Below are 144,179 nucleotides of genomic sequence, written 5' to 3'. Positions count from 1 at the left end.
ACTTATGTTTTGTACCATACCACATGTGTGACTATGATACTTAAGAAGGAAAACAAGATGTTTATTGCAATGATTTATTCACCACTGTAAATTCTAATGATGATCAAACCAGAACAACAGAGACTATTTTTCTGAGCAAGCATTTAGTCACAGCTTCAACAAATATCCCAAGAGTGTATTGTATAAGGATTTCACCTACATTTATAAGGATGTCTTCTTTCATCTATTCTTTAGAAATGTTGAATATTAAATTTTACTGGCATTTCTCTTTCTCTGTGCTCAGCAAGTTAAGACAGCATTGTCATTGATTTCTGCCTCATGTTAGAGCAAACATATTTATTTCTCTTTTTTTCTGCCAAAGAAATAAAATCTTTATGTGCTCTGCACGTGGGTTAGGAAAAGTAACAATGGGGTGATTGTGCCAGTCCCTGGTACTGACTAACCGCGGAGGTAAGGACTGTTACTCTTTCAAGCACTGTCCTCTAGTGGGGAAAAGAAATATTAGCGCTTTTAGAACAAGCACTGCTGCTCAAGTCCTAGCGCTTCGTAAATTAGTTTTAGTAACCCATTCAGTGCTTTTCCAGGGAGATATTGACCCATTTAACCATGTGAGTTAAAGTAACTCTTAGTGAGAAAATTCTTGACAGCACATGCACCTTTACCTAACAGTGTTAGGTTATCAGAAACCGCTGAATAGATGATAGAAACTAGATCCCATGAGTATAATGGTAAAAATGCCAAACAAACCAAACAAAGGAGAGAGGGGCACATTGCCTGTATTTTTAAAAATCAATATTTCAAGGAGAATGATAGCATTTGGACAAATTGCCTCTTCTAAAATTAATTGCTCTGTGGAGTAAACATGTAAATTTCTTTGAATCTATGTTCACCTCAAGTCTGGCTATTTGATGAGATAGTTCTGACTTCATATCTTTCAGATTATTATTTCTTGGGTTTATTTAGTATAATGCTTGACTTTGAAATTATGAGTGAATATTCAGCAAGGCCTATCAGTTAAGATTTGGGGGGACTAGATTCAGACAGACCCAAGTTAAGCATTCATTGGTTAGTTGGGCTTTCTAAACCTCAGTTTATTTTACTGTAAAATGAGGATCATAATAGTACTTCCCTCAAATAATTCAATCGTGAATCTATGAGATGATGCTTGAAAAATACTTAACACAGTGTCTGGCTCTTCACAAACACTAAAACATAATTAGTTATTCTTTCTATATTTTTTGAAACTTTTTTGACATGGCCTCTAGAAACTTCTCTATCCCCCAAGCAAGCCCCAAATGCCAATCTTCCAATAAAGCATGTGGGAGACTATTTTAAATTCATTACAGAGTTTACTTTTATCAGTTCCTTTTACTACATATAAATAAATATTTAATAAGTCTTTGCTTAGCATACGTGCTCAGCTGGACCCATGCTTCCTAGCCTCCCTTAAAGTTTTGTGTTTGACACCTCCTTAGGGAACAGTTCCATATCAGGTGTCATTTCACGTTAAGAAGCCAAATTTTGTGGCTGCTTATATACACTCAAGAGCATGAATGCAGCCAAGCTGACTGTTACTGTTGTCAGTTCCCAAAATAGTGAGCCAACCTCCATGTCCAAAGGAGCATAAACCATAGATTTGTAAAAGGGATACTTCTGGAAGTCAAGGTTGGGAGATAATTTGCAAAACATTCATACTTTTCATTGCTTCATAGATTATGTCTCAGGTCCTTCAAGGTTATCAAATAGTTTGTAGCGCATCTATGGTAAATTGTTCTGTCCTTCCATAAACCAGGCCAGTTGCACAGCTGGAAATGTTTCTGCAAAGCAACAGTGGCTGATGGGAGCTTCCGCATAGCCAAGCCCTCGATACAATCTTCATCTTTGCTTGTCTCTGAAAGGCGCCCTTGATCCTTCATTCTTGCTCAGTGTCCTGTGAAAGGAGCTGAAGCTGCTGTCACCTGATCCCGGTGTTTCATTACTGCCTGTTTCTGACCTGTCAGTTGACTCTTCCCTGCTCCCTCCCTTAAAAACAAAGCTTAGATCTCCCTTGGGCTAGAGAAGGGGTGATGGTTGAGGTTAGAACAGGGGTCAAAAATCAACAGAATAATCCAATTATTTTTTGCAGAAGCAAACCCAGCACAAATTCTCCAAAGTTAGGTAAATGGATCTGTGCACAAGGTGGGGAAAATTCTGAGTGGAAATCAAAAGGAAAAACAAAATGACACAAACAGCTTCCAAATATGTTTCTCATAACTAACATCCTGGCACGATTTAGAGAAATGTGAAGGTTTATTATTGCACTTATTCAAGCTAGTGAGCTCCAAAGGAAAATGGAGAAACAAACCAAAATGCCTTCCTAATATTGTACCAATCTTTATGAAAAAACTAGGAACTTCATGTCTTTTGGCCAGCATATGGCATGTTCGTGGAAACTGAACTCATAATACCATGTATGTTTTTTACTTTTAAAAACAAAGTGAGAATAGGCTATCACCTCAGGCTTTCCTCAAGCAAATTATTGGACTAGTTTAGACTGTTCTTGAGAGTGTAATTTTCTCTTCCTTGGTCATTATAAGCAGGACTATTTACCACAAAAATCCTCTTTGAATCACGTAGTTGGTATTGTTTTCTATAGAGTAAAAGCAGTTATGAGGATTGGCAAAGGACTAGTTTTAAAGAATTAAGATGACTCTTTCATTAAAAATCTCTAAAAAGGAGGAAGAATAATAGTAATTCTGATAATATGTTTTTGGAGGATAACAATAATTTTTGACAAGATAGTGAACTTTTTCCCTAGTCATTTGGATTAACATTAGCATTGTTTTCCTCACACCAACAGCTTTTAATTAATTGTGCACACAAGTATTTTCTCAAAGGCATATTGAGTGTTAAAAGAAAAGGCAAGATGTCTTTTGTTAGAGTGGATCAATAGGAGGAAGAATTCTCCTTTGAAAAAAATCTCTTAAAGACAGATGGAGGAATGGTGAGTCATGCTGAATTATTTAAGTATGGAATTCACCCAAATGTCATTTAATGCTTCTGGTCTATTGAAAGATGCTGGATGTGAAAGATAGTAAAATACCTCTGAGTACATACCTAAAGCCCAAAGTTCAACAAGTTACTTTTCTCTGCCTCATGAACCTCTGTCATTTCTCTGAGGACAAATGCAGAGAGGAGACAATAAGCTGCAAATTTTATGACTACATTTTGGTGCTTAGGGCAACCTCCTTATCAGATCACATCCTGCCTAAGAAATAGCATGAGGGATTCAGGCACATAGAGTCACGCAGCTGGCGAACCCAGGTACAATGTAACATGGCTCTCCATTTATAGCTGAGAATTCAGGTCATTTTGCTGGTATCTTCTTAAATGGGCCTTTGTGATACTATAATGAAGTGAGCATAGGATTTCACCAAATTTAGAAGGCTCCTGTGATTCACCTCTTTAATTTCTGAGGCTGCATGAAACTCTTGCTGCAAGATACTTTTAGTGGCCATCAGGTTTCAGAGAGCCATTAAAATGTACAACTAAAAATGCATCTTTCAGAAGTGAATTTAGGGCACACAATTCAGGAGTCAGATCCTCATACACTGACATTATTTATTCAGCCAGCAAATATTTACTGAATGCCTACTATGTGCCAATGGTTGCTCTAAGTTCTAGAGAGACTACAGTCACTAAAACAAAAACAAATATCCCTGCCCTTATAGACTCATGTTGTAATACTGTTGTTTAACTAAAATAGGTCCTCACATACACATCCTTTTAGGTGATTTCCACACTGTGGTGTCAAACTGTGTGTGTGTTAGATTGGAATGCATTTGGCTACAAGGAAGAGAAAATTTGACTAATCCATGGTTTAAAAAATATAGTTCTCTTTCTTTCTCTCTCTCTCTCTCTTTTTTTTTTCCCCCCCGCTTGGCACAAAGTCTGTATATAGATAGTCTGAAGGCTTATGCAGCAGCTCAACTGTATCATGGGGGATTTAGGTTCTCTCTGTCTTAACACTTTGCCATGCTCAGCATGCTGCTTGTTTTTCATAGCTGTAGGATGTTAGCTGCTGCTCCAGGCATTATGTCTGTGCTCACAGCAGGGAGAAAGGGAGACAAGTGTGAAGCCAGGTATGTCTATTTTTTATTTGAAGAGGAAAACAAAATTTTCACAAAAACTGCACTAGCATACTTCAATTATGTGTCATTGACCAGAACTTGCCCTATGACTACCCACATGTGTAAGGGAGGCTGAGAAAGTAAGTATTGAGTATTTATAGCCATGATGGTGAAGGTAATCAAGAAAGAACAGGATTAGGGATAGGTGTTACATTAGCTAATCTACAGTGTAAATTATATTGATTTCAAAAACAAAACAAAGCAAAACAGAGAATCCAGTGTCATTTAAACATAAGACTGGTTGATTTTTACATCTGTTAATTTTCTTAATGAGTGACTGAATGCATGAATGCCTTGTCAAAGTACACAATGTCCTATAAAAGCCTGAATAATTGAATAAATGGCCTAATGCAACTGACACGTGCAAAAGATCTTCTGAAACTCTACATGGACAATTGTTTTGGCTATTTTGCCTACTTCAATTGCTTATTCCAGTGAAAATTATCAATATGATTGAATATAATCTTAATTATCACAGTTAGCATGCTTTTAAAAATTCCATTCAATAATCATTCATTAAATAATGACTTTAAGCCAAACACTGTACTAGGCCTGAGAGTTGCAAAGAAAATTAAGACAAGATTCCTACACTCAAAATGTCAATGCTCAAGAAGAAAAACATAAGCAAAGTGTTGCATAGGATACCACAGTGGGTCGCCTAACTTTGCCTGGGGGAATCCGAAAAATTTTCATGAAAAGTTGTTTCTGTGCTTTTCCATTGTGTGGAGAAGGAAGTGAAAGGAAAACGGACAAAGAGAAAAAGAGACAGATGGAGGCTTTTTCAGGCAAAGGGAGCAGCACGTGAAAGTCACAAAGGCTCATTTGCACTAAGTAAGGCAAACACTTTGGTACGGCTGTGTGGCATCGTAAAAAGTTAAAGGACATTGGAATCAAGCATACCTGAGTTTGAATTCCAATTCAGGTTTTTCCTTATTGTGAGACGTTGTTAAGCTCTTGAATGTCTCAAGTTCCTCATCTCTAAAATGAGGATAAAAAATAAAATGGGGACAAAATACCCATTTACCTCGATTATAGGGAATTTGAAGGATAAAGTACAATAATACATTCACATCTGCTACAGTGCCTGACATGAAGAAAGTGCTCGAAGACTATATCTGTTATCATCATCATCATCAAGGCTAGAATGTTGTATTTTGAGAGGAATGGGAAACAGGGAAGGAGTGGGCCAGCAAGTGTATGTCAGGAAGGACACATAGCAAGGTGTTACTAAGGTATTACAAAATATGGCCATGAATTCTTTACAGCCTTGCAAGGGGTGTTACCTTGTAATGTTTCTGTTCCTTCCATCAGGAGGTAAAATCTCTTTCTCCAACATCTCCAGTCTGGGCTGGCCTTGTGGCTTATTTTGACAAATAAAATGTGGTGGGGTAACATTGTGTAATTTATAAGCTGGAGCCTCAAGAAACATTTCCAGCTTTCACCTTTGCTCTCTTAAAATCCAGCTGCCTTATGAGCAGATCCCACCCAGCCTACCAGAGAGTCCATGTGGAGGCAACCAAGACATCTCAGCTCAAAGCCCTAGTCAACTACCAGCTGGGGCCAGTTAGTCCCTAACTGACCAGTCCCCTGACCACAAAACATTTATGTAAGCCCAGCAAATATCCCAGGGAGCAGGGACAACCTGACCTAGCTGATCCCTTCTTCAACTGCCAAACTTATGGGCAATTATGAGAATTATGAACAATTATGAGCAATTATGAGCAAATCCATGGTGGTGGTTTTAAGTCACTGAGTTTTAGTGTGGTTAGTTAAAAAGCAATAAATAACTAGAAGAGAAGCCTAAGAAGTCTTACTTTACCCAGGAGATGAGAAAGAATCATTGAAAAAAAAAAAATTTTTTTTTTTGAGAAAGAATCTCATTCTGTCGGTTGGCCTAGAGTGCCATGGTGTCAGCCAAGCTCACAGCAACCTCAAACTCCTGACCTCAAGCTATCCTCCTTCCTCAGCCTCCTAGAGTGCGAGGATTACAGGCATGAGCCACTGTGCCTGGTCTCACTGAAAGATTTTAAACAAGGTAATGACCTCAACAGACTTTTATTTTAGTAATTTCACCTGAATGCCAGCGTAGAGGATACACTGAATCATATGTTACTTAAAGCAAGTAGAGAAGATAGAGGATATTAGGGGTAATAGTTAAGTAAAACTTGAGGATCTGGATGATGACAACAGCAAAGACAAAACTACTTTCAGGAGTGAGCAACCTCAGAAAGGCCCCATGCTTGATTTAATGCTCTGCAGAATCCTTCCTGAAATTCTTAATAATTTTTGAACAAGGAGCCTGTAGTTTTACTTTGCACTGGGCCCTGAAAATTATGTAGCCAGGTGTAAGGAAGGAATTCACAGGAACTGAGATCCACGTCCAACATGTCAGGAGGTAGAAAGGGTCTGACCCAGTACACTCTTCACTGTGGCAGCTTTGAATTGACCTTCAGGTTTGTGAATGCTTGGGTCTCTCTGTAGCAGTCAAGCTGTGATTATTCTGATGCTAAAATTAGTGGCACTTCCACACAACACCAAGAGTAAGAAAAGCATTTCCAATCTTCTCTCTCCTAAAAGCTACCTGAATGGCCTTGAATGAGTCAAGCTTCTCTAGTTTCCTCATTCATGAAATACGGTGATAATCCTTTCCCTACACTGCTCACGGGATTGTGCCGATTAAGCAGACATGTGAATGAAGCACTTTAAATTCCCCACAAAGGAATGCATTCAACTAAACAGAAGGACTAAAAATAATTCTATTAACAATAATCCGCATGCAGTGTCCTCAACTCAGGTCCTTCTGAGGCGACTTTGACTGCATGCTGTTCACAATACTCAGGCTCAAAATGCCTGACACTCTTCTAAGAGATAAAGTGAAGATAATGAATAGATAAACATTTGATTGAGTTGGATATGTGTTTACATGTCATAAATTCTTTTTTGTCTCATACTTTAACTTTTCTGCATACATATATTCATTTATAAAACCTTTATGCAACATACTTTATTATGTCCCAGGTACTGTGCTAGGTGCTAGAAAAGAGGAGCTCCCTCAAGGAGCTCATAATGTGCAAACCGGAAATTGATACAAAGAAACAACTAGAAAGTAATGTGCCACTGTTAAAAGGGTCATAAACCAAGTGCTAGTGGAACAGGCAGAAAGGAACCCTTTGCTGTCTGGATGGAGAGCAAGAATAAGGGCTTCTCTAAAGAAGTACCATTGAGTTGCTTTGGCATGTCAAGAAAAAATAGAATCAATATGGAGTGAATGTTCAAGATTGGAATATATGTCCAAAATTTGAAAATAACCTTACATTGATACTGCCATATACATATGGACGTCATTTTTTTTTTTTTTAACCACCCTATTGCTTTTGTTTTCTAAAAAGCCATTCTGGGTTCACTGTATATTTCTTCATGATTTGATGCTGACTTGCTGAGTGATCAACAATTCACCCAAAAGTTGATGAATATGTAGAATGCCTTAAACCTTGTGAGCCTTGGTTTCTTCTGAAAATGAGAGATTTAGAAATAGATAACACAAGGTTGTTTTAAAATAAAAACTCTAACAGACTGACTTTTAAATGAGTGTATCAGAACTTGCACTTATGAAAATTTCAGAAATTTCAAAATGGTTCCTTTGGGAGACTATATTCATATACCAATGGTGTTACCATAGTTCAAAGCGTTTTTTTGCAACTATGCTTTGGGACTGACTTAATGATTTAAGAACTTCATGGAATAGAGGAACAACCCAAGGAATAGGAGAAAATTTCTGCCCAGGATAAGAAAACTTTTTGGAAATAGAAAAATCAGAGTTTGTATCAGAGCTCTATCTCTCTTGCCCTCAGCTTCTTTATAAGCCAGGCTTGGTTCTACCTACTCTGCCTAGCCTAAAGAACCACAAGAAGGTCCAAATAGTAAGGTTATATGAAATTGCAACCATGAATTATAACAAAAATATTTTCCTTTGAGGGTAAACTTGATTTTATAACCGAGCCAAAACTCATATAAAGTACGTCAGGTAAATAAGGTGACTATTAGGGGTCACAAATTGAGCAGTGATTTCTGAGTCTGATTTTTTTTCTTCAGTTTGTATATAGGTTCAAAGGTAACTAAACAGGGTGACTTTATAAGAAGTGAAATGGCTTCCTCGTTAGTCTGAAGACATGGTAGCCCAAGATGACTACTTTTAAAACATTACCAATTTAAAAACAATTGTAGTACGAATACTAGAGTCATGACTTATAAAGTATGTTTTATATATGATTTTTAAAAATTACCAATGATGGACTTTAGTGTTATCACTCATTTTTACAAAGGAGTGAGCTACTCCAAAAAGACCCAATGATACATTTGTATGGACTTTACCGTTTAATAAGTGCTCTGTATAAGTCACCTCATTTGAGACTAATAACACTGTGGGGTATATTTTAATTTTATTCTTAGCTTACCGATGAGGAAATTGAGGATTATCTGTAAAATGATACCAGACCAGTTGTTAACCTTCTTGAGCCTTAAATTAGCCACAGGACAGAGTTTCAGTCCCCGAGATCCCGAATCTGAAGTCCTCCCATGCGCACACACATATTTAGACTACTAGACATCTTCTTCGCACTGATGAATTTATTAAAGCTATGTCAAGCTTGTCTGGGTGTCTGGAACTGTCTGAACAGCCGTGTTTTCTCACCCCCTTGGGATGCCAGTGATCTGAGTTTATGACATGTTTAAACTCATTTCTTTGTGCCTGTGTCTTGGAAAGGGGCTGTTTCTCACCCTAAGGTTTCATCTGGTGGCTCTGTGGCATATTGACTAATGAATCCCCTTTTGGGGGGTCTCTGATATGGGCAGAACAAAGGGTTTTCTTCAATTTGTATATAGGTTCCAAAGGTAACTCAGCAGGATGACTTTTCAAGATGTGAAATGACTTCCTTGTTAGTCTGCAGACATGGTTTGCCCATCCCCGACCTTTCCCTTCAATTGTGCTAAGCTCCTCGAAATGAGGCACCTGTTAGTGCTCACGTCACATGCAGAATAGTGAGTGAGGCAGAGTTCCCAATGGACTTCTGGGCCCCCGTTGGAATCCATCTCTCTCTGGTTTGCTAGCCACACCTATCAACTCTTGTCTTCCTTTCCACTCTCATTCTCTTCCTCCTTTTGTCACACACTCTAAGTGTCCACAGATGTCAAGTGTAGCAAAAGACACGTGGTGTTAAAGCTTTAGTGCTGGCACAAAGGTACTTCCTGAAGAAGATACGGCCCCTCAGAGTTGTTTTGCAGGCTGCCCATCTGTATTTATCACTGCCTAGTGCCGATTCTCGATTCAAATAGCTTGACAACTTTTGAGCTGGCATGATGCCACCCATGATATCAGTCAACGGGCCATCTAGCCATATCAAGTGTGGCTATTAAGGGCAGGAATCCTAGCCAGGAATTTCCAAACTGCTGTCTGTGAAGAGGTTCTATGAATTTTGGCTGGAGAAAACTTCCAAAAATAAAAACTAGATACCGTGGCCATTTGTTTGGACTTTGTAGAAGAGTTATGAGTCATTGGGGAAAGGAAAAGGACGGCGGAGGAGACAGCATGAAATTAAACCTGATTAATCACTGTGACAAGCAGAGGGAGAACTGCACCCACTCTTCCGAGAATAACTGTTGGAAATCTGGGAAATAGGAGGAGAAAAGCATTCAATCTTACCAAAGTTTACATGTTGTTTTAGAAATTGGGGTGCCCAGATGAAAACAAGTGTTTGGAAAGTAAACAATGTAGTAATCTAAGGAGTGTGTAGGCACTTTCTTAGAATTTAGATGGAAGAGGTTCAAAGTGAAGACATTTGTTTCAGTGTTTGCAATTTACTTATTCTGCATGATGTTTGCCAAGACCTTCTTGATGGAGGAGCAAATCCACTGGTCTTTTAAGTTAGAGCTGTGAGTGGCTTTAAGGGTTGTAATATCTCTCATTGGGGATTGGGGAGGGAGGTTGATATATACTTATGTTAAGAGCCTGGGCTTTTTGAGTCAAACAAAACTGGAGTTAATCCCTTCTTTTTCACTGGAAAGGTTGTTTTAGTTCTCTATGGCTGTTTCTTCATTTATTAAAAAGGGATACTGGTAATCCAACTTCATAAGATTTTTGTAAAGAATAAATAAGAAATTAGACAAAGAGCTTCCTGGCATTAATACATTCTCAATTAATATTAACAAATATCAAATTGATCCACTATATACATGACTTCCATAGGCTAGAAGTTTTTGTGTTTGCCTTGCCTAAATATTCTTGTGGTTTTTTATCCCAGTTTTATTTTTCTTGATCTCCAGTGGTGTACTGAAGTCAGATCATACTGGCTCAGAAGAGCCAATTGTTACATTTTTAAAAATTTTGAGATCTGATTGTTAAATACTGCCAATATTAAAAAACTAATTAAAAGAAACATACAATTAAATAAATTATATTTAAAACAAAGTTGATAAATGAACTTCTGTTGGCCAAAGAAAAATAACACAAAGTCATGAAATACTTCATGAAAGTACTTGAAGATATACTTCCTACTAGTGAGTAAAAGATACTTTTTGCTTATAGAAAGATTCATTAAAAATGAGGTGTGTGAAAAATCTAAGACCAAAGCTGACAAGCCAATTTATAATTTTATATCTATTCAAATGACTTTCTTCATAAATAATTGGACATATATAATATACTCAGAAACTTTTTGAAATTGAGACTTGTCTCAATATTAGTTTGAGTAAAGAAATCTCTGATAAAGGAAATTTGAAATTTCAGATCTTTTTCTATTAAATTCCTCATAATAGAGTACTGAGGTGGAAGTAAGAGAGCTAATTAACGTTTATCAACTTACATTTGGTTACATCTATTCTCTCCCTTTCTAGATGACTTATTTCTCAGGCTTCACAGTTTCTTTTTTCTTTTTCCAATTTAGGCTCCTTGGGATTCTTTCTCCTTACAGCCCATACCCCTTCCTAGAAGGAAGGGTTAGAAGTAAGAAAGAAAAACAAAGGAATTGTTTGCAATTTTCTTGCTAACTAATCCCTTGCTTCTTTTCTGCCTCCAGTTTCTCTCTACTAAGCCATTAAGATAATCCTTACAGAAGTGCTGTGAATACCCTTTTACAAGTATGGCATACATTTCCCAAACCAGGGCAGTTAAAGAATAAGTGCAATAGAACTAAAGTAGATACAAAGTCATGCAGATCGAAGTTGGTTTAAAAGAAAATAAACATGTAAAGAGACAGAAAAAAATTGATCTTTAATACCACACAACATTAATGGGATCACAAATGTACAGCCCTACAGTTTGAGCACATCCCTCTTCATTCCACATTCTATAGTTTACTGACAACTTCACGAATCAAGAGACATATCATGTTCATAAAAGTTTATCCAAGCATGAAAAACAGTTTTTGAAAGAATATGTAGGAAACAGGGAATTTGGTATAATCAAAATTTAACTGGCCTCCAACATGTAAATTTTTTCATAGCAGATTGAGAGGACATCTTTAATTGAAAACCCCCTGGTGTTTATGGAATCAGAGGGAGGATAACCACTTGTACTTTGCAGACATTAATTATTCCGTTCTTATCTGATTAGAATATCATAAGCATGTCCTTTTATAAACATGAGGATTATACAACAGCCAGTAAGTAGTCTCAATGGGGATGTCTAGTGAAATGGAATAAAAAGAATGAAGGATTTGGTTGTAATTTCTGCTTAAGTTACCATATCACAGTCCCATATTTGTATTTTTTGCTTTGCACTAAAATAAAATCAAATTGCTTCAAATAAGTCAGTTATTCTAAGTACAAAAGTGAAATAACAAAAGCACCCCATTGTCACAAGTGCTCCCTCCATCTTATTCCCCTTAATTTTATCTTCCCACTTTCACCTTTTTTTTAAAAAAACACACACATCAGATGCTCCTCTCCTTTATGAATTGCTCTGGCTTCATTCCTGTTTCCTGCCAATTCTCTTCTATTTTAAAATGAAGTTTCTGGCCCTTTTAGAATGTAAATTTGGCTTCCTGTCTATTTCTATGCCTGCCACGTAAACTTAGGACAGCAACACAAACAGAAGCACTCAAAGTTTTAGAAGAAAATCAGAGCAGTAAAAGCCCTTAAAGCTGTGTAGAGCCCCCTTCACTTTGCTCATAAGTATAAAAATAAAGCCACTTTGTTTCCTCTCCCCTCAAAAAAGTGTGTTAAAGTGAAAGACCCCTGGCTACAAAGTGAATCACATTTTTGCAGTTAACTTTTTCAAAGCTTGAGCTGGGTCTTTGTGCAGGTAAAAGAGCAGAGAGGTATGCTTCAGGCCAGGCGTGGCGGCTCACGCCTATAATCCTAGCACTCTGGGAGTTTGAAGCGGGAGGATGGCTTGAGGTCAGGAATTTGAGATCAGCGTGAGACCCCAACTCTACCAAAAACAGAAAAAATTACCCTGGTGTGGCAGCACGTGCCTGTAGTCCCAGCCACTCTGGAGGCTGAGAAAGGAGGATCCCTTGAGCCCAGGAGTTTGAGGTTGCTTTGAGCTAGGCTGACACCCAGGTGGCAGAGCAAGACTCTGTCTCCAAAAAAGAAAGTATGCTTCAGACTCAGGTTTCCAGGTTGAGTTTCCAGTCTCCTGCTTCTAACTGGCTCTCTATAGTCCTCATGTACAATCTCAGTCTGTTTCATTTTATTTTAAAAGAGGTTGCTCAACAACATCATCCTTAAACATAAAAAGAAAGCAAACGACCTTAAAATAGCCCTCTTTTTTTAATACTTAAAAGAACTCATAAGGAAGATTTTTTTTTACATCTTTGATGTCATCTTTTTATTAAAAACTCAATCCTTCAAGTAAAAAAGTTTAATTTTATAAGATATTTGGGGAATAAAAGTAGGTGTTAAGTTGACCTCTGGTATCTAGCTGAATTCCAGGAATTATAGTTTGAATAGGTAGAAGCTGGGAATATCTTTAGGGATATACCAAAGGAATCCTGAACACACTGAAAATCATGAACATGTCCCATCTATGGGTACCTTTAATCTGTGTATAAGAATGAACTTTCAGCTGTGCTTTTGCTTACTGTCCACTCTGGTAGCAGATTATTAATTTTGTTAGGATTTGCTCTAATAAGCTCTTTTATATATTTTTTAAGAAAAAACGTTTTTTCCCTTCATCAAGCCATGCTAATGAAAGATCTGTTTTACTCCAAATGGGTATATAACAGGGACAGTGCTGCCTTCATCCATTAAGCTCGGAGCAGCAGAGTGTACTATGAGTCTCCTTCAAATGAGTCATCAGTTTCCTCACTTAATACATGTCATAAATTTACTAAATGTCTTATCATAATGTGTATCATTGCTTTAAGCAACTTCATTTCATTGAATTCTTGTCTGACTTTTCTGTTTTTCATGAACTAGAACAGAATGTCTTACTAGACACAGCAACACTGGCAACTTAGTAAACAAACAAAAACCCAAATAAACAAACAAAAGCTGTGATGAGGCCCCGACTGAGTGGTGTTTTGCGTTCATGAACAAGATTGCTAATATCTTTAAGAACACGATCTCTTAAGAAACATCAGAAGCACTGCATCAAATTCATCCTCACAGATGCTCTTTAGTTCCTCCCATTCCCTTTCCTGTTATTTTTTTTATAGTTTTGTTTAATATGGTCTAAAATGTCCTTATAGTTTTACATGAATAGATTCGAAAATTCATAGAAATGTTTGAGCCTTACAGAAGATGGAGACACTTTAGAGGTCAAAGGAACTTTTTACTTATTTAAGGAAACAAAAGTCCTTTTAGACAAGGATCCATCAAATCATAGTGTGGTTCTCTTAAAAACTGTTCAAATTAAGTTTCTTTAGCAGTTACTACATATCACATGGGTGCTAATAAAACGTCCCTTGCCTAATGAACAGCTGTTATTATTGGATAAGCTGATTGAAATAAGAGAGAATTATGGCCAGCTGCAAATGCATTCATGAGTGGTGAGAGAAACTGGCAGCTGTTATTCTGCTTGCTATAAATATTTTTAATTAAAATTTGCCTCCTGGTTTTCAATTTGCGTAATAGCAGGGATTTTTAGTTAGATACTTTAGACATAAAGGGATGTCTCTCTCCTCAAGAAGAGCTTTTTAGCTCTTCTATTAACAATGACTATTAGCAACAATGGTGGCACCTTGCTGGCTGATAGGAAAATGACCTACATGATGAAACTTTCATTCTTCTCCGGAACCATAGGCACCTAAGAATTTCAGTTTTGTCTATTTGCTTTTAATACTTTCATTTCTAGATAAAAGCCCCAGCTATCTATGAAGATTTTTTTTTTTTTTTTTTTTTTTAAGACAGAGTCTCACTCCGCTACCCTGGCTAGAGTGCCTTCAGCTTAGCTCACAGCAACCTCTAACTCCTGGGCTCAAGTGATCCTCCTGCCTCAGCCTCCCAAGTAGCTGGGACTACAGGTGTGTGCCACCATGCCCGGCTGATTTTTTTTTCTATTTTTAGTTGCCTGGTTAATTTCTTTCTTTCTCTCTTTCCTTCTTTCTTTCTTTCTTTCTTTTTTTTTTTTTTAGTAGAGAAGGGGTCTCCCTCTTGCTGAGGCTGTTCTCCAACTCCTGACCTCAAGCGATCCTCCTGCTTCAGCCTCCCAGAGTGCTAGAATTACAGGCGTGAACCACCACGCCCAGCCTATGAAGAATTCTTATAAAGAGTGAAGATAGTGAATAGAATTCTCTTAGAAATATCTAAATGGAAGCACACTTAAGAAATAAAACACATATGCACACACATACACACTTTTCATACATTTTCTCACTGAAATTCTGTCCCTTTGGCTTAGAGGACCCTCCTCCCACTCTTGACATCCATTTGCTCTCAAACACTGATGACCTCTGGAGTTTAGTTCCCAGGTCATTTCTGCTCTGCATATTCTCCTCAAGTATTCTCAGCCTCTTTTGTAGTATTAATCATGACTTACACATTAATGATGCAGAAATCTCTCTCTCCAGCCCTGCCTTCTCACCTGAGCATGGAGCTTGTATATCTGAATTCCCCAAGGCACTTAAAACTCATTAGTTTCCTCACATCTGCTTCTCCTTCTGTCGTTCTAATCTCAGTTAATGGCGCCACTGCCTACTATATCACTGAAGCCAAAGGCCTTAGCATCGATCAAGACTTCGCTTTTCCTCTCACATTCTTGACTCAATCTTATGAGTCTCTAATGATTTTAATTTCTAAATATTTCTCGGTTCTGCTCCCTTTAGCTTCATCATTATTGCTACAATCCTTCATCTGTACTGGATATTAAAATAGCTTCCTAAATGGTACCCCTATCCCTAGACTTGGCCCTGCAAGTTCATCACCTACCCAGTGTGAAATCTGACCATACGATAACCCCCTTGCTTTGAAACTTTTCAATGGCTTTCCACCATTTCCAGAATAAGGTCTGAAGTTTTTAACATGGAATACAAGGCCCTGGCCCCAAACTCTTTCTTCTGCTACTCCCCACCTGATACTCCAGGCTGAATGGTACTGAATTGTGATAGTTCCTCACTCATCATCCTTTGAAAATGTAGCTTAAACATGACATTCTGGTGAAGTCTTTAACAGAGGCACCCTTCATACCTTCCAGGCATGAGTGAGATGTTTCTCCTCTAAGATTCCATAACTCCTGATCATGTGTGTCTAGTATAACATCTTTCAAAATATATTGTAATAATTTTTTATATGCTTATATCTCTGATTGGGCCATCCTTTGATCAAGGGCCCTTCACTTGTCCCACAGTGACTGGCACATGGACACGTACATGTTTCTTGATATAAAAAAAGAAGTTTAAATAATAAAATTAGGTCAGTATTCTTGGGAGTCTTTACTAAAGAGACAATTATGGAAATTTAAGTTGTAAAAAAGGTTCCATTAATTTTATTATAATGAGATGGACACTTCATTATTTAAAGCAGGAGAAGATTTTGTCTTTTATGTGCAAATGATATCCAGCCAAAACCATTTATTCTCCTGTAAAATAATGACATGTTGGAAGTACTCCTTATTGGTTTAATTAATTTCTTTCCAATGACCTAAGATTTGTGCTTTAGATACTGTTACCATGTATCATCAATACATCCATTTTTACAATATAAATAACCTTTCAAACACATTTATTTGTGAAGACACTTTATTTGAGCCTTTCTTAGCTGAGAAACCAGGACCCATAGAAAAGTGCTGGATAGAGTTATTAATAAGCACATGGTTGAGAATATGCTTACTCATAAAAGCTGTCTGAGCAATATAGAGGAAATACAAAAAGCTTTACAAAAAGGAATGTTTCATGTAGTCTAAGTTTCACTGTATTCAAGAGGTAATGAACTTCCTAGCTCTGTCAGCAGTGTAGACCAACCTAGTATGGAATGCCTCTTGTCACAAATAGATGACAATGCTAGATAAAATGTGATATAATAGATAAGTCTGTGTATGTACACTCACACACATACAAATAAATAGCTGATTTAAAACAAAATTGAAAGGGAAATCCTAAGCCATCAGAAAGGAAGAAAACTGATACAGCCAGTGTAGACAGCCTTGCAATCTGATACCTCACTGGATGCTCCTTGGCAGTTAGGATTGGTAATGCCCATGTTAGGACAGCAAATTTGGTATTTGGGTGTTAACTGAGATATTGTAACTTAGATGCCTTTACACACATATGGAATGCTGTTAAGGCTACTACATGAGTCACAAGAAAGCTTATCTTGGTCTAAAGCTGAGTGGAAAAAAGTTCCATTGGAAAACCTAAAAGGCTGTGTCATACACAGACATGGACTCCAAATGTCTATTACAAGCTTTGTGTAGGATTCCCTAATGGAAAAGTAACCACCAGTGTGACTCTGGACATTGTAGGGGTGAGGAGAAACTCTCCCTTTCCCCTGAAAGTTCAATAAAACATCAACTCACGATTAAAACACATTAATAAGAAAAAGGTTTATTTACCACGTGCATGGGGAGAATCACAGAGTGATTCTTCACTCAATATCCCAGTGAAGTTCAGATATTTTAATACCTGTTTTTTTGGAGGGGAGGGGAAATGAGGAATATAGGTAATTCTGTTTAGGGGCAATAAACAGTTGCTAGGGAGGAGGAATAGATGGGGGAAACTGATTTATAAGTTAACTCGAGAGACAGGTATTATGTTTCAAACAATTTGGGCCAGGTCTGGTTGCATTCTTGATCTTCCTTCCTGCAATATATTGAGATAACAGAGAGAGGAAGGAAAGTTCTTTTGTGTGTGTGTGTGGTTTATGCAGATAGAAATAAAGCAAGCTTCTTCCAAGGGCCTGTTAATCTCTAAGAGCCTTTAATTCAAAATATTCTTTATACCAAAGGATCATATTTTGGAATGAAATTTCCTGAGCTTCTTCAATATTGCTGAACAATGAACACCTTGAGGCAACCAGCAGAAGCAAATATAAAACCTCTTTGTATTAATAGTTCAAAAAAACAGGATGCTTGGGACTCCCATGACAGAAAACTAATCTTCAATTGAAAATGGGCTCATAGTGTAAAAAGTTACTAACCACATAAGGAACAATTGTCATGAGGGAAAGTAAGTAGACACACCATTAGGAGGATTAATACTCTATAAGCGCTTGGATAATAGAACCATCTGAAAAAGACTATAAGATAAATATGTTTAATATATTTAAGCGATAAAAGGACTAGAAACCAAGAAGAAAGAATGGGACACTGAAAGAGAGACCAGACAAATATGAAAAATAACTAAACTTATAGAAATTATGTAGTTAAAGAGGGAAATAGTGAATTGAAAGTATTGGGGCTCAGAAAAAGACACCCCAAAATATGGCACTTTGGCCTGCAGAACTGAAGAAGCCTCAAAGTCTTTCTGACATCCCCTCCCCACCTCCATCTCTTAATCCTCTGTCTCCTGAAGTATAGGATAAAGTTGTTCTCTGAAGTTCCCTTGTCTGTCTAACGTCTGGACCTGCTAAAGAAGGTCCCTTCCTTGAATTTTCACTGTCTGAACTCATATTGCAAGAAGAAAGACTGGAGTCTGTCAACACACCTGGACAGACTGGTCACAAACCATTGTCTGCTCTGTGGGTCCAACAGACTTTGTCCCAGAACATAGCATGTTCTTCAAGCCCATTAAATCTCCCTAAAATCATCCACACTTCCTCATTTCTCTTCCTCATAAGAAGAAGGGTATATAACCTATAACCATCTGTACCCCATTGTGTGGTGGAGTAATCACTCTGTGATCTTGGCCCCATGAACATTAATAAATCTGTATGCCTTTTCTTCTATTAATCTGCCTTTTATCAGTTGATTTTCAACGAACCTTCAGAGGGTAAAGGGAAAGTTCCCTTGGTCCCCTACAAAAAACATCTCTAAGGAAATGGCTTAGAATGAAGCACAGACACATACAGAAATACCAACTCTCAACGAGTGGTTCAGAGAAATGGAGTGCAGAATAAGATAAACAAAACTCTAGTGGAAATTCCAAAAAGAGATAAAAGAAAGAGTGATGAAGAGGTAATATTTAAGGAGAAAATAGATAAAGATTTTTGGCATTAATGAAAACATGAGTTTATAGACTAAAAGTGCACAGGAGCTAAGTAGAATAAAGAAAACAAAATCTATATATAGGTACATTGTAGTAAAACTACAAAATTTAAAAGACAAAGAAAAAATTTAAAAGCAATAACAGGAAAAAAATCACAGATTACCTACAGATGAACAATTATTAGACTGATAGCCATATTGCTATCAGTAATAATAAAGGCAGGAAAAAAGTGTATAATATCCATAAAATGCTGAAAAAAACGTGAACCTAGAATTCTATACTCAAGGGAATTTCTGCAAGAATGCGATTGAAATAAAGACATTATTTTAAAAAAAGGCTAGAAGAATTTAGCCCTTACATACCCACACTGAAAGGATTACTCATATTTCAGGCAGGAAGGAATTGTATCCATAGAGAAAGAGTGGTAGTAGTGAGCAAGGAAATTTGTAAATATGCAATTAGCTCTAAATAGGCATTGACTTTAAAATGAGCAAATATATATGTATACATACACGTGTGTTGTTTGATTAATTGAAGGATATTTAAAAACAATATGTGATACTTCTACTCTACATTTTATTGAATGTCCAAGCCAGCGTGGTAAGAGTAATGAAAGCTTAAGAACTGGAAAGAAAGAAAGAAAACTACCATTATACAGACTGTTATTATGTAAAAATCTCATGAAAATTTATAGTCAAATTAATAGAATTAATGAATATCCTGAATGCTTGCTGTTTATAATATTGATATAGAAAAGTCAATTATGTTCCTAATTATCTACCATAACAGAAAATGTAATTGTAAAAGATAGCATTTAAAATAAGAACAAAATTGCTAGATGCCTACGAACACATCTAAAAGTATGCAGGTGTGTACTAAACATTGTGGAAAGACATAAGGAGACCTAAATAAGTGTCGAGACTACATCATGTTTATGGATAGAAAAATTCAATATTATAAGATGTCAGGTCCTGCCAAATTAATGCTAAAGTCATTGTGATCACAATCAAATCTCAATACCAAATCTGAATCCCAACACCCAGGAGTAGGTGGGTGGGTGGGTGTGTATTTGTACTTCAGAACTGATTTTAAACATTTAATAAAAAGCAAAAGGAGCAAGAATTTCCCAGGAAATTTTTTTAAAAAAGGACAAGATGCAGAAAATCTCACTACTAGATTTCAATGCTTATTATTTCTGAAAAGCATGGTGTTAGTACAGGGATAGATAAGCAAACCAGTGAAACGACTAGAAAGCCCTTATAAGACAACTTGATTTTTGACTGAGGAAGCATTACAAAGCCATAGGGACAGACAATTTAATTAAGAGTCCTGGGACTATTGGTTTTCCATTTGGAAATAATACAATTTGATCCCCATTTTATACCACACACAAAAATCAATTCAAGGTGAATTAAGCAAAAATGTAAAAATAAAATTCTGAAGCTGTGTAAAAATATATATAATGGTCATATTTTATAAAAAGAAAAAAATTTTTTTTTTTTTTTTTTAGACAGAGTCTCACTCTGTTGCCCGGGTCAGAATGAGTGCCGTGGCATCAGCCTAGCTCACAGCAACCTCAAACTCCTGGACTCAAGCAATCCTCCTGCCTCAGCCTCCCGAGTAGCTGGGCCTACAGGCATGCACCACCATGCCCGGCTAATTTTTTCTATATATATTTTTAGCTGTCCATATAATTTCTTTCTAATTTTAGTAGAGATGGGGTCTCGCTCTTGCTCAGGCTGGTCTCGAACTCCTAAGCTCAAACAATCCGTCCGCCTTGGCCTCCCAGAGTGCTAGGATTACAGGTGTGAGCCACGCTCGGCCAAAAAGAAAAAATTTTTAACAAGACACAAAAATCTCAAATAATAAAAGAAGCTATTTATAAATTATATTACATTAAAATTTAAAATGTCTATTCATCAAAGGATATCATAAAAAATGAAAAAATGAAAAGAACAGTTATGTACCAGATGAAGTTGTTTACGACACAATGTTATACCATTTTATGATTATCAGATTGGTAAAATTTGAAGGCTGAAAACCAAATGTTGGTGAGGATATGGATAAAAGGGAATACTTATTTATAGCAACTTGACAATATTTATGAAAGTTGGACATTCAACTATGATCACTTCATTTCTAAATATATTTTCCAGAGAAATTCTTACACATTGCAAAGGAATACATATATAAGAACATTCATTGCTTTAATTATAGTAGCAAAAATAATTAAAAGTATCTTTAAACAATAAAAAATAAACCACAGTTTATTTATATCATGTTAAAAGATAAATGAATGAGGGCTATATGTACCAATATTTATAAATCTCAAAAACAATTATATTGAGTACAAAAGTATGTTGCAAAGTATGTTCAATATAATTATATAAATTAAAATCACATAAAACAGTGCTTGATGGTACTATGGGTGCATGGATATACTGTAAACATATGCAAGGGCAGGACATTTCCCAGCCTCAGGATAGTGATAATCACTGGGCTTGAAGGGTTAGGAATTCTGAAAACCAATATGACAAAATGTTATTATAGGTAGTGGGTAGTAGGTGACAATTATATTTTTTTCTGTTTTAGAGTATTTCATAATGAAACAAAATATAAATAGGCATTGAGTTTAAAATAAATAAATGCATATATATAAATTTGATGGATTAGATGATATTTAAAAACAATGGATGATTTTGTAACAGAGGTAAAGGTCTGAAAAAGAACAAATGATTTTAAACCCCCCCCCCACTCTTTTTGGGAATTAAAACCTGTATCACTGCCCAAGGCCAGTAATCAGGTGGGCAGAAGAATGTTCTTTGTTCTTGTTTTTAGTATCTTAAACCGCAGAGAGTGGCTCAACAGAACAGAGGTCATGAGATCTTCTTCACCAAAGATGCTTTAGTTGAACAGCAACAGCCATAAGCTAAAAACCCCCTTTTAAAAGCTTTGTATTTCTGGTAAAAGGGAGGACGATGGTTCTTTAAGATGAGAGTCTACCATCCTCCTCATTTTCTGGCAAATTAATAAACTTCTCTTTCCTTTTCCTCAAACGGCTTGTCCTTGTTCTTCCTTCGACCACAGGGACGAGTACCTAACTTTCTGTAACAATATCTCTATTCAACATTATATTGAATTTTTTAAAAGAAACAATGGAAAAATAATTCTTATAAAAGAGTCTCATGCCTTAATCTATACACGTTACATACATTATCCAAGTGTTAAAGCTATACCTAGCAAACAGCTTTGATCAAGGATGAAACTGTGTTTTCACCCCTGGTGCACATCTGCTTCCCTGTGTGGTGCTGTCACTGCGGGGAGGAGGGTACCAAAGACAATCTGGGTAGAACTGAAAGTCAGTGGTGGGTAAATCTGGTCTCCTAATAAATGGAATTACTGAATTGTTGAAAGACACAAACATAATTTAGTGATATCATCAAATTCAGCATAAAGCACAGAGTTATGGATGGATGAGTGGAATTTACGTTTGAAAAGATTTCAGTTTACATTTTTCTTTTCGTAAGAATGCAGAGGAGGGCCTGAAGAACAGGGACATTCCAGTGATTTCTGTCTCTCTGGGTCACACCCCTCAGCCCCTTGTTTCACATTTAGCCCAGCAGGCTTGAAAGCATGCTAAGGAGCCTACTGCTAATCATTGATGGCTTTTCCTGTTCAGTCGCCCTATGCCTGATTTAGGAGTTTCTTTCAATGGGGGTGGCGGAACTGTCTCAAGGATGCTGCTGGGGCTGAAATGGTTCTCTGCCATGTGGCACATGACCTTCAGGCCCTGCAGATCCCTTCTGTGCAGCCCTTGTCTCTCTTACACCACCTGGCAAGAAAGTCCCAATCCCCTCTGGGCCCCCCACTTCCCACTCTCATGTTTATTTCTGTGATAGCCCCTACCACTTGGAACATAGCGTGTATCTTTGGAGTTCTATATTTATGGATTTGGGGCTCCTTCAGGGCAAGAACTATGAGTTAGATGATATACAGGTAACTCACACATTGTAGACTTACAATGTTTATAGAAAAATGTATCTGTAACATGCATACTATAAAAAAATTATAGGATTACATTTTAAAAAGTCTTTGTCAATTCCAATTTAGTGATTCTTGAGCACATACACATAGACACACACATACACACCGAAACTATTTTTACGAAATTTTTTTTTCATGTATTGATGTCTGTCACATTTGTCCCTAAAGCAATATAGCATTCTATATTACTTTTTAAAAAATATTCTAAATTATGGCAAAGCTTCATTATTTGAGGGTAAATATGAAATTTGGAATTAGCTAAGAATCACATAGAGTTCATTTCAATCAAAACATAGCAAAACCAACACATGGAATCTCTCAAATCTGCCAAATTTCTAGTGAAAATGCATGAGTTTCACACTAAACTTGGAGATAAAATATTTAAGAATATTTAATATGCTTACAGAAATCTAGGACTGCTTATCTCTGGGCTTTTTTACATGAAAGAGGAATAAACTTCTAGATAGTTTAAGTTGCAGCTGTTTTGTTATTTGTAACCAAACAAAATTATGGAAATAACAGATACAGTACCTAAGAATATGTCAAATGTTGAAAGAAGGCAGACATCAACTTTTTATCTAATCTGAAGTTGGGAAAATTGTAGTTCAGTGTCTTCAGGAATTTCTTTATTCTGCCTGTTCTGTAGTGATAGAATCTGAATTTATTGTTTTATTGTCTCTTCGCAAGAGTTTCTGGACAACCTCAAGCATTCCTAAGGGTACTCAGGGTTACCTATTGAGTTCCTGTCTCTTACCGGTTATATTTGCATCTATAATTACATTTTGTGTTTATGTCCAATGCATGCTGGTTAACTCCAGCCTAAAAAGCCTGTTGTTGAATAAATCATTTTTTAGAAGACAAAATTTTTAATCTATTGTTAAAAAGTCCCTAGACTCGGCCAGGCGCGGTGGCTCACGCCTGTAATCCTAGCACTCTGGGAGGCCGAGGTGGGCGGATCGTTTGAGCTCAGGAGTTCGAGACCAGCCTGAGCAAGAGCGAGACCCCATCTCTACTAAAAATAGAAAGAAATTATATGGACAGCTAAAAATATATATAGAAAAAATTAGCCGGGCATGGTGGTGCATGCCTGTAGTCCCAGCTACTCGGGAGGCTGAGACAGGAGGATCACTTGAGCTCAGGAGTTTGGGGTTGCTGTGAGCTAGGCTGACGCCACGGCACTCACTCTAGCCTGGGCAACAGAGTGAGACTCTGTCTCAAAAAAAAAAAAAAAAAAAAAAAAAAGTCCCTAGACTCTATCTGTGGGGGGATCAACAGAAACATAAAATTGGCTTCTTGTGATTGTACAAAGTTTGTTTCTTATTTTGGTTCTGCTTTTGCCTGCTTGAACATGTTAGATTTTAATGCATAAATCATATGGCTTAAATTTAATTCCTATACCACTGCTACCACACTTGAACAAAACAAACTAAAACTAATAAATAAATAAATAAATAACAAAGAGAAGCCAGGCAATTGAGGTCTTTTCATAATGCTAGTAATACTATGGACAAAACAAGTTCTAGGAGCTCAGAAATTAGTATACAGGGATGCTGGGTGCTTTATACTCTAAATATAGCTCTTATATTTGGCCCCTCAGAAATGTAATTAATAAAGAGTTGCCTGAGGAAATCTCTTTTACCTCCTTTCGTGGCATTCACTCATTTATGTAACAGATGTTTATTAAGCACCTACTACGCGCCAAGCACTGTGCTTGACACTGGGAAAAAATGTTCCTTGACTTCAAGGAGCTTCAAGGACTCTAAGGTGTCTAGTGGGCTTACATATCATTTGTTTAAAAATATTACTGATGACCTCTTACTCATAGAGACTGATATAACTTAAACACAGGAAAGAAACTTTATGTCAACTCAAAGTGAAATATAAATAAATCTTCAAGCCAAAGCTTCTGTCATGACAATTATAATAGATAACACTTCCTGGAAATTTAACCATATACAATAGTTACAGTCTTAGGAGGTTAATACTATTATTATTCCTTTTACAAATGAGAAAACTGAACACTACTGAAGTTCCATAACTTGTCCAAAAGTGCCCTGCCAGTAAGGGTTTAAGCATGGATTTGAGCCAAGTAATCTGACTCTAGAGTCACACTTTTTGTTTAATATGACATAAAGAACCTCTCAGATTCCCAGACTTTTTAAATATCTGAGAAATGTCTTCCTCAGAGTGGGAACTCTTAATATGCCCCACCATGTGCAGCTTGAGGCAGCTTTGCATTTTTAAAGACACATATTTTTAGTCTTAAACTCTATTCCCCTGAATGGGACACAGCACCTCACCATTGAATTCAGAGTGGTCACAACGCTAAGCTTCTCAAAATGAAATGTAAGTTTATCTTCTTGTCAAGACAGTTGGGTGCTGACAGCTTTGTTTCCATTTAGCTTGAATGTTTTAATATTTATTGATCAAAAACTCATACCTAGAAGATGAAATGCTATGAAAAAACCAAGATGATTTTATACCACCCAAACAAGCATAAGCATGTTCTGATCAATTTTAGGCTATTTCCAGGTACACTGAAAGCACCCTGAAGTTTCTATATATGACTCTTCTGTGATATGATCAACAATATCATTATATTATTAGAAGTCAATCAGTTAGAATTATATTCATCTGTGATAAACAATAACACAATAAGCATTTAAAATATTCGGTTTAATGTAGATTTCCAAGGCTGAGGCAGTTTCTCTAACACGTTGTCAAAGAACTAAATTCATTCTGTTTCTGCTCCATCAACCTTGGTGATAACTTTCATCCTCATGGTTTCATGATGGCTGCTATACTTCCTATACGTGCAGAAATGAGCTTCACTGCTGGCATTCTAGGGATGTTCAAAGACATTACTACTGTCTGCACTTAGTCTTTAAGAAGTCCTCAAATTTTTCTTGTGTAGAATATGCCATCGGGACTGGGGAGGTTTGAATAGGATTCCTGTACCTTATCACTAAAAGGAACCTTAGAATTCAGTTATTCCAAGTCCTCTTTTCTACAAGAAAACTGAAGCCCAGGAAATTAAGTCATTTGCACTAGGATACCAGATGAGCATCACTTAGTGTCCTTTTCTTTTCTACCAGTTGGAAGAAGTAGGGACATACCTATAATGTGTTTCCATAGAACTATGCGCTTCTCATATGTAATACTTGACTGCAAATATCTTCTTGGCATCTGCCTTTTAGTTTAGTTTAGTATCTGTCTTTATCTCTACTCTACAAGTTTATATGCAGGTAAGAACTATGTCTGTCTTGTTAAGTGCAGTATTTTTAAGGCCCAATTCAATTTGGGTGATAGAGTAGGCACTTGATATGTCTTTGTAGAATTAATAAACAAAAGATTAGGTGGTTCAAAAGATGCTAACCAACACCTGATAGAGATTATAATTTTTTTTTTTCAAATTACCAGCATTTCCAAGGCCATTGTCATTCAGGTCATCAGCAGAAATTGAGTAAAGAGCCAATACTGTATTAGACTAGGGAAGATTTCTCTGCCATTGCGGACCCCCTCATTGTCTACTTTCCTAGGACTATGGAGCATTTAAGCCCATCCTGTTTGTGAATATGTGAGTGAAGGGAAATAGAGATATTTTCAGTTAAAGTTTCCACTACCTGGGAAGACCTTGGCTAACTGACAGTGATATAAACCCAGAAATTCTGGGTGAGGATTGAACCAAACAGATACTTTTTAGTTGAGAGCTAAAGAGATTTTAATCGTATCTGTCATGGTAAATCCCAAGAAATCTTCACTGAGCTGTCTGGGGTGGTGTGGAATGCATAACTAGTTTCTATATCCTCTCACCCTATTCCCTGTATTCAGCTGGAGCCTAGTAATAAAAACATTTTATGTTTGCAATCATATCTTTGGGATCTGCTGTTTATCTTGTTTTTACTTCTGGGGGGTGGTCTCAGTGTTTGTATGGTTGCAGAGATAATTTTCTATCTAATTTCATTCCAAACAGAGATGCTGTTTAGATTGCTGGGGGCTAGAAAATGCCCTCATCTTGCACAGATTGCCTTGTCAGACAGGCATGCAAGTGGTAGTTGTAAATCTCTGTCATTTGTTACCCAAGGTAAGAATGCATTTTAGAAAGAGGCATTACTTGTTGTGGCTATTTCTGAATCTATTAACAAGCCCTTATGTTCACTACAGGATGAGGAACCGTGGGATTAGGACTGATACACATTTTGAAAGATCAGATAGTTATTTTAGGGCTTCTTGAGAACAGATAAGTTTCTCCCTAGTGGTTAAAGAAGAAGAGGTTTGAATCCTCTTAAAGAACTATAGTTTCTACTACTTAAAGAGATTATTCTATAAACTAAATATTAGCATTTTCTTCCCTGTTAAATTATAGTCTAAAACAAATGCCTCTTGGTGTTCAGCTGATTGTTCTAGCTATAATATCATCTCATTATCATTCATTTTAAAGCAATGGTGAATCTCAGCTGCTAATGGTGAATCTCAAGATGTGTCTCATCTTGCCAAATGAAGCTTATGCTCTAAAAATTATCAGATTATAATTACAATAATATCTCACTGAATTTTGTTAAATTCTGTATCAACAATTTCTCATATACTTATTCCACAAATATGTGATAAACATAAAAATGATAAAACCTATTAGTGTATGTGTTTTTTTCCTCTCTCTGCCCTATTACCTTTCATTGAAGACATATTTTTTCAAAGTTTCTACTGGGTTTGTTGTAGGCAAGGACATATCATTTATCTCATTAATATCGTGGGTCTTTTCAATGAGTTTTCCATGAACAGACATTGTAAGATTAGCTCTCCTGGCATTAGACTAATAAGTTGTAAAATAAGTCAAATTTGCTATTGCTTTTCTCTGTTCTTCTGTCTCTTTTCTCCCAATAAACTTTGACCACTATATTATTTATTTATTTTATTTTATTTTTTATTTTTTTGAGACAGAGTCTCGCCCTATTGCTCTGAGTAGAGTGCCGTGGTGTCAGCCTAGCTCATAGCAATCTCACACTCCTGGGCTCAAGCGATCCTCCTGCCTCAGCCTCCCCAGTAGCTGGGACTACAGGTGTGAGCCACAATGCCTGGCTAATTTTTCTATTTTTAGTAGATGTGGGTGTCTAACTCTTGCTCAGGCTGGTCTTGAACTCCTGAGCTCAAGCCATCCTCCTGCGTCGGCCTCCCCAAGTGCTAGGATTGTAGGCGTGAGCTACCACACCCTGCCTACATTATTATTTTAAAACTAATATTATTAAGTTTCCAAAATAATGACTCTTCACAAATTATAATAGATGCTTAGATATTGCCAGCTAATGCTGGCCAAATAAGAAATTTGTCTTAAAAAATCAGAATTTGAAAAGTCACATTTAAATAAAAGTACACTGAAATTGAATTCTAGCAGTAGTGATCTTAACTTTTCTCAAAGTTTACCTAAAAACAAATAACCTCTATGAGGGAAGGACTACATTTAATTAATTTTAGTCATTTTCTGGCATACACACACACACACACACACACACACACGTATGTATACAAAACAATATTTCCTGCATTAACTGGCCATAGAAAAATATCTATTATAATTTATCAAAAGCCACCATTTTGGAAACTTAATAATATTAGCTTTAAAATAACAATGTAGTGATTGAAAATATATTAGGGGAAAAGAGGCAGAAGGCTATATGTGTGTGTGTGTGTACACACACATACATATATAGTTGTTTGATTTTTATTATAACCAATCATATAAAATATTATTATTCCTAATTTACAATCAGGAAAATGGAAATGTAGAAAAGTGAAGTAATTTGACCAAGGTCATACTGGTAGTAGGTTGCAGAGCTGGGTTTCAAATGCAGACACTGGTCTCTTTATCCAATATTTACTCATTTAACAAATATTTATTAAGCATGCCCTATGGGCAGGATATTGTTTGAGAGGATGAAGAACAAAACAAAAGTAAGACAGAATTCTGTCTTTCAAGGCCGTCACCACTAATTTTAAAAGAATGGAAAAGGCCTTGGCAGAAAAATCATGGGCTGTCACAGAGAAACATGGTGTATGTATGAGGAAGAGGAGTGGTTTTTCCACTTGAAATTGTATTATGAAAAATACCCTTTCTTCAGAAGAAAATGAGTAACTAAAGCCTTCTAGACATTTAGGACTGTAAAATAACTAGGTCCTTGTTTCTCTCTCCTAATTCAAACTTATTTTCTTTGAGCACAGCAATGGCTATGTCTTAGGAACTATGTTAATAAGCAGACACAGGCCAGCACATTACCTAACCTCTAATGCTAGCACATCCCAACTTTACCTCCCGCAAAGCTGATAAGGCAGGAGAAAAAAAACCCTACTTTATCAGATCAGTTTCATTGTGAGCAAAGCTAAAACATAAAGTACAAAATGGGAAAGCCCTGCCCACACCATGAATTCCGAGTGTATACTTCTGTCAAGAAACTGCCAATTAGGTTACAGATAATTAAACTCTATTGGAAGTTGAGGATGAACATTTTCTTTCTTTTTTTTTTTTCTGCCTGTTTATTGTTGATGGGGCAGGGAGGACCCTTAGAAACACCTTAGAAACACTTTGATAGTGCTATCACATTAGCACCCTCTCAACTGCATTATCCCTAACTGAAATAATCTTTTTGCTGTCGTGGTGGTGGTCTTTCCCAATCAGGATGTAAACACCATGAGATCAGGGGCTTTGACTATTTCATTTGGCACTGCAGATGCTCCTCAACTTACAATGATCCCAATAAACCCATCATACATTGTAAACATTGTAAGTTGAAAATGCATTTAATACACTTATACGTGACACTTATATTAGCCTAAAGCTAGGCAAAATCATCTAACACAAAGCCTATTGTATAATGAAGTGTTAAATACCTCATGTAATTTATTGAAACTGTACTGAAAGTGGAAAACAGAATTGGCGTATGGGTACCATCATAAAGCTAAGATATTGTAAGTCAAACCATGGTAAGTCAGAGACCATCTGTGTATACCTAGAACTTAGGTATACTTAGAACTCAGTCTGATGCACAGCAGACAATAAATTTATTCAACAATTATTTGAGCATGAATGTGTGAGTGAACAAAAAAATAATAAATGTTCTATTTTAACAAGACATTTATGAAGCTAAAATTTGTATCCTCTAAAAAGAAATTATACCCTCCATTGTATCAAACTGTTACTTTTTCTCCCCCATTTCATTTCTCTGAAGTAATGCTCTATTTCATTTAGCAAAGAGAAGGGATCAAGAAATATGACCCTATATTAAATGTTGACAGGTGTTTCAAATATCCATCTCTATGTAATGAACATACCAGAACATAATGGCTTAACCACAACAGATATTTATTAATCCCCGGTTTCTGCACTTGGGGCTGGACAGTTCTTTTCTCCACATGGAATCTACCAAAGCTGAAAAGTCTAAAATTTAAGATTGTTTTTTCATTCACTAAAGTCCAGAACCTCAGCTGGGATGACTGGAACTTCTGAGAGCTGAGCAGGCATGTCTCTGTCTCTTTCCACATAACTGGCTTGGGCTTCCTCATAGTGTGCTGGTCTCAGGGTAGTTGAACTTCTTATACTACGTCACTCTAATAAGAGAGAGGAAGCAGAAGCTGCCTTTAGTCCTCCTAAAGGTTTGACTTGGAATTAGCAGAGTCATATCTACAGCACTCTATTGTTCTAAGCAAGTCACAGGGCCAGGCCAGATTCAAGGGATAGACTCGATCTCTTGGCATGAGGAGTGGCATGCATATACAGGGAAGGAAGGTTTTGATGGTGTCTGTCTTTGGAGATTATATAGCGCAGTAGTGAGATGGCTCTTCTCAAGTTGCTTGCCGATTTGTCTTGGAAATGCTGCGACTATGTACCAGTACGTGCCAGGCAGGGGTGCTGAACAACACGGTGTGTGCAGTGGGCTGATATTGCACCCTCCTTGCTCCTGACTTGATGCTGCTGACATGTTGACATGACTTTATTGCTTTTGTGTGGCAACAGCCCCAGCCAAACCGCTACTGCCAGACACTTGCCCATCTGTCCTAAAATATGATATTATCATTATAATGATTCTTCGGCTTTATTAAACACCTGTCTTCTGCAAAATCAAATGAGATTTATGAAGATTTCTTCATTAATCATCACAGCATCCCTGTTGAGAGCTTGAAGGAGGTAGGTGTATTCTTATTTTAGAAATAAAGAAGGTGCAGCAAAAAGAAGCTCTAGGAAGAAACTAGTCAGCTAGAACAAAGGGAAGAAGCAATGTGTGTTCATGTGAGAGTGTCTGAGTGTGTGTGAGAGAGAGAGAAAGAGGGAGAGGGAGAGAAAGAAAGAGAAAAGTTCTATGGAAAAAGGAAAGAGAGTCATCAAATTTTTTTCTTTTCTCTTCCAGTGCTATACAGCAACCATTTACTTGTCTCAGTATACTAAATGATTTCCAGAAGCAACAAACTTCTGCTAGAATGAAAGACTGTAAGTTATCCCCTAAAAAATTATTGTAATGAGATTTTACTTGTATCAGAATCAAATTTGTTTTGCTTCTTTCTAGCTGTATGTCCTTGGACAAGACACTGACATTCATGCATTGATGAACATAAGTTTCAAAGCTTTGTGTGTAGATTAAATGAAAAGACACGTAGCATATAATGTATGGAAAGTGGCTCATAAGAGGCATCCAATAAGTGGGATGGCTGTTATCATCATAAGTTTTGTGGTCTTAGGAATGTTAATATGCTAATTAAGATAGGATAATAAAAGAGCCTTCTCTCTTTATTTTATGTACCTAGCAACTTTGAAAAACAACAGCATTGATTAGTAGTCAGTGGGTTTGTATGTTATTAACTGCAGCTGAGTTTGTACATTTAGACCTAGCCTGTGTGGGCTTGAACAAGTCTGTTGACGTCTCTGGGCATTTGTATCCTCATCTAATGATCTCTAAGGTTTTTTGTCTCTGACATCTGTAGCTCCACGGAAATAGAAAAGGCCATCATTTGTGACCATTTGCCCTCTAGTGGCAAGAACTAGGGAAAACTATTCCTACTGAGAAAAAGTTTCATGTCCCCAACAAGATCAAAATCTGATAAATGTTTTGATGAATATTTAGACTTGCTTCAACATTGTGTTAGTTATGTCTGTGCAGAAATAACCCCCAAAATAGCAGCTTAAAATAAACATTTATATAGTTTCTGAGGGTCAGAGATTTGTGAGAAGCTTAACTGGGAGCTTGTGGCTCAGGGTCTCTCAAGAGGCTGCAATAATCAAGGAGTCAGCAAGGGCTGCAGCCATTTGAAAGCTTGACTAGACTGAATGGTTTGCTGCTAGGCTCTGTCACATGACTGTGGCTGTTGGCAGGTGGCTTTGCTTCCTCACCATAGGGAGCTCTCCACAGAGCTGCTCACAACATGGCATCTGGCTTTCCCCAAAATTAGAGAGAGGGAGAAAGAATGGGGAGAGAGAGAGAATGAACACAACCAAGATGGAAACTGCAATGTCTTTTCTAAACTAAATTCAAAAGTCATTTACCATGGATGAATGAACAAGAATTACATGCATTCAACATGAATAAATCTCAAAACAAAATATTCCACACAGAAAAGCACATTTCATGAGTACATGCACATATATATATAGATAATTTTGTATATATAAAAACATATGCCTATGCAATAACGAATATAAAAGTTATATAATAATTAATATAATGTATACATGTTTATCAATGTATAATGTATAATACATGTCATATATAAAATATGTAAAGCCCATTTTATCTAGTCTAAAGATTGTGTGTGCACGCAGTAGCCATGAAAACAAAAATATACAAGGAACTGGTAAACACCAAACTCAGCATTAGTGGTCACCTGGGACTTCTGATGTGTTCTCAGGAAAAAGAAACTCTTTTCCTGTTGAGAATGTACCTCTTAGAGCTGCTGATAGAGTGGGGGTGGGGCTGCGACAGAGAGGGAGAGAGAGAGGAGAGCGAGAACATGGAAGGGAGAGGGCATGAATGTCTTTATGACATTGTTGAGCTCCTAGATCCAGTAACCAGGTTATAGGACAACAAGTCCTTTTCTTACTTAAGTTACTTCGAATTTTTATGACTTGCAATCAAAGGAGTCTTGAGAAGTATAGCTCTAAGTGAGTACCTAATCATACTAAAATTCTACTTATTGAAGACATGCACTCATTTATTAAAGGTGAGGAGTGCCTCCACCCTCTCTCCCTTTCCTGGGGAGCTCTACGAGTGAGCAAGACACTCTAGTGCTTGTAAGATCAGATCCAGGCTTCTGAGATGATGCCCCATGTTGCTTTAAGGCAAGACCACTTAAACCAACAGCCTCATCCTCTGGGGGCTCTATGGCAGAGTTGTTAAGTGTACCTAGATATATGTGCTTTTCTGGGGAAAGAGTCCATATTTCATCACATTAGTAAAAGGACTGGTAAACCAAAAGAGGTTAAAATCACTGCTGGGTGATAAAGTACAATGTGAAAGCCTAAATGTTCGTGTCTCCCAGTGTGTCAAGTAGCTAGACTTTTTAAGTAGAGAATTTGAAACAATGAAGCAGCAATGACACTTTCTTATTAATATCATGAAGTGACTTGTTTAAATAGAAATCCATTAAATATTTAACATATTTCATCTAAAAAGTTCTGTGAGCCATCTGCAGTTACTGCCATCTGAAGGATGGGGGAAACATATAGATTTCATAAATGACTACAGATCTGCATCCCAGAAAAGTTCAAATATTTCTCCAGTGCCATGTATACAAATAAAAGACTGTAGTTTGCTTGTTCTATTTGCATAAAATAATAATTCTCAGCAGTATTGATATATTTCACATGCCACTGATTAAATCTTGAATATTCATGCATGCATTAAAAAGCCTTCTGTTGCTATGATGGAACCTAATATCATGAAATGTGTTCCAGCTTTCCTTTAGGGGAAAGAATATTTTAACTGAAAACTAAATCGAAGCTGTTGCTTATCAATGAGGACCATCTTGAAGAGAAAGGGAAGATTGCCTGTAAATAGTAGGAGAGGCTAGATTAGATTTCTAATGAAAATAGGAATGTTTTATTGGTCTGGGGCCTGGAAAGACTAATATTCAAGCAATAATGAATATCTTTAGACTCCAAGCATCCACTGTATGTACCAGTCCTGATGTTTGTTCAGGTAATGAGGCCACAGAACTCCAGAATGGTAGGGGCAGAGTTGAAGGAAATAGAGGATTGTCCACTGAGAAGCCCAGCCTAACAATGAACAGCCAATTAGAAACTTGAGCTTTTGATACCAAGCAAGTTCTGTTCTAGGTAGATACAAAAAGAGTGGAAAGTAACTTTTCTTTCATGGCATGCTTGGTTAGCAGTAAGGAACTTAATGGCCCTTTGAAGTAGAATCACAGAAATTCAGAACACCTACAGACCAGGTTTTCTTAATCTTTATTTTTTTTTTATTTCAGCTCATTATGGGGGTACGAAAGTTCAGGTTATATATATTGCCCATGCCCCCCATCCCCCCGAGTCTGAGCTTCAAGCATTTCCGTTCCCTAGACAGTGCACATCGCACTCATCATGTAGGTATGCACCTATCTCCTCCCCCCACCCCCATCCCCCCAGTCAGAACTTCAAGCGTGTCCATTCCCCAGGCAGTGCACATCGCACTCATCAAGTAGGTATATACCCATCCCTTCCCCCCAGCCCCCACCTCTGTCCGATACCCAATTGGTGTTATTCCCAAATGTGCACTCAGGGAAACCAGTTTGCTGGTGAGTACATGTGGTGCTTATTTTTCCATTCTTGGGATACTTCACTTAATAGAATGGGTTCCAACTCTCTCCAGGAGAACCAAAGAGATGTCATATCGCCATTATTTCTAATAGCTGAGTAATATTCCATGGTATACATATACCACGTTTTGCTAATCCATTCATGAATCGATGGGCATTTGGGTTGTTTCCACATCTTTGCAATTGTGAATTGTGCTGCTATAAATATTCGGATGCAGGTGTCTTTTTTATAGAATGACTTTTGTTCTTCTGGGTAGATGCCCAATAATGGGATTGCTGGATCGAATGGTAGGTCTACTTGAATCTGTTTAAGGTATCTCCATATTGTTTTCCACAGGAGTTGCACTAGTTTACAGTCCCACCAGCAGTGTATGAGTGTTCCTGTCTCTCAAAGGCAATCACAGCAACAACAAAAATAAATAAATGGGACCTGATCAAATTAAAAAGCTTCTGCACAGCCAAAGAAACAATCACGAGAGTAAATAGACAACCTACAGAATAGGAAAAAAATTTCACATACTACACATCAGATAAAGAACTGATAACAAGAATCTATTTAGAACTCAGGAAAATCAGTAAGAAAAAATCGAACAACCCTATCAAAAAGTGGGCAAAGGACATGAATAGAAATTTTTCAAAAGAAGATGTAAAAATGGCTAACAAACATATGAAAAAATGTTCAACATCTGTAATCATCAGGGAAATGCAAATCAAAACCACAATGAGATATCACTTAACTCCAGTGAGAATGGCCTTTATCAAAAAGGTTTTCTTAATCTTGGCACTATTGACATTTTGGGTTAGATAATTCTTTGTTGTTGGGGGCTGCAAATTCTCCAAGCCCTCCCCTAAACCTACTGAACTATAAACTGGGAGTGGGGTCACCTCTCTGTGTGATTCTGAGGTTGGTTACACACTGAGGAGCACTAATCTAACCCAACTATCTCATTTCACAGTCGAAGAAACACAAGTTGCATAAGTGCCTACCTAAGGTTAAATGAATGGTTAGTAGCCAAAACAAAACAGCACACCATATCTCACTATCCCGAGTTTGCTAAGTGTGACCTCCAAGGAAGAGGTAGATATCCTGCAAAGATATTTCATCTAGGCACCAACCTGGGTAATGACACATGATACATCCTGTTACACAGCAGAAAATGTTTCAATGCTTGCTGAATATGTTTCTCAAATTTGGTCTCTCTCCTAGATTCCCAGGTTTCCTAAGTTTTCATGCAGAATACTTCACATTTATTGACAATATTTTTTCTACAGGCAGATTAATAACATAATTAGTTAGCAGCTAGGCTACTTTATTGTTTTTTGTTCTTGACTTATCACTAGATATGTATTTTATTATGTAATCACTTGGACTTAGAAGAGGCATTATTTTTACAACCACAGGTATTATTACTATTGTTGATGTTGATGGATATATGTTGACCTGGGATTTTAAACCTTTCCATGACGTAGAACGAAATGGAAAGCAGCTTAGGCATTTTGGAAAATAAAACTGTGTCAACCCTATGTATTCGAGAAACCCTATCTAGATTGCTTATTTTTAAAAACCAAAGTTAGCAAAAAAGTAGATTACTGTGAAAAGTAACTTTTATCACTAATGTATAGAAATGTTAAATGAAAAATAAACAGCACTTATTTGTCTGGTTTTTCTGTTCTTTTTTTTTTTAAAAAGAAATCATGCATCCCCAAGACACTGTTAAACCACATCCTGACTCCTTCTCTGCCCTCTACTCTCTGGATATTGTGAGTATTAAGGTCTCTAATTCCAAAGGAGAGTTGTAAGGTCAATTTGTGCTTTTCATGGGAAAATGGATACACAGGGTAAGAGATGACAGAACACTCTGCCCACAGGAGAGATGACATCTAGATTGCTTAAGAGGCCAAAGATGGGTAAAGCCACAATCAAAATGGGCCGGCCTGCTATTGCTGCGACCCAGAGAGGATTTTCTCAACCCAGATTTGCACTAGGAAACCCTTTAGAGTTGTTAATTTTTCTTTCCCCCTCTAGTATTATTTGTGTAATTTCTGGAAATAATTTTGCAGAATTGAATACAGATTTATGTTCAGATTTCTAAGGATGTTAAAATAAAATGATGTAAATTGTGATTGATTTACAATTATATTGTTTTTTAATTGCCATCCTTTGAAATGTCTTCAGACTAAGAGGTAACATAGTCAACATTTTGATGACCATCTTTTCATATACTTCCCTATATGTACACATATACACACACAGAATTTTATGTAAATAAGCTCATATTATACATGCTGTTTTATTATAGACATCTTTTTAAAGTCTTTTTGTCTGCATTAATGTCTTCTAATTGCTTTCATTTCTACGTTAGCCAGCCTTGAAAAGCTTAATGTGTATCCTTCTGAATTCTTTTTCATTGTACCATCACATACAAACACATGTTCATGTATTATTATGTTCAGCACATAGAACAGAACCAAGTATTTAAAAGTGTCTTAAACATTATAGGTGCTCAATAAATATTTGTTGAATGAATGAATGATTTGGCTTACAAAAATGGGATATTATATATATATTCTTTTCTATATGCAGTTTTTAATCACTCAATGGCTCTATGTAATTTCTTCATATAGTTTTAATTAATTCTTATAAATTGTTACATAATAGCCCATGGCTATGAAAGTAACATCAATTTTTTAACTATATCCCTAATTGATAATTAAAATACTTTTACTGTTTTGCCACTATAAACAACAATATCTAACACCTATTTAGTGTTTTCTGCGTACCAAGAATTTTTTTAGTACTTTACATGTATTAACTTGCTGAGGTTAGGTTATTTTCCACAATTTAGGGAACTGAGCAGGAGTGAGTAAGAAACTTGCCCAAGGCTATTTAGCCAGTAGGTGGCAAGCTAGTCAGTATGGCTCCAAAGTACATTTCACTGAACTACTTCTATAGAAGGTAGTAATCAACACAATTGTGCTAACATCTTAACAGAATAATGCTTTATTTCTATAATATTTGATAGTTTCCCTGGAGTGGAATTACTGTGGAAAAAATATATGTATATTTTTTATTGCTAGATTGTTTTGCAAAAAGGCAGTAACAGAACAGTTTACATTTCCACCAGCAATATATGAGAGTGTTCTTTCCTCTAGCAGTGTTATTTAAAAAATGTACATGTATTATTTTTTTTTTTTGTTAATCTGTTGGGTGAGTAGTGATATTTCTCTGTTAAGTCTGTGTGCTTTTTTGACAGTACTGAGGTTGAGTACCATATGTTTATCAGCCATTTGGATATGCTCTGTTATAAATTGCTGTATTAGTCAGGGTTCTCCAGAGAAGCAGAGCCATAAACATGGTCTACATGTTTATGGAGGCTGACAAGTCCAAAATCTGCAGGGTGGGCTGGCAGGCTGAAGACCCAGAAATGAGACAAAGCTGCAGTTTAAGGCCAAAGTCCATTTGCTGTAGAATTCCTCTTGCTCAGGGGAAGTCAGTCTTTTTGTTCCATTCAGGTCTTCAACTGAATGGATGAGGTCCACCGCAGTATGGAGGGTAATCTGCTTTCAGCAAAATTCATCAATTTAAATGTTAATTGTATCCAAAAGTACTCTCACAGAAACATCCAGAATGTTTTGACCTAATATCTGAATACCATGACTCAGTCATGTTGGCATATAAAATTAACCATCACAATTGTCTATTAATATCTTTTCCTTCTTTTCCTATTGAATTGCTTACATTTTTTTCATATCACCTTGAACATTATTGATATTAACCCATTAAATGTGTTGCAAATGTTTTCCCAATCTCTCTTATATCTTGTGATTTTCTTATACTGTTTCTCATTATATAAACATTTTAAATTTTAAGCTATTATTTTCAATACATTATGATCAGTGAGTCACAGAGTAACTGAAATTTAGATGAAACTTATAGTGCATGTGTACACTCTCATTTTGATAATCACTGTTGAGTTTTTAGTCTTTTAAGGTGACTTTAGGAGGCTTTTCAATATTTATCAAAAATCAACTTCTTGCAACTCAAAAAATTTTTGGAGGAAGTTGAAATTAGATCCTCTGCCCTTTTCCAAAGAAAGGAACCTAGAGTGAATAGTTCCCACAAGTGGAAACTATTGTTTAGAGGTGTTAAAAGTTCATAATCATTCAAATGTAATACTGGTTATATTTAATTCTTAGAAGAACTAGCTGAATTAATTTCAGAATTTACCTATTCCATACCATTACAATTAGTTTGGTTTTAAATTTTTTTCTTCAAAATTGTTTAAAACATAATTGTTGAAACATCTTTCTCAATCAACTTGTTAATTTTAATTTTTAGTAAGTATATATGTACCATTCCTGCTTTTAAAGCCAAAATATGGAAATTTACTAAATGAATAACAGTCTTTAAGAATCAGAAGCTGTTTTCAACCTGAAAAAGATTTATTTATATATATTGAGGAAAAGCTTCAGCCTCTCAGTCTTATGTAATTAAAGCTTTTTCCATTAATTTAACCTTATATATTATTATCATAACTAACCAGCTTCAATTTAATATCTTGCTATGTTTTTATCTCATATTTTCATCAAGGAATAAATACTATATATCTTAAAATTGTCTTTATTCTTCAGTATAGGATTAATATTGCTTAATTAACTATAATTAAATAATTTTCAAATTAAAGATTTTTGTTGCTGGATTTATTTTTTAATAAAGGCTTTTATATCCCATCTGTACTATTACTCCCTACTCCTAGCTATGATACCACCTTTTGTTAGAGTATTGGCTCTCGAAAGGTAAGGAACATATTTTTTTAAAAAATTTATTTAACTTCCAGTTATATGGATTCAGTTTTTATATTGTGTATTTGGTTGGTTAATGTGAGGGTTTTTTAATTAGGCAAGTGAAAGAATCACTTAATACTGAAATAATTTATTATAGGAGCCTCAAAAACCTTTTCCTTTGGAAATCTGACAAGACAGTGTTGGCGTGGTATCACTTGTAATAGAGGGCCGAGAGGGCTTTAAGAATCTTAGTACTCAATTATTATTATAATTATCTTTTTTTTTTTTTTTTTAAAGACAGGATCTTGCTCTATTACCCAGGTTAGAGTACAGTGGTGTCATCATAGCTCACTGAAACCTCAAACTCGTGGGCTCAAGCAATCCTCACACCTTAGCCTCCTGAGTAGCTGGGACTACAGGCCCAGGCCACCAGCCTGGCTTCTCTCAGTACATCTTGAAACCAGCCATATGCAATGTTGGGGATGGTCAGGAGTTAGACATTTTGAAAAATCTTAGGCTAGTTGAAATACTTCAGAACTGTTGCTTAATTACTATCCCTCTGACTCTGGAATATTAACACACTAGACCATTACCATCATTAACAAGGACTTTGAAAATTTACATTCCACAAAATTATCAATCTCACGGAGTTCTGTTTGTTTTAATATTGTTTTTGTTTTAAGGATTAGAAATAATATTTAAAAAATGCTGGAAAAAAGTAATCTGTGTTCAATAAGTAGTAGGCATTACTGTCACTTCTTGCCCTCAACGACTATATACATTGTTTTCTAGTATTGTACCGCTTCCCAACGCCTAGCATGTATTCGATCACATAAATATTTATCGAATGAATCAATGAGTGACATCAAGGACAGTCTGGTTGCCCTCCGTGGCTAAACAAACTCTGCAGTCCGCGTTCCAGGTTAGAGCATGAAGCCTAGAGAAAACGACTGCAAAGACCATACTGCTAAACTACAATTCCCAGCATGCAGTCAAACTCCGTGGTTACAGTGAATTCTGGGAAAGAAATCTCTGGCTCTCCATTGGCCACATGTGAGAAGCGTTTTAGTTTGTACAAATACACGGGTTTTAGCGTACGTACGCACGGAGATTGCGCAGATCTCCTGGTCCGCGTTCGGCGGAACTCATTTTGAGTGTAAGGATTTTAGCCGGTGGGATTTAAGAACAGTCTCATTTCCGGCACCACCGGAAGCAACGTGGAAATGGCGTCTTCCTCGCTGGACAAGCCGGACAAAGCGGCTGGAAAGAGTGAATCTCGCAACCAGAAGCCAAAGCCGGAGAACCAAGGTGATGTTCTGTGAGACCTGAAGCCTGGGGTTTGTGGATATTGGGATTTGTGGATATTGTGGATATTGCTATTTTTTTCATTCGTTGGCTGTGGATGTAGCCGCCTGGAGCTCGTTCTGTGTAGAGTACCTGTGTAATTGCTGTTGACTGGAGGTGTTGGCTATGTCCCAGGAACAAGTGGCCTATGTGGTGCCGCTCACATGTTCCTAACTCATTGCTTTTGCTAAATGCCTCCCAAAGTGTAGCTGTTGCTGAATCTGTCTTCTGTAAAAGGACGAGGGTTAAGAAATACTGCGGGCGCTGCATAACCTTATAGCGCGCCTGTGGCTGAAAGTCGTTGACAGAATGAGAAATAGGATGAGATAGATGGTAATGGATAGTCATTATGTACCGCAGTGAATACTGATAATGGACTGAGACAGCGAAACGGGGAAAGGAAATATCTGACATGCCTTTAGCTCAAGTTTGTCAGTCAGTAGAGAAATTTTGGAACATTTGGCAGTTATGCCTGTTTGTCAGATTGCTAAAATATTAGACGACACAGCTTTTGCTCTTTATACTGCCCTGCGTTTTAATTACTCTCTTGTGTTGTGGTCTGGTTTTACCCATTTTCTTCTGTATCAGTGACAGGAAGAGAGGTTAGAGCATTATAGGAAGTGTTAAAAATCTGAATTTTCATTCTAGATGCATTGGGAAGGTATTAAAGTTTTTTGTCTTGCTTTTTTAAAAATTATGTAATGTACATAGCGAATACAGTGTATATACAGTTTAAAGAATAAAATCACGTGAGAAACTAGCACTCAGACCATTAAATAGAATAGAGCATTCCTATTACTCTAAGCTCCCTACGTACACCTCTCAAATCATATTCTCCTTTCTAGTATCTGAAATAACCATTCTGAATTGTGTTGGGCGTTCTGTTCACTTTTTTCGTTGTCATAAAGTGGTTCAATTTTGCCTCTTTTTGAATTTTATATGAATGAAAGCAGACTATGCATTCTTCTGTATCTTTTTGGGGGGGAGAACAGAGTCTAGCTCTGTCTCTCAGGCTAGAGTGCAGCAGAGGCGTCCTCATAGTTAAGTGCAGCCTAAACTCCTGGGCTCAAGTGATTGAGACTTCTGAGTAGCTGGGCCTACAGGTGTGCTCCACCACGCCTGGCTAATGTTTCTGTTTTTTGTAGAGACGTGGTCTTTTCCTCTTACTCAGGCTGGTCTCCAATTCCTGACCTCAGGGGATCCTCCCCCAGACCGCTCAGCCTCCCAGAGTGCTAGGATTGATTACAAGTGTGAGCTATTGAGCCTGGCCGCCTCTGTGTCTTGCTTCTTAGGATTGGCTTTGTTTTTGTTATTCAACCAGGTGATACTTGTAGGTGTAGTTTTATTCTTTACTATATGGTGTTCCCTTGTATGAATATACCACAATTTATTTTTTTATTCTGTCATTGGTGGACATTTGGATTGCTCCCATTGCTTGCTATTATTAATATAAACAATGCTGCTATAAACATCTTTGTACGTCTTCTGGTTAACATATTTAAGAGTTTCTCTAGGTTATAAATATAGGATTGGAATCACTACAGTGTAATGTGTGTGTAAGTAATGCTAACTTTTTTCTAAAGGAATTGTGCCAATTTTGACTCCGCTAGCAGTGGATGAGAATTCTCATTGTTCTATATACACACTAATAGTTGATATTATGTGAATTTGGAAATAATTTGTCATTCTAATAGGTTTGCAGTGGTATCTGTTGGGATTTAATTTGTACTTTTCTGATTACCTATGAAGTTGGACATCTTTTTACACATTTTTGGACTATTTGTACTTCTCTATCGTGAAACTCCTGTTTATTTCTTTTGCCAGTGTGTTTTCCTGAGTTGGGGTGTGTGATTGTTTTTGTTGAGTCATAGTCATTGAAGTGTTTAAATTGGATAGGGACTTGGTCACATATGCATTTTAAGTAATCGCTGTTGTAGAATTTGAGTTTTTTAAAGGTTATTGGAGAGCAAATACTATATGAAAACTAGCTAATTGTCTGTTATTTCAACCAGAAATAGCAAAGTGGATGTGAGTATAAGAAACAGAAGGAAAGCTTGCCTGACTGGGGTTGATAACGTGAGCTAAAGACCTGCTTTTCAAACTTTACTGTGCTTAAAAATATCTTGATGAGAATGTTAAAATGTGCACTCCTGTCCCTCATCCCAGAGATTCTGATTCAAGTTTGTCTAAGGTAGGACCCAAAAATTGCATTTCTAACAAACTTCCAGTTTATGTTAATGCTGCAGATTTATGGATCATACCTTTGAGTAGAACTGAATTAGAATACAGCTGTTGGATTTAAGGGGTTCTTAAAATTCAGGACCAAGAGTTTTAATAAATGATTCAGGAGATAATTTATGACCCTTAGGAGGCCACACTGAGTCAGCTTTGTGTCCCCTTAGGCAAGTCACTTGGCCTTTTTCGACTGAGTATCTCCTTAAAATGGGAATAATAATACTAGTTCTTTATTACCTTTCATAGTTGTCATGAAAGGTATATATAAATAAGGCACTGAAAGCTCTTTGGAAAACCTAGAATACTGTATCAGTGATTAATTAAAAGTATATGCTAGAATCGGCTTTTAGAAGTTTTATGCAAGCAAATATATATACATACATACCCAGGTTCCACTCTAGGAAAGTCAGAAAGAGTAATTATATTTAAAAATAATAAAAATAAATTAATTAAAAGTAGCAAACAAAGTGGCATTTGAATCTTCAACTCTATGATAGTATAGTGCAATACAAGTTTCTTGAATATCCACTCTCTGCCAGGCATATGCCAGCTAGTGTGAGTACAAAGAGGAGAGTCCTGCCCTTAAAGAACTTTTGTCTTAAGAGGCAACTGAAACATGTAGAGATAATTTTAATACAGTGTGTTGATGATAATGACAGAGGCATGTTCTTTGCTGAATAATATAAAAAGCAGAGGAAGAGGAAATGCAAGGAGTATTGGGAAGCTTGTGAATGTGTGTATACAATGTTTGTAAAGTGTCCCAAAGACAGTTAAAATGTGATGTATAAATTTTTCCCCTCTGTAGATGAATCAGAACTCCTCACTGTTCCTGATGGTTGGAAGGAACCACCTTTTTCCAAGGAGGACAATCCCAGAGGACTCTTGGAGGAGAGCAGTTTTGCAACTTTGTTCCCAAAATATAGAGAGGCTTACTTGAAAGAGTGTTGGCCGTTGGTGCAGAAAGCCTTGAATGAACATGTATGCATATTTTATACATTCCTTTGAGATTTTGCTCTTATGCCTTTACTTTCAAGTAAGTGTATGTGTGCTGATGGAATTTTTTAAAAGGTACTAGCATAGCTGGTTAATTTAGTTCCTTTGGTATTTTAAAGTTTAGGTAAGATTTATTCTTATATTTATAATTTGTTTTTAATTTTGTGAGTAATTACTTTGAAAAATGTGCATACATTTAATATTTTAGGAATTTCACAAACTCTCTGAAACTCAACTGTGAAGTCCAAATTTCAGAATGCCTACTCTGGACCATGATAGTTGCCATGTACCTATCCAGTTGTAGCTAAGTCATGTTCCTGACTAATTGCTTACCTTCTGTATTGAATCAAAGATGTGGATGTGGCCAACTGTCCCCTATTCATTGCTGCTGTCGTACCCCTAGAGCAATGTATTTGTTTTTGTTTTTCAAATTGGGGATTGAAACCTATTAGTGGATTGAGAAGTCAATTTTTAATGGCTATAATTGGCCATAAAAAAAAAATCAATGTATCACATGTGGTAAAGATAAGTCCCATTTTATGGAGCTATTGGTTCAGTTTTGTGTGTGTGTGTGTGTGTGTGTGTGTGTTCATAGTAGGATGTGATAGAAAATGGATTTCTCACTGTGGGACTGCTCTAGAATTGGTTGTGCCTTCGGGGTTTAGGTGGCTCAGCAAGCTACAGGCTGTGTTTTATAGCGGATCTGGAATTGAACTCAATATTTTGTTCTTCTAAACTCATAGACATCCAACCATATGTTGAATTGTTCAACACTATGTGAAATATTCTTCAGATTATGCTCACAAGTGAGAAAATAGCATTTTCATTTGCTTTATTGAAATCTGGTTCTTCCTATTGAGAGTTAATGCTTAATTTTTCTAATTATTTCTGAACCTATGATAATTTGTTTCTACTTTGTATTTAGTCCCCTAACCAGCTAGAATAAAGTTTGAAAGGGAAAGTCAGTTGTCACCCAAGGGAGCAGATTGGAGATTAGAGCTGGGTCCAGAAAAGGGAAGCTATACACCTTTACGTTTTTACCTTAATCAGGTCTTAAGTGTGGCCTCATTTGGACTGATTTATATTTTGTAAACTAGAGATAATCCATATTCTGATAAGTACAAAGTAGTCTCAAACCAATTATAAATGGTTTCAATTGCTCCAGTTTCTTATATTCAGTAAAGTAGGAAAGTAATTAAATATTCATTATTTGTATTTAACTACCTAGTTTCTTTAGGGAGGGAATTGATAGGATTAGAGAGATGGCTTCGTGGCACAGAATTAACCGTTTGGTTAGGATAGGCTGTAGAATTATCTAAAACTGAATTCATTTTTAGATAACTGCTTGTTTGTTCTTTCCTCCCTTTTGTAGCACATTAATGCAACCCTGGACCTGATTGAGGGCAGTATGACTGTTTGTACTACAAAAAAGACTTTTGATCCATATATCATCATTAGGGCCCGAGATCTAATAAAACTATTAGCAAGGAGTGTTTCATTTGAACAGGTAAATCTAGAATTACAGAGACTTTTTTTTTCTAATTTTTTGTTTTATTTGCATCAACATTAGACAACCTATATCATTGCATCTTTCTCTTCTTCCCTTCCTTCCGCCATCAAGTTTTTACATGTTTGTGCTTAGATATCATTAGCCTGGGCTTGGAAAATAAATGTAACCATAAAGAATACTGATAGAGTATTTTTATTTTTCCAAAAGGCAGTACGAATTCTTCAGGATGATATTGCATGTGACATAATTAAAATAGGTTCTTTAGTAAGAAATAAAGAAAGATTTGTAAAAAGAAGACAACGGCTTATTGGTCCCAAAGGATCTACACTGAAGGTACTTTTTATCAGTGGAAAACTTAAGTGTCCTCCTCAGTCATTAATTTTTCAGGGTACTGAATGTTAACTTCTTGTATTTTGATATAGGCATTGGAACTCTTAACGAACTGTTACATTATGGTTCAGGGAAACACAGTTTCAGCCATTGGACCTTTTAGTGGCTTAAAAGAGGTGAGAGTTATTTATTACCTTCAATTAATTTTCACTGGAAAACAAACTAATTTGGTTATGATGTAGTTTTCATTGGATAATATATTGCTTTATATATTGCTTTTTTTTTTTAAGAATGTACTTTGTGTGATATCCCATTAGTAAATACTTTGTAGGTCATATAATTTGAGGTAATGATCACTTCTGGACCCTAACACATTATGGCCAACCTTTGGCTACAATGGAGACATCATCCATTTCTGAATTAGAAGGTCTGTGCATTATCACTCCTCCCACTACAAAATTGAAATGGGCATTTAAGATCTTTAGTCTGCAGTACATATGAGCAACATGGTATAGTTAGTTACATGTGCTCAAATGATTGAAAAATTGAGCAGAGATCTAGTTATTTGCAGCAATGTGTATAGCCGGTAGAGGTCAGAGTCTAAAAACTTTTCTTCAAGATATATTTATTAATACTTTTGAATTTTAGTATAATGTTTAATGTTTTCATAAGCATTTTCTTTAACTTTTCAAATTAAACGTTATGAGAAAATCTGTGTTGCAGATACCGTTTCTATTAACTCCTTTTGGTGCTGTTATTGTCAAGGTCTGGCTGTGAGGTAGTGCTTCTATTCCAGGAACCTTTAATAGTAATTCTGTTGGCCCTCTTTCTCATAAATTGCCCTTTTCTCATGGAGCAATAATAACTTATATATATTGAAAACTTTATAGTTTTAGAGTCTTTAAAATAATATTCTATAACAAATTTTTGAGGTATATAGTTTATAAATGAGAAAGATGGAACAGGAAAATTAAATGACTGCCCTATATGAAGTGGCAGTCCCAGTATTTGAGCCCACATTTTCTGATTCTAAATCAGCTCTCTTCCCTGTAAATTGCATAGATCCAGAGTGTTCTATGTACCACATTTTAGGAGTGGTTGAGAAACTTGATCTTATTCTAGGGAGGTTGACTACTCTTATGAAAGATCTAGAAGCCAGTTAGAGCAGTTGAAGGAACTACTGTGTACAATTTCCTAGCCACTCCCTGATTTATAGGCTATTTTACAATATATCGATATTAATCCTCTTCTCAGTTCATTAAAATCTTCATAAGTGATAAATTTATTTTCTTTTGCAAATTTCAGGTGCGAAAAGTAGTTCTAGATACTATGAAGAATATTCATCCAATTTATAACATTAAAGTGAGTATTGATCATACACTATTATACCAATGGTTGTCAAACTACTTTAGCTATAGAAACCTTTCTTGAAATTAAATGTTTTATGAAAGTCTAGTATACAAAACAGATAAAGCAGAGCTATTTTGGGTGAATTAGAGGTAGAATTCAGCCCACTCAACTCTACTCCAGTCCTGTAGTTACTTCCTTAAAAGCTTAGATCTCCATGGAGCACAGTGTGAAAACTATTGAAGGGGATACTGTAATGTATTGTATAGTTCTAAAACAGTTAAATTAAGCTTTACAGAATTTGTTGTAGATGATACCAGTCCAGTTTTCTTAGATTATGAGTCCATGTGTTATATTTAAAGATACAATCTTTCAGAACTCTGCCTTTTTCTATTAAATAAAGTCAGGACTATCTCAGGTTGTATTGCCACCTTTTTTTTGAACTTAACAGTCAAATTGTAGCCCTTTTGAAAGAGTTCTGTTATAATCCCATGTGCACAAAGTTTGTGATTGTACTTGGAAATGTAACCATGGTATAGTGAGCTGTGTTATGATGGATATTTGTTGAGCAACTCACTTTAATTTGATGAAAAGTTAAAAGGCCGCCATTGGATTAGGATGCAGTGATTTGAGTTACATTGGGACATTACAGTTAAAAAGAAAGGTAGTCGTGCGTCTGATGCCTGGTTTGCGTTCTTTGATGTTGTAATGTCTGTAAAATTCAAATGGAGTGAGGGAAATGTTTTCTGTCTAATGAAAAAGTTTATTCTACTTTTGTCTTTTCCTATGGTAATTCAGTGGCTACCAGCTAATTAGCAACCCTGTTTGCCATTAAGTTGAATTTTAAAAGTTTTAATGAAACCATGGTTGAAAAGCTGAGTTACCTTCATTTTCACCTTTTTATTTTAATCTACATTTCTTAATATAACTTTCTAATAGTTTTTGATGTTTGGTTAATTACACATGTTTGAGATGACATATCTTTTTGTTTATAGAATAGGTTTAATTCCACTGAAGAGACTAGGAACAGTTCATTTATCATTTATAGAAGCAATATTTATAATATCTTAGTTTGACAAATGTATGACTTCTGAAATTAAAAATTTTTACTTTATTTATATTGTTGCATGACTGAAGACCTTAATGATTAAAAGAGAGTTGGCAAAAGATTCTGAATTACGATCACAAAGTTGGGAAAGATTTTTGCCACAGTTCAAACACAAAAATGTGAATAAACGCAAGGAACCAAAGAAAAAAACTGTTAAGAAAGAGTATACACCATTCCCACCACCACAGCCAGAAAGTCAGGTGAGTACTAAATGTTGGACTTTATATGAGAGAGAAACCATTTTAATCTATCTTGTCAGAAACTTTATTGAGAGTGTTTTAAGTGGAGTGTGTGTAGAGATAGAAGAAAGGTAAGTGTAAATAGGCATATTTTGAGCTGAGTGCATAGGTGTGGGAAATAGGACCTTTATATTGAGTGTAAACAGCATCAAGGTGTGGTAGGTTCCAGTCATGTCTCTGTCACTACTGTAAATGACTCACGGATCCATGGATAAAAAATTCAACAGTTTAACCCACAGTACTCTGCGTTAGCAACATTCTTATGACCATGTGCTGTATGACTATTCCACAGTTCTGAAATCTTAAATTCTAATGTTCACCCTGTTTCTAAGCTATAAATCCCTTCTATTTTGTCAACTGTCTTCTACTTCCTTTCCCATCATGATCAAAATTTCCTTTTCTCTCTTGCCCATCACTTATTTTCTTTCATGTTCCTTTTTCCTTCTATCTCACCATCCCAGCAAAACTGTAAAACTTTGATCAGTCCAAAACCTAGACTTCTTTCCCATAATGTGGCTAACGAATTAAGCTAGAAAAAGCCCTACCTTTGGATTAAATCCACTAAAAATTCATGTTTCCAGCCTCAGATAGGTCCTCAATATTGTCTGGCAAGTCTATGTGTCCTCTTAATTCTCTCAGTACTGTCTTACTTTTAGCAGATGACATTGCATTTTACTTTACTGAAATATTTGAGGCCATCAGACAAGAACTTCCTCAACTTCTCTCACCTATAATTTTTCCTTCATCTGCATCAACCCTTTCTACCCACCTGTTCTTTGAATTCCATCTTCACCTATCTCCTGAGGGCTCTTGCTTCATTATTCCCTCCCTTGGCTATATCTTAAAGTCTTCGCTCTCTACTAATTCTTTCTGCTCAGCATGTAAATCCGTACCTTTCTGTCTACCATCTTTTTTTCTCCATAGCCCTGTGTTTGGAGTTTTTTAGGAAGGTTTGATGATAGGTCAAAAGGGAGCCATGATGATCATGGTGAAAAAAACAATGGCAGTGTTGGATCATGGAGTCTACTCTGGAAAGGGAAGAAAGTGAGACCAGAAGGAAACTGATAGTAGTTGGGGGAAAGTGGAGTGATTAAACCATGCTTCCACAACACCTACCATACCTCTTATAGCTCTGTCCTGTAGTTAGTAATTGACTTGTCTTCTCTACCTCTATAAACTTCTTGAAATGACGATGTTTCAGTTGACTTCTTCTGACACTTATTCACTGTGTGACTGTGGGCAAGTTATCCTATCATGCCTTGGTTTCCCCATATGTAAAATGGGGCAATAATAATACTTATCTCAAAGAATTGTTAGAGAGAATTAAATCAGTAATTGTAGAACTTGGAACAGTGCCTTCATTATTGCAATGCTATATAAGTAGGAGATCAGTTGTATACATTATATATGTTTACTGTATATTCAATAAATAAGCTGTTGCTTTCTCTGATTATTCACTAAATCCTGACAATTCTTGCTTTTCATTCTGCATACCACTACCTTTATTCAAGGCTTTTATTTCTTTTTCTCCATTCTTCTGTACCTTTTTAAAATGCTGCTTTGGTCTCTTCACTCATATCCTACTTCCTTTGCCAGGCTTTCAGGCCTCTTCAAGCTTCCCCAAAACTATCTTTCTAGTTTCTTCTCACACTTTTCCAAAACACTGACCTTCTATCGCACCTAAACTATTCTGGTTTATAGTCCATGTACACATCACCTAATTTCCTACTTCCCTGCTGCTGTGCATGTATTCTCCTCAGCTTAGAGTACATTTCCTTTTTGTAATGTCGCTACCTTTACGAATTAGTCAGTGTTTTGCTTCCACTGTTTTTACCCTAATTATATTGTGACTTTCTTAGGAAATGACTTATAAACACTGTTTTCAACAGATTGATAAAGAATTGGCTAGCGGTGAATACTTTTTGAAGGCACATCAGAAGAAGCGACAAAAAATGGAGGCAATAAAGGTAAGGCTCTTTATGTCTAGCTCAAAGCATTAATAGCAAAGATCATAGATACTTGAATTCTTATTTAACTATGACTTGTATTTCACTAATGTACTTTTTCTTAATGTAGGCTAAACAAGCAGAAGCTCTCAGTAAGAGACAAGAGGAAAGAAACAAAGCTTTTATTCCACCTAAAGAAAAACCAGTTGTGAAACTTAAGGAAGGTAATGCTTGTTTTTAACTCTTGATATGGTATAAAAGTCTACTGTCTATGAAAAGTGAACCCATGGTGTGAATTTATCTGAACTCCAAGTTCTTTCAGCATTTTATTAATTACTAATCCTAGGACAGAAGGTGATTTATACTTTAGTAGCAACTAATGCCTATTTCAGAGTAACATTCCTCCCCTAACCTCTGACCTGTGCTTGAGAAAGACACTTTATTGTGAAAGATATAAACCCGCAGCAGTGAGATCCCTGAGCTCTACTATCATGCCTCTCAAAGAGGGCTTATCAGAAGTTATGCTTTTCTTCTATTTATGTGATCAGTGGCTTAACGTAGATTTCTCACCACCTTGGACGAAAGGATGCTGACAAAATAATGACAGGAAGGTCTTATTTAAGGGCTGCTAAAGGAAAATACTCTTTGCCCTTTCTTCTCCATTTCTAGCCTCATTCTGATACATCCTCTTCCCTTTTGCATTTTTTTCTCCTGTGGTATCACTTGTACTCTTCCTAAAGTACTTTCCAAAGTGAACATTGCAACATTGAGGGGAAGGGGCTCAACAGCAATGTTGTATGTAAACTATTGTCAAACAGATGTAACACATTATTTCATTATCTTATATTGCTTTAGTGTTAATGTCATAAGCATTATAATTTCCAGTTGGTACGTGTCAATTAAGTACTTGGAAGGCACTCAATAGCTAGTCAACCTGCGTCTATAATGATTAAGCATGTAAAGTGGAGACCTTACACCTCTGTGCTCCTCAAGTTGTTGGGTAGTTGTATGATGACATTTTATCTCGTGGTTCTTTTAATATTGTACTTTAAATGGTGAGAAAAAATTGGGTTTTTTCACTGCTTCCTTTCTCTGTTTTGCTCACACTTTTGGCTTTGATTAGATGGTTGGGTTCTATTAGGAGGACCTTTAGATACTCTCAGATAACTCTTTATTATCAAAATCTTGTTAAATAAAATACTGTTATTCCATTGAATTAATATTTGGAAAACTAAGTTTTCGTTTTGATAGATTTGACCTATAGTTTCGTAGTTAGCTAATTAAAATTACTGAAGCTAGAAGGGCTACGTGTAATATTCTTCATGAAATGTAATTTTAAATTATTTTAGTGTACAAGATAGAAAATTATGAGTACTCTGAAGTTCCAAACTATGAAAAAGAATATAGGTTAAAAAAAAAAAAAAAAACTAATCTCAAGAGTAAGGAAAAAATAGTTTTAATATAGTTGAATCCAGTAATTGGTTCAAATTGTTAAACTATTACTAGTGTATATTTAAAGTCCTGTATTTCTCTCAGGACTTTAAATATACACTAGCAAAAGTATACATGAAAATGAGGCAGGTGTTTTATAAGATGATCTTTCAATAATAGTACCTTGAAATTATTGTCACACATTTTATTTGCTAAAGAATTACATGTATTGTGTTTTTAATCCATCTAGCTTCTACCGAAACTAAAATTGATGTGGCCACCATCAAGGAAAAAGTTAAGAAAGCAAAGAATAAGAAACTGGGAGCTCTTACAGCTGAAGAAGTTAAGCTTAAGATGGAAGCAGATGAAAAGAAAAAGACGACAAAAAAGTAAACAAAAAAAATCCCCTTAAGTACAACTTAAGCTATCTCCTTTTGTAAAGGATTTTGAGGTACTAGGGCATTAGTTGCCTTATTTGTGAGAAGTAATACTTGGATCACTTTTTTCCTGATTTTTAATACTGTTCTTTATAAATATAAATTATTGTATACATTGTACCTACCTAATCAGTTCCAGGCGAGCTTTGCTTGAGTTTAGAAGTAATTTTTATATATAGATCTGTAATAATGTCCCAACATTTGGTTTTCAGAAAAATAAATACCAATTTTTCAATGACTTCTCTCTTTCTAATGATAGTAAGTAAATATTTAGGTTTATCCCTTTTTACAATTTTGTTTCATGCCAAAATTAAACATCTCACAAGCAGAACATTAAGGCCTTTGAAATAAAATCCTTTAGTTGCTATTCTAAAACCAGCAAGACATCAAATTACAAGATTAAAGTTAAAACAGTATATGAGAAGTAGGGATAATGTTTTTAACCAATGAGGGCCACTGGAGTTAGTTAAAATCACCTAAATCTATCTTGCTAATTTTGCAGATTTGGAAGCTGAAACATGGCCTAGATTGATTACTGAAAGTCCAGCTGTGGCAGCCTAAAAACAGTGCTTATTCATAGAAAAATGGAAAGTAAACATGAGTTTATCCAATAGAGTTAGGAAGTTGAACAGTTTCTTCTTTTAAATAAGGGTTTGTTGCAGTAACATTTTTTTTGTCTGAATACACCCAATTGTTACTAGTTAAAAAAAAAGCCATATAAAGTTTTTTTTCTCCCAGATTGTATTAGTCCAAAAGAACTAAATTAGGGTATTTGTGCTTTACAAAAATGGTAATTATAACAGATAGTAGCCGAATTATTGCACTAACGATGAGAAAGAGAGAAGTGTATCTGTTACGTGAAGATATGGTCCAGCCTGGATACACAACAGAGTAGTAACCTGGGAAACAAACATAGAATATCCTCTTAGACTTCGTTTCTCATAATGCAGTGACATAATTCACATACCTTTTAATGAAACACTTTAAGATTTATGTACGTACGTGTGACTTTGTCTCGCTGTGGGTTAACTGTAAAGGAGAAGAAAGAAAAAATTAATGGTAGGTACAGGTGCAGCTTTTGTTTTATTTTAAAAAGCTAAGTCTTTAGTTATAACCATTAACTATTGTTTTGTTGCAGTGATTTTCAAAGGTTATTCAAGATTTTTTTGTACTGAATGACCTAATTTGGTATTTTTGAGTTTTTATATAAACTTTATATGTAAACCTTTTATGTAAAGGAAACTATACCACTACTATAAATAAAACAAACATTTCATTTTTACATTCTATAACTACCAGATAACAAATATAATTAAAATAAAAAATTGAAATAAATATTAGAAGTAATGTCAGCATTAAAATATTTTCCTGAAAATAAATTCCTCCCTGAGAAGAATGATACCGTATGATGAGTCAGGTATAACGAGGCAATGACCTCTCTTTCATCCATTACAATATGTCAGTAAGTCATCAGCAGGGCATTTGGCTATCAAATATCTTAATTGCCTGGCAGAGATCAACCCCTGAGAGGCTTGGAGCCCAGTGGAAAGCATAGGTAGGAGTTTTGTTTCTCCTTCCTTCATACTTCTGGGAAGTCAGCAGGCTCCCGAACTGCTGGAGAGCTTTTCTACCCTCATGAGCCCAAAAGCTGCTGCCACCAGTGAACTGGGAGCTTCTTAAGGACAAAGCACCAAGCTGCCAGCCCCCTTGGGGTCACTTCCTGTCACCACAGACCTGAGCTGAGAGGGTGGGTTCCATACTGCTTCTCCTCCCATCGTGTACCTTTGTCCTCCTCTAGGGAACTTCAGCCCCTCAGTTTTCATGTTGTTCATTCATACACAAACATTTTCCAACTCTGGCCCAGACTGCGGTAGCCACAGGGGCCTTTTGTATCTTTCAGTGCAGCCTTTTGACTGAATCCAAATTTTACAGAACAAATCCTTTTAATAAAGAGATTTCTTCTGTGACGTCTGGATTCGGTCGGGGGGGTGCCACATTTGGGGATCTGGAGGGCCACATGTGACCTTGAGGCCTCAGGTTCCCTATCCCTGGCCCAGTGAGTCTTGGGGAGATCTGTGTGATCCCAGAGCTTGTACATTCTGGCCGGGCTATCTTCAGGGGAAAAGGGCAAAGAGGGCTAGATAGCCAGCTCTCTGCCATTCAGACCCTTTTTCTCCTCTTCCTTCACCCTCCCCAACCCACTGATGCCTAGAAACACTAGTCTCCCAAAGGACAGTTGAGCCAAGACTCAGGACTGGCTGCTTCCCCTCTGTTGGCATGTCCACTACCTCGAGGCTCCCACAGAAAGTGGGGCTCACACCTTTCCTATTTATGACCTGCCATGGACCAGAGGGTGCTCCAATTGTAAGTTCCCTGCCTACTGGCCCTATCCAGTGCTTCTCATCTGGCTGCTCCAGCAGAGCAGAGCAGCAGAGCATACCCCAAAGCAGAGGGACATCAAACCTGCTTAAGCACTCCATGGACAACTTGAGACCAACAGGCTTCTCCCTGGCATGGTCAGGGATTGAACTTGGGGGACGTGGGGACAGGGTTTCAGGCTAGATCTCATACCCCCAGGACTCCATGTGTTGCTCTGGGGCATGGAGGAGAGATTTGGCAAACTAAATTTCCGGAGGTGAGAAAGCCCACGTGGGCAGAACTGAGAGGAGAATGCAGTATGGGTCCGAGCTGCAGTGCACCTGTGGAGCACCCCTCACCCCACAGGAAAGCCATGCCCTCAGCCTGGGGTGGAATCCTGGACAGGGAAGCTCCTACCCAACAAAGCAATTGCTGGGGAGCTCAGCTAGTTTGAGCTCCTGCCTGCAGCCAGATGCCTGAAGGCTTAGAATGGGGAGCAGAGAGAAGAGCAAAACCCACTCCTGACAGCCAGTGTGTGAATCCGAGACAGCCCCTCCCCAACAGGCAGACTTTCTGTCTTGGTGGGTCCTCTTCGGCCTCAGCAGCCCCTGGGGAAGTAGACCTGTGACCTCTGCTGACATATTATAGCTCTTTTGCCTGCCTTTTTGGAGCCTGAAGGCAGGCTCACCCGACTCATCCCTGCCCAGCCTCACTCCTCCACCCACCTCTGCTGTGGTGGAGAATGAGGAATTCCCTGGGAGCCCCAGGGCCCTGCTCACCACCTGAGGCATTAAGTGCTTCTCCTGAGGGGCTAGAGTCACTCACAATTCCAAAAAACAACACTGTAGCTGGCTCTTTCTGGCAAGTGCCACCTACTGGAAGGGAGGACAACTTGTATAGCCCATTATAGCTTTTACTGACTAAATTATATTAGGTGTGACTGACTCTTACCCACAAATAACACCTATTGTCTCAGAGATTAAACTGGGCATACCAATATAATACACACTGTTAAGCCCACAGGGCTGAGGAAAGAGAGGACTGCAAAGACCTCCATTATCCCTCATCAACAAGAGACAGGGACTCTGCCCCCCCACACACACATAGTATACCACAGCTATAGCCGACAACTAGCAACTGAGAAAAATACCACAGTAAGGATATCTATAACCGAAGTACCCATCCAGAACAGAGGACCCCATCAAAGTACCTAAAAGCAGAACTGAAGGTCCTTACCCAATATATGCTATAGGTACACCCTTAACAGTGAATAGGGTGGGGAAAGACCCATCACAACAAAAGAAAATCCAAAATCAAGCAGTGACAGCTGCTTCAGATGAGAAGGAATCAGTGTAAGAACTCTGGAAATATGAAGAATCAGACTGAAAGGACACCCCAAAAGGGGCACACCAGCTCTCTAGCAGTAGATCCCAACCAAAATTAAAATACTGAAATGACACATAAAGAATTCCAAATATGAATTGTAAGGAAGCTCAATGAAATTTAAGAGAAAATGGAAAACCAACTCCAAGAAACCCAAAAACAATTCAGGAAATGAATGAAAAATTTACTAAAGAGATAGACATATTAAAAATATAGAACTGTAAATGAAAAATTCACTTAAGGAAATATAAAACACAGTGGAAAGCTTTAACAATATACTAGACCAGGCAGAAGAAAGAATTTCAGAGACTGAAGACAACTCTTTTGAATTAACACAAACATAAAGAACAAAGAATAGGGAGGAACAAACCAAAGGCTTTGAGAAATATGGGATTAAGTAAAATGGCCAAATATAAGAATCATAGGCATCCCTGAGGGTGAAGAAAAAAGCACAAGGTCTGGAAAACCTATTTGAGGGAATAATTGAGGAAAACTTCCGTGGTATTGCTAGAGATTTAGACATTCAGATACAAGAAGCTCCATATACACCTGGGAGATTCATTGCAAAGAGGGAATCACCAAGACATATAGTTACCAGACTGGCCAAAGTCAACAGGAAGGAGGAACTCCTATGACTCATGAGGTCAAAACATCAAGTAAATTACAAAAGAAAACCCATTAGGCTAGCTGCAGACTTCTCAGCAGAGACCTTACAAGCTGAAAGGGATTGGGGACCCATCTTCAGTCTTCTTGAACAGAACAACTGGCAGCCTAGAATTCTGTATCCTGCAAAACTGAGTTTTGTATATGAATGTAAAATAAAGACTTTTCCAGACAAGGAAACACTGAGAGAATTTCTCATGACCAGACCAGCCCTTCAGGAAATACCCAGAACTGCATTATACATGGATCAGTACAACAAATAGCCACCTATGTAAAATCATCCAAAAGTTAAAGCTCATAGCTCATATAAAACAATAGCACAAGAGGTAAAACAAGGCAATAATGTATTACCTAACATGATGAACAAAACAGCATCCTACATATGAATTCCAACACTCAATGTTAACAGTCTGAATGCCCCATTCAAAAGATATATACTTGCTGAATGAATGAAAAAATACAACCCATGTATCTGCTGAGTTCAGGAAACATATCTAACCCACAAGGATTCACACAGACTCAAGGTGAAAGTATGGGAAAAAGACTTCACAAAAACAGAAACCAAACAAAGTACATGTAGCTGTTCTCATATCAAATAAAACTGACTTTAAATCAACAATGGTAAAGAAAGACAAAGATAGTCATTATATAATGGTAAAGGGAGCAATTCAACAGGAAGACATAACAATCCTAAATAAACGTGCACCTAACACAGGAGCTCCCAGACTCATAAAGCAAATTCTACTAGATCTAAGATATAAACAGTAGCATCATAATTGCCAGGGACTTCAACACCACACCGACAGCTGGACAGATAATCAAAGCAGAAAATAAAGAAACACTGGACTTAAATGGGATTTTAGAATACACTGACCTTAACAGACATTTACAGAACATTCTACCCCCAAACTGCTGAATATACATTCTTTTCATCAGCATATAGGACATTCTCCAAGACTGATCATATATTAGCCACAAAACATGACTCAACAAATTAAAAAAAAAAAAAATCAAAATCATACCATGTATCTTCTCAGACCAGAGTGGAATAAAACTAGAAATCAATTCTAAGAGAAACACTCAATTCTACACAAAATCATGGAAATTAAATAACCTGCTGAACAATTATTGGGTCAATGATGAAATTAAGACAGAAATCAAGGGACTCCTCAAACTGAATGACAAAGGGGACACAAGCTATCAAAATCTATGGGATTCAGCAGAAGCAGTCCTATGGGGAAAATTCATAGAATTAAAATGCCTACATCAAAAAGACAGAAAGATCACAATTTAACCACCTAATGTCACATCTCAGGGAACTGGAAAAGCATGAGCAAACCAAACCCAAAGCCAGCAGAAGAAAAGAAATAACAAAGGTCAGAGTAGAACTAAATGAAATGGAAAACATAAAATAAAGGATCAATGAAACAAAAACTTGGTTCTTTGAAAAGAAAAACAAAATTGCTAGATTAACCAGAAATAGGAAATAAACGACCCAAATAAGCTTAATCAGAACTGAAAAAGGAGATATTACAACTGATAAAACAGAAATATAGAATATCACCTGTGAATAATACTATGAAAATCTCTACACACATAAATGAGAAAACGTAGAGGAAATGGACTAATTTCTGGAAACACACAATTTCCCAAGATTCAGTCAGGAAGAAATAGAACTCCTGAACAGACCAATATTGAGCAGTGAGATCAAAGCAGTAATAGAAAATCTCCCAACAACAACCAAAAAAAGCCCCAGACCAGATGGATTCATAGCAGAATCCTACCAGACCTACAAAGAAGAGCTGGTACCCCTACTACAGAAATTATTCCACAACATTTAGAAGGAGGGAATCCCCACAACTAATTCTACAAAGCCGGTATCACCGTGGTCCCAAAGCCAGGAAAGGACGCCACAAAAAAAGAAAACTCCATACCAATATCCCTTATGAATATAGGTACAAAAATCCTCAATAAAATATTAGCTAACTGAATTGAACAGCACAGCAAAAGAGTAATAATAATAATAATCCACTGTGACCAAGTGGGCTTCATCCAAGGGATGCAAGGCTACACCTTTGACATATGTAAATCAATAAATGTGATTCACCACATAAACTAAAGCAAGAAAAAAGACCACATGATCATCTTCATAGATGCAGAAAAAGCATTCAACACAATCCAGCACCCTTTCATGACAAAAACCCTCAACAAACTTGTCATAGAAGGAATGTACCTCAAAATTATAAAGGCCATATATGACAAACCCATAGCCAACATCACTTTGAATGGGGAAAAACTGAAAGCATTTTTCCCAAGAACTGAAAGAAGACAAAGGTGCCCAAGTAACCACTTCTATCCAACATAGTACTTGAAGTCCTAGGCAGAGCAATCAGACAAGAGAAAGAAATAAAGAGTATTCAAAGGGGGAAAGAGATGGTCAAATTACAGCTTTTCACTGGCAATGTGATATTGTATCTAGATAATCCCAAAGATTCCACCAAGAGACTCATGGAATTGATAAACAAATTCAGCAAAGTGTCATGTTATATAAACAATGTACACAATTCAGTAGCATTTCTACATACCAATAACAGTCAAACTGAGAGTCAAATCAAAGTCTCAGTACTATTCGCAATTGCTCCAAAGGAAATCAAATATTTAGGAATATACTTAAGGAGGTGAAAGACCTCTACAAGGAAAACTATGAAACACTGAGGAAAGAAATTGCAGATGACACAAACAAATGGAAAAGCATATCATGCTTATGGGTTGGTAGAATCAATATTGTTAAAATGCACCTAAAGTGATATACAGATTCAACTCAATCCCAATCAAAATACCAACAACATATTTTACAGATCTAGAAAAAATAATTCTATGCTTCATTTGGAAACAAAATGAACCTGAACAGCCAAAACAATCTTAAGCAAAAAGAATAAATCTGGAGCCATCACATTACCAGACTTCAAACTATGCTACAAGATAATAGTAAACAAAATAGCATGATATAGGTACAACAAATTGAAACATAAACCAATGGAACAGAACAGAGAACCCAGATATAAAATGACCTACTTACAACCAACTTATCTTTGACAAAGCAGGTAATAACATATACTGGGGAACGGAAGCCTTATGTAATAAATGGTGCTGGGAAAATTGGATAGCCACATGCAGAAGAATGAAACAGGAATCCCATCTCTCACCATTTATAAAAATTAATTCAAGATGTATAAAAGACTTAAATGTAAAACATGAAATCGCAAAAATTCTAGAAGAAAATATAGGAAAAACTCTTCTAGATATTGGCCTAGGCAAAAAACCATGACTAAGACCCTAAAGGCAATTATAGCAACAGCAAAAATAAATGTGACTTGATTAAATTAAAAAGCTTTTGCACAGCAAAGGAAATAAGAGAACAAATGGACAACCTACAGAATGGGAGAAAAAAATTGCAAACTCTACATCTGATAAAGGCTACTAATATCCAGAATCTACAGAGAACTCCAACAAATCACCAAGAAAACAATCCATTTCATTAAAAAGTGTACAAAAGACAGTGTACAAATGAACAGAAGCACTTCAAAAGAAGAGAGACAAATGGCCAAACAAACATATGAAAATATTCTCAACATCACTCATCATCAGGGAAATGCAAATTAAAACTACAATGAGATATCACCTTACCCCTCTCAGAGTGGGCATTATTAAAGAGTCAAAAAACAGTAGATACTGGTGTATGCAGAGAGAAAGGAATTCCACACTGTGGAACTGCAAATTAGTACAACCTCCATGGAGATTTCTCAAAGAAATAAATATAAACTTATCATTTGACCCAACAATCCCACTAGTGGGTATCTACCCAAAGGAAAAGAAGTCGTTTTATCAAAAAGACAACTGCACTTGAATGTTTATTGCAGCACAATTCACAATCATAAAGATGTGAAATTAACCTAAGGCCAATCCCCATCAATTCATGAGTGGATTAACAAAATGTGGTGTGTATATATACACACACACACACACACACACACACACCATGGAGTCATACTCAGCCATAGAAAGGAATAAATTAATGTCTTTTGTAGTAATTTGGATGGAACTGGAGACTATTATTCTAGGTGACTATTATTCAGGAATGGAAAAGCAAACACCATATGTACTCTCTAATAATTTTCGAACTAATCAATGGGCACAAAGACAAGTAAAAGTCACTGGAAATCAAGACGGAGGGAGGAGGCAGGAAAGTAGGGGTGATGAGCACACTAAAAGCTCTGACGTAAACATTATAAAAGCTATCTATGTAAAAAATAACTTGTATGCCACTAATATTTTTAAAATAACAAACAAACAAGAAAGATATGATTTGCTTTCTTAAATTTATATTAATCATATATTCATTCCTAGAACAGTAAGCCATTGGTTTGATTGCAATTTGATGCCAGTTTCCTTGAAAATAGCTATTAGAATAAAACAAACCTTTGCATTCTTAATTCTGAAGAAAGTTACAGTAATTCCTATTACATTGTCCTATTGTTAGATTGTTTCTTTTACTCACCACAGAGATTGTCCAAACACTTGTCATTCTTGCGGCAGGCACTGCAAGTGGCCCCTTTCTTATATGGCCATGTTGGGTAATTCCCTCTGTAAAGTAGAAGACTGTGCATTAGAAATTTTTTAAATTGCAATATACTACTATGAATCCTTAACTACATCCAACAGAATTGAAGTTGGAAGTCCAAAGATTTGGAGGGTTGGAATAGAAGTGAAGAGAGGAAAGCAGAAATGAAAGGCTGCTAGTATTTGCAGAGTCCATTCTATATATCTATGTCTATGAACCCATGTTTTAATCTCCATCATCTAATTATAATAGCTCTGGGAGGAATTTTTTATTTCTGTTTTACAGATAAGGAAACTAAGGATATAAGACATTAGTAACATGCCCCAAATCATAATTTATACATGTCAGAGTCAGGAGGAAACCTAGATTTGTCCAACTCCAGGACAATGCTCCTTCCACCTACCCTCTGACCTATATGATAACTGCCATCCAAAAAACTATCCATCTTAGAAAAGCTGTGATGACCCACATTTACTTTCTTTAGTCTACCAAGACTCCATAGTTTTTACTGGATAGAAGCCATTTGGCTAGGGGGTAATTGCCTTTCCAAAAATAAATAAATAACAAGAGACTTGGGGAATTTTTTAAAGTACAATTTCTTTTTACATAAAATATGTGATATGACCAATAGCTAATAATTACTGAGCACTTATGCACCCTTGAATAGAATAATCTTAACAATCCTATGAAGAAGGTACTATTGTTTATTTATCCCCATTATATAGCTAGAAGTTGAGGCACAAAATACAAGTAATTGACCAAAATCACAGACTGGAAAGTGAAATGATACTTTATTTCACATAACATTTATATCCATTTTATATCCCCATAAATATCTCAGAGGAGTAATGGTGAAAGGCTGTACATTTATATCAACGAAACTGACATTGCACTAATCTTTTTTTGAGCCCTACTTTTGGAAGAAGTTCTTAACTTTTTTGTATCATGGTAACTTTTAGCAGTCTGGTGGGGCCTATGAACTAATTCTTTCTGAATGTAGTTCGTTTTTAAATGCATAGAATAAAATACATAGGATTATAAAGGAAACCAATTAAATTGAAAGTTATCAAAATGTTTTAAAAAAGATTTGTAATATAGTAGTAGGTGTTTCTCTATTATTAGATAAAATCTAGCCAGGGACTATTAATTTCAAAGTAGTAATGATCATAAACTAAATTTTCATACCTCTGCAGCAATTAGAATATGATATGAAAATATCAGTGATATTTACAAAGATAAAGATACCACTAATTCAGAGTAACAGTTATTGCTATTAATAATATGGCCGTGGAGTGTTGCCTTCACAATGAAAGGAAATGTTATTTTCAGTAGAGGTTAGTGAAAATAAAGATAGAACTTTCTTCTAATCCCAGTACATTGCTTCCTCTTCCCGATACTATACATTTACCTCCAAAGTTAAGAACTCTCCTAATAGAGGCACAATTTTGTAATAACACTTCATTTCCAACCCAAAATATATGTTCTAATCTCATTTGGCTCCAAGTTATTTTAAGTTTCTTCAGAAAATTAAATTATCCTGTACTTACAATAAATAAATAAATAACAAGAGACATGAGGAAATTTTTAAAGTACAATTTGTTTTGCATAAAAGATGCAAGATGACTGATAGCTAATAATTACCAAGCACTTGGAAAAAGTCAATGTAACATGGTAGAAATTTTTTTAATAAATACAAAAGATGTCCAAAATAGACATTAATCATTGTAATATCTTTCATTGTTAAAAAGCACAATACTCATTAAGTGGTTGAAGTTCTAGAATGGTTTTAACAAAATCATTTATGATACTTCATTCTTTAATTGCGCATTCCAAACTGTAAAGGAGAGGGGGGAAAAATCCTTCTTAAAATAAAGCTAAGACCAGGCGCAGTGGCTCATGCCTGTAATCCTAGCACTCCAGGAGGCCCAGGCAGTAAGAACACTTTAGCTCCAGAGTTCAAGACCAGCCTGAGCAAGAGTGAGATCCCGTGTCTACTAACAACAAAAAAAAATTAGCTAGGCATGGTGGCATGCTCCTGTAGTCCCAGCTACTTGGGAGGCTGAGGCAGGAGGATCACTTGAGCCCAGGAGTTTGAGGTTAGGGTAAGCTATGATGACACCACTGAACTCTAGCCAAGGCAACAGAGGAAGACTCAGTCTCAAAAAAAATGAAACAAACAAAACAAAACAAAGACTAAAAAAAAAGTAGTTGTCAGTTCTAAGGAAATGGTAGAATTCATCTTGGGAAAAACATGCTACTGGAAAGGCCTGGGTTTGTCTAGATGGGAGTGATTAACACAAAGTGACTTAAAGTATTCTTTTCCATAAAGAAGCAGGAAGTTTTAGTGTTTCCCTTTGTAGACTGAGAAATAAGAGGGGTGGGGCCTTGGGACGCTGGGGAAGAGAGAAGACAGATTTTTAAAGAAAGAGATAAATATAGAATAAGGGTCATCAGGACAGTGGTAGCCAAAGCACGCTAGGTATTGTACTTACTATCTTGTAGTCAAGGTTATTACCTCTTCTGTGCTATAATCCTCTCCCCCACTAATCCAGTAAAGATCTAAAGATAGGAAGATGAGACAGTTCCCAATGCCACAGAGAAATGAAAATATTCTGAGCAGATGGTACAAGAATCAGACTTCCACATCCAGTATGCCCCCCCACAAACATTCTGCCCAACATAAAGCACATGGAAAAATTTCCCCCAACTCACTGCTTTTATTCTGGAAAAGGTGAGAATCAAGGAGACAACAAGCTTTCCCATCATTTTGGGTTCCCTGGCAGAAGATCTCTCCTGCCTTAACTCACGGGAATCATTGCCAGTGTCTGAAGGGAGAAGTATCCCTGAGGACAGTCAGAGACAAAGTGAGGAGGGATTAACAATCCCAGTCCTGGAAACTCTACTTTGTAACTCAGCCAAAGGAGATGCTTAATCAGAGTGGCTGTTCGGTGGCACCATGCTGTAGGAGATTTGTCTCATAGGTTCCCTGGGCAAAAACCCCTAGCTAGCCTTCTCACACTGCCAGGAAATCCCCTTTGGGACCTCTATCCTTTGAGAAGGGCAGTGCTCTGACAGTGAACATGAGCTTAAGGTGCCAACTGGAGCCAAAAAGGAGGCAGTGACCTAGCAATAAAGAACTTCTAAGCAAATATATTCAATAAAACCCCAAACAAGTAGCTGGGCATGGTTTTTCATGCCCATAATCCCAGCATTTTAGGAAGCTGAGGTAGGAGGATTGCATGGGACCAGGAGTTTGAGACCAGCCTGGTGAATATAGGGAGACCCTGTCTCAAAAAACTGAAACCAAAAACAAGCCAGACAAAGAAGACTGGGGTAAATAATCCTTCAATGAAAATACGTAGATGTATATCTGTAAGAAAACAACTGCAAACAGGGAGCCATGACCTCGACAGACAAAGCAAGGAACTAGTCAGGAAACCTAAGGAGATGGTGATAAGTGAGCTCTCTGACCAAGAATTCAAAATACTAGCTTTAAGGAAACTCAGTGATCTCCAAGCTAAGAGAGAAAAGCAATTCAAAAATTTATCAGAGAAATTTAACAATGAGATTGAAATAATAATTAAAAACAACAGAAACATTAAAACTAACAAATACATTTGCTGAACTGAAAAATTCATTAGAGGCTCTCAACAGCAGAATGGATGAAGTAGAGGAAAGAATCAATGAACTTAAAGACAGGCTATTTGAAAATACATAGAGGAAGAAAAGATTGAAAAGCAATGAAGACTGCACACAAGATATACAAAATTATCTCAAAAGACCAAATTTAAGAATTATAGATATTCAAGAGGAAGTTGAGCAAGAGCAAGGGGTAGAAATCTTCTTCAAAGAAATAACAACAGAAAACTTTCCAAAACCTGAGAAATATCTAAATATTCAGGTATAGGAAGAACAGAGAACACCAAACATATTTGACCCAAATAAGACTATTCCAAGGCATATAATAATCAAAAACAAAGATCAAGGACAAAGGGAATCCTGAAAGCAGCAAGAGAAAAGAAGAAAACAACATATAAAGAAGTGTCAATTCATCTGGCAACAGACTTTTCAACCATATAGGCCAGTAGGGAATGGAATGACATTTTCAAAGTGTGAAAGAAAAAAAAACTGTCATCCATGAAAATTGAATCCTCCAAAATGATCCTTCAGATATGAAGAAGAGATAAAGTCTTTTCCCGACAAACAAAAGTTGAGAGAATTCACTGCATACTACCAGACTTGTCTTAAGAAATACTAAAGGGAGTTCCTTCAATCTGGAAGAGAAAAACACCCTAACATGCAAAAACGAAACAAAACAAAACCAAACCCCAAACATCTGAAGGTATAAAATTCATTGATAAAATGAAGTACACAGACAAACTAAGAATAGTTTAATACTGTAATTGTGATATTTGTGTTATGACATCCACTCATAACTCTGGTATGAATCCCAAAGGACAAATCTAATAGAAATAATAAGTTATAGCAACCTGTTAAGAGGTAGGTAATATAAAAATATGTAAATTGAGACAAGTAAAAATATATGAAAGAGATACAGTTAAAGTGTTGAAGATTTTTTCTCATTTTTTGTTTTTATTCTTTGTAATCTAAGTTGTCATCTCTTTAAAATAACTTGTTATATCTATGAGATAATTTTTATAAGCATATTAGTAATCACAATGCAAAGACCTATAAATAGGTTCATGACAAATAAAAAACAATAGGTTAAAACATACTCCCAGAGAAAATCACTTAACCACAAAGGAAGATAGTAAGAAACAAAAGGAGATGAGTTACGAAACAACCAGAAAACAAGCAAACAAAATGGTAGTAGTAAGTCCTTACGTATCAAAAATAACATTGAATATAAATGGACTCAATTGTCCAATTAAAAGTCACAGAGTGACTGAAGGGGTAAAGAAACAAGGTCCAACCATGTGTTGAATATGAGAAACCTGCTTTACCTATAAAGGCACATAAAGGTGTGGAAAAACATATTCCATGCAACTGGAAACCAAAAAAGAGCAGCAGTAGTTATACTTAGATAAAATAGACTACAAATCAAAGACTTTAAAAAGAGACAAAGAAGGTCACTACATAATGATAAATGGGTCAATTCAGCAAGAGGATATAACAGTTTTAAATATCTATGCACCCCTCACTGGAGATCCCAAGTAAATAAAGCAAACATTAGTAGACCTGAAGGGAGAGATAGCCTACAATATAATAATGGAGGGGACTTTAACACCCCTCTCTCAGTAATGGACAGATCATACAGACAAGAAATCAACAAAGAAACATCAATATTAAATTACACACTAGACATAATAGGCCTAACTGACATTTACAGAACATTTCACCCAAATGTTGCAGAATACACATTCTTTTAATCAGCACATGCAACATTCTTCAGAATAGACCATATGTTTGGCCACAAAAAAGTCTGAACAAGTTCAAAAAAAGTAGAAATCATATCAGGTATCTTTTCTGACCACAATGGAATAAAACTAGAAATCAGTAACAAGAGGAACCTCAGAAAGTTTTTGCACAGCAAAGGAAACCATAAAACGAAGAGATAATCCACAGAATGGGAGAAAATATTTGTAAACTAACCATTTGACAAGGGATTAATAACCAGAATATATAAGGAGTTCAAACAACTCAATAGCAGAAAAACAGATAATACAATTAAAAATGGGCAAAAGATCTGAACAGACATTTCTCCAAAGAATACATATAAATGGCCAACAGGTATATTAAAAAATGTTCAACATCACTAATCATCAGAGAAGTGCAAATCAAAACTACAATGAGATATCATCTTACTGCCGTTACAATAGCTTTTATCAAAAAGAGAATAATTCATGCTGGTGAGAATGTGGAGAAAGGGAGAATTCTAGTACATTGCTGGTAGGAATGTAAATTAGTATAGCCACTATGGAGAACATTATGGAGGTTCCTCAAAAAACTAAAAGTAGAACTATCATATGATCCAGCAATTCCATTACTACATATATATATATACACAAAAGAAAGGAAATCCATATATTAAAAAGACATCTGCACTCCCATGTTTATTGCAGCACTATCCACAATAGCTAAAATATCAAATCAACCTAAGTGCCCATCAATGGATGAATGGATAAAGAAAATGTGGTACATATACACAATTTCCATTATTATTCATCCATAAAAATGAATGAAATCTTGTCATCTTCAGCAACATGAATGGAACTGGAAGTTATTATATTAAGTGAAATAAGCCAAACACAGAAAGACAAATATCACATGTTTTCACTTATATATGGGAACTAAAAAAGTGGATGTAAGGAAGACATAGATTGGTGGTTACCAGAGGCAGAGAAGGGTAAAAGGGTAGAGAGGTATGAAGAGCAGTTAATTAATAGATACAAATGGACAGTTTGATAAAAGAAACAAGACGTATCATTAAATAGATCAGTAGGGTGACTATGGTTTACAATAATCTATCATACATTTGAAAATAGAAGAGAATTTCAATGATTCTAGCATAAAGTAAAGAAAAATATTTAAGGTGATGAATATTCCAAGTACACTGATTTGATCTTTACAAATTTTATGAATGTGTTAAATTATCACGTGTACCCTGAAACTATGTACATCTATTATGCATCAATTAAAAATAAAAAATTTAAAAAAATAAAAATGAGCAGATCACATTATTTACCAAAGGAATGTGAATAGACAGTTATGTGAAAAATGTATAACCACTAGTAATTGAAGAGATGCAAAAGAAAACAAATGAATTATCATTTTCTATTAAATTAAAAAATACTAAGAATTTATAATGCCCAGTACTGATGAAGTATACATTGATATAATAGTGGAGTATAATTTAGCAACATGTATTTTATAAAAAAATACAAAAATGATCACACTCTTTATGTACTAGTATCATTTCTAGGAATTATAGGAAAATAGAAGTTACTCAAGATTTATACACAAAGTTGTTCACTACATGTTAAAAGAAAATACAGGAAACAATCTAAATTCTTCAATACGATGAACTGTTGTGTTACTATCAAGAGTACAGACTCTGAAGCCAGATCGAAGTGCAGCTATGACATTCACTGCTACAGGAACCTGGGCAGGTTACTCACCCCATATGTGCCTCACTTTTCTCATTTGCAAAACAGGGATGATAATAATAGGAATTATAAACTTTTTATAGATATTAAATAAGTTAATATATGTGAAGCACTTAAACAGGGCTTGGCACATTGTAAGCATTATACAATAGATATCTGTCATTGTTTTTATAATTATTAAAATCATGTTTAAAATTTTAATAAAGTTCCTTGTTTTGTGCTCCCAGAGGGAAAAAAAATTTTAATAAAGTGAAAAATGTTCATGGTATAATTTTAGTTAAAAAATAGAAAATGTGTATTTCCAGAATGATTACAGTTTTCTAAATATGTGCATGACACGCAAGCACACATATACAAGTTGAAAGACAGTGGGAGGGGGATCACGTATCTTCCCTATTTCCCAAAGGGGGAAAGCTGAATGCATTTTAAGGACAGAACTGTCAAAAGTAAGTAAGTTACATAAAGCGATAAACGCAACTTGTAGATCTTTTTGTTTTGAAAGTTGTGTAAACACTGCCAAGTTTTTAATAAACCAGTAAATATAAAGTAACATCAGTCCCCCTATTTTGTGCTGTTATTGCCATATCAAATTAATTTAAATTCCTGACAAATATTTTAGTCTTGCTATTTTCCTTTTCATTTTTTTTTTGAGACAGGGTCTCACTCTGTCACCCAGGCTAGAGTGCAATGGGATCATTATAGTTCACCACAGCCTCAAACTCAAACTTCTGGGCTCAAGAGCGATCCTCCTGCCTCAGCCTCCTGAGTAGCCAGGACTACAGGCACACGCCACCATGCCCAGATAATTTTTCTACGTTTTGTAGAGATAGAGTCTTGCTCTTCCTCAGGCTGGTCTTGAGCTTCTGGCCTTAAGCAATGCCCCCACCTTGGCCTCCCAAAGTGCTAGGATTGCAGGCATGAGCCACCTTGCCCGGCCAGTTTTGCTATTCTTAAAAATGTATATTTATGTAGTATATATAAAGGGTGTATACACACATATACATAGAAAAATGTACCAGAATGTTAATAAAGTAGATCTCTGGACAGAGGAATTAAGGGTTATATTAATTTTCTTTATGTTTTGTTATTCATATTTTCTATAATGAAGATAAATTCTTTTAAAATAGAATTATTTTAAGAAAGAGATTTATTCAGGCACTTACGCTGGTCCATAGTTGCATATAAAATGTGCTCCCCTGGAAAGACTTTCAAAGCCAGAAACTTTAGCGCAAAATTGTACTGCACAGCCAACTTTGTAACTATCTGCCCAAACAACCTGAAAGGAAATAAGGATTTTTAACAGAGAGAGAAACAATAAAATCAACATTTGGGTATGATTACCCTTCATACACATGGTGAGGTATATTCACTCCAGCTAGAGCACTTATAACCAGGAAAGTTTTAGGTACTCAGAATTCAGGTGGAAACAAGACTTGTTATTACTATTATTGGGATGTGTATATGTGTGCATGTGTGATACGTGTCAAATAGACACATATGTAATAACTAAGCTAATTTTTGAAAGCACAATGAAGAAACAGAGTACTGCAACAGAGAGTGATCAGTGTCACTCTCCAGTGATTTAACTGGATGTTTAGGGAAGACATCTCTGAAGAGGCATTTAAACTGAGGCTTGAACAATGAGGATGCAGCACTTAGGATAAACATTCAGGAGACCTAATGACAGAGGAAGAGCATTCCATGCAGAGATAACACCTTGGGGAAAGGCCCTGTCTTAGTCCATTTTGTGTTGCTATAAAGGAATACCTGAGGCTGGCTAATTTACAGAGAAACTAGGTTTATTTGGCTCACAGTTCTGCTGGCTATACAAGAAGCATGGAACCAGCATCTGCTTCTGGTGAGCACCTCAGACAGCTTCCACTCATGGCGGTAAGCGAATGGAAACAAGTGTATGCAGAGATCACAGGGCAAGAGAAAGGCAGCCATAGAGCGTGGAGGGACATGCCAGGCTCTTTTTAACAACCAGCACTAAGAGGAACTAATAGAGTGAGAACTCACTGATTACTGTGAGGACTGCACCAAGCCTTTAACAAAGGATCTACCCCCCCATGACCCAAACACCTCTCATTAGTCCCCACCTCCAACATTGGGGATGAAGGAGCTCAGGAAATTTCACCTCAAAATATGACTCCTTGGTATGAAGAATATTTTTTTATATTTCTTGAGACAGAGTCTTGCTCTGTCACCCAGTCTAGAGTGCTCTGGCACCAGCCTAGCTCACAGCAATCTCAAACTCCTGGGCTCAAGTGATCCTCTTGCCTCAGCCTCCCGAGTAGCTGGGACTACAGGTGTGCACCACCACACTTGGCTTATTTTTTCTATTTTTAGTAGAGGTGGGGTCACGCTCTTGCTCAGACTGCTCTTGGATCCCTGACCTCAAGTGATCCTCCCACCTTGGCCTCACAGAGTGCTAGGACTACAGGCATGAGCCACCTAGCCCAACACACAGAATATTTTTAATTAAAGACCATTCAAGATCACAAAGCATTGGAAGGGGCTTTCCCTCTGTCTGCATAAACTGGACTGACCTGATTAAAAGATCAAAGGGGGCAATTGTCTTCCCTTCCTCTCCCTGTTATCTCAATATATTGCAGGAAGGAGGATCAAGAATGCAATCAGACCTGGCCCAAATCATTGAAATATAATGCCTCCCAGGTTAATTTAATTTGCTCAGGTTACTGTAATTTGCAAAGAGAATCATTTACAAGTCAATCCGTTTCCCCCATGCATTTATCCTCTCTAGCACCATTTGTTGCCCCTAAACAGAATTACCTGTACTCCTCATCTCCCCCTCCCCTCCAAAAGGACAGGTATAAAAAATATCTGAACTTCACTGGGATATTGAGTAATCACTCTGTGATTCTCCCCATGAGCATGGTAAAAATAAACCTTTCTCTTACTAATCTACCTTAATTATGAGTTGATCCTTCAGCAAACTTTCAGGAGAAAGGACAAGTTTCCCCTCACCCTTACAGGGATCAAATTTCAACATGAGGCCGGGTGCGGTGGCTCACGCCTGTAATCCTAGCACTCTGGGAGGCCAAGGTGGGTGGATTGTTTGAGCTCAGGAGTTTGAGACCAGCCTGAGCAAGAGCGAGACCCCGTCTCTACTAAAATTAGAAAGAAATTATATGGACAGCTAAAAATATATATATAGAAAAAATTAGCCGGGCATGGTGGCGCATGCCTGTAGTCCCAGCTACTCGGGAGGCTGAGGCAGTAGGATCGCTTAAGCCCAGGAGTTTGAGGTTGCTGTGAGCTAGGCTGATGCCACAGCACTCTAGCCCAGGCAACAGAGTGTGACTCTGTCTCAAAAAAAAAAAAAAAAAAAAAAAAAAAAAAAAAATTTCAACATGAGACCTGGAGAGGCCAAACAAACCTAACTATAGCAGGCTCATTTGCCTGGCAGGAAGAAGGCAAGTAGAGCCAGGCTCTGATGGGGAGAGGAGAGTCGTAGGCAGTGAGGCCAGAGGCAGAGGAACAGATCATGAGATTCATGAAGGTAAATGATAATGCTCTTTTTCATGTCTTAGAAAGATCACTTCACAGTGGTTCTGAAGTAAATAGACTGAGAAGAGTAAGGGAAAAAAGAGGCTATTTTGGAGGCTGTTTCAGTGGGGCAAGAATGAGAAGATGGCGACTCATACTTGGATGATGGCAGTGAAATTCCTGAGAATTGATTAGGTTCATGGCTCAGCTTAGAGGTAAAGCTAAAAGGATGTGGTTTTGTTTTGACTGTGGGGTAAGAGGGAAAGAAAAAAATAAAGTTTTGGTTTGGGGCCTGAGCAACATTTAGTGAGATGGAGAAAACTGGGGAAGGAGGAGGGTGCGTGGGAGCATGGGCAAGGGGTTCTGCTCAGAACACATTGATTCGAGATGCCTGTTAGACATCCATGTGCAGACTGACTAGGCTGCTGTAGTTCAGAGGACAGGGTAAGGCTAGAGATGCAAATCTGGAAGACGTGGGACTAGATTAGATCGCACAGGCCAAGATACTAGATAGAAAAGTAAATGAGAACTGGGGATAAAGAAAACAAACATGAGAACAACCAGCAAAGTAGACTGAGAAAGAGAGGTCAGTGACACAGCAGGGAAATGAAGAACAGAACCGGCTCCACAGGAGAGTGGCCTGTGCAGTCACACTGGATCCAGTGCTCAAAAGAGCTCCATTCTTGGTTCAAATTAATGCTATTGTATACTTTAGCACTGTTAGTGATACTTTTCCCCTTGCTTTTTGAACAAAAGATCCGTTTTCATTTTTCACTGGGCTTCACAGATTATATAGCCCATCTTGACAAGAGTGTTTGGTGTCATAAAAGCCTAAAGAAAGTATTTAAAGCTGAACACAAGGCAGCAATTAGAAGCACTCCTTTTTATAGCAGTACCAAATTACATTTTAAATTATTTTTAACTCAAAAAGTTTTTGAGCAACTTTGTGAAAGAATTGTGCCAAACATGGGGGACGCAAAGGTGAATGAACTACAACCAGTGGGTGCCTTCACAAAACGTAGAGAAAAGCAGTCACGAAACCATCAGACAAGGGTTTGGGCCATTGTGAAGGGAAAGTGGAGGGTGCTAAGGGTGTGTAGAGCATAGGCCCTTCTGTGGGGAAGCGACATGGAGGCAGAGCTGGGATGAACTGCTTCGAGGGCCATGAGAAGTCTTCCAGCAGCCGGAAACACCTTGTGTGAACCTAAGGTGGGAAAGACTTATTTACAGGACTGAAACCAAACCAGTGTGGCTGCAGAAAAAGAGCAAGTTTAATTAACAAAGAAAAAGAAAAAAGCAAAGAGCTCCATGCTGAGAGAGTATACAGTGAGGGAAGAGGGGAGGTGAGGATGAAGTCTTAACTTCTCTAAGGTTTAAAGGTGGGGTAGGAGGTGGTAGGTAGAACACATCACGGGGGGCTGCTGCTCTTTGCAGGCTGCCTCTTCCTTGGCTTGGCAAGTGGGGAGGGTGCCCTTCTTTGGCAGAAGACAGCCCACCTCCCTACTCTGTGATCTAAATGGGTGTTCCCCAGAAGGCTTTCTTTATACCCAGGAATACCTGCAGGGGACCCCAGCCGGACAAACAATGAAGTGGCTGAGGCCTCTATCTCAAGAGAGCCTGGCTTTATGGGAGCTGTTAATTCTTAGATTTGATCTTTGCACTTGAACGTTTACTTTCCACTTGTTTTTGTTTTATTTTAAAAATTTCTTAATTTTTGTTCACAGATCTCAAAGTGCTTTGACTCAGGTGCTTTGTTTAAAATGCAGATCTCTGGGCCCATCTCAGACCTACGGAATGAGAGTCACTGGAATTGTTTCTGGAATGTATATTTTAACAACTTCCTCAGGTGATTCTTACACAAGCTAACTACATTCAGTGTTGTCTCTATTCCTTTTACTATTGGCTTAGCTTGTTTTATGTTTTTATCCTTTTGCCTGTGAACACTTTCTTCTATAGTGCTGTATCTCAAGTATTCTTAACTTCTGGGTCCTTCCTCCACCTTAATGCTTTTTTCCAAAAGTGTGCAACTGTTAGTTATCATTCATTTTGTGCTTTAATTAGTCTCTTTCTTAAAAAATCAGGTGTATTAGGGTATAATTAACATACAGTAAAATTCATTCTTTTTAGGTGTATATGTCTATGAATTTTGACAAAAGCATACAATTGTGTAGCCACTACCATATTCAAGATATAGAGCATTTCTATCACCTCAGAAAGTTCCCTTGTGGCCACGCTTTGTGGTTCACCTCCAACTCCAGACCCATTCACAGTAATCACTAATCTGTTTTCAGTTCCTATAGTTTTGCCTTTTCCAGAATATTATACAAATGGAATCAGTTTAAATGTAGCATTTTGAATCTAGCTTCTTTCACTTAGCACAAGCATTTGAGATTATCTCATATTGTTGTATTCATTAGTTCGCATTCCTTTTTATTGCTGAGGAATATTTATTATGTGGATGTACTACATGCAATATCCAGTCAAGTGGTCTCTTTTTAAAAGCTTTATGGACATTATGGCTCTTGGTTAAACTTGTGGGTTTTGAAGCTATAAAGCCTAAGTTCATATTCAGCTTTCCCACTTACTGTGTGACCTTGGCCTTAGCTTCCTAATCTATTAATTGAGGATAATAACAATACCAACTCCACAGGCTTATTTCATAGTTTTGAATGAGCTTCTAGAATATAGCAAGCACTTGGCAAATGTTCATGTTTCATTCTCTTAACACTAATACACTTCCTCTTTATAATTTTTAATACTGTTCATTTTTTATCAGGCAGATTTCTTTGTATGTTTTCTTTTAATATGGCAAAAATCATAATTATAAGAAATAATAAGAGCTACTCATTGAGAATTTAGTGCAGGTGTAGTGGTAAGCACTTCACATGCAATATCATGTTTAATCCTTAACAACTCAATAAATAGGTGCTACTGCTCCTATTTTTATAGATGAGAGATTGGAAATTGGCCAGTTCTGCCTGGCCACAAAGTACTGTGAGGATAGTCCATGCCATTAGCAAGAGGCTTTCAAATTATTTTCTCTTTTAGCAAGTCCTCCAGAATAAGAAACCACTCTCTATACTTTTCTAATAAAAGCATTGCATCTGGGAAACCCAGAGGGGAGGGACATGTCTCCCTCTGTTAGCCTCTAGGGTAACAGCCCCTTCTCACCAACTTCTTTCAGTTCTCATTATGAGTCCATCTGGTTCATTATTAAGAGTATGGTAACATTGTCACATATATGAAACTTGCTAGAGAAATTGGGAAACATCACATTTCCATTGGTTCTATGAGAATGTAAAATAAAAATTTCAAGAGGGTAGAGTTGGAGGGAGGAGATAAAAACCAAAATAAGATCAACAATGCCATCTAGTGGGAAGTTCTAGCACTGTCAAACCCAAGTAATCTGTTACCTCACCCAGATACTTTAATCAAGCTATTCCCAAACTTTGCAAAGCTGAACCCTCATCAACAGAATATCTAATTATATTAATCTTCCATATTAATATGCCAGAATTCCTCCTCAATGCCTGTCTATCTCCAGTGAAGACAAAGCTAAAGTGTTGAATTAACACGTCAAGAAATATCATACCTGCTAGGAGGAGATAATGGATCTGAACCTATTTTCTTTATTCTGTACATTTGCCTATCATCAGCCAAAATATGCAAATAGCTTGATTTTTCAATAAAAGATGAGGATAAGTAGGAGGTTATAATATCCATATAAGGTAACTTTCCAGCATGAATTTAAAACTTTCTAGCAACTGAGTACTCTTGAATCCCCTAGCAAGATTTCTTGTAAGGATGAAAAAAGGGAGTCTTTAACCTACCTATCAGATCTTTCTTCCATTATGATTGCTAGAAAACTAGCTCATGGAAGGAATCTAACCTTTGTTTAATGCCTCCTAAATACTAGTACTTTGTTAGATAATTTACATGCATTATATTATCTAAGCCTTACAACATATCTGATATCTGAACTCTTTCTCTTACTAGCTAAATAACATTGGGGAAACAACTTCCTAATCTCTCTGAGCCTATTTATTCACTTGTGGTTATTACCACCTCTCTTACAGGTTTGTGGTGAGAATTGGGTGAAGTCTTACAACATAGAGAGCTAAACACCATGCTCGTTTAAATGTGGTTGCTGCTGCTGTTTCCAGACCCAGGGAGTTTCTGGACATTCTCTCCATGATGAAAGACTCTCTTTTGAAGTTGGGGGTAGAACCTAGTGGTCTCTTACAGAGAACAAGTTAGGATCACTCAACTTGAGTTTTGATACCTGGATGCATGGAGCTGGATTTTAGAAAATGAGTTTTCTCATGTTCAACATATTAGACCTCCTTGTTTCCCTAGATATAAGGGATTTTCCAAGTAAGCTCAGGTAATTTAGGGAGGGCTATCTGTGAAATCTCAGGCACATATAATATGAACTCCAGTTTTCTCCTCTTATTTTGACTCCCCAGAACCATGAACGTGGAGAGTCTTAACTTGTATGGAGAGTCTTAACTTGTATATATGAGCACGGTTTAGGAGTCTGTTGTCAGTTTAACAGTCTTCTGACCTCTCTATATTTGGCATGCTGAGCTACTTGCTATTCATCTCAAGTACCAGGCTCGTTTAACCTATTGTGTACTTTCTGCACCTTGCTAGTTTTACTTGGAATTCTCTTTCCTTTCCTTTTCATTTGACAAACTCTCACCCAGTTTTCAAGCACAAATTCAGCTGTCCTCTGCTGTGTGAAGCCTTTGCACTTCCCTTTAACTGGATAAATTGCTCTGTCCTCTTTGCTCACATGGCATTTTTTCAGCGTCTCTAAATTGCACGAACCATGCACTGTAATACATCCATTTACACATGTCTCTCTAAAAAGAAGGTCAATTCCAGAGGGTCAGGGATCATTCCTAGCTATATCCCTCCTTCCCTGTCTCACCCGCTATTCCTTCTCACTCTCACTTCTCTGAGATTATACCCTAATAAAGTGGTAGCTCATAAACTATCATCTCAGGGTCTGTTTTCCAAGGAATTTGGACTAAGATATCACTAGTACCTGGCACAGGATAGAAGCTTAAATACAGACTGAGTAAATGAAAGTAAGCACCCTCAAACTGGTAATTATTTCTGGATAAACACCACTATGCAAAATGGTACAAAGTTCCCCTTGTAGGCAATCTAGATTTAGCTGTCTTACTCCCTAGGTCTTGTTGGAAATTAAGGGAATTTACTTTCCAGCCAAATTTATTTGCAGATAGAAACCAAAATTGTTGGTTTATGTAATAACTTCAGGAGAAACTATTTCTATAATATTTCCAAGAAAGAGACCAATGCTACAGATGATTTGATAGCCCCTCTTTGCTTACAATAATTTTGAGGTGAAAATTTTTACTGAAATCAGTCCTTTCTCTATCTTCATAATAATCCATAGAACTGGGCAAAACTTGGTTTACTTAAAACACCACCAATGAGATCAGAGGCTGTATAAGGCTGAGCAGAAGTAGAGTTTTTCTAACATGTTGCTCTTTAAAACCACCTAATATTTCAATGTAAATACATTGTTAGAAATGGTTTTGCCTTCATACCTCATTGCAACAGATTTTTGTGCAGAAAGCCAGTCAAATACAAGTTAAATACCTTTAGTTCTTGGTTTGATAAGGACTGGCAGGAAATAAAAGTAAATAAACAAAATGTAGCCAAGATAGGGAGTCAGTGTCTGAAGAAGACTGCAGAAGATGCTACCTCAGGGTTTGTTTCCATCGTGTTCTAAACCTCAGCTAGAATTAGGGAGCCAAAATGAACTTCAGTAAAAACATCTTAATGGGAGGCTCTGAATGTGGCCACGGGGAACAATAATGTGGATCTTGGGGACAGGACAGTTTATATAACTTTATATTTTGGCTTCTCCGTTGGGGCTAGAACTGAAGATTTTTCCCCTCCTTGTGCGGCACAGTACCTGGCATACAGATTTTCAGTTGATGTTTGAAAGAATCAGAATAAGAATTGATGCTTCTGAAAAGCTTATTTTTCCCAATTTTACAGTCACAAGACAACAGCCTCAAATTTCATTTAGAACTCATGCCAGCTGGAATCTGGAAATCTATTCATTTATAAGGGTCTGTGATTACTCATAAATGGAATAAAGCCCCACGGGAGAATAGGTGTTATCAAAGTTATTCAAAGCTTGTTCATATTGGTAGGCCTCACATATTTCTTGCTATGTGTTTAGTCCACATAACTAAACTCTTCAAGCACTGTTTTCTCATGCATTGGAGACTGTCCCATTTATTATTTTTAAAGTAAACCCATAATCCCTACTCCCTTATGTTTACACGTACCCTAGCTTACTATATATTTTCTTAACCCCAGATTCCAATTTTCTCCTCACACTTGAAAAGACAGTTTCAAGAAAATATAGGGCAGATATGTACCTGAGTGTAATGGCCACAGACTTTATTGCATTTCCGAGTCTTGAAGTCATAGTACCGGATTTCATCATACCAGCTTGTGATGGCTGAAGACACGGAAAAGATGGACAGAGACCCAGTCCAGATGTTTTCTCCCAGCGAAGTAAAGTTTGGGTGCAGCTTGTGGGGTGACTTCAGCTGTACGTTATGTGCAAACCGACAATATTTGGCCCATGCTTTTGCAATTTGCGCTAGTGCTGGGTCCCAAGTCTGCAAAAATAAATATTAAACAATGGGGGTGGAGCTCAAGAATGAAACCTATTACCCAAAATGTAACTAGGATGAGCAGAGTGTGAATTTGAATGAGATACGAGATGTGAGGTGTGACGACAAGAATAGAGAAGGAAACACTTCATATGGGTCCTCTATAAATATGGTCTTCAAGCATTGACTAGGGCCAGAAGGAAACATGATGATCTAGTTTCCTGGAATTTAGAATCTAGGTGAGGGAAACAGATCAACATTTTACTGAAGGACAATTACAGTGTGTGCAAAATAGTGTGTGCTGTGTTTCACATTTCATATGATAACCATAATAGCCTATACCCTAAGAAGTTCAGACAGGTTAAAAATCAGCTCAAAGCCACAGATCTGGGATTCAAACCCAAGCCTCACTGAAAAAAAAATCCTATCCTTTCCCCAGATGCCAAACCGCGTTCCTGAGAAAGTCAGTACTGTGCTGGCAACAAAAAAAGTAAACTTAGAGACAACAAAAACAAAAACAAACCACAAAAATTAACAGGGACGAGAATGACAAGAAAAAGAAATAAAATCTACCTAAGCCCAGAGAAAAGGAAGTGTCCAAAAAGAGAAGAGAAATGTACTGTGGAGCTTGCTTCTAACAACAGTTGAGTAGACAGAACTAAACTGGATGTGTTTTGATCAAAGATTGTGAATTTCTTGCACACATTAATCGCAATGAAAAAAAATCATTCCAGATTACCAAGGATTTAACCCCGGAGTCAATACGTATTAGCTATTTTTGACTGACTCATGCCCCAAATATTGATATTTTTCTTACCATGTATAGCATATCACTGGCTGTTGGATTCACCTCTGATCGGAACTTATTATGAATTCGAACACAGTCTTTGATGAAATCTTCATTTTCAATATCTGGCAAAGTATTTTCTGTAAATGGATAACTAGAGACGAAAGAAACCATCCAGGCTGCCGTAGCAAGTGTGACTCGCATGCTCAGTCTGTCTGGCATGGAGCCTCGGGAGGCTGCAATCCGAGCGGCTGCAGTTTTTGAGAGTTCTCAGCTGGCAGCGTTACAAAGCATAGCCGACTTCAGCTTTGAAAAAATGGAAAGCAGAACTGAGTTCATCACAAGTTTTAAGAAATGGGTTTCTCCATATATGGTTTGCAGCTCATTTTGTGTTCTTAACCCTGTCTTTTCAGTGGTTTTCAGTGACACAGCACCTATTACAACACAGATTCTTATGAGGCTGCGTCAGACTTTCTTTTGAGTTGGGGGATATTTCCAAAGAAAATTCTGGAGTTTCCAGAAATAACAGTCTCCAATTTTTAACAGAGGTTGTGGTGATTAAATAAAAGCATATCTCTTACTTTTATAAAAGCCTTGCAAAACGCTTTCAAGAATCTTTCTTTTTTTCTTTTTTTTTTTGTAAGAGTCATATCAACACACAGTGGTTGGAATATCTAGTTGACATCATCATCTTGACCCAGAATTCATTCACTGTGGAGGAAGCATGAGTGTTTGCAGGCACTCACGGGGTGGGGAGAGAATAGCTGAATAGTAGAAAGAGCACTGGCTTCAAATTCAGATTTTAGTTTAAGTTCTGTTCCTAACTAGCGGTAAGACCTTGGGCAAGTTACCAAACTCTCTAAGCCTCAGCCATCTGCTGAGTGAGGCTAACGGGACCTTTTCTACCTTCTTTATCACAGAGATTTGGGAAGATCAAATGAGCGAGCCAATGTACCAATTCAACACATATTAAATTCCTGCTCTATGTATTCGGCTTAGTAATATAGAGATAAAAACACAGTCACTGATCTCAAGGAGCACACAGTGGTAAGAGCTGTGAGAAGGTGGTAACAAACAGGGGCCATTGGAGATCTGGATATAAGAAAGCACAGGGAGGTAAGAACTCAGGAGAGGATGCTTAACCCATTCTGGAAAGGACAGAGATGGCCTCCCACATACAGTTGGTGAGGTCTTTGCTGAGGCCAGAATTGGCTAGGTTTTGATAAAGTGAAAAAGGGCTGGAGAGATGAAGGGAACTGGGCGGACAGGAACTACATATCTAGCTGTGAAGTTGGAAACATGGTGTCATGGCAAGAATAGAGCAAGAACCACTGCATATTGTCTCCCTCTATAGATAAGGTCTTCAAATACTGATTCAGGCTGGTAAGAAATACGATGCCTGGTCTCATGGATTTCACAATCCGAATGGTGATTTTGTGCCAACTGGGGAGAGAAGAGATCAGGGAGGATTTCTGGATTCTGACAATGTTTTGGATTTTATCACCAAGGTGATGGCAAGTTATTGGAGAATTTTAGCTGCAGTATGATCTGGTTCTAGAAAACACCTGTACTTTAGAAAATTGAGAGAGAGAGAAAATGGAATGGGGTGGGGGGAAATATTTCTAAAGGAAACTCTTAAAGAGTAGAACTTACAGAACTATAAGGCAGAATCTGATTGCCACATACACAAATAACCTTACAAAATACTCATGTATAATTTTAAATTTTGTCCAGGCTTCCTAATTTCAACATTGTATTGATCTAAGATAAGGATCTTCTTGTTTGGGGCTCAGAGGCAACTTTTTGATCAATGTAGTGACAAGCAAAGATGAGACCTTCCTCCAGTATGAAGTGGTAACCAGTTCAGAGCCTGCTTTCATCTTCTTCTGGTTCTTTGTGGGCTAGACTGAGTGCTGAAAACAATAACAGGATAAATGAGATCTCACAAGCAAGCAAATTCAGTGATGTTTTCTGGTTACTTGAGTAATCCCTGTTGTATATGTATAATTTTCAGGAATAAGCAATATTATCTTGGTATTGAGATGAATTAGTTAATTTTTCTCTAATTTCATGAAAATAATCAGCAAAAGGGAAAGTCTGTCATCACAGAGATGATTTTTACATTATTACGCAGAGCAATGTAGCTCCTTAAGAGCCACAGCTCTCAGACTTCTCAATTCACACTATATTTCTGCAGCAACAGGAACTTGTACCTGGAAAAAAAATGCAAGCCTCCACTTCTTAGAAGGATTACAACTTTGCTTTGAGTTTTTCCACTCCTTACTGTGGGTCTTTGCCCTGGTCTCCTTGATCAGTATGCTTATGTGCTAAGAAAGAGATTTGTTTTCAGTGCTTATTGCTGAATGATGGCATTTTATGAGAGTTTTTTAAACCTTTTTTTTATTCTTTTCTGTATTGTCTAATTTTGTATAGTGAGCATATGTTGTCTTTTATATTCAGAAAGTAAACCAAACTATTTTTGTTTTGGAGAGCCATGGGATCTTTAAAATAATGTACAAATTCACACATATACACAGCCTGATAAACCTATGTAGATAAAAGACAAAAGGGATGCTGGTAATTCAGGTATTAATTGTGGTTATTGTTACATGATGGGATATGTTTCTTTATCTCAGAATGTTTTACTAAAGTGCTTTATAAAAAGCAACAGTTTGTGTATCTAGAGATAATTATATATATATAATATGGAAAAAATCTCACCCTTCCTATACTGTTCTAAACACATCCATTTAGATACATGATGAGTTTATTTTTATTTCTTAGGAAGAAATGATGTAGAATGCCCTATAATTCCACCCTTTCTGATTAGATTCTGTAAACATTTAGGCTACAAAGGCCTCTGGTCACCTATTCTATTGGGTCTTTTTGTCTATACTTAAAATTATTTCATAAGTATGTTTTTGATTATAACTCTTCATAAACAAAAGGACTGAACAATGTTTCCTCAAATGAATGTATCATAATTTACATAACAAATTGTTAGATAGTCAGATTTCTTTCAATTTGTCTTTATTATAAGTAATACTGCTATGGATATCTTCATATATTCCATATTTAATACAACTGATTGCTAGAACTAGAGCTAGTAACAGGATATGAGTGTTTTAAAGATTTCAAATATAGAGTGTCCAATTATCCTCTTAGATCTTATACTCATTTATACTTTCATCATCAGTATACAGGCATTGAGATCATATATTATCTTAAAATTTTTTTTCAACTTTATATTTTGCCTCCATTTCCTAGTGATGAAAGAGACCATATATTGTCTTAAACATTGGAACTATATGTTATACATATTGTCAAAGAGAACCAGACTTAGATACTTGTTAAACTGCTAAAGATATATTTTATTCGAAAACTATTACAATAGGGGAAAAGAGACTTCAGAAATAGACTCAATTGTGAATATAATAAAGACACCTGGGGATTTATAGCCAAGGAGCAGAGACGGTAGGTGGAAAATTACTAAGAAGAGACATTAAGGGTGGGGAATTCTTATTAGACTGATACAACAGGATTCTTGCTGGGCAAGCCAGGGTCATCAGGTATCAAGGATAGGAGAGGTTCTCTCTAAATCAACTTAACAGGATTCTTTCTAAAACTGGGCTACGCAAGTCTGGAAAGGAAAAGTGCCAAAGTCAAGACCTAGTAGAGAAGAGGGCTTAGAGGATTCTCGCTGAAGTTTGGTCAAGGAAAACATGTTGTCAGTATGCATATTTAAGTACTTCCTATTTTCTCTCTCTTTGTATGCTATATTTTAGTTTACCACTTCCTAACTTTAGCTAAACTTGAGACACAATTTTTCTAATGAGGAAGCCAAAGTGGAACTTCTGCATTTTGTTTTTGACTTGCATGGCATAACAAGAGAGGTAGCCACCACACCAAATTTACAAGCACAGGGATCAATTCTGCTCATAATTAAACAGAGCAGACACTTTTAAAAATATTAATTTCAAGATAATGTTAACATATGCAAATCTATAAATGCAATTCACCACACAAATAAAAGCAAGAACAAAGACCATATGATTCTCTCAACAGAAACAGATAAAGCATTTGACAAAATCCAGCACACTTTTATGTTAAAAACTCTTAACAAAATAGGCATAGATGGGACATTCCTAAAATTATCAAGGCCATATATGGTAAACCCACAGCCAATATCATACTGAATGGGAAAAATTGAAAGCATTCTGCTGAGAACAACAACTAGGCAAGGTTGCCCACTATCCCCACCTTCTATTCAACATAGTGCTGGAAGTCCTTGCCAGAGCAATTAGACAAGAGAGGGGAATTAAGGGTGTCCAAATGGGAGCAGAAGAGATCAAACTCTCACTCTTTGCTGACAATATGCTATTATATCTAGAAAAACCCAATGATTCAACCAACAGACTCCTGGAATTGATAAATGAATTCAGTAAAGTCTCAGGATACAAAATTAATGCACACAAATTAGTGGCATTCATATATACCAATAACAGTCAAGCCGAAAATCAAATCAAAGATGCAACACCTTTCACAATAGCATCAAAGAAAATTAAATATTTAGGAATATATTTAATGAAGGAGGTGAGAGACATATATAGGAAAAACTACAAAACACTGAGAAAAGAAATTGTAGAATATCTAAACAGATGGAAATCCCTACCATGCTCATGGACTGGTAGAATCAATATTGTTAAAATGTCCATACCACCTAAAGTGATCTACAGAATTAATGCAATCCCCATCAAAATATCACTATCATTCTTTACCGATTTAGAAAAAAATAATTCTACGCTTAGTCCGGAACCAGAGAAGACCTCGTGTAGTCAAAGCAATCTTAAGCAAAAAGAAAAAATTGGGAGGCATCATTCTGCCAGACTTCAAACTTTACTACAAGGCTATAGTAACCAAAACAGCGTGGTACTGGCACAAGAACAGAGATATAACCTTTAGAATAGGACACACATCCCAGATATAAAACCATCCTCATATTATCATCTAATCTTCAACTAAGCAGACGAAAATCTACATTGGGGAAAAGAATCTCTATTCAATAAGTGGTGCTGGCAAAACTGGATATCCACATGCAGAAGATTGAAACTAGATCCCCACTTCTCACCTGTCAACAAAAATCAATTCACAATGGATAACAGACTTAAACCTAAGGTGTTAAACCTTAAGAATTCTGGAAGAAAATGTCAGGAAGACTCTTTCAGACATTGGCCTAGGCAAAGAATTTATGAGGAAGACCCCCAAAGCAATCACAATGGCAACAAAAATAAACAAATGGGACCTGATCAAATTAAAAAGCTTCTGCACAGCCAAGAAAACCATCATTAGAGCGAATAGACAATCTACAGAATGGGAGAAAATATTTGGTTTCTATATATCCAATACAGGGCTGATAACAAGAATGTATATAGAATTTAGGAAAATCAACCAGAGAAAATCAAACAACCACATCAATAAATGGGCAAAGGACACGATCAAACTTTTCAAAAGAAGACAGACTAATGACAAGAAATGCAAATCAAAACTACAATATCAGCTAACTCTAGTGAGAATGGCCCTTATTAAAAAGTTCTAAAACAACAAATGCTGGCATGGATGTGGAGAGATTGGAACACTCTTACACTGCTGGTGGGACTGCAAATTAGTACAACCCCTGTGGAAAGTAATCTGGAGATACCTTAAAGAGCTAAAAATAGAAATACCTTTTGATCCAGCAATCCCTCTACTAGGCATCTATCCAAACGAAAAAAAAAAGACATTCTAAAATAAACACATTTGCACTGGAATGTTTATAGCAGCACAATTCACAATTGCAAAGATGTGGAAACAATCCAGTGCCCATCAATCCATGAGTGGATTAATAAAATGTGGTAAATGTATACCATGGAATGCTACTCAACTACAAAAAACAATGGTGATCTAACACCTCTTATAATATGCTGGATAGAGATTGAGCCCATCCTTCAAAGTGAGGTATCATAAGGATGGAAAAACATGCACCACATGCACCCAAATTGGTACATCAAATTGGTACTAACCAACCTACACTAAGGTGTTCACATGGTAGTAATACTCATTGGATGCTGGTCAGGGGTGGGGTTGGGGAGGTAAACCCAAACTAATGGAAGCAGAACGCACTGTATGGGGGAGGGACATGCTTGTAGCCCTGGCTTGGGCGGGGCAAATGCATTATATGTAACCAAAATGTTTGTACCCCCATAATATCCTGAAAAAAAAAATGATAATTGAGTAGCATGCATTTCTAAGCTCTTAAACATTGGTACGCTTGTCTTTCTATAAATATATTTTTAAAACTTTCTTTAGCATAGATATAATTCAGAGAATAACATTTATTGAAGTTGCACATTCTCTTGCTGCCTTTCTTAGTTTGATAAGAGTGCTCTGAGGTTGAAATATGAGTTAACTCAACTTCAATATAAACATCTGCCTGGGGCTCCCTTTTTTTTCTCTACGGAGTAATGCTGTTCTGATCTGAGTTACGCAAGAGAAAAGTTTGCACTGTGCACTCCAAGTTTCTTCAGGGCCTTTCTGCTGGGGTGACCTCAGATAACGGTTCGTATACATCAGCAGTTACACTACCAGCCTCTCAGTAATTGAACAAAGACCTTTGTACAGACTGCAAATAGCATGCAGGAAAATCAGCTCTCATGTGGAAAGGCTGAGAGAGCTAGTGTGCAGTTACCATAGCAACATGCCTTCATCTTCTGCCCCCTAGCTTCAACCCTGCCCATGACTGGGGAAGCCTAATAGTCGCATGTTTACTCAAAGAGGGCAGCTATCTTCTGCCAGTTCATTGTGGTCCATGATTACCAGCTCTATACTTTTCATAGCACAGTATAGCCTGGCATGTTCCCAGTTCATGTTTACTTCATTATGATCCCAAAAAGTAAGTATTATATGTATTTTATGGCTACATTTTTGATGAAGAAACTGAGAACCAGAGTTAAATAGACTGCTCAAGTTCACACAGTAAGTGAAAGAAGTAAATTAAACCCAGGTTATCTCTTTATAACAATAGCTCTCACACGTTGATGTACGTTAGAATTTCCACACCATAACCACCTAGAAGTGCTTTTAGTCAGCTCTTCCCAGTGTTTCTGGGATATGGTCAAAGTTTGAGAACCACTATTTTGCACCAGGCTGCTGCTTTTTGCCCTGATGACATCTTATCCCAGGCAAAGTATTAAGGCCAAAGACACTCAATCACTCTCATTCACTTTATCTTGAGTTGCTGGGACTAAACTTCTCCCAGTTTCTCACTGCTGCTTCCAGACCATTACCACACGGCCTTCCATCAGTAACCTCTGAGATGTATGATGTTCATTTATATCAAATTGCACTCTTATCATCATCCTCAGAGCTCCTCCTTAACCTCCGAAGACTTGTGCCTTGGCCCATAATCTTCATTTTAATTTGAATTATCTACCAGTCTACCCACAAACTTCTTTAACCCATTCTGCTCCTCTGACTTTAGCAACTCTTTCATACAGACATATTCCCAGGCCTTACCAACTAGAATTGCTCTGCCTCCAAATTCCTATCCTTTGGCCATAACATTCTCCCTCCCACCTCTTAAATTCTGTACTGTCCCTGCTACTACAGCTTTGTCCTATTGACGATAACTTTCAGGCTTCTCATCATCTTATTCTCTCAGCCTACCACCCCCAATCCCAACCTGTCTCTATTTCTTTTCTTCATTTAACCTGGGAACCAATAATCAAAAATCACAAGCATATTCACACTGGTATCTTCAGTACGCTTTCCCTTTGCATTTTCCTATGAGCTAACGTAGCCAATCCTTGGTCAAAAATGTTTGTGTTATTAATAGTTAAGTAGAACTACAGAAAATAGAAAAACTATGCAGATGGGCATCATCACAGGTTGTTGTTGCTCAGCAAAATTTTAATCAGATATATTTTTTCATTTGAGCAGTGGTTGATCCAAACATTTTGGAATCCTCAGGCCACCTACCCAGCCTGGAGACCGTGGCTCCTATAGTTCAGCTTTATTAAACTTCTCACCAGACACCAAACACCAGGTTCCTCTGTTGTGACTCAGTGTCTTTGTCTGTTTTGACTGCAGTGTTATTTTCTGACTTCTTTCTCTGTCAAACTTTGACTCATCCTTCAAGCCCCAACTCAAATGTTACCTTTTCTATGTTACATTTTCTGCTCCCTTAAGCATCTCCATTCCTCTTTGCTCTTTTATTTCCTTTTCATACATCTCTTCTTTTTTCACTAAACTGTATTATATTGCCTCTCTGCCGTCTTTTCCTCTGTCTTAGTGACTGGGTGGTTTAAACAACAGAATTTATTTCTTACAGTTCTGGAGATGGGGTAGTCTCACACACCATCTGGGTGACAGCCAATTCAGTTTCTGGTGAGGGCCCTCCCCTCTTCCTGGCTTGCAGATGGCCACCTTCTTGCTGTGCTATTACGTGGCAGACGGGGAGAGCAAGCTTTAGTCTCTTCCTCTTCTTAGAAGGACATTAATCCCATAGGAGGGCTCCACCCTCATGATATCATCTGAACCTAATTATCTTTCAAAGGCCCCACCTCCTAATATGATATTGGGAGTTAAGGTTCCAACATGTGAATTTTGGAAAGACACGAACATTTAGTCCATAGCACCTTTTATTCAGAATTCCCACCTCAAATCATATTGAGTAAACAGAAAACTACTTGAATATTGAATAAAATATGCTCTAGAGCTGAGCCACTTGAAAGCGCTCAATTCTTAAATCTGTGCTATCTAACACCATGGCCACTGGCCATATAGGGTTACTGAGCACTTGAAATGTGGCCAGTCTAACTTGAGATGTGCTCTAAGTGCAAAATGTACACGTGGTATGAAATAAAGAATGTAAAATGTCTTCTTAATAGTTTTTATATTGATTACATGTTGAATGATATTTTGGATATATTGGATTAAATAATATATGTTGTTAAAATTAGTTTTGCCTGCGTATTTTTACCTTTTTAATGTAGCTAAAAGAAAATTTTAAATACGTGTGGCTTACATTATATTTCTATTAGACAATATTGTTTTAAATAAATAATCCATGATGTTCAGTATGGATATAGTGACTAACAGAAGTGTGGACTCAGTTTTGGAATATTTTCAACTAGGAACTTTTTGTATAAATCTATATTTGTAAGAATATTCTGTTTTTTGTAATTCTCCAAACTATCTAGTAAATTCAAGTTTCTTAGCAATATGAGATTACAATTAATTAGGAAGATGTAGGTGACAATGCTACTGCCCAATTATCATAAGATTACATGAATTCTGTCTTAACATATTGTATAATAACAATTAAAATATAGCCATCCTCATTTTCCAAGTATTCATATTCAAGTCACCACAGTTACAAGGTAGCAGAGGGCAGCTAAAGTAGTCATAAATTCACTAATAAACTTATACAATTACTCCCTATATAATTACAATTAATTCTTGCAGGAAGAGTCAACGTCTTCATAAGTCTCTTGCTAATTGTGCAATGCTGTGGACATCCAACAATACAAAGCACATATAATAAATCGATTATAAAGTGACATTGAAATTCTTGCAAAAGATTCAGGATTTTAGGAATTTATTCAAAAAGCTGTTGACGAAGAGCTTACTAGAACATGTGAAGGAGTTAACATGTGAAGGAGAACAAATGAAATAATGACTCCATTAGACCTTAAAAATGTCAAAGGACTGTAAGAGTTCTTTGGAAAATTGATAAAGACCTCTGATACATATTTTTTAATGACCCTCTTTACTTTGGAAGTCAAACGTGAAGTGAAATATGCTGTTGTATGTTACCACATATCTTTGCCAAAAAATTATGCTGACTCCATCAACACTCATTCTTTTTTTCCCTAAATTAGTCCATGGTTGCAAATCTCAGTTAAGCATTTGCTAAATATTTGAAAAGTGTGAACCCGATTTCCAATTTTCAGTTTTCAAAAGAAAATTCATTTAAATAATTTCCCCCACATTTTAAGTTTTGGTTCTCATTTAAAGTATGTTTGCTTTAAACAGTCCTCTTCTAATACCAATTATCCTGAAATAATTATGATGGATAAGTTTTAAAAATTATAAATTCCAATGGGATAAATATATTTCCTAAATAAATATGCAGAAATGAATAAAATAAATTAATAGGTTGATGCTTGTGCTTATGGAGTGCTTACATGATTTTGAATAGTGCTGCTAGATTTAGTCACTCATGAGTTAAACTTGTTAGGTATCTAAACTTGATAGGCATCTGAGTGTTTATATTACTGGGAGGAATGTCAAATATAAATGGTCAAAAAGATAATATAGATAATATACTTTGATAGCATTGAATTAATGTTTACACTGTTCACCTAATTACACATTTTGACCCTAGGTAATTTCTCTCTTCTGAGAAGGAAATGATTTTGAACTTGTTTAACTCACAGGAAATGGTGGTTTCAACAGCAGTTTTGCTGTTTCCTTTGAACATTTTGATTCTCAACTCTTTTTTCCTGTTTTATTTGCTGCAGTTTCTTTATTAAAGCATCTACTAAAACACGTCCTGTCACCTGTGGCTCCAGCAACAACTGTTATTATTTTACTGTAGCATTTATATTATTTGATTTCTTAAATTATGCATATGCACCTTGAATAAAAATAAAATTTAAGAAATGAAAATGTTTTTAAAAGCTTTAATTTATTACACTCCTTCATTGCTATGAATAAAATACCATTCTTTGTCTCTGACCCAGAAGTCTTATATTTTCTTTCAGCATCCCTGAAAGTGTGGCTAACTTGTTAGTTTGCAAGTAGGATATGATCTCAGATCCTTCACAATTCTTGACATGAGGCTATTCAGATATTTTCTTTATTCTCATGTTGGTTTTGGAAGTGAACTCACTCAAAAATTTGTCAATTTCATCTAAATTGTTTAATCTATTGACAAAAAGTTATTCATTATAATTACTTCTTATTCTTTTTATTTCTCTAGAGCCTATTTTTATTTCTGATACAGGTAATTTTTGTTTTCTCTCTTTCTTGATCAGTCTTGCTAAGGGTTACCACTTTTGTTAACAATTTTTGTTAACACAATTTTGGCTCAGCCAAAATTCCTTGGTACTGCCAGTTGCAAAGAAGGTTAAAAACTTATGTCAAAGTCAGCACTAGGAAAGTGGAATCAGAGAGCAAGGGAAGATGAAGAAACAGCCAGCCAAATCAGAAACCATATAGGAAATTTACCAATAGGCAGTGTCTGAGGTCATTTGTGACCTAAATTTAAAGTTGCAAAGCCAAAGCCAAACACAATCACACACATGAACAAGTGAGTTGCTGCCAACAGTCCTTTTGTGAGGAGGACATGTGTCACCAAGGAGACTACAACTGGAGACTACAATTCAAAATTTCACTAATAAGTGTGGCGATATAGAGGTCACACTTTGATTTAAGACAAAAAGAACAAGGAAAACACAACTAAAATGTATACTATTTATTATTTTAAAAAGATGTTATCTGCTTCTGCTGTGCTAAGATATGCTAATATTAAATCAATAATAAACATGATCGACTTTCATAGGTTTGCATAAGCAGTCAAGCCAGGACATGCAGTCTTGAAACACAAGCTGTTTTATTTTGAGTTTTACTGTTTTGAGGTTGTTTTCAAAGGCAGAAAAAAGGTATATTAGTTGCACAAAAACTCATCTATGGTGACTTAACCACAATGGGGTCTAACTTTCCTAAAATGACAAGAAGTTCAAAGGGGTAATGAGGCAACAACATAATGTCATCAGTATTTCAAGCTTTCTATAATATATTCCTGCTTCATCATCCTTGGCTTGTGGCCATTCTACTCATGCTTTTTATCTAATGGTCACAAGATAGGTGTTCCACATATGGCTTCACATCCACACTCTAAGCATGAAGAGGAAGGAAGGGGTGGTGCTTATATCAGAGTGGGATACAATGGAGATAGCTAGTTTCTCTTTTCTATAGGAGGCAGAGAAAAAAGTTACTTCTAGGGAAGTTATTCAGAGAGATATCAGCATCCCCAGCCAAGGCACCTTTTATGGATTGAATTGTATCCCTATAAAAGATATGAAGTCTTAACCCTTTGTACCCCAGAATATTTGGAAATAGGATCCTTGCAGATGTAATCAAGTTAAGATGAGGTCATTAGGATGGACTCTAATCCAGTATGACTAGTGTCCTTACAGTAAGAGTAGAAGCACAGAAAGAAAAATGCCATGTGAAGACACAGAGACACACAGAAGGAAAATGATTGTGAGAAGATAGAGGTGGAGCCTGGAGTTAGGCTGCCATAAGCCAAGTAATTCCTGGGGCTGGAACTAGTTCCAGAAGCTGGAAGAGTCAAGGAAGCACCCTCTCCTAGAAGTTTTGGAGGGAGCATGATCCAGATAACACCTTGATTTTGGACTTCTAGCCTCCAGAAATGTGAGAGGATAAATTTCTGGTTTTAGCCATCCAGTTTGTGGAGCTTTGCTATGGCAGCCCTAAGTAACAAACACAGCATCTAACTCAGATTGTGGTGGTCTTAACTCCTGAGTACCTGAACATGAGAGGATAGCAATATAATAGAAGCTGCTTAAAGGAAGATTTTCTTGTGGATCATCCTGGGAGGGTAACAAAATAAGCATTACTATATCTCTATAAAGGAAAGTCAGAAATAATTGCATCCAAGTACTGAGGTTTTAGTATAGGACAAAGTTTTTTAATCATTATATTTATAAAAATACCATTTTTTCTTGCTCTTAAGTTATTTAATTGTTAAGTAAATTATGCTAAAGCTGCAATTATAATATACTTTTATAGAAAGGGTAATAAATAAATTTATATGCTTAAAATTGAGTTCCACAGTTTCGATAATTAGAACATAAACAAATTTAGCATTAAAATAATTATAAAGTAATATGCAAAAGCCCCTTTGACATTAAACAACCTATTAATTGATAGCATTAATCATTTAAGTACTAATAATTATATGTAAATTATGTAATTGTTAAGCTGAAATCAAATATATACATATGAACATATTGCCTGTTTGCACTACTATCATGACAAAGGGATGAGGAGAAAAAGTAAGAAAGGTAGAGAAGACGGCCTCAAGGAAGAAACAGAAAAAATAGTGAAAGAAAAGAAGAAACTGAGAGACAGAGAAAAAATTTTCCACAGAGGAAAGCAATTAAGAAACAAGTGAGGCCGGGCGCGGTGGCTCACACCTGTAATCCTAGCACTCTGGGAGGCCAAGGTGGGCAGATCATTTGAGCTCAGGAATTCGAAACTAGCCTGAGCAAGAGTGAGACCCTGTCTCTACTAAAAAATAAAAAGAAATTAGCTGGACAACTAAAAATATATAGAAAAAAAAATTAGCTGGGCATGGTGGCACATGCCTGTAGTCCCAGCAACTCGGGAGGCTGAGGCAGAAGGATTGCTTAAGCCCAGGAGTTTGAGGTTGCTGTGAGCTAGGCTGATGCCACGACACTCTAGCCAGGGTGACAGAGCGGGACTCTGCCTCAACAACAAAAAAAAGAAACAAGTGATAGTACATAACTAAATTGAATAAATATGGAGCCCATTTTCGGAATTGGAAAATTGTACTGAGAAGCATTTTTCATTATTGTAAAATATAAACTGAGTACAATCCCGATTTTAATAATCCAAATTAAAAATACTAATTGGGAGACTTCTGGTTTGTGATTCTGCATATAAGGAGCTTAGAAGTCAGCATTCTGTCCTAACAAATAAGTCTGAATGAATTGAAAAATCAACAACTCCTTTTCGATCGATAGGAGAGGAAAAGACACAGGACAAACTGTTTCCCCCAAGAACAGAGAGACAGACAGGCAAATAAAGGGAGTCATGACTTACCAGAGCTGACTCACTAACAGAAACTTCTGCAGGAACCAGTGCTGGGGCAGGAAAACCTGAACTGGAATCGATGAATTGCTGGAGGCTCGGTGTGGACAAGTCTGAGAGTTAAAAACTCCAGGAGGAATGTAGTCAATAAGAAGTTCCTACCCTTTTGTTAGTTTTACCTCACAGTAAATATCAGAGAAAAAGCCCCTCATGCATCTGGCAGAGGGAGAAGGAAAGCAGCCATTTTGAAATACTCCAGAGCACTCTGTTCTTAAGAAGGTCTGCCCTCAGCAGAAACTATTTAACCACAGCCTAATCTGCAGTAGTTTTATCAGAGCCTAATTGACCTGGGGGAAGGGAAATACCCAACTGCAGCCAATTCTAGCCTTCCACACTGGAGAAGGACATACTCAACTTCAGCCCACTTTAGCCATCCTGTCCTACCCAAGGGGAGAGGGGAACTGAGAAGCACTTACAAAGTTTACAGTCCACAGACATACACTAACTAAAAGGCTGAGACCTAATCATAGGTCTGTAGGACACGTTGCCCCCCCTAACACCTTAGCACCACATTACTAAAGGCTTATTTACAGCATTTTTTTTACACAATACATATTTGCTGATCAAGAAAAAAATTACAAAGACATACTAAAAGGCAAAAAACAATTTTAAGAAAGAGCAAGCATCAGTACCTGGCATGGCAGCGATGCTGGAATTATCAGCCCAGGAATTTAAAACAACAATAATTAATATGCTAGGGGCTCTAACAGATTGAGTAGATAGCATACAAGACAGATGGGCAATAGAACCAGAGAGATGGAAATCCTAAGAAAGAATCAAAAACAAATGCTAAAGATCAAAAACACTGTAACAAAAATGAAGAATTCCTTTGACAGGCTTATTATAATAGTAGACTATACACACAGTGATAAAAGAATCACTGACTTTGAGGATATATCAACAGAAACCTCTAAAACTGAAAAGCAAGGAGAAAAAAGACTGCAAAAAGAATAGAATAGAAGACCAGGTGTGGTGGCTTTTATCTGTAATCCCAGTACTTTGGAAGGCAGGAGAATTGCTTGAAGCCAGGAGTTTGAAATCATCCTGGACAACACAGTGAAACCCTATCTCTACAAAAAATAAAAATCATTAGCCAGGCATGATGGCATGTGACTAGAGTCCCAGCTACTCAGGAGGGTAAGACAGGAGGATCACTTGAGCCCTGGAGTTTGAGGCTGCAGTGGGCTATGATCAGGCCACTGCACTGCAGCAATACCAAAAGGAGAAAAAAAAAAAAGAGAGAGAGGAACAGAAAAAATGTTTAAAAAATAATTAGTGGGGTCCTGTAGCAGGTTGAGGGGTGCTTGGACTACGAGCTCCTGGCTCACTGGCCCTCCCTGCTGTTGCTTGCATGGCAGCTCCATCAGAGCAGGGCAAACCCTGAAATAGAGGGACATCAAACATGCCTGAGCACCTCATAGGCCAATTGGGACTAGCACACTTATCCCTGGCATCGTCAGGGATTGATATTCAAGGACTGGGGGACAGGCCCACAGGCCAGATACTGTATCACTAGGTCTCAATTGTGTTGTTTGGGGGCATGGAGAAGAGATTTGTGAACTAATCTCAGGAGGCAAGGGAGCCCATGTGGGCAGAACTGAAAGGAGAGTACACTGTGGGTCCTGGCCTCAGCACACTCCTGGAGCAACCCTCCCCCCACAGGAAGGCCACACTCTCAGCCCAGGCTGGCATCCTGGGCAGGGAAGCTCCTTAGTCTGCAGTGCAATTGTGGGGGAGCTCGGCTAGTTTGGGCTTCTGCTAGCCAGCAGTCATTGGGGGGAAGCCATGGAGCAGGAGTGGGGAGAAGAAGAGCAGAGCCCACTCCTGACAACCAGATTGTGAATCTCAGATGGCCCTGCCTCCACAAGCAGGCATTCTGGTTTGGTGGGGACACTTCAGCCCCTTCCTGGTGGCTTTACCCAGAAGCTGGGAGCAGACATTTGACACTTGCTGAAACAGCAACCTTGCCAGCTTTTGTGGAGCCTGAGGTCAAGCTTGCCCATCCCAGCCCCACCCCGCCTCACTCTCCCACCTGCCTCTGTTGTGGCAGAGAACGAAGACTCACCTGGGAGTTTCAGGGCTCCACTCGCCACCAGGGGCATTCAGGTGCTTCTCGTGAAGGACTAGAGATGGTCACAGCTCCCCAAAACAACACTGCAGCTTGTTCCTTTGGGCAAGTGCCACCTAATGACAGCGAGGTCAATTTTCACATCTTTTACAGCATTTACTGACTTAATCATACAAGGTGTGGTTGATTCTCACCCGCAAGCACCACCTACTCTTTCAGAGATTAAACTAGGTATTCCAATACAATTCACACAGTTAAGAAGACCACAGGCCTAAGGAAAGAGAAAGGATTTCAAAGACCTATATCCTCCCTCATCAAAGAGAGACAAGGAAATCTGCCCAATCACATAGCTCACCACTGCTACAGCCTACAAATAACTAGCAACTAAGAAAACTACCACACTAAGGATATCCATAACCACGGCATCCATCCAAAACCTAGATTGCCATCAAAGTACCCTCAAGCAAAGCCAAAGGTTCTCACCCAACTTATGCTACAAACACACCAGTATGAGTGCGGGGGCGGGGGGCAGGGGGGAACCCCAACTAAACAAAAGAAAATCCCAAAATAAGAAGCAACAGCTGCACTAGATGAGAAGGAAAGAAGCCAATCTGAAAAGGCTATATACTATATGAGTCAACTATATGACATTCTGGAAAAGGCAAAACTATGAGAGACATTAAAAAGATGAGTGGTTGTTAGAGGTTGGAGATATGTGGAGGCATGTATAGGCAGAACACAGATTTTAGGGCAACATAACTATTCTGTATGATTCTAGAATGGCAGATACATGTCAATATACATTTGTCCAAATCCATAGACTGTATAACACCAGGAGTGAACTCTAAAGTATGGACTTTAGGTGATTATAGTGTGTTAACATAGGTTTACCAAGTGTACCACTCTGGAGGAAGGTGTTGATAATGGTGGAGGGTACACATGTGTAGGGGCACAGGTTATATGGGAAATTGCCGTACCTTTCTCTCAGTTTTGCTGTGAATTTAAAACTGCTGTAAAAAAAAGTCTTAACAAATACTAATAGGATTTGCTCATAACTTGACAAAACTATCTTAGAGTTTATGCAAAAGATAAGTGAGAACAGCAAAATAAATGTGAAAAAGAAAAAACAAGGAGTGATTTTTCTAAGAAAAATGAGAAAAAAGATTACTATAATAGTAATAATTAATAATAAAATAATCTTACTGGTATAAATATTAACAAATTGGCCTCTGTTAGGAGTTCAAGCTCTCATATTAATTCTAGCCCTCTTACTCCACCCTTAGCAAGAACACTGATCCTGATTAGTCACATTCCATTGCATTGACTGGGCCATGTTATTTGGGGTGGAGCATTTAAAGTAAATAAAAATTCATAATAACATGGGTGTGATCTCTTCTCTATTTTTCTTCCATGCCTGGAGGCAGCTTCTTCTGGAGTTTGTAACACTTCTAACTTTACCCACATAGGATAGGCCTGGAATATACATCTGCTAAATTCCTTTGCTTCTGTTTCCTCTAGTGCTGGTGAGTATGGTTTCATTTCTTCTCAGTGGTTAAGTTCTAAGACCCAGGTTTAGATATTATGGTTGGGGAATGCACAGGCCAGAGCTGGACATGGCTTAATCAAGCTCATTATGGGTCTTGGTTCTTTGGTGGGATTTGGAGATAAAGCCCTTGTTAGTAGTAAAGAATTACTTTGTCTTCCATAATTCTCATGCATCTCTAGGGAGTGTGTGTCAGAGGGGAAGTGTGAAGAATGGGACCGAAGTGATATTCCTAGATCTCTTAGTTAACAGCATCTCAGCATAATCCATTTCTTACCACTAGCCTAACTAAACAGATTAATGGAATTAAATAAGTCAAAAGTCCAGAAAGAAACTCAAGTATTCATAAGAATTTAACATATGACAACATTTTATCAAACTATATTCTCTTGAAAAAAGAGCAGATATATGACAAAGTGCTTGATGATAAAGAGTGTGAAAAACACTGCATATTCTACACACAGTTTATCCCTAATTTATATTTAGCATAACAAAGGCTCTGAGAATTTCTTTAGTACATACTAATAAGTTTAACTTTGTTTATTTCAGTATTTAAGTACTGAAATTTCAAATTCAAAAATGCATTTGGCCAGAATTGTGAGTTTTTTGTTTTTTCACCTCATATGTGCCCAAACATATTTGGCAGATCCATTGATTATTCAAAAAGTGATTTCAGGACTAGTCTACTAATTTGGGAAAAATTGCAATGGTATACTGCTGCAATTAACTGTGGTAAGGATAGTATTCCTGTGTCTTGAATATCTTCTCATTGTCCAGCTCTCTCTAGCCATTGCTTGCTGTCAAATCATGAAGCTCTACTCCTCCACCTCCAAGTACTGGAATGAGCACAGATTCCAGATTGGGTCAAGAGTATTTCTTGATCTTTTTCTGCATTCTCTGGGTATGGTGATTGGTTCAGGAATGAGAACATGTTCCAAGGTAAGCCAATTGGAGTTATTTCTAGGAATTTTGGGCTGGAGCTAGTTAAGACAGATTATCTCTCCTCTGTGAGATGTAAGGATATAGGCCTAGGGTTACTGACAATCATCTTTCCTGCTACATAGAGAGATTCTAAGCAGCACCATCGACAAATATAAAGGCAAATGTCAAACTGGGGACAGATACTGCAAACCATACAACATAGCATGGTTAGCATCCTTAAATCTATGTAGTTCTACATACCAATAAGAAATCAACAAAAACTCCAAGTGAGGAATGGGCAAAGAATATGTACAGGCAAACAATAAAAGAACTGCAACTGGCCAATAAGAAAAAAATGTCTACTTCACTAGCATTAAAAATATAAATTAAGGCCAGGCGCGGTGGCTCACGCCTGTAATCCTAGCACTCTGGGAGGCCGAGGCGGGTGGATCGCTCAAGGTCAGGAGTTCGAGACCAGCCTGAGCAAGAGCGAGACCCCATCTCTACTAAAAATAGAAAGAAATTATATGGACAACTAAAAAAATATATATATAGAAAAATTAGCCGGGCATAGTGGCGCATGCCTGTAGTCCCAGCTACTTGGGAGGCTGAGGCAGGAGGATCACTTGAGCCCAGGAGTTTGAGGTTGCTGTGAGCTAGGCTGATGCCACGGCACTCACTCTAGCCTGGGCAACAAAGTGAGACTCTGTCTCAAAAAAAAAAAAAAATATATATATTAAAATACAAAGGCAACATTTGTAGTTTCTCAGATTGACAGAGAATAGAAAGAATGAGCACTCTCTACTGGATAGGAGAGAAATAGGCACTCCCATCCGCTGATGATAAGAGTTGTTTATTGTGGCAAAAGAAATCAAATGCCTTCAAACTTTGTATACCTCAACATCCCAGTGTTAACAGTTTATTCTGGACAAGTGCTCAGATATGTGTGTGTGTGGCAGGGGTTGATCTCAAAGTGTTAATCTAATTATCTCTCCCCTTTCTCTTCCATGTTTACTTCAAGAGATATTTTTGTGCCCCTAACTCATTCCAGAAACTTAAAGAAATCATCAGCCTAGGTGTCAGATCTGAGAAGGACTGGTCCCTAGGCACTTTTGCCTTTATAGGCCCCTTCTGCCATAAAAAAATATTAAAAATTATATTTTACAACTATGTTAGTATAAAGGCAAATATAATCCAGGCTGGATTCATCATCAGGCTCATTATTACTATATTTATTTCTCTTCTGAGATAGGGTCTCACTCTGTCACCCAGGCAGGAGTACAGTAGCGTGATCATAGCTCGCTGCAGCCTTAAACTCCTGGGTTCAAGGGATCTTCCCACCTCAGCCTGCTGAGTAGCTAGGACTACAGGTACATACCACCTCACCTGACTAATTTTTTTATTTTCTTTTTTGTAGAGGTGGGGTTTCGCTATGTTGCCCGGGCTGGTTTCAAATTCCTGGGCTCAAGTAATCCTCCCACCCTGGTCTGCCAAAGTGCTGGAATTAAAGGCATAAGCCACTGTACCTGGCCGCCTTCTTATTTTTAAACAAATGAAAATTAAAACATTTTCTTGGCTCCCTAAAAGTATCATTGGCCCTGGATCCATGGATACTATATCTGTTGGATAAATCGGCCCTAGATATAAGCCCCAAGCTTGAGGAGAAAGCAGCTAGCATAGCAACTTAACACAAAAAAGAAATGGAATGTATTAGTCAGGGTTCTCCAGGGAGACAAAACCAATAGGGCATATATACAGAGGGATTTATGAGAGGGGATTTATTAGGGGAATTGGCTCACATGATTACGGAGGCTGAGAAATCCCACCATAGCCTGCCTGCAAGCTAGAGACCCAGGGAGCCAGGTAGTGTAGCTCAGTCCGAGTCCAAAGGCCTCCGAACTAGGAAGTGCATAATGTAACTTTCAGTTGAAGACTGAGGGCTTGAGAAACTGGGGAGCTACTGATGTAAGTCCTGGAGTCCAAGGTTTGGAGAACCTGGAGTTCTGATTTCCGAGGGTAGGAGAAGACGAGTGTGTCTCAGATCCAGGAGAGAGAAAATGGGGGAGGAGGGAGGGAAAGAGACAAAAAGAGAAAATTCACCTTTCCTTCGCCTTTTTGTTCTATTCTGGCTCCCAGTCAATTGGATGGAGCTCGCCCACATTGAGGGCAGGTCTTCCCCACTCAGTCCACCAACTCATGTTTCAGTCTTCTCTGGAAACACACACAGACAGACACACACACACACACAGAGAAACAATACTTTACCAGCTCTCTAGGTGTCCCCTAATCCAGTCAAATTGATAACTAAAATTAACCATGACATGGAGGAAGGTCTAGAGAGGACTAGGGAGCAGAGTGGAAGTAACTCAGAGGACCAGTTGTCCCTATGACTTTCTACTCCTACCAACTGGTCACTTGTACAAAATTTACAAATTAACAGTCCTGGACTTTGTTATCCTTTCTTTATGCAATTTATGTGGAGACAGAGGCATAAAAGGAGAACCACCTCCCATGTTCCCACCAAGTTAGAACTGAATGAAAGTAGTGAGGAATCTCCCTTTGAGTAGGTAGGTTGACAGCCATTATCATTTATGTAGTATGGTAGAAAGAACGTGAATGTCCAATAAAAGGAAGCAGGTTATTTATAAAGCATTCATGGAGTAGAAATTTTTGCAGCCATTAAAAAGGAATTTAGATATATTTTATTAATATGACACAAGAACACAAAATACAATGATACTTGGTTCCCAACAGGAGCATTACCAGTTAATAAGCCTGTTCCCACCAGTGGGAAAATTGGAGTCTTGAGAACCACTCCTCTGGGTATATACCATCTCTCGAGGTCATTAATGGCTTGTCATGTCACCATTGGCCCAAAGTGAGTCCAGATTTGTGCTCCCTTAAATTGTGACCCCAGAATCCTCAGCCACTGTCTATGCATAGTTGATTCCATAATTCCTAGTATTAACAATAATTCTTCTGGCTAGCTACAGGGGTTGTGTATAATTGGCTCAAAAATTCCTAAGTTTAGATCATCCATGTTCACAAAGATTCTGTCTTCTCTCACTCTTGGCCAGGATCCAGAAACAGAAACTCTTCATGGGCTCTTATTTCACTGCTTTTTCTTTATTATGTTTCTAATTCATAAAGATCAGTTTTCTTTTTTATTCTGGTTCATGGCTCCTAAATCAATTATCATTGCACTCTGTTATGTCAAGAATATTCTTTTCCTATAGGATTTAGAGACCATTTACAAAAGCAACGCCATTTTCCTTATGCACAAAATAATGTGGCAATTTATATAGAGCAAGCCACTTTTATATCCTTTCCACTGCCTTTCAGAACTTGGTATACATTTCAATACCTTGCTAGATTCTAAGATATGGCAAATGCTTTGCATTTCTGGCTGGCTGTTTAACTACAGAATCTTTATTCTTCTTTTATTTTTCCCTTATCTTCTCCTTGAAACTTTACAAGCTGTAAGATATGCTGCACATATGCTTTGACCTCTATGAAGTGTCAGTTACTTCAGGTGAATCTGCTTCATAGCCTGTGCAAACATGGAGGCACACCCCTAAGATTTCCCTTCAGGAGAACAAAGGCAGCACCTTTGAAATCTGCCACAGCACTTCAGCCAATGCCACACTTTTCCTGGGAAGCCCTACTCAATAACTGAGCATGATGGCTACACCAAGCCATTTTTGCCCAACACATATTTCTCATAACACAAAAAAAATCTCTGTGGGGATTTTTCGCTACAATTTCCCCTTGTATGGGCTGAGATTTCCCCAGAGTTGCATTGTAGTCTGGGTCTCTTCCTTCTGAATCTGTCCTTCCCGCTACCCCTTCACAGGTGTCAGATATACATTTTCTCTGAAAAGTTTCCTACCTACTTCTGCTTCCTCTGCCGTTTATTTTTTGTGTTCCAGTACAACCTTATTTATAGACATTGTAATTTGAATTTTATATAATTTTCAGGTGCCACAAAATATACTTTTTTGATTTTCTTAAGATATCTTTTTGCTTTAGAACACATTTAGATTTATACAAAAATTGAAAATGACAGTACAAAGTTCCCATACACCTCACACCCACTTTCTCCTATTATTAACATTTTATATTTAACATTTTTCACAATAAAACAAATATTGATACATTATCATTAACTAAAGTCCATACTTTATCCAGATTCTTTTAATTTTTACCTGATATCCTTTTCTGTTCCAGGATCTTGTTCAGCATACCGTATCACATTTAGTAGTCATGCTTCTAAGCTTAGACTTCTCTTGTTTGTGATGGTTTCTCGAATTTCCCTTGTTTTTGATGATGTCAACAGTTTTGAAAAGTACTAGTCAGTATTTTATAGAATGTCCCTCAACTGAGATTTGTCTGAAGCTTGTCTCATGGTTAGGCTGAGATTATGTGTTTTTGGGAAGAAGACCACAGAGGTAAAGTGCCATCCTCATCATGTCATATCAACCATACATACTATTAACATGACTTTTCTACTGTTGATGTTGACACTTGATCACCTGGCTGATGTAGTGTTTGTGAGTTTTCTCCACAGTAAAATTACTCTTTTTTTTTTTCCTTCCAAGATTGTACTCTTTGATGCTGCAGTTTTTACAGGCATCAACCGATAAATCTGTTTTGAACTCGACTGTTTGGAATCCTGTACAATTTCACATTGATGTGTTATATTAATGACATGATGCTGATCTGGCAGGATGAGGAAGAAGTGGCTAGCATGCTGGAGGCCTTGGTAAGATATATGCATTCCAGAAGAATCTTCCACTTAATAAAAATTTTAGGAATCCAGAGGTCAGGAGGAAGATGCTGAAACAGATCCTCTAAAGTAAACGACAAATTGCAGCATATGAGTACTCTGCTGCAAAGAAATAAGCACACCACCTGACAGGATACCAAGTGATCATTTACCCAGAGCTACCCATCATGAGCTATGTTATGTGAGACTCACTATGTCATAAAGTCAGCCAGTGCCAGCTATAATATATCTATAAGATATAAATGGTACATTTAGGATCAAATCCAAGCAGGACCAGGGGGCATGAGTAAGCCACATAAACAGATAACCTAGACCTCATGTACCTACCACAGCTGTACCAGCACTCCTCTCTCAGCTTACACCTATCACCATATGGGGGAGGGGTTCCTGTACCACTAGGTAAAGGAAATGAAAAAAGGCCAATCTTGGTTTACCAGTTGACTGGCCTGACAGGTGGGTGCAAGCTGAAAATGGGCAATGTCAGCATGGTAGTCATACTCAGGGGTGGCCCTGAAAGACCACCAGTGATGAGGAAACATCTTCAAGGTGGAGCTTGGAGTGGGACACCTGGCCATCCACTTTGTATCAAAGTAGAAGTGGCCTGAGGTGACAATAAATATGGACACATGGATAGTGGGAAATGCCTGGCCAAAGATCAGGGGTTTAGAAAGAAAAGGATTGGAAGATCAGAAACAAGAGGGCCCGGGGCAATGACATGTGAATGGAGATATGGGAGTAGGAACGGTATATGAAAATTTTTTATAAGTTAATGCTCACCAGAGGCACTGAATAATTAAGCAGACAAAATGACTCAACCAGTTGACATTAGCCAGCCTTTGGGTACCCAGAATAAGTATGATGGGCAAATAGAATGCATGCATGCAACACATATGTCCATTTGCACAAACTTGCATTTATCAAGGCTGGTCTAGTTACCTCTGTATGTACAACCTGCCCACAATGGAAATGAATGATGAGTCCCCAACATGGCACTATTCTTTGAAGAGACCAACTGACATTCTCTAGTAAATTGACTACATTAGGCCCCTTCCATCCTGGAAAAGTCAATAGTTCTTTCTTATTGGAATAGTTCTCATTGGAACACCTGTTCTGACACTTATCCTGAGTATGGATTTGACCTCCTTGCCTTTGGGGTGTTAGCCAATACCATAATGTATGGGTTTACTGAGTGCCTGATCCACAGGCATAGACTCCTACAAAAGTTAGCATCCAATCAGAGGTCTCACTTTACAGTGAAGGACTTTCAGAAAGTGAGCTTTGACTATGGAATCCACTGATTGCATTACCTATCATACCATGTAGGAACTGCTGGCCTGATAAAGCAGTGGGATTTGAAGGTGCAGCTAAAGTTCCAGGCTAGAGGCAATACAGTTGGCCCTCTATATCTGCAGGTGCTGCATCCATAGATTCAACCAATTGAGGATCAATCTCATCCCCCTCAAAAAAAAAAACAATTAAAAAACCAATATAATAAAAATGCAAATAAAAAGCCAATATAGTATAACATTTATATAGCATTTATATTATAATAGGTATTATAAGTAATCTAGAAATGATTTAAAGTATATGGGAGGATGCGCATAGGTTATGTCCAAATATCACGCCATTTTATACTAGGTACCTGATCATTTGCAGATTTTGGTATCCCCAGAGTCCTGGAACCCATCCTCTGTGTATACCAAGGAACAAGTGTACTCTGCAAGGATATTCCCCCAATACATGAAACCAGGAACCAAGGGGTGGAAGCATGAGTGGCCCAATTACCATCACTCCCAATGACCCACTGGGTGGCTTTATGCTCTGCAGACTTTGTAGTTCTGTTCCCCAAACTGGCACATCCCTGCCAGGAGACATAGTAAGGGTTACTTTAAACTAAAAGCTATAGCTGAATAGGTTTGTTTCCTCCCCACCCCACTGCCCCGCACTGCTTAGCGCTACGCTGCGTGGGGCAGACTAGTCACCAGTGTTGCGCTGTCCCAACTTGAATGAGTCAGGTTAGTGATTATGATTTTCTCTAATGATGAGATCTATCAAATCTGCTTAATAAGAAAAATATAATTAGTACTCCTTAGATTTTAAATATCTTTAGAGCTCCTGTCTAATACTGTCCATGATCATATTTTCCCCACTCAGGTAATATTTTCATTTTGTTAGTGGGCATGTACTTTGGCAATTCCCCTTATGAGGACAAACATTGAATTCCTGCCAGGGAAGAGAAGGAAAAAGTACCATCCAGACATCCCTAAAGCTCTGACTTGGGTGGGGCAAAAGCAATATATGTAACCTAAACATTTGTACCCCCATAATATGCTGAAATAAAAACAAAAAAATAAAACAAACAGTAATAAACAACTATTTCATAGGAAAAAAGAAGTACCATCCAAAGCACCCACACTATTGACCAACTTAATTTCCCAGCAACCTTATGTTGAATGATGTAGAAGACAGTCATGGTTGTCTAAATGATTACATGTTCTACTCCCTCTAGAGACACCAAGCCTTGTCTAGCAAGTTACTCCCCCATTACTTTGTGCTGTTCCTTGTGAACATTCAGCACTTATTCCTGCTCTTCCTCAGCTTTCCTTTGTGTAGTATCTATTACCACACAACAATGTAGCTCATTGCTATGGGAAACTGAGGAACCTGTGGCAAACCTAACAAAGTTCACCTTTATCTGGTTTCAAAAATAACATGTCTGATCCTTGACCATTTAAATGGAGGTCTCAAGACAGCATTGTATCACTAACATTTTGTCAATATTTATTGGCTAAGTTTATATTATGCTGTCTACTTTTGTAACCCCTTCACTAAATCAAGGGTCAGCAGAAAATCAACATGGTTTCATTGTTGGAATAACAAAGAGGATATCACGTGTTCTCTTTATTATACCAGAGTTTTCCCCACACAGATTTATCCATATTGGATATAGAGTCTTCTGTGTTATTTCCTTTGGCTGCCATTCTGCATAACTGCTAAATGACAATGGATATAGATTGATGGATAGGCATCAAACACTTGAGGACATCAAATAGGTTTTACTATGTAAACAACACAAAAGAATGTCAAGATATATGGCAGAGAGATCAGCAACATTCTCCAGGATAAAAAAGGTACAATCATCCTAGTACTAAACTTCACCAGCAGATGTATATTGCAGAAGTTAAAATATAAATGAAAAAAGGACTAGAAGTATATCTGTCTTCCTCCAGGCCTAATCATATGATGGATTATTCTCACATGTAATCTAGACACTTGACAGAGATTACTTCACCAGTGTTACCAAAAGCTTGGCACTTGTCCTTGAGGCTGCATCAAAAGAACGAGAACAAATGGGTTGAGGAGAAGGAAAGAGAAGTTTATTACTTTGGTGGCAAAGAAGGAAAATGGAGAATCATGTCTGAAATGCCATCATCCTAATAATAAGCAGAAATACAGAGCTTTTAAAGGGAGGCCATTCAGCTTCAGGCAATTGTTCAACTACATTTGATGATTTTGATCTGTCCCATCTCGGGGGAAGACAATCTCCTGACCTCCACTCAGACCTCTGCCAGGAGAGTTCCAGTTTAGCCATCTTCTGTAGCACAAAGAATAAAGTACATTCCTCTGCTCCTCCCAATCAGTGGCCTGAGGCAGGGACGCAGGTTTTAGTTCTTAAAAAAGAGTGCAGGATGTTTTAAAGAGACAGAAAATATTTTTGCTGTTTCTTTCAGTCCATTCCCTCTGTTACACCAGGGCCATGAGTATCTCAATGGTCTCAGAGTTTTACAGTGTAGAATAGAATACACAGTACTTTAAAGCATGGACCAAATGCTTATCTATCACTCCAAACTATCAAGGCCAGAAAATCCTGGTTAAAGTATATTCCTGAACTCAATGCCATGAAAACAGAATAAGGTAATTTCCCCAAATATCTCTGGTACTCATGTGCTAATAATCGGCTAGGCTAGTTGAAGGGATCAACCTGTGTAATAAAAATTAAAATTAAAATTAAGGTTCTAGGCACATATGGCATTTGAGTTCTGGGAGAGCTGAGCTAGACAGAATGCCTAAAACAAGGGCTTGGGAAACAAAACTTAAGAAGACATTCTGTTTTTAACCATATGGTGATATGAAGAGCATCCAGATACTGGAGTTTTAGTGCCACTATTGTTCATGTTATTTCAGAACAATGAAAAATTTAATAAAACAACTCTATAGTAAGCATATTCTGTCAATTGAACTAGTTAAACAAATCCAACTCAAAATAACCTCAGGAAAAAGAAAAACTTATTGGATGGATAATAGAGCATATTCTGGGGAAAAAAAAAAAACAGTTCGTGTGTAAGGTTGGGATAAAACTAGGCATGAGGGATAATAACCTTTCATTGTTTTTCTATTTGTATTTCATTCTTTCTTTCCATGAAGTCTGCTAAATAGCCTCAGTGCTTTACATTTTAAAACTTTAGTCACCAAGGAAAATCTATTTTGAATATCTGTTTTCCTAAACCAAAGACTATAATTGGGCCTGGCTATGGTCAGTGGACTATTCTAGAACTAGGGAGACAGAATCACAATAACAAAATGACTGCTTCCATGGTAACCATGTGGGTATGGAAAGGTGAGGGAGATGTGAGAGAGACCAGGAGAATAATTTTCAGAAAAAAAGGAAGTTTAAGGAAATATAATACCATATCCAAAGCATCCATAATTTACACATCTCCAGGGTAGAAATAAGCCTTCAGCAGAATTTTTCATCTTTGCAACTACTGACATTTTGGACTGGATAAATATTTGTTATGGGGGACTGTTCTGTGTATTGCAGAATGTTTAGCAGCATTCGTGGCCTCCACCCACTAGATACCAGCAGCACCTCCCTAGTCATGACAATCAAAAATGTTTCCAGATAGTTCCAAATGCCCTGTGGGGGAGTGGGTTGAAATTGCCCCCAGTTAAGAACTATTGGCCTATATAGTAATCATAATATTGCATGAAATTACCTAGAGAACATGTAGAAAAGTAGATTAGAATTTAGGCATACAGATATATAATAAGCTAGTCATATGTCGGAATTAAACATGGTATCATGAAGAATTTATAATAACTTATAAAAGCATCAAAATGTTTAGAAGTTAATTTGTTCTCAGTCCTTGGTTGAACCATTTCACAAATCTGAGGTCAGTTGTCTCATTTAAAAAATGGAGGCAATACCAGCTCCACAGAGTGATTCTGAGTATTAAATACTTATGTGAAAGCGCTGTGGAAGCTATTAAGTAGAATACAAATGTACAGTAATAATAATAAATAAAATCACTGTGGAGAACCAGCCCTTTTTTCTAAGGCTTTTTCTCAGGAGGCTGCGTAGAAAAGAGGCTGACTTTATAGAAACAGAAAATTTTAATCTATGAAAGCCATAGTTCTTGAAAAACATAAAACAAACAAAGCAGATGAAACAAACAAACAAATAAACAAACCAGAAACTCTCAAATCCAAGAGGATAGCTCAGGGCTTTTTTTGTATAATTCTCATCTTGCGCCATTTAAGAACAGGCTTTTAATATAATATTGATACCAAAAAAAGAACAATAGAATGAATAAATATAGAGTTTATATACCATTTGACATATTTTGCTATGCTAGGTATTTTTATTCAGTTCATTTATTAGTATTACCAGTGGTAAGTAGTTAACATATCTTACTAATTTATGAACTTTTACTGTACATATTGAACAACTACAAGTAAATAACTTTTTAAAAATTGATTTATTTTATCATATAGATTTGGAAGCAGCCAGATTGCTCAATCACAAGTAGTTATTAGCCTTGGGTGGCAACAAATTACAGCAAGTCTTTAATAAAATATTGAACATGAAGTAGAAATAATAAATTTATCTCCTAACAGGATGTACAGGTACCACTTAAACCATTCCAAAAACATACACCACAAAGATAAATAATGATATTAGATCCCTTGATATCACATGGAAAATACCACTACCACCAATAACAACTATGATAGTAATAATAAAAATTTTAAAAAACCCAAATGTTTATTCAATGGTTGTTCTGAACTTGGAATGTTCTTAAGCACCTTACACGAATAATCTTATTTAATTCTCAGGAAGCTTATTAACTCATTTAAAAAAATATTTAAAGCACAGAGATGGAAACATATTTAGAGGCAATTCCCTCCTTTATAAGGATACCATAGTTAAATCATAGGATTAATTAGACTGGTCAAATATTTTGTAGTTTTTCTATTATCACATCTTTACCTGTTCTTAGTATTGAAGATCTCACCTTAATACTTCTTATACATATTTTTGTTAGTTTCTTTGTTTTTCAAGTTTAAATTTGTTGAATAAGTATAGAAAAGAGAAGAGAATATGCAAAGTTATGCATGCAATAGTGGTTTGCATATTTTCTTTCTTGTTAAAGCTCAATATTTTATTTTTTTAGCTTTTTTTGGTATTATACTTTTGGCTTAAGGTACATCTTTTTCCCCCCACTCATTTCGCTTGTTTCTCCCTTTCTATTTTCTCTTATTTCTCCTCCTCCTTTTTTTCTTTCTCTTCATCCTCCTTCACATCCTTGTTTTCCTTCTCTGTATCAGATTCCTCAGGGGTAAATATCTGTTGTTCCAATATGATATTTGGAAAATAAGGCTGTACTAACAAAACAATTACGACACATAGCACAAAACATACTATTCTCAGTAATAAAATAAATGCGCACAGTGGATCACACACAATTGGCCGGGGATATTCCCACTTTGGATACCAAAATCGGTAATCTGTAAATAAAGAAGCAATTGAAAGCTGGATTTCACATAAAGTAGTTAAATTGTTCAAGAAATAAAGGACAATACATACATGTGGCTTGGTCACGATCTGTATTACCTAGAAAGAAAAAAAGTCCATAAAGAATTATATAACACTTCTTCTTTCTCTAGAAAATTAGATAATTTTTCCAACAATAGTGCCACCATTCTCCTAGTTCTCAGGCATCATGCCATCATCTTTGATGTCTCCCCCAGCCCCCACACAATCAGTGGCCAATTATGAACCATAATATATTCTCTTTTAGTAAAAGTCAGCCTGATCTGCTAGAGAGAGTATGGAAATACAGAAGTGAGGAGATATAGATTCTAATACTAATTCTCTCTCAAAATCATTGTGTCACCTTATGTAAGTCACTTACAAATCTTACAAAGATTTATCCAGCTCTGACATTCTAGAATTCTACAACATCTCTTATTTTCACCTCCTTTTTTCTCTTCTGATCACTCCAAATTAATCTTATGAATTACTCACTTTCTTCACTTAATATTTTTAGAAGCTTTCAGTTGCTCTTTATTTCCCAGATGGCAAAGTTAACTCTATGGCCTGGTATTAAATGTTTTTAATTGTCTAGCCCAATGAGATAGTAATAGTTTTCAAGAAATAAATTCCCTTTCTTTTGCTCACCTGAGCACAGAGGGTCAGACAGCCATTACTGAATTACTCTAGGAAGAAGAGTGGGAGGATAATTGAGTTCTCACACACAGAAAACCCAATGGCAACAAGGGGCTTTGTCTTTTAATGATATTACCCCTAGAAGAAAATTCAGAACTTACTTTTCAGGCACCTTGGAAATGAACTGAGCTTCTGTTGGATCTTTGAGGTTATTTTAGCCTTTTGTGCTTGGTCTTACTTCGTATTTTCTATAATGATTTCTATATTAGAACTTCTTTTAAAAAACTCCTTCACCAAATGGTCTATATTATCTCCTCATTTGGTGTATATGTATTAATATTTGTTGATCCTTTAGTATGAGCGATGATGTAATAGTATGTTTCTTCTTTGCACCTTTCTTCACTTCTCATCACTAATTTTCATTGATTACATTTTCTTTTACTTTTGCACTTTATTAAACACATTTAAATTTATTTACATCTCTATTGCTTATCAGCTTTAAATAGTATCTGTTAGTATTTTTGTCCATAGCTATAAATAAGCATATTTTTCTACCTCTTTCTTTACCTCCCAACTTTCATTAATTATATAATTTGTATATGCCATATTATATTAATATTTACATTTTATTTTTTAACTATAATCCTTAGATTATTTTACCCTTATCATCAAAATATTTTTATGGGGACTTACTTTGTTACTAGGTAAATACACTGTTTCTCAACAAATTTTTAATTTATTAATCTACATTAATATGAATTCATATTTTCATGTTTTATCCAATGGGTTATAATTAATATTATCATTATTTCAGTCTTCAAATTGTCCCAGATTTAACCAGTAGAAGCCCTTTAAGATGGTATCTGTGTCTTTTTGTTACATCCTCATCAGTTTTTGAGTACTTTCTTGGTTTCGAGTAGAAAAAGATGTTCTAGATTTATCTTATACTTTCCCTGCCCCAGCCCTGGAATTAGACTTTTCTCCAATGAGCCCTGGTTCTTTTTTTTACAGACTAGAATTTATAAACCAAGATCTGGGTGCCAGTTGTGCTTATGGCTTTGGGGGTCAGTTTCTCCAAAACCCTCTCAGAGCTAGGAAATATATGTATGTAGATACATACATATATATATATATATATACACACATACATCTATGTTTATTTATATTTATGAAAATTCTTAAGTGCTAATACTTCTAATTCTAACTCACTACAAGATACATGCTTGTTTTCTTTCTTTACGTATTTGTACTCTATTTCTGACAGTGAGAAAACTAGCCCCCATTATCTTTAATTTATTTACTTATTTGATCAATTTCCCAGTATGCTTCCACTCTCCCATCACTGAGTCTACCCCCTCCCCCACATAGGTGTCCTCCTCAACCTCCTTGGGCTCAGACACTCCACATCAGGCTGATAGAGTGGCCAGATTTAGCAAATAAAAATAAAAAATGTCAGGTTCAATTTGAATTTCAGAAAATAAGAAATAATTCTTTTAGTATAAGTATGTACAATGCAATATTTGGAATATATTTATACTAAAATAATTTGTAATCTGTCAACCTACAGGTTGGCCTTTGGCTTGGATACTCTCCCACCCTGTTCAGACTTTGAAACCCAATTCAGACTTTGAAACCCAGTTCTGGGGTTCTCCAATGTGTGGATTCCCTTCTTTCCCCACTAAGACTCTGATTCCACTTATGCCAGGTCATCTTCCCCACATTAAAGCCTTCTCCACTTAATTTGGACTCTGACGCTTTGTGTAAGGCTATCCCTAAACACTAATGTCCCCTTTACCTGCTTAGGGTCTGAAACCTCTTGTCAGGCCACGCCTATATGTGATTCTTCTCCTCATTCTGCTTGGGCTCTAACAACCATCTCACGTACTCAGATGCAGAAACCCTATGCCAGGCTTTCCCCACCGCCATTCCATGTTGATACCACATGCAGATACCACATGCTGAGCCAGCCTGTATGGGCATTCCTTCATCCTGCTCTGGCTCTGATACCCCAACCCAGACCTCATGTATGGATGCTGACTTCATTTCATGAGGGCTCTGACTTCCCATATGCAGCCACACTTCTGTGTAGACAGCTTCCTCACCCTGCTTAGGCTCTTTCTCCATACCCATTGTACCTTGTATGGATCCCTTGTCATCCTGTTTAGGATCTAACATATCACACTTGGCTGCCTCTAAGAGCAAGACCTTGTATCTTGATTCAAATAAAGCAAAAGCAGAAATGTTAGGGTGGATTCACCCCAGCGGTAGTGTTATGATGAGAATGCTCACTAGTTTGTTTTTTTTCAGTACAAAAGTATAATATGATATTTACTCACTGTCTGAATTTATCCCCTACCAGATTCCTCTAAGCATTGTATAATTATACTTTTGGAGTATATACTCTTATGTTTGGAAAAACTAAAAGAAAAATTTAATCAAACATGTTGTCTACTTTTTACTTTCTGCATATTTGTAGGAGATTTTAGTTTTTTTGGAGAAAAACTAAAAGAAAAGGCTAGGAATAAGAGTAAGGGAGAGGAGAAAAAGCTCTGCAGTTCAGAAAAATCTAAAGATGATATTGTGTTAACCCTGCTTTTCGATAATAGCATTCTGATCAAAGGAATAATATTACATAAAAATAAAAAACTAGTGTTTAAGAACTTCCTTTTCCAGCCAGGTGTACTGGCTCATGCCTATAATCCTAGCACTCTGGGAGGAAGAGGTGGGAGGATTACTTGAGGTCACAAGTTCAAGACCAGCCTCAGCAAGAGTGAGACTTCCTCTCTACTAAAAATAGAAAGAAATTAGCCAGACAACTAGAAATATATAAAAAAATTAGCCGGGCATGGTGGCACATGCCTGTAGTCCCAGCTACTCGGGAGACTGAGGCAGAAGGATTGCCTGAGCCTAGGAGTTTGAGGTTGCTGTGAGCTAGGCTGATGCCACGGCACTCTAGCCCAGGCAATAGAGAGACACTCTGTCTCAACAACAACAGCAACACCAACAACAAAAGAACTTCCTTTTCCGTGTTGTCCAATGCATTACGGATTTTTTTCTTTTCACGATTAAGTTATTTTCTTTATCTTACTGCATAGAAAATCTGTACATCTGTCATTTCCGCCACAGTTAGTACAAATTCTTCCTGGTGTATAAGGTCTTCTGGTCAGTGCTCCTCTGCAAAAAAGCAGAAGACATTTAGTTAGAGAAGTTTAAAGCTTTTAATGTTATTTAAATAATATAATTATCAATCTTTAATTAGTTTAAAGGGTGATTTAATTAAGAATATGGACTTAAGAAAGTACATAAATTAAAGATGCAATCTTTACCTTTTGTCCCCCCAGAAAACAGTCTCTTCTGAAACTAATCCTATGTCATTGAAAAAAAGAATTGTAATTGAAATATAAATAATGGGTTTTAAAGCTTCTTTCATTTGAGTTTGTAATAGAATGTATCCTTTAAAAATAGATGATATAAGATGTTTTATAATTAATTGCTTTCTAGTTGGTACAAATTTATAAAAAGTTTTATAGAAATGATATAATCATTTGAAGAGTTTACAAAATCCTGAAATGTTTATTGTCTCAAAAACTCAGCTGCATGGATTATTTTGAAGTCTATATAAAAATGCATAAATATATAAATAAGCAAATAAGTATAGATGAATTTTACAAAGTTGATTTCATCCATTATACAGAGCTGAAGAGAGTAAGAAATTAGAGCTAACTAAGGAAAAAAGCCCCAAAGTAGATATAAATTGGAAAATTTATATAAAGGATCTAGGATAAAAAAAAAAAAAGAAGACATGTAGAGAAAAGATACTTTTGAATGGGGGAGATCACTAATCCTGGTTATTTAAACAGGATTGCCTATTTACCTAGTGTGCAGTTGGAAGCTATAAAAATAAATATTAGGCATATAAGTCCTTGTTTAGGCCACACTGGGCCATCTAGAAGAATGGTCAAACCTAAGAAATATATATTAAAAAACCTAAATATCAAATTTCTGAGACATATTTAATCAGAGGGTTTTGGTAATACCCAATAAGGTATCTGATATCCTTGAACTGTGAGCACTGAAGTCCATCAGGAACATCCAGAGGTCTTTGGTTATTTGCAGTTATTTATCCAGTAGTTATTTGCAGATCATATATCATTTCTCCAATTTCACTGTTCTAATATCAAAGCATTTCAAGGAAGAAATACATTTTGTTTAGAACCTAGCCAGAGCACCAGCTTTCCAGAAATTCAAGAATTGATCTAATCACCTTTAGTTGTACCCTTGTCTACTTTTCCTGCCCTGAGCCCTTATCACTGAAACAGATGCCTCCAACACAAAAGTAGAGCTTATCCCCTCCTCAGACTCCAGGGATGGGGGCCCTCTGTCCTTGTACTTATGCAAAAAGCTACTCACTAAAAAAAACTGCCTTTGAGACCTAGAGCATAGGTCAATTACCCTGTGATCATAACATCTGATAATTGTAGCTTAAAAGAACTCTGGGAAGGCAAATAAACAAATAAATATATAAATGTATACATATACAAATAAAAATAAATAAACCCACACTGTGCTAGAATGAGTCCTTTTTTCTGAAGATTTAAATTTCATAATCATTATTTATATTAGATAGCCAGAAATGTCAGGCTAATATTCTCCTATGTCAATCTTCCTTTAGTTCTCAGTTTCTAAGAAGTTGAATCTAAATTAACTCAAATCTGAATCTGCAGTACAACTCCCAACTGCAACTGGAATTATTGGACCAGATTAAGAGGAAACAACAGGTAAGTATCTACAGCCAGCAAAGTCCATTGAAATTTCATAGCTGCCCCAGCAACAGATGAAATACTCTATTTTTGCGTATTTGCTTTTTCTAAGCAGCAGCTCAGTGGTTCACTGAGGCCAAGTCAAGACTCTGAACATCTCCCTCTAGAACTTTTCTTGGTCTCATATCTGGCCATACCTTCAGTACAATGCCTCCTATAAGGCATGTGTCCGGGCCCTAGATAAGGATATGTAGCTTGGAAGGCTTAACAGGCAACTATACCCATTTCCAACCCCAAATCCATTAGAAGACCATTATTCAAACTTTGTAATAGATACACAGTCTTCCAGAATGACAGCACAATTCTGGCAGTGGTGAAAACTTTCTTTGCCTACACTAGATCCATATTCGCTACCACCTTGTTCATCAAGGATATAATCCAGCCCCACAGGTTGACAATATAGCAATTATAATTTGTAGGCAATTCTTCAAAGTTCTCCATCCAGATTCATATATTCTGTACATTGTTCATGGAACAATAGCCAAAGCACATCAAACAGATGTTGACTTTTCTATTTCACACAGCCAGAACAACTAGACCACCACCAACTCCTTTCACTTTCACTACTTCTATTTATCACAACACTGGCTTCTGGTTTGTATATGGAAGATCTATAGGTTTTCCAAGAAGACTTAAAGAATCTATTCCAGTAAGTTTGAGAAAAATATAACACAAGAAGCAGCAAGGAGGATAATTTAGTTAGAGATCCTATCTGGCTCTCCTTCTGACACATCTTATATATTTGCCTTTGTCAAAAACTCCATGACTACTTCCTGAGCCTATTCAAAGTCAAAGAAAGTATGGACCTTGTTTTCCGCCTCAAATTATTTCTGTATGTGCAAAGCTACCTTACATCACTTTTTGTAAAACTCCATGGGCCAGGTCTCCTCCCTTCACTTGCACATCCAGCATCTAAAGCACTGTGGATCACAGTTAAATGATGAAAAAGCTCCTTTGAGGTTGATATTATTTAGCTGTACCATTCTCTGATCCTTCTCAAGAGAGCCATCTACCTTCTAAGCATGCCTCCTTATTCACTGAAGACTTTGGCATCTGAGGTATCATCTTCTTTTTCAGTCAAAATTTTGCCGTTGTCTCAGAATTTGGGACCTAGTTGATTACAACATTCATATTGATAATTCATTCAATACCTTGGTGTATCTGTTACTGGATGTTGTCACCATCAATACCCTTCCCAATACTCCATAACTGTCATTTTATAGCTATACTCTGAATCTCGTTATCCCCTAAAACTGCTCCACCTCTGGACTTACAAAACCAGACAATTCACTCACTGACTACAAACTCCTATCCTTCCAGGTCACTTACTCTTGCCACACTTATTCATTAATTTGACTGGTACTTCAAGTCTATTTTCTCCCTAACCATCCAATTGTCTCTTCCCTATCCAGCTTAGGTCCATTGCTTCACATATTCTCTGGCCAAAATCTGAAACTCTGATAGCATTTTCTTTCACATCCACCTGACAAAACCCCAGCATTGGAAAAAAATGAAGGAATCCTACTGTCTACATGCTCCATTCCTACTTCAGGGCTGCTGAGTACTGCTACAGAAAAATCATTAAATTAGGTAGAGAATCCCTTTATGGTTCCCCAGTCACCTTCCTCTCTCATTTTCCACAATAGCTATTTCAAAACCTCCCAAACCTAAAAATTCCAGCTCAACTATCTCCTCCTATATTCTCAGGACATGATCTGTCCTACTTCACTGAGAAAAATAATAGCTTTTAGAGTAGAACTTGGGAAATTTCCTGTTCCTAAATACAGCAGATATACCTACCCCAACTCTCCTTCCTTTCTAACACAACTGAAGAACTGCTCTTCCCTCTTTTTGAGGCTAATTCCTCCATACCCATCTGTCTTCTCAGGCACTGTATCCTTAATTACATATACTCTGCCTTTATTCTGCATAAAGAATTACTTTCATTTTGTATTAGGCCCTTCATTTAAATATGCTCACATCTTTCCCATTTTGAAAACAAAACTGAATAAAAACAACAAAATGCCTTAATCTTATTCTTTGTGCAGCTACCTCTTTCTTACCTCTCACAACTAAATGTCTTGAACAAGCTGATTACACTATTTTCAATTCCTCAATTTCCTCTCTGTCTTCAATTTATTGCAATCTGGCATCAGTCTCTCCTATTCCACAGAAATGACTCTTTGTATGTTTATCAATGAACCTCTCTCTACATCTGATATTTTTAAGTTCCTACTTTGCTTGACCTCTTAGAATTTGAAGTTTTAGACTACTTTATCCTTCTAAAAACATTTTCCCCCGTGTCTCCTATGATACCATACTCTTCTGCTTTTTTCTCCTACCTATCTGGCTACTCATTCTTAGGTTCCCCCTCCTACCTTATCTTCTGCTAACTGTCCTTAAATGTTCGCATGACATTTTCTCACTCTATACTCTCTTAGTAAACAATTCCATCTACTCCTATGATTTTGATTACCATATGTATCCTGGAACTCCAAATAGTTATTTTATGCCACATGTCACTCATGAGCTTCTGATTCTTATAAACACTGCTTACTAAACATCTCAAAGCAAATATTTCACAATGAACTCAAATTCAGTATGTCCAAAACGGAACTCATCATCCTTCCTCCCAAAAGTTTCAGTGTTCCCAACTGCAGTTAATGACAATACCATTCATGCTTGAATAGTAAATCTGAGAATCTTCCTTGCCTCTTTCTTCTCTCTCATTACTTAATTCAATGACCTACAAATCCTGTCATTTATGCCTTCTAAAAATGTCTTAAAATGTCTTTAATACTTCTCCAATCCACCATTCCCCTGGGAATGAAAACTGACAATAGTTTTCTGACTGATTTCACTGCATTCATTTTTTACCTCAGGAACTCCAGTATCCAAATTACTGTTCCCTGCTTGCTAATCCTGCTAGAATCCTGCCTTGTGATGTGCAACTTAGGATTTGGCCAACGGCCTGCAGAGAGTTTTTACATAGATTCTTTGTAGCTTCCTCCTCCTTTGGGATCCTGGTCCCAAATACCAGACACCTTAGCATCAACAGATACCAATATCAGCATTGTCCAGCAAAATACACATTTTTTGCTTGGAATTGTTTCTTTTGCTGCAGTTTGGGAAGTACTTTTAGGGAGAAAATCAGGGCAAATATGTGACTACTACTGAGTTCTTTTCTATATTGCAAAGATCATAGCCCTGCATTAGCTGTTTTCTAATGCCTGAAAATAGTTGCTTTATATGTTTTTTCCAGTCTTTATGGTGATTTTAAGTAGGAGACTAATTCTTATAATAGTTTACAAAATGTCCAGAAGCAAAATGGATCAAATAAGTTAAAAAAACAGAATTGCTAGAAGAAAATATGAGATAATTAAAAATAGCAATAATATTTTGGGAAGGCTTATCTAAGTATGACACAAACCTCAAAACCCATGACAAAGGCATTGATATATTTTTCTACAATGAAACAAAATTATTCCACCTGACAAAAATAAATTGCATTGTAAAGTCAAAAGTTAAACATCAAACAGGGAAGATATTGTAAAGTACATTACATAAAAGAGCTAATTTTCTTGATATATAAACAACTCCTACAATTGAAAAAGAAAGGTCTAACAATTTATGAGAAAAAAAAGTGAATAGATAGGAACAGTCAGGTACCAGAAAATAAAATCCAAAATTTCTGAAATACACAAAAATATACCTAAACTCACAGAGATACTTGAAATAGGAGACTGCGGGAGGACAGGTCCCCAGATGGCCTTGGCCAACCCAGTTCTTCCCCTTCCAACTTGTAGTTCTCAGAATAACTTTAGAATGTGCCAAGAATGCAGCATCCTGAGATAAGGAAAAACTGGAACACCCCAGACTATATCCTCATCCCACCTAGAACAGGATATTCTGCAACTCTTGAGCTCAGTGATCCGAGTTGTGCCCAGGGCAGAGTGGTTTCAGGGTCTCTCAGTTGTGGTGCAATGTGGGGCATGTACATATGAGACTCCATCCTCCCTGAGCAGCTTTCCTGAGCCTTGGAGGACTGGCTTGCCATAAATCCTAGGCTTCTTTTTGTTCTTGCTGCCTATCTGAAAGTAATAAATTTGCTTTGCTGACCTACGATGCAAGTGTTCTGTCTCACTGGACTCATGCAAGAGGCAGAGAACCTTTGCAGAGGTGAAAATTAAAAATATACTGAGCTCATACTAGTCGGCCGGGCATGGTGGCTCACGCCTGTAATCCTAGCACTCTGGGAGGCCGAGGTGGGCGGATCGTTTGAGCTCAGGAGTTCGAGACCAGCCTGAGCAAGAGCGAGACCCCATCTCTACAAAAAATAGAAAGAAATGATCTGGACAGCTAAAATTATATATATAGAAAAAAATTAGCCGGGCATGGTGGCGCATGCCTGTAGTCCCAGCTACTCGGGAGGCTGAGGCAGAAGGATTGCTTGAGCCCGGGAGTTTGAGGTTGCTGGCACTCTAGCCCGGGGAACACAGCGAGACTCTGTCTCAAAAAAAAAAAAAAAAAAATAAAATAAAATAAAATATACTGAGCTCATACTAGTAAAGAGCAAAATGTTTGAAAATACATTGTGTTATCAAGGTAGTTGGAAAACAGGTCCTCTCCTATAATGATGTAACAGAAATTTTATAATAGGAAAATGGTGCAACCACAATGAATAGATATTTAGTATTATCTATCAAAATCAAAGTACGTATTCTCATGAATCCTTTTAAGCAAAAACGGAAGAAAAATATTCACTATTAAGAATTTCTCAGCATTTTCTCTTCACATAATTCTCTTTTGCCTCTTTCCAGATAGCACTTGCTCTTGCAATTCTCTATTTCTCAATGTTCTAATACATTCTATCATTCTCGATTTACAAATGGCTTTCGTTAGCTTATAAAATGCATTAGTAACCAAAGTTGAAAAAAAAATTCCCTTTCACTCAATTCTACGTATCTACCCCATTTCCTTCTCTTCATTGTCAAACATCTAGAGTGTTCTAAATTGGCCATTTTTTTTCAAACTGCAAGTCATAAGACATTAATATGTCATGAATCAAATTTGGTGCTTTAAAACTGATATTTTAAAGTATGAAATAGATACTAAAGTTGTACTTAACTATGAATAAACTATTATTTCATATAATTTTTCTTTTATTATACATATTAAAGATACATACCGTTTTGTGAATCTTTTCTTTCAGTTATATACTATGTTTTATAATTCTAAAATGTATATCTTTTCCTATTTTAACATCTCTAAAATCAGAACATATTTTATAATTAGTGATGTCTTAAAATAATGGCTGGCCAGACAATGAATGTAATATTATTATCACTGAACACTTTTAAATTTCTCATAGTTCTTCATGTTGTCATCACTTTAAATGTGTTATATGGATTATTTGCATTTTATGTATTCAAACTTCTGTTTAAAATGTCTAAAAATGGTTACAATATGGTATATACCATTGAATAATAATAAATTATGTATGTGGAAAAACATGGAAAGAGAAAAGATATGCTTTATGTTTGGGCATATTAGGTAGAAAAATAAATGTAGGAAATGTGAATGAATCACGAGAAGGAGGTAGCCATATGAAGGTCTGTTGTAAATTACTAATTAGAGGAAACTTCCAGTATAAAGGCCCTGAAATAGAAATAAGTCACAGTCCTGTATGAGATCACCTTGTGAGAGAGTGAATATGGAGACTTAATTTAAGGACTAAGTCCTGGAGCACTACACTATTTCAACCTCAAGCAAAGGAGCCAGTAAAGAAGAATGAAGAGAGACTAATGAGATAAGAGAGAAACCAAAAATACCTGCTGGTAGGGTACTTGGAGGTCAAGTGAAGACCATGAGTCAAGAAGCCCAAAGTGGTTAACTGTATGAGATGCTCCTGTGTGAGTAAGAAATTGAGAGAAGAGAATTGACAGTACCATTTGATAAGGTGAAGGTATTTGGTGACCATAAGAATAGTGAGTGCAGGGTTATCATATGACTACAATGATAAGCTGAAGCTACTAATTCTTGTGATTACCCTTTCTTTTTCCACCCTCCTGTCTCATAGGCATCTTTATCTTGAAATTTTTATTAATATAAACCATTTTTCCTTTGACATGAGTATTGGCAAGTCTACCTGTGAAGGATCTAGGTTGGAGCATGTATCAGTCAACTCAGTCCAATTTTTATTTGATTATGTACCCCAAATAGGCAATCATAGTTATCTCTCTTAAGGACAGCTGGCTGAAAATCAATCCATTACAATATCATTAAATACTGAGTAGAAATAAAAATAAAAGAACCACATTGAGAATCTAATGTGTAGTGAGCTGAATGGTACCCCCACAAAAGATACGTCTAGGTCCCAATTTCCAGAACTTATGATTACTTTACATGGCAAAAGGGTGAATATTACCTTATATGGCAAGGATATGATTAAGATGAGGATCTTAAGATAGGATCTAGTTTATTCTGGATTATTTGGGTGAAAGCTAAATGCAATCACATGTATTTATCCTTAAGAGAGAGTGAAGGGGGGATTCAGCACTAGACACACAGAAGTGGAGGAGTCAATGTGACCACAGTGGAAGAAACTGAAGTGCTATATCCACAAGCCCAGGAACTAGAACCACCAGAAGCTGGAAAAAAATCAAGAAACAGATTCCTAGAGCCTTTTGATTGAGCACAGTCCTGCTAATACCTTGATTTAGGACTTTAGGCCTCCAGAACAGTGAGAGAATAAATTTCTGTTTTCTTAAGCCATCCATTTTGTGGTAATTTGTTAAAGTGGTCATGGGAAATAAATGCAAAATGGAAGAATAAAACAGATTTGGTCTTACAGAAATTATGAATCAAAAATAACCTTGAAAAATTCAGAACACAAAGATGAAGAATAGAAACCAAAATATATATGAAAAAAGAAAGAAAATATGTAGTGCAGAGAAACCTACAAATTGGTATTCCTAAAGAACAGAGAACAAAAGGAATAAAAATAATAAAGAAGAGAAAATATTCCTAATACACAGATACTCATATAAAGATTAGAATAGTTCATAATGTGTCAGAAAAAAAGAATATACTCTTATTATAAAGATGAGAATAAACTATTTTGGAAAATCATTTAAATCCTATGCAATTAGGCTAGCTATTGTGAAATAATACTAAAGTTAAGATTCCTCTAGGAAGTAATACTTGGCTAGTTTACAAGTAAAATCAATATGCCCAAATTATGACTTATTTCATTATGGAATTGAAAATATATCAATGTAAAGTCTCTAATTAATATCTTTTATTTAATTATTTTATAGCTCATAAAAATATTTAAAAGAATACTTAAAATTTAGGAAAATTTAACCTTGAAATGTTCTCAATTTAGTTTTATATTCTTTTATTAATTTAAAATAACTTACCCTGGTGCATAGTTGCATATGAAAAGCGCTGCATGTTTAATACGTCCAATTCTTAAACATGGAGTAACAGCACAACCGACTTTGTAAGTGTGGTCCCAAACAATCTAAAATAAAATTTTGAAAAAACTCACAAAATTTAATTCTAAACATTTACTCTCTTACATTATAAAAAATAATATATTCCATTCACAAAGAACCTTACACCATGCAATTCAAGGAATATAAACTATTTTCATTTAGAAACATGTAGAGAGTTATCATGGATTTAAGGCAGCATTTCCAACACTGTATTTAGAGAAGCTCTTTAATAGGTCCTACCAATATCGTATTCTTAGCAAAAACGGTTCCTCTGTTGAGAACACTGATCCAGCATAATGCTTCACAGACAAAAGTAGTCACACTTGATGAATCAATTTTCAACCTCTGATTGAATTTGAACATTCCAGGTCAGTGGAAAAGAGGAAGACAGAAAAGAGAAGAGAAAAAGTTTTTTTTTAAATTGAAAGTTGTGAATAGAAGAGAGAAAAAGAGGAACTGTATAATTATAGAAGAGAAGCAAAAGAAATACAGGAGTAGAGAGTAATTGCATGCTATCAACATTTCTCCTTCATTTTGTTGAGAAAATTCCATTATAAGATAAAACAAAGTCTGGATGTTTCATTAAAAAGAAAAGGATGAGTAAAAGAGCTGGTTCCTATAAAAAGAAAAACAGGTCTTGAATTGGAGTGAAAAAGATGGGAATAATGAAAGATATTCCAGAGATTCTCTGTATGACTTTAATATTTCTAATACCTCAAAATGAACAAGAAGTAATAGTTCTGTTGTGTTAACCACTGTGGGAGGGGAATCATTCCTATTTTCTTTTATTATTTTATCTTATCTTAAGCCTGAGTAGTTTTGAAAGTGTGATTCTTGTAAGAAATAGAGTGATACATTACAAGAATAGAGAATAGTTAAGCAGGTTCAATGCAAAAATACAAATGTCTAGGATACTGGAATTAAGGAGTAAAAAATACAGAGTTGTATATCAGGGATTTGGTTAGTTTAGTGAGAGTATTAAAGTCATATTAAGGAGGCTAGCTTTGACATGAGTAAGATAATGGAGGATCACTGTAACTTTTCTAGAAGAAGAAAGAACTGATCAAAAAAAAGAAAGAAGTGATCAAAAAGATTTGAAGCATGATTCATTGGATAGAACAGAAAGAAGAGTTCAACGTGAACAAATTCCAAACTTTTAAGTTCTACATAAAATATGACATCAGGATTTACTGATTGAAAATAATCTTTTAAAAATAATCATCTTTCAAATAAACTTGGAGGTTCATTTAATATTTCTTGATTCCTAGTATAAATATTTATTGAAGACCTAAATAATGTCATGTTATTGTGTTGAGAATATATGGATGAGAAGACAAGGTCCCTGTCCACAGTGTAGTATCAGATATATAAATAGATAATTATTAAAGAAAGGTGATATGTAAAATAATAACAGTATGTCCAGGAACTGAAAAGTGGTTAAGTATTCCTGGAATATAAAGTGTGAGGGTGGATTATTGGACATGAAGCAGGGAAATATAATACTATGAATTTCAATAGTTTTAATCAATCAGCTATATAGTAGTATGTATACTGATCTGTGTTGAAAATATCAAGTCTTTTACTTATATTTACAGTCAATTATTTATAAATAATTTTTATTTGTTGTTTCTCACTTTTTTCCTCAGTGTGTATTTGTTTTAGAAAAGTGCCTTTCATCTTAGAGTGTAAAGATTACATTTACTACTTAAAGAAATGTTTTAATTGTGTGGTTCACATAATGGAATTACAGACATTTTGAAGATCTAGGACTAATTAGAATTGTGATTTTATTAGAAGTAATAATTTTACCATTTGAGTTTATTTATAAATTTGAAATATAACAAAACTAGGCAGTAAAGCAATTAAGGAGTCTATTGAATTAGTAACAATATAAAAATTAGATACCTGAATATAATGAGAACAGTTTTTAGAGCAAGTGTTATTTTCAAAATTATACATTCTCTTCTCTTCATACCAACTTCTGATAGCAATACTTGCAGTAAATTCATTTTCAGGACCGACCCACATATTTTCACCAATCCCGGTAAATTTAGGATGGGCCATTTTTAAGTCTTCTAAATGAGTATTACGCTCAAACACACATTTTTTCCCCCATGCTCTAGCAGTCCGTGATAAAGCTACATCCCATGTCTGGAAAAAAATGCAAAAAGCAAAGAAAACAAAATAATAACAATAAGGTTTTTTTTTTGTGCTCTAAAATATTTTCCTCGCATTCTCAGTTAGATTTAAGGAAAACAATTCTAACTTTTGTACTTATGGGTTCTGTTTGTGAAATTTCTATGAGGAAAAACTTTTTTGAGATAATCATAAATAAAATGTTTCCTGAAGCAAGGACTATGTATATATTTGTAGTTAAAATATTGGAACGATAGATGGCACAAATAATTATAACACTCTTACATCTAGTCTATTTAGGGCTACATAAAACACTTACATGTAGTCTGCTCAGAGTATGTATTTTTAATCTCACACCTTTTTGTACAAAGCAATACAAGCATCAAAAGTATTATTTACCTAAGAGCTATTTAGTGAGTACTGACTATATGCAAAATATTGTGTTGTCAAGAATAAAGTGATAATTCAGCATAAATTTTGTCCTCAAATTGCTTATTAGGAAAATAAGATACTACCTATATCTATTATATATTAATATTACACATAAAAACTTTAATATATGGTAATAGTTGGCAAATGTTACAAAACAGGCACATAGGAAGTTTTATGCACATTACCTGAAAAGTGAGAAAATATCATAAGATACTACTCCTTGGCTAGCTATCTGAAAATAACTAGAAATGTGTGCATTTATCATCATTTACAGGCTTGTTAAGTTCATTGTTAAAGACAAGCAAAAACCACACATTAGAAAAATGAACAAAATAATCGTTAAACCAAAATACTACATACATATGTTATAGTATCTCTGAAAGTAAACATTTCTGAAAACCAATACTAAGATTTCCTTAGTTTTTTCTTAGTATACATAAATACAATATAGAACATAAACAAATCAGACCTTTAGAATATCCCCTCACTACGTTCTTCCCCAAAGGTAACTGTGACAGAAAAGTTCGGCACTTGTCCCCAAGGGCACATCAGAAGAATGAGGACAAGTGGTTTGAGGAAAAGGAAAGAGAAGTTTATTAATTTTCGGGCAACTGAGGAGGATGGGAGACTCTCGCTTAAAGCACCATCATCCTATCTGTAAGCAGAAATACAGAGCTTTTATATGGAGTTTTCAGGTTGGGGCTATTGCTGTTTAACTATAGTTGATGGTCCTTATTGACCCCATCTGCAGCAAAGACAATCTCATGACCTCTGCCCGAACAATTCTGTTGAGCCATCTCTCGTGATACAAAGAACAAAGGACACTCCCCTGCCCCTCTGATTACTAGCCTTGGGTAGGGATGCAGGTTTTAATTCCCAAAAAGAGTGGGGGGAGTTTTAAAGAGACAACTTGTAAAACATTTTACCCTTTTTCAGGGCATTCCCTCTGTTACATAAAATTACTGTTAAAAAAATTGCCTATGTATACATTTCTCTATCTTTGTATACACACACATATTCAAATGTAAGTTTGGTTGTTTTAAATGAGTATTTAGTGATTTTTTTCCTTGCACTATTGTAATCATACCATATACAGTATCATTGGCCTTCAATTTGCAGTTTTCATGTAGAGAAATGGTTCTATATTAACACAATTAGATCTGCTTAATTTTTACAAACTGTGTATAGTATTCCATAGCTTATAGTAGATGCAACTATTCCACTATTAATAGACTTTTGAATTGTTTCCCATTTCCAAACAATACCCCATGGACTATCTTTCTACTGACTTATTTTGCATATAGTTTTCAAGCCTTGTCCTTACTATATACCAGTCACTATTTTAAGTGTTTTTTAATGTATTATCTCATTTAATGTTCACAATAACCCTATGAGGTATGCATGATTATTACTAATTCTGTTTTACATAAGAAGTAACTAAAAACACAAAGAGGTTAAGTAGTAGAAAATCACTTAATTTCTCAGCCAGTAAATTGTGGAGCCAGGAAATCTAATTCTCAACTCCAAGTTTATAAGCATTTTATTTCATTGCCTCTCATGACTATGTGCAAATAAATTACAATAATTCTATAACTGTCTGTATGAACAAATTTCAATGACCTCCTATATGTTTTTTAATAATCCTCTCCCTTAACTACTTGACCTTTTGAGTTGTTTCGAAGAAATGGTGGCTTTTCTACAAGACAAAAGCATTGAGATTCTTAAGGTCCCTGGGCAGACTTCCTGATGCCAAAACTCACCTGCCCCCAATGTGCTAGCCCCTTGTTAATTGCACCAGGACCTGCTGACTTTCCCCAAGGCTAGTAGCCCCTCCTTAAAAAGTCCGTGATTTCAGTTAATCAGGGAGACTGATTTGAGGTAGATTCTCCCATTCTCCCTACAAAACGTTTTGTAGTTTTGACAATAGTTTCAAATTCTTTTATTCAACTATGAATAAAATTATAGTTGAAAACATGGGCTAAAGTTTCAAGAAGCAGTGAATGAGATACTTAATGAGAACTTTAAATTTTAAGAAGACGTTGCTAAGTTTGCTTTGAAAAAGCAAAGAACTTTTGTTAGCCAATAGTCCTTATTTATATAAAAAAGCTGGATTCAAATTCTTTTTGTTGTTGTTGTTGTTTTTGAGATGGTTCTCAGTCTGTCACCCCTAGGCTGGAGTACAGCGGTGCAATCATAGTTCACTGCAGCCCTGAACTCCTGGGATCAAGTGATTCTCCCACCTCAGCCTTCTAAGTAGCTGGGACTACATACAAACCACTGCGCCCAGCTCCAGCTGAATCCATATTCTAAGCCACGCTTACTTAAGATAAGATTTTTTTAAATATATCTCCCTAGAATATGTCTAAGTATGAGCCTTTTCTCATTAATTTGGCTTAGAATTTGGTAGACTCCTTTAAAAAATAGTTTTTAAAGGAAGGTATAATCATGACTCTTATACATGTGACAACAATTTTATTTAACTCATTTAATGAGGGAACTGCTAAGATGCTATAGCTTGTTCAAGGAAAATCCAAAGAATTCTCAAGTTTATATGCTGTAAAGTACATTTTGGGTGGTCTACTGCCGGTCTGATCCACTACAGCTTTCTGAATCCCGGCAAAAATCATCACATCTGAGAAGTATGCTCAGTAAATCAATGAGATGTACTGAAAACTGCAATGCCTGCAGCTGGTATTGGTCAACACAAAAGACCAAATTCTTCTCCATGACAACGACCAACCACAGGTTGCACAACTAGTACTTAAAAGTTAAATGAACTGGCCTATGAAACTTTGCCTCATCCGCCATATTCACTTGACCTCTCGCCGATTGATTAGTCCACAACTTTTTGCAGGGAAAACACTTCCACAACCAGCAGGTTGCAGAAAATGCTTTCCAAGAGTTCCTCGAATCCCGAAGCACAGATTTTTATGCTACAGTAATAAACTTATTTCTCTTTGCCAAAAATGTCTTCATTGTAATGGTTCCTGTTTTGATTAATAAAGATGAGTTTTAGCCTAGTTATAATGATTTAATATTCAGGGTCTGAAACCGCAATTACTTTTGGACCGGTCTATAAAAATCATTCTGACGAGAAAGGAAGCAGACAGAGTTGGTGGATCATACAGTCACCGGGGATTCAAAAGAGTGGTGTAGTAGACAGAGAAATTCCTATGGGGGAAGCAGGATCAAATACAGAGAACAAAGAGACCTCAGAAGAAGCCAGAAAAATTTTCCAGCCTAGGACTCACGGAGTGAATCTTCCCTTAAAACACAGAGCTGGGAAAGACTTCCAGTTCAGGATTCAGGAATGAATCCCCACTCGAAAGAAAGCTGGGAAAAAATACCCAGCCCAGAAGGTACCTTTCTGACAAAGAAGCCTAGAATCTAGCTTTTAGAAAGTATATTCAGAATCTTAAGAAACAAAATCTGTCCTCACCGTGCTTCAACGGACTGTTATCCGGAGCACTGGCTTAGGAGTCCGACTCACCAATGGATCCCCGATCAATCAATCAGGAATGAAGACAAAGGCTTCAAAGGTGCACACGTGGGGTCCTGGGTGAGAGGTCCGGGGGTCCAGTGATGAATCTGATCCTATCCGAGTCACAGCAGCACCATAACTGTTAAAGAAAAAATTATTCATGACATTTGTTAACACAATAAAGAGGACTTTATTAAAGACTATTGTGATAGGTGGCAAGACTATCACAATAAGGGACAGAAAATGAGCTCAACTCCAAATACATCAAGGACAAGTGGGGATTTATAACAATGGAACAGTGGATGGAAAATTACAAAGAGGAGACATCAAGAGTAGGGGAGTTCTTGCTAAACTGACCTAAAAGGATTTTTGCTGAAGGCGGGGAGGGTGATCAGATATCAAGGGCAGTGGAGTCTCTTTTAACTGGGCTGGGTGTGATTCTTGATAAAACTGGGCAATGTAGCTTTAGGAAAAGGCCCACCGTCAAGACCTACTCAAGAAGAGGGCTCAAAAGAGTTTAGTCAATGAATTTTTGTCAAAAATACATATTACTGATTTTGAGAAAATTTAAGTAATGAATTGTATGCACGTGACTGAGGGAGAATAAAGGAAAAACATTATTAAGAGACTAGAGAATATTATTATTTTGTGTATTCTATAATATATTGATAGGTTTGATTTGGTATTTTATTTCAAAGTTTGTACATATAGTCATAAATAAAAGTCGTCTACATTTTTCTCTTTTTCTCCTTGTTATATATATCAGATTTAGAAATTCTAGGTTTCTAAAATGAACTGAGGAGTTTCCAATCTTTCACTTTTTTGAACACAGAAAAATTTTAGTATCATTGGAATTATCTGTTCTTTGAAGATTACTTAGAGTTAACTCCATTGTTAGCTGGGATTGAGGTCTATTTAAAAGATAGATCTTCAACATCCTTGCTACTGACTTCTATAGCATTGCTTTGTTAGAGTTTCCTAACTCTTTCTGGATTTACTTTGTAATTTATATTTTGCTAGAAAAATAATTTATTTCAATTAGATACCTAATATTACTAATGTGTTGGGACATAATATTCTCTTATAATTGTAATCTCATCTGCATAGGTGGTTATAATTCTTTTTCTCACTCCTAAAATAATTTGTTCTCTCTTTTTCCCCCTACGTTTATCAGGAGTATCTATTTTTTCCCAGTTCTCTCAAACAAGAATGTGTATTTTTTTTAATTTTTCATTAATTTCACCTACTACTGTTATTCTCTCATTCTTTCTTTTTATTTTCCTTATTTTTAGTTCACTCATTTTCAGTCAGTTTATGTAAGGAGACATTCAAAATTGATTGTTTTTTCCTTTATTTTACTTACAGGTCATGTGTTTTGGTATTAAGTGTCCACATTTTGGGGATATTTTATTTTTTTGTTCTTGATCCAAGGATAACTTAGAAAGTGTTTCTTAATTTGCAAGTAGTTAAGATTCTACCACCCAACATTTGCTGTTCTTACTTTCTAGTTTTATTAAACTTTGGTCAGAAGTTTAGCTTGTAAAATCTCCATTAAAGTTTTTTTTTATGAGCAAGAAACAGTGAATTTTTCTATAAAATTTCCTGGACATAAGAATGTCTATCCTTTATTGACAGGGTATACAATTATTGATTTTTTCCAATATTTAGTATGTTACACATCAGTTTATTTTTCAAATCTATTTAGAAAACTCAGAAAAAAGTATAGGAAACATCTCACAATAACTGTGTTTTAAAAAATATTTCCTTGTATGTATAGGAAATTTTTCTTTATGTAGTTTCTGTTGGTCAATGCACAAAGGTCTTTGACTATTTTATCTTCATGGATCATATCTTCTTTTTATTACATAAGGTTCCTTTTTGTCTATTTTAATGCCTTTAGTTTGCATCTCTATATAATTTTATAATATTGTTTCTCTTTTTAAGTCCTTTTGTTTCAGGTATATATTTTTGCAAATAAGATATAGATGAATTTTTATTTAGTCAATCTGTAATTGATAGGGAAATTAAATTTTCTCATATTTGCCATGAAAATTGATATATTTAATGTATTTTTTAATCTTATTTTATGTTTACAATTTATTTTTACTGTCATTTCCTATTTTTCTCTTTTTACATGGCTTAAGTTTCTTTTTATTCCTTGCTTCTCTTCTGTAAATTTGGAAGTTCAATGAACTCTTCCTATCTGCTAGTCACTCATATCAAATCATTATGACAATCTTTAGTTATCTTAATTATCTTAATTATCTTTAACTAACTTCAGTTATCATATTTAAAATCAAATCATTATGACAATCTTTAGTTATCTTAATTATCTTTAACTAACTTCAGTTATCATATTTAAAATTATATAAGTTTATTAAATATCAAAAAATACCCCAAATATATAACTATGCTTACTTCCACTTTGATGTTTTATTTGCCTACTTCTTCCCATCATCCACAAAGATGAGAATTTAGGAATGCTATCTCCACTATCCTAAATACTGGATTTTATTGAGGTTATTTAGAGTTTTAAGTTTTTGCCATTACATTTTTTCTTAATACATATATATTGTTTCATGATACTTTTTTATTACTTATTTATAATTCCCAATGATATTATCGCCATGCCTTAAAAAATATTTTATATTTTGAACAGGTAATATATCTAATAGTTATAAAATCAAAACCACATAAAATCTTTGAGAAGTCATGTTATTACCTTGCTCCCCACCATCCTATTTCCCCTAGGTCTTCTATAGGTAACACGAAATCCTTGTGGATATGTCTAGTGTTGTTTATCCAAATATATATTTTTTTATTACTCTTTTTTATATAAAATGCATCATAATGTACCTTGCTTTTTCCAAGGTCCATGAGATATTTCCTTGTTAGTATAAAGAGCTTTCTCATTCTTTTTTCCCCATATGTGTATGGTATTCTTTTATGTGGATTAACCAAATTTACTTTAATCAGCCCCTCAGTGCTGGACATTAGAGTGTTTTTCTAATCATTTGCTATTATCAAATGACGCTACAATGAATAACCTTACTGTGATACCATTTCCTTTTTCTGTGGTATGTCTTTAGGATAGATACTCAGAAATGAGATCAGAAGAACAAAGGGAAATACATTTATAATTTGTGTTGCCAGATTCCTCCCTACATGGATTATATCATTTTACTTTCATACCAGTAAAAAGTCTGGTATGGGGAAGGTCTTTCTGACTTTGATACAAAATCCAGAACAATTTTAAAAACTTATTAATCAGCTACATCAAAATATAAAAAGTCTGAATGGCAAAATATACAGTAAGTAGACAAAAAAAATGTCAAACTAGGGAAAATAATTACAACTCATACCACAGGTAAAGGGCTAAGAAAAAGAAAGTGAGGGGAAAAAAGGGCTAAAAACTTAATAGAAAAAATAACAGGTAAAGGATACTACCAGATCTTTATTCATATGAAAGGATGCACAGCCTTGCTTATGATAAAAGAAATAAAAATCACAACTATCCTCAGATATCATATCTTACCTATCAGCCTAGTAAAATTCCAAAAGTCCAACAATATTTTTGTTGGCTACTCTGTGGGGAATTGTTGCCCCAGTTGGAGTTTATACTGGAGTATAGATGAAGCAACACTATCTTTTTCAAATGATTCCTCAGATCTACTGAAAACAATTTATTAAAAAGTATAACTACAGCTTGCAGATTTCAGATGCTACTTTTACCATATACTAATTCCCTTATGTATCTGGGTTATTTTTGAACTTCCTATATCTTTCTAGTGGTATGTCTTTAACATACCAGTATTATATTATTTTACTTACTGAGTTTTTATAATATGTTATAAAATCTAATATGGCTGATTGCCCTCATTTTTCAAATTTTCCTGGTTATTCTTATTTTATTTATTTATCTATTCATTTACGTGTTTATTTCTGAAGCAACCTAAATGTCTATCAATAAAAGAACAGGTAAAAAATTGTGATACATTTAGGGGATAAAATACTACAGCAAATAAAATTGAATAAACTAGATTTATATCATCTTGAATAAATCTCAAATGTATAGTTTTGAATGAAAAACCAAGTAACATAATAATAAACACTATATGTTACTTATGGAAATATAAATCAAACAACTCAAAACATTGTATTTTTAGTATGGATAACCATACATGTATTCAAAAGTATAAAAAATATACTAGAATGATTCATATCAAACTAATAAAGGTCATTGTTTCTGGAGCTGGAAAAAGGAAAGGAAACATGACTGAAGTGGTTATTACAGGATATTAACTCTGTAATTTTTTTTTCTTTTTTTTTTAAAGGAGGAAGCTTTATTTATAATATTGAAAGTTTAAATTGATGTTAGCTATCAAACCATAGGTCATTTTTTTTGGTACATGAGGGAGCCCAAGTCTAAGGCTTGGGCCCCCTAACAGTACTACCACGTCAGGTTAGAAACAGGAATCACCCAGCCCCAGAAGAGCCCAGAAAAAGAAAGGATTCTGTGCTTTTAACATCCAATAATATAAGACAGTTCCAGCAATGAAGAGGACTAAGGTAAGATACAGTCTTCTAATATTGCAAACTCATTAAAATGGTGAATAAAACGTTTAGGTTGAATCATTGCTTGAGTTTTGTAGGTAAAAAATGGTTGAATAATGACTTCATACAGTTCAATCTACATATGGTAAAAAAAATTTAAATCCACAGCTGAATTCAAAGAAAGGTTAATACTCAGGTGCCAGAAATGAAGAGAAAAATTAAAAGCCAGAGTGGTAAACTCATGAGCCTAATCTGAGGAGAGGTGATATCAGATCAGATACAAGTGCCACTAATATGGGAACAGAAGATATAGCCATGGAGCCACCTAAGACAAGTTCTGAGATTGAGAGCTTTGTGAAAAACTAGCATGCTGACTGCTTTCTAAATCAAAGGAGACTAGAAAATCCTGCCCACCAGCCTGAGGAAGTGACAAGAAAGTTAGGTGGAAAAAAGTCATATGAGAAATCAAGTCCTAGACCTACACCATGCACACGGGGGAGACTAGCTTTACATTGCCTATATAAGCTGAATACCCAAGCAAAAATAATATAAAAACTGACTCTAAGAGAAAAGCGAAAGCTAATAAAAAAACTACTCTGTAGTAATATTTATTCTTTCACACCTTGGACAACATGGGACTCTTTGTTTCACTGCTGAAGATGAGCATATGATAGAAAACTATAAACATGACAGAAGATCAGTAGATAAAACAAGAGAATTGGTACGCAAAGAAACTGAAATAATAAAATAACTAAAAATGTTTTATAAAAAATAATGTTTAAATGATTAAGGAAAAGAATATAGAAAAGAATAGGACACTGGGGGAATATTGGCAAATTAAAAAAAAAAAAAACTTCTAGAAATTAAAAAAAAAAATAATGGGCCAGTTAAATATATTATAAAAAGCTGAAGAGAAAAACAGTGACTGAAAGGTGGTTCTGAAACAATGACTTAGAAAGAGAACAGAGAGAAAAAGATGGACTATGGGGGGAAAGGAGAGAAAGTCAAACATATATCTAATAGGAGTTCAAAAAGGGAAAACTAGAGAGAATGAGGAAAAGGCAACATTCTATGAAATAATGCTGAAGAATTTCAGTCTTAACAATAGATATGAATACACAAATTCAAAAAGAACAGGTCTGAACAAAATAAATAAAAATAAATGCATACTTAGAACAAGCATGGCAAAACTACAGAACAGCAAAGAAAAAATATTTAAAGTACCTGGAGAAGAAAGACAAATTGTCTCTCAAAGATCAAGAAGAAGACCAGTGGATCTCAAACTTAGTAGACTTCGGAATCATCAGGAGGACTTGTTAAAATACAGATTACTGTGTTCCAAACCCAGGATTTTGGATTCAGTAGGTCGAGGGTAGAGCCTGAGAATTTTCATTTTTAACAAGTTCACAGGTAATGCTTATGCTGTTGGTATAGGGATCGTATGTGGGAACCTCTAAGTTCAACTCACAATAGAAATCTCAAAAGCAACAGCGGGAGCGAGAAGACAGTGCTGAGAAAAAACAGTATCACTCTAGAGTGTGAAATAGATTATTTTAGATATAGAAATCTTGAGTTTACTATTCACACACTCTTACTAAATGAACTATTAAAGGATGTACTTTAGGCAAAAGGAAACTGAATCCAGAAAGGAGTGGGTTACGAGAAGTAATAGTTAGCAAAGAAATTGGTGCTGACAAATCTAAAGAAGCATAAATAATTACAATAAAGTTATAATGTTAACACTCTTAAATAACCAATGGATCAAAGAAGAAATTACAAAAGGTATTAGAAAATATCTTGGGACAAATGAAAATGAAAACACAATATACTTAAACTTATGGGATACAGCAAAAACAATGCTAAGAGGGAAATTTATAGCTATAAGAGCTTACATTAAAAAAAAGATGAAAGATTCCAAATCAGCAACCTAACTGTACATCTTAGGGAACTATAAAAAGAAAAATAAACTAAACTGAAATCTATTAGAATAAAGAAATAATAAAAATTAGAACAGAGATAAAATAGAAAATAGAGAAGCAATAGAGAAAATCAACAAAACTACAAGTGGGTTCTTTGAAAAAAAATCAACAAAAATGATAGACATTTAGCTAGATTGACCAAAAAAGAGAAGACTCATATAACTAAAATCAGAAATGAAAGGGGGGACATTAATTTTGATCTTACAGAAGTAAAAAGGATTTTAAGGGAGTGCTAAAAATAAATGTAGACCAACAAACTGGATAACCTAGATGAAATGGACACATTCCCAGAAACACACAACCTACCAAGACTTAATCATAAAGAAATAGAAAATCTAAATAGACCTATAACTAATAAGGGGAGTGAACCAGTAATAAAAGTCTCCCAATAAAGAAACGCCAGAACCAAATGGCTTCACTGGTGAATTCTACCGAACATTTAAAGAAGAATTAATACCAATCCTCAAACTCTTCCCCAAAAATGAAGAGGTGGGGAATACTTACTAACTCATTCTATGAGGTCAGGATCATCCTGATACCAAAGCCAGAAAAAGATACTACAAAAAAAGAAAACTACAGACTAATATCCTTTATGAATATTGATATAAAAATCTTCAACAAAATATAAAAAAATGAATTCAATAGCACAAAGGATTATATACTCCACAACCTAGTGATATTTATTCCTCGGATGCAAGGATGGTTCCACATGTGAAAATCAATCAACCTGATAAACCACATCAACAGAATGAAGAAAAAAATCCACATGATCATTTCAATTGATCAGAAAAAGTATTTGAAAAAATTCAATAACCTGTCATGATAAAAACACTCAACAATTAGGAAGAGAAGGGAACTACCCCAACATAACAAAAGCCATAAATTGAAAGCTTACAGCTAACACCATAATTAATAATGAAAGACTGAAATTATTCCCCTGATCAGGAACAAGACAATGATGCCCACTTTTGCCACTTCTAACCAGCATAGTACTGGAAATCCTAGCCAGAAAAATTAGCCAAGAAAAAGAAATAAAAAAACATCCAAATTGGAAAGAAAGAAGTAAAATTATCTCTGTTCACAGAGACATGCTCTTATATTTAGAAAATCCTAAAGATTCCACACAAAAAAACCTGTTAGAACCAATAAACAAATTTAGTAAAGTAGCAGGTTACAAAATCAACACACAAAAATTGGTTGCATTTCTATATATTAATAATGAACAATCTGAAAATTAGGTGAACAATTCCACAATAGTACCAAAAAGAATAAAATACTTAGGAATAAACTTAACCAAAGAGAGAAAGACATATATATTGAAAACTATAAAATATTACTGAAAGAAATTAAGAAAGATACTAATGAGTGGGAAAGATATCCTATGTTCATGTATTGAAAGACTTAATATTGTTAAGATGCCCATATTACTCAAAATGTTCTACAAATCAAAGCAACCCCTATCAAAATCCCAATGATGTTTTTTGCAGAAATACAAAAATATATCCTAAAATTCATATGAAATCTCAAGGGACCCTGAATGGCCAAAATAATCTTGAAAAAGAACAAACCTGAAGGACTCACACTTCCTGATTTCAAAACTCACCACAATACTACAGTAGTCAAACAATGTGGTACTAGTATACAGAAAGACATATAGACTAATGGAATAAAAGAAAGCCCAGAAATAAACCCCTGCACGTATAGTCAAATGATTTTTGATGAAGTGCCAAGACCATTAATGGGGAAAACACTAGTCTTCTCAACAAATGATGTTGGGAAAATTGGATATCTCTACATGCAAAAGAATAAAGTCAGACCTTTGCCTTACACAATATACAAAAGTTAATTCAGAATGGATCAAAGACCTAAACATAAGAGCTAAAACTATAAAAATTTTAAAAAACATAAGGGAAAAGCTTCATGACACTGAATTTGGCAATCATTTCTTGGATATGTCACCAAAAGCACAGGTAACAACAACAAAAATATAGATAAATTAGATTTCATCAAAATTAAAAACTCTTGTGCATCAAAGGGCATTATTCACATTATCCACAGAGTGAAAATACCTACAAATGGGAGAAAATATTTTAAAATCACATATATGATAAAATTACTATCCAGAATACGTTATATATAACTCAGTAACAAAGAAACTAACAGGCTGACCAAAAAATGGGCAAAGGACTTGAATAGACATTTCTGTAAAGAAGATTAAAAAAATGGCCAATGAGCTTATGAAAAGATGCTCAACATCAGTAATCATTAGGAAAATGCAAATCAAAACCACAATGAAATATCACTTCATACCCATTAAATGGCTATAATCAAAACAAAGCCCAGAAAATAATAAGTGTTGTCAAGAACGTGGAAAACTTGGAACCCTTGTGCATTCCTGGTGGGAATCTAAAGTGATACAGCTACTATGGAAAACAAAATGGTGGTTCTTCAAAAAATTAAACATAGAATTATCATATGATGCAGCAACTACAGTTTTGAGTATATATCCAGAAGAAGCTAAAGCAGAGACTGGAACAGATATTTGTACACCCATGTCTATAGCAGTACTGTTCACAATAGCCAAAAGTTGGAAGCAATCCAAGGGTCCATCCACAAGTGAATGGATAAACAAAGTGTGACATACATGTACCGTAGAATATTATTCAGCCTTAAAAATGGAGGAAATTCTGATACATGCTACAAGATGGATGTACTTTAAAAACATTATACCAAGTGAAATAAGCCAGTCACAAAGACAAATACTGCATGACTCCACTTATATGGGGACAGAAAGTAGAATGGTGATACCCAGGGACTAGGGGTAGTGGAAAATGGAGGGTATAGTAATTGTTTGACAGGTATGGAGTTTCAGTTTAGGAGGATGAAAAAGTTCTGGAGATGGGTGGTGGTAATCGTTGTGCAACAATGTGAATCTACATAATGCCATTAAACTGTTCACTTAAAAATGGTTAAAATGGTAAATTTTATGTTCTGTATATTATAATGCGAATAAAAAACAATTTCTTTTTTTGGTGTTTAAAAACAAGGTAAAACAAAAGTACTACATGACAACAGCATCGACATGGAAGGTATGTATTCAGAATTTAATCGTTCTAAGATCTTTTTAGTATTTGGAAAGAGATCACAGATATTAACTTTGGACTTCATAAAGTACATATATTAAAATGCCATAAATAACCAATAAAAGAATGAAAATAAAGTTCTAAATAAACCAAACTATTATAGACTATACTATTTATAGTTAATATTTATGTCCTAGTAAAATACATTGGAAAAACACGCACTGACTTTTAGAAAGAAAAAGATAAAAAATTAGGGGCTTTAAGCTATAATTCAAACACTATTCTTTTAAAAATGTTTACATTTTAAAATATAGATTGTGGGTATACAGGTATCTTATTTTCTATACTTTTATTTATGTTTGAAATATTATATAATTTTTAGATATCAGAAATATAAAACCTATAAAAAGTTGTATTAGAAAATATTGTATATTTTAATTAATTTTCAGGATAAGGATAATCTTCAAATTTGTAAGAAACAGAATTAACCACAAAGGGTGGGAAATCAGCTAAAACTCTCAAATATCCCCAAATTCTATTAATTGAATTCAAAAAATTAAAAAAAAATTGGCTTAGAAAAAATATCTTCAGCAAATAGGACTAAATGCTAGCATATTTCTGTAAGAAAGCATATAATCTGATGAGGAAATTCTGACAATATAAAAGGTAAAGGAAATGAATAAGAACTAAAATATATGCAATCAAAATAGTATTTTAAAATTATCATTGAAACAAAGCACCATTTTATAATTTATTAATTTAGCAAATGATTGAAAAAGCCCAAGCCAGTGAGGGTTTGGTGAATACACAGCTGGTATCTGCATAATTTGGCACAGTACCTTAGAAAAGCAATCGCTGTGTAACAAATAAATAAAAAATGTATTTATCCCATTTCTTAAGTTTTTGCTAAGGAACTAATGCCGAAAGAAGAAAAGGCATTATGTCTAGGGAGGTAATCCTTGCAGTATATCATTGCAATGTAACTTACAATGTAAATCTGAAGCTCCTAATTGCCCAGTAAGAGGACAGTTGTTCACTTGCTGGATTTTGAAGTCATATTTAATGACAATCACGAAAACTTCGTAACAACAAGGAAATAGTTGATTCGATGTTAAATGAATATAAGGGGAAAAAGGGAGAAAAGTAAGCACAGCAATGCAAAATCAAGGTTAGGACTAGGGTGAGGACAACTGAGACACTCCCTTAGGAGCCAAATGTGGAGTGGGCCTCAAAAAACACAGTAGTCAAATATGAAATGTTTTAAAAAGTCCAAACTAGTTTAAAACATCTGTGATGGAAAAAATGCAAAATGTCAAATAAAAACAGGACCTTGCACTATCCTGAGAGTGCCCGACTTGTGTCTTCCTAATTCAGAGCCAAGGATCCTGCTTTTGTTTAAGATTTTGACATTTCCTTCACCTACACTGATATTTTTGCATTGATTTTTACTTTTTAAAAAACTGTTGCATTAAAATATTTTCTTTACATTTTAATTAGCACCCCTTCTAAATTTGCACCTCAGGTGAGTCCCTCCACTCACCTCAGTCCGAGCCCTAATACCATGGTGATAACTATGTGTTAGAGTGACAGCGGTTTTTATTTCTCAGTGTATAAACTTTACGTGTATTTTTAAATCTAAACTAAGAGTCCGGTTCCCCATGTTCCCTGAGCATCTGAGCAGCAGCCCAGACTTCCCCTAGGCCAAGGCGAGCGCTGGGACAAGGGTGGTGGGATGTCGGGGAAACCGCCTTCGGGCCTCACCATGAAGCGCAAGTTAGACGCTCGGGGGACGACGTTGCCTCGAAGCTCATTGTGGAGGTCCACGTACTCGTTGATAAACTCTACGTCCTCTTCGTGTGGCAAAAAATTCGCGTTCAAACCGGAACTCAGCAGCAGTAGCCACAGCTCGCAGAACCACAGCTTCAAAACGCCCCCTAGCGCCAGGGGGAGCAATTGGGGGAAAGACCTTGGGGCCTCCATTGTCCACCGGCCACGAACGGGTCAGTGCGCACGCGTGGGCCCGCCCCGATGACCCGCCAATCTACGGGGCGGCGCAGGGGACCCTTGCCCCTGCCTCCTCGCCTCCCGGGAAAGAGAAAGAGAGACAGAAGGGAGGAGGAAAAGGGGAGGGAAGGGCGAGAGAAAGTTAGTGTCGCTGGGTGGAGAAAGTTCTGTGTAAAAATAAAATAAAATAAATGTATGCCGAATTACCTAAAGAGAGCCTTGAGTTAAGTGAATACGAACTTTTCGTTAATGTAGCTAAATATTATCCAGAGTTGATTTCCGACACTGAATGATGTGTCATTGTTTATTAATGAACCAATCGTGTGTACAGTGAATGCGAATTGCTGAGTAATTAAAAGACCTGAAGAACTTTCTAATTATAGACGGGGAAATGATTATTCTACGGGATTGATGTAAATTCAGTTAAAAATGTTTTTCGTCATTACTTGAGTTACGAATTTGGTGCAGGGCGTACCCTTTATTTTACTCATGGACAGAGAATATTCTTAAGGCAGACTTCTTCCATGAGATTTTTCTGTCAGTTTTTAAATGAACCTTTGTGGGAAACCACAAAATAAATGAAAGAGTAGAGGGAGAGTAGGGATCATTAAACTCTCATGAGGTGAAAGTATTTCTGTTTCTTTTCTCAGCACAACATAGCCTGGAATATCAATACTCTTGTTCTTCAGTAACTGTTCACAGTAGAAAAGAATTCATTTTCTTGTTTTCATTTCTTTCTTTTGGACAAAATTGGCTAGTGTTCTAGCAGATTTTGACCTTTTGACTACAAACATTTTGCTCACAAACAAAACAAATGAACAAGCAAACAAAAAAACCCCTTGCTTTCAAGACTTTAAATTCTAGACATGAAATAAAAGCAATACATGTTTTTGGGTACACATTTGGGTATTACTTATTGTGCTTAATAGCATTAAGCAGATATAAAAAAAATCATTGACATTGGGACGGAATTTTGCCACAAAGAAAGCATTGTAACTGGTTGGCCAAAAAATATCAAAAAAGGAAAAATGCTTTTAAAAATTATCTTTGATGCACAAAATTGAAAAAGCAGTAGACCTACATAAGATGGTTTTATTCACGTTTTTATTCTTTTAATACATATTAGCAGGCAGAGTATTCAGTGATTGAGAAAGATCAGTAGATGAGACAAAGATCCTGCTTTCAAGCAATTTACAGTTTAACAAATTAGATTGGGCAAATTTTATACCATGTGATAAATATTAGGTCATTAAATCTGAAATGTCCGATTTGAAATTAAAAGTTTATTATATCTCAAACAAGAAGCAGTATAATTAATCAAAGTGTGTGCCTAAACTATGGACACAGTTTTGCCATCTTACCAGTAGCTTGTTTATGCCAGCAGCGAAGAAGCCTGGAGAGCAAGTGGAGATGGAATCTGAAAGATGTTTTCCACAGCTTGTTGAGAATTGAATATTTTTCCTCGCAAAAAGTGATCAAAGCCTGGAAGGAGTGGTAGTCAGTTGGTGCAAGGTCTGGTGAATATGGTGGATGACAGAGAGTTTCCAAGACCAGCTTCTGTAGTTTGAACAGTTGTTTGTGCTACATGTGATTGAGCATTGTCTTGCATGAGGATTGGCCTGTCTCCACTGACCAATCTCAGCTGCTTAATCACAAGCATCCTCATCATTTTGTCCAGCTGGCTGCAGTAGATATCTGTTGTAATTGATTGACCAGGTTTCGTGAAGCTGTAGTGGATAATACCAGTGCTGGACCACCAAACAGACACCATTAGGTTTTTTTTGATGAATATTCAGTTTTGAATTGGGTTTTGGCACTTCATCTTTATCCAACCATTGTGGCAAACACTTGCAATTATCAAAAAGAGTCCATTTTTCCTCACACGTAACAGTACGGTGTTGAAATGGTTTGCCTTTATGTTGTGACAGCAAAGAAAGGCAACCTTGGAGACAATTTCTTTTCTGACACTCATTTAACTCATGTGGAACCCATCTAACCAGCTTCTTTACTTTGCTGATTGGTTTCAAATGGTCCAATATCGTTGAAGTAGTAATGTCAAACCTTGCTGCTAATTCACATGAAGGTTGAGATGGATTTGCTAATACTACAGCTTTCAGCTCATCATTACCCACCTTGGTCTCAGGTCGCCCACATGGCTCATTTTCAAGATAAAAATCACCAGAATGGAACTTCTCAAATCATCGATGTACTGTGCGTTCATTAGCCACATCCTTCCCAAAACACTTCATTGATATTTCGAGCTGTCTGCACTGCACTGGTTCCACAATGGACTCACATTGAAAAATAACACAAGTTTTTTACTTATCCATGGTTTCACAAAAATTGTTCTAAAAAAATATGAAAGATAATCATAAGCCAAAGTGTGCATTTGAAAGAATGAGGATGTACCTTCACAATAAAAAAGAAAACAAGAAGTGTCAAAGTGAAATGTCAGAGATATCAACTGTCAAACTTAGTACTTAAGGAAATCGGACATTTCATACTTAATAACCTGGTACAAAGCCAAAATGCTGTTGCATTATGTAAGGGAGGATTAGTACTCTTATGGAGGACCAGAGATGCCTTTCTGGAGAATGCATCATCAAGAAGGTGAAGCAGACAGGTATAAGATAGCATTCTTAACAAAGGAGAAAGCATGTTAATATGCTCCTGGAGAGGAAGATCATAAAGGTTAAAAGTATTTTATATGGCTAGAGCCTATCGTAAGGGTGAAGGTGGCAAGAGCTGAATGAGGCAATTCTTTTATGTTAGTACTGTTGTTAGACTATGAAAATTGCTAAAGAAAAAAGATAAATAGAGTAATGCAATCTTAGATTTGGAAGAAATTTTAGACACTTTCACTAGCCCCCTATATCAGACATACTGTCTGACACATCATCGACAGGTGATCATCATATCCTTTGCTTAAATAATTCCACTAACAGGGAAGTTACCTAATCCTGGGGAAACCCATTCCATTGGTAGGTATCTCACTGAATAATTCAATAAATATTTCTTTGGTACCACTTATGTGTCAAGATCCAATGCTAGGTTCTAGAGCTACAGATTCTGAACAAGTTAGATGTAGTATCTATCCACAAGAAACTTTTAGTTAATGGTGATACAGATGAATCATCAATCACAATACAAAGTAGTGAGTGCTATTTTTGTAACCCCACCAGACCAATCTGGTTCAACTTTTATGTAACAAAGTTCTACGTTATTTTTCAGTTGCCATAGACCCTCAGGTTGAAGGTCACATAATCTGAGCATGCCCACATTAACCGTGCATGTAGCATGAGGTGGAACCTAAGTGCTTTGACTGGACTGAGGAATGGGATTGAATTAAGAAGTGGAGCCCCCGGGCCACCCATGGCAGGATCCAGTCAGAGCTCGTTTCTTGGCATCACCCCATGGCAAGATCCTATCAGATCATACTTCATTACCCTCTGACTATAAAATCAGCCCAACCTCCCCCCACCCCGCATTCAGGGACACACTGCTTTGGGAATTATCCCAGGTGTGATCTTTACTTGTGTCAAGTAATAAATCATCCTTGCTATAACTGACTTGGCTGTGTCTACTGGCTTCATATCAGCCAAACAAATGAACTCCTCTATTTGGGAGGTAACATTTTAATTTATTTCACAAATAATGTGTCAGGCACTGTTTGTTTTCTCCTTGAACAGACAGAAAAACTGAGAAAATGAGAAGTCAAATAATTTGTCCAAAATCACCCAACCAGTGAGTGGTAGAGCTAGTTTTTGTTTTTGATTGTTTAGCCATTTTCGTTTTTACAAAATAGACCTTATTTTTGACAGTAGTTTTAAGTTCAGAACAAAATTGAGAGGAAGGCACAGAGATTTCTCATGTACTTCCTGCCCATACACATACCTAGCCTCCCGCTAGGTATCAAAATCCCACACCAGAGTAGTACATTTGTTACAATTAATGAATATATGTTGACACATCATTATCATCCAGAGTTCATAGTGTTCATTCTTGGTGTCGTACATTCTATGGGTTTGGACAAATGTATAAATGACGTGTATCCACCATTTTAGTA

General features: G+C 36.4%; 3 protein-coding genes across 3 annotated transcripts; 1 reads left to right on the top strand and 2 right to left on the bottom strand.

Annotated features, from left to right (window-relative positions):
• The first annotated feature begins 40,567 nt into the window (after window positions 1-40,567).
• Window positions 40,568-52,468, top strand: KRR1 (KRR1 small subunit processome component homolog). Its single transcript, XM_069489512.1, has 10 exons — window positions 40,568-40,672; window positions 43,749-43,921; window positions 45,309-45,443; window positions 45,654-45,779; window positions 45,869-45,952; window positions 47,082-47,138; window positions 48,261-48,431; window positions 50,360-50,437; window positions 50,547-50,640; window positions 52,098-52,468. Exons 1-10 carry the CDS (start codon window positions 40,588-40,590, stop codon window positions 52,238-52,240), a joined length of 1,146 nt encoding a protein of 381 aa, XP_069345613.1. The 5' UTR covers window positions 40,568-40,587; the 3' UTR covers window positions 52,241-52,468.
• Window positions 52,469-52,959: 491 nt separating this feature from the next.
• Window positions 52,960-93,794, bottom strand: GLIPR1 (GLI pathogenesis related 1). Its single transcript, XM_069489513.1, has 7 exons — window positions 93,310-93,794; window positions 79,429-79,704; window positions 78,372-78,617; window positions 69,600-69,712; window positions 61,247-61,332; window positions 53,287-53,313; window positions 52,960-53,183 (listed from the first exon to the last, which is right to left on the bottom strand). The coding sequence occupies exons 2-7, from the start codon at window positions 79,618-79,620 to the stop codon at window positions 53,029-53,031; spliced, it is 819 nt and encodes a 272-aa protein (XP_069345614.1). The 5' UTR covers window positions 79,621-79,704; window positions 93,310-93,794; the 3' UTR covers window positions 52,960-53,028.
• Window positions 93,795-109,142: 15,348 nt separating this feature from the next.
• Window positions 109,143-140,089, bottom strand: GLIPR1L2 (GLIPR1 like 2). Its single transcript, XM_069491248.1, has 6 exons — window positions 139,871-140,089; window positions 124,350-124,595; window positions 122,367-122,470; window positions 113,214-113,299; window positions 109,544-109,570; window positions 109,143-109,464 (listed from the first exon to the last, which is right to left on the bottom strand). The coding sequence occupies exons 1-6, from the start codon at window positions 140,087-140,089 to the stop codon at window positions 109,214-109,216; spliced, it is 933 nt and encodes a 310-aa protein (XP_069347349.1). The 3' UTR covers window positions 109,143-109,213.
• Between the last annotated feature and the right edge of the window lie 4,090 nt (window positions 140,090-144,179).

This window comes from Eulemur rufifrons, chromosome 16 (assembly GCF_041146395.1).
Source record: "Eulemur rufifrons isolate Redbay chromosome 16, OSU_ERuf_1, whole genome shotgun sequence".
NCBI lineage: Eukaryota > Metazoa > Chordata > Mammalia > Primates > Lemuridae > Eulemur > Eulemur rufifrons.
The sequence above is the reverse complement of the archived record's forward strand: the minus strand, read 5'-3'. Positions and strand labels throughout refer to the sequence as shown.

Excerpts from the sequence above, each read along its gene's own strand:
- KRR1 (XM_069489512.1), top strand. The coding sequence starts at position 40,588 with ATGGCGTCTTCCTCGCTGGACAAGCCGGACAAAGCGGCTGGAAAGAGT. Across the intron at positions 43,922-45,308 it reads AGAAAGCCTTGAATGAACAT|CACATTAATGCAACCCTGGA; the intron begins GTATGCATATTT and ends TCCCTTTTGTAG. Across the intron at positions 50,438-50,546 it reads AAAAAATGGAGGCAATAAAG|GCTAAACAAGCAGAAGCTCT; the intron begins GTAAGGCTCTTT and ends TTCTTAATGTAG.
- GLIPR1 (XM_069489513.1), bottom strand. The coding sequence starts at position 79,620 with ATGCCAGACAGACTGAGCATGCGAGTCACACTTGCTACGGCAGCCTGG. Across the intron at positions 78,618-79,428 it reads CCAGTGATATGCTATACATG|ACTTGGGACCCAGCACTAGC; the intron begins GTAAGAAAAATA and ends TTATTTTTGCAG. Across the intron at positions 69,713-78,371 it reads TCTGTGGCCATTACACTCAG|GTTGTTTGGGCAGATAGTTA; the intron begins GTACATATCTGC and ends ATTTCCTTTCAG.
- GLIPR1L2 (XM_069491248.1), bottom strand. The coding sequence starts at position 140,089 with ATGGAGGCCCCAAGGTCTTTCCCCCAATTGCTCCCCCTGGCGCTAGGG. Across the intron at positions 122,471-124,349 it reads ACTGTTCTCATTATATTCAG|ATTGTTTGGGACCACACTTA; the intron begins GTATCTAATTTT and ends ATTTTATTTTAG. Across the intron at positions 113,300-122,366 it reads ATATGCAACTATGCACCAGG|AGGAGCACTGACCAGAAGAC; the intron begins GTAAGTTATTTT and ends GCTTTTTTGCAG.